This window comes from Corvus moneduloides, chromosome 1, assembly GCF_009650955.1.
Source record: "Corvus moneduloides isolate bCorMon1 chromosome 1, bCorMon1.pri, whole genome shotgun sequence".
Taxonomy (NCBI): domain Eukaryota; kingdom Metazoa; phylum Chordata; class Aves; order Passeriformes; family Corvidae; genus Corvus; species Corvus moneduloides.
Window position 1 is genome coordinate 144,515,724 of NC_045476.1, and position 121,896 is coordinate 144,637,619.

Consider the following 121,896-nt stretch of genomic DNA (forward strand, 5'->3'; position numbering starts at 1 on the left):
CAACATTTATTTCCAGTTACAATTTCTGTCTACTCTGACTTTATTTTGGTTTAGCCTGTCAACTGAGTTTGTAACTTTATCAGAAAACCTGAATCCTGCCAAACCAGGAAATCAAAAAATATGGAAAGAACACCCCATACTTCCTGGATGGATATGGAGTAGCAGGCTATGGCTCAGATCAGCCTGTAATTTTGTGCCAATAAATTAGCCATCACATAGCCTGCAGGCTGTTTGCCAATGTGGCACCTCTTACCCCAGCAGGACTTGAAGGTTCCCTCGGGATTATGAAAATGTGTTAAAGAATCAGAAGCCCTGTTGTTTAAGGAGCAGGATCATTTGGGTGTGGGACAAACACAAGGCAGAAGTCAGCTCCTGCCCCAGGGATACTACATTAGGACAAGCCAAAGGTGAGAACAGAAGTACAAGGTGAGATGAGTCCTGCAGGTAGAAGTTCCTCACTGCTGCCAGTTCAGGCTTCTAGGTAAGGTACAGCAGTGCTTGACATTGGAGCTCCAATCGTTTATTGATTCATTTGGTAAAACAGTAGAATAGTAGAAAAGTAGAAAGAAATGGTTTATTTTACTAGAAATTATAACTTACAGTTCTCAGAAATGCAGAGAGTCACCACTTAATGTGCTGGCATGCAGGAAAGGCTACAGCTGACCAGAAATGATATCCTGTGGGTCCAAGAGTCAGCACAAAATCAGTTCAAACTGATGGTTAAAGCCCTGCAGGCCTTCCTTCCTGTGAGCCTTGGCAGAAACATGAGCACTATTGAAAATCAATGCAAACAGAAGTAAAGCAGAAAGACTTATTCTGCCTAGACAGCTGATCTGTGGGACCTCCTGGAGCGGCAGTTTCTGGTGGAACCCTTGTAGTCTAGGTAACCTCAGGCTACAGTGGAAATGGTTTTCCCACCAGATACTCTCAGAGAAATTTCTTGTGCTATTGAATAGGCAAGACAGAAACTCACAGGAGATCTCCCTGCAGCATGTTACTGATTTGTCATGAGAACTGCATGGTAACATGATTTTATGAATTTGTCTGAAAGTAAGCTGGTCAATTGACAGCATTTTCTGGTTTGTTCTAGATATAGGACTATCAAGACCTTCATTACATGCCCTATGAAGCATATTTGGACTGCCTTCCCACAGCCAACTTAATCTGGTGGAATCCAAGCAGTATTCTCATGTGTATCACAACTGGATACATAAAGGAAGACCTGTAATTTACTAAAAGCTTGAGTTTCAGGGTTTGAAATAGTTTCTGTGTTCATGAGAAAAATCAATCCAAGTCAAACCTATAGAAGCAATGTTTCTGCTATCTGCTGTGCCCTCTCTCCACCTATTGGCCCTTACAGACAACCCACTCCAGAGGTTTTCCAGAGCTCTGCTACCATTTTCAGATTTTTGGTCTCTAACTTCACACAAACTGAACATTCTTTTCTTGTTCATCTATAAAAGGCAGTCTCCCCAAACCCACAGCTTAGTCACTTCCCAAACGTGTAAAATTTCCAGTGACAAAGAGCTGGTAATTTTCATGGCCTCAACATTTGCTCCTCACTGAAAGAAACCAGGGCAACCAGAGGTTGGGATTTCCCTGACCCTCCAGATAAGCTGCTTCCCTACTGGAGCTATAGCAATGACGTCTGATATTCACACATCTGGAGTGAACTCCAAAACTACAGCAAATATATATTAAAAAACCCCAAACAAACAAACCAAACTCATTATTATTTGCATATAACAAAATGTAGAAGGGAAGGATTCTTTTGATATAATTTTTTTCACAAGTCCTCAAAACTAATGGCTCGAGTCTCTCCCCAGTTTTTGCTGGAGACAGCAGAGCATGGCTGTGTGTAGGAAAGCAGCGTGCTGTCAACTACAAACCGGGTATTTGTGAGCCCTGGAACTGCCTGCTGTGCAGCCAGACGGAAATTGTGAGATGCGGATACAAATGCCATGAGCCTGCGGAGCGCAGGGCGGGAGGGCAGGAATGCGGCGGCGCTGGCAGCCGGAGCCGAGCCCCCAGCAGGGGGTGGGCTCTGACCGCGCAGGAAGAGCTGCGGCGGCTCCGGGAGAGGGAAATCCTCGCTGCTGCCCGACTTACTCCTCAGTGGCAGAGAAGCGCGATGCGATGGTCCGCGTTTCTAAGATTGTACTGCTGTGTGCTTGTGGTGGGTGAAAGCTGTTTTCCCCGATGGAAGCTGAATGTCCTTGTCCTCCTCCAAGTCACGGAGGTCTCAGTAGCAGAGCTCATTGCAAACTGAAAAGGCATGTTTGTATGAATTAGTGAGCTCTCTTATTTTGGAGATGCAGCAGAAATGCTGAGTTCTTAATGTCCACCTTACGTTCAGAAACATCTGACCTCTCAGAGACTACAAAATTACTTGTCCTGCTCATGCCCCTGAAGAACATGAGGAAGCGTGGCATAGTGAGCTATGGGAGGGTAGGGCTGCGGTTTGGCTGCACCTGAGCTCCTCATGCTCAGACACTAAGCTGCATGACTCCCTCTCCAATTTCATATGGACTTGCTATGGCACTGATCTTTACATGCCCAGGGCTTCCACCACTGTGGTATATAGAGGGTACCACAGACTGAACCCCATCCAGCCAAAGCCAGATGTCTAAGGTTCAGATGGCCTGTAATGCTCATGCACAAGGGCTGGAATGATGGTAGCACAGCCAACCTCTGTGTTTTGGAGTGGTTTATGTGGCTTTGTGACCTTAATGTTAACTTCTGTGAATGTTTAACTGCCCAGGTTTTTACAGACCAAATTGGAAAACAAATCCACCACATGGCCTTATATCCACACCTGTGTGGGTCACAGGTGTGCAGCTGAAACATCTATGGTATGACACCCACCTCTGCTTGAGTGGAGGGTGTAACAGTCCCTAAGCTGATGGCACTGAGCTGCCGCTCTCTGTGAACCATCACTAAGGGTGGTTAAGCACACAAACCACCAGATGGAGAGCTTCAAGGCACCCAACCATATAGCTGCAGCCTGCAGCACCCAAACACAACACTGGAAGGGAAAGTCATCTTTACATGGTAGTCCTGTGCTGGAATTTAATACATCTCCAAGGATTTTAGCTGGCAAAGTCTAAAAATTTCCTACTGAGAAGAACATTTTCTACATCTTTTAACATTTTAATAGTTTGGGCTAAAGCTACATTCCTTTGGCTCCTTACCAAATTCATGCCCCAAAGTAGGGACTCACTCAACTTTGCACCAATGTGTGGGTTTGATGGTACAAAATGACTGTACATGATTTTAACTTGGGCAAGAAGAAGTGTTTCACCCCTGACTGTTTCTGGTCCTGGCACAACTATTTTTAGGAAAATTTCAAACTGAAATTCAGCCAGAAGCAGGCAAATGCTATGAGAAATTTCAAAGCAATGAAGTTTGGCAGGGAAATGGGGTGGAGCAGCCCTCTCTCTACAGGGTATCTGCAAGGTCTGAGGAAGCTCAGGAGGGACCTTACTGTGCTCTACAACTCCTTGAAAGGAGGTAGCCAGGTGGGGATTGGCCTCTTCTCTCAGGCAGCCAGCGACAGGACAAGAGGACTTCACCTCAAGCTGTGCCAGGGGAGGTTCAGGTTGGACATTAGGAGGAACTTCTGCATAGCAAGGGTGATTAGGCACTGAAATGGGCTGCTCAGGGAGGTGGTGGGGTCACTGTCCCTGGCGGTGTTTAAGGAAAGCCTGGACATGGTACTCAGTGCCCTGGTGTAGCTGACATGGTGGTGTTCAGTCATAGGTTGGACTCGACGATCTCAGAGGCCTTTTCCAGTCTAACTGACTGTGTGATTCTGTGAAATAACACCAAAGTGCATCTGGCTATTACAGAGCCAGCAGAGAGTGAGAAAGTTCTTCTTTCTTCCCATCTGCCCTTTTGGTTTTGAAATTTCCTCTCTCACCCTCCCCCCCCTTTTTTTTTTTTTTTTTATTTTTCATTTCCCTTACTAAATTTTCCGGGAAGATGTCAATTTCTATGTAAAAAAAAAAAGCTGCCCTGCTCGTCTCAGGTGAGAGGCGCGCTCCTCATGAAGGCTGCAGGCGGCCCGCAGCCCGGCCCTTACTCACGAGGCACTCTGGCGCCCCTGATCCTGTGGGTTTTATCCCTCCGTTGTTCCCAGCCCCTCCGCTCCCGCTCCCGGCGGAGCCCTCGCTGTCCCTGACCCGCAGCCCCCTCACAGACCCGCTCCCCGCCGCGGGGGCCCTTTGGCCGCGCTCGCAGCCGCGAGATGGCGGCGTTGCGCCGCCGGGGCCGGGGCCGGGGCCGGGGCCGGGGCCGGGGCCGGGGCCGGGGCCGGGGCCGGGGCCGGGGCCGGGGCCGGGGCCGGGGCCGGGGCCGGGGCCGGGGCCGGGGCCGGGGCCGGGGCCGGGGCCGGGGCCGGGGCCGGGGCCGGGGCCGGGGCCGGGGCCGGGGCCGGGGCCGGGGCCGGGGCCGGGGCCGGGGCCGGGGCCGGGGCCGCCATGGCGCCGCTGCACGGGCCGCTCGCTCCGCCTCATGGAGGTCCGCGGCGCGCCGGGCGGGAGCCCGAGAGCTGAGCCTTGGGAAGAAGCAGGAAATGGCTGCGCCTGGGTGGGCGGGAGTGCCTGAGCGCCCAGCCGAGGCCGATTCAGCCACCCCGGATCGTCCTCTTCCACAGCTGGTCCACTAAAAACAAGTGATATCATTTAATTTTTTTGCTTCATGAAACCAATATTACTTGGACCAAATGTCTCCTTTTCTATAATAAATCACATACGGTTTTGTTTCACGTTATTTTTTAAAAAATAAAAATGGAGTTGGTTTCAGCCTATAATACCTGCATTCTCTCTTTCTTATCATGTATCTTCTTAACAATACAGTTGCCTTCATCTCACTGGCTTTTCTCTGAATAACAGGCATTACTTCGACATACTTGCTTTTCCTGCTCTGTGCATAAGTTACTTTCCCATAGCTGTGGTTTTTGACTCATAGCTTGAGCCTGCAGGTGCTGAATCTCTTGTAAATGGCACGGAGTGGCATCTTTCCTGCTGACAGCAATTCAGGAGTCACATAAACCCCTGGCTGGACACAGGATTAAAACCAGAACAAAAGCGGCATTGAATAGCGTGACGCAAGGGTTACTCTCCTTTGGAAAATCTGAAGGGCAGGTACCATCAACTCCAGGATTGAGCTGGTGCCAACTGGCCACAGATTTTATGTACCTGTGCTGTGGTTTGGCTGAGTCAAAATTCAAGCTTTGTCAGTCAAAAGCAACTCTTTTTGTGAAGTGGGAGAAGCAATGGCTGGAGTCCTGTGAATGTCTGGGATAGAGGTTGCCAAACATGTAGCTAAATTTGAGAGTATTTCTGCCTTTCTGAAAAGTGCAGCAGTTTGTAAATGCTGTAGAAAGTGTCAGCTTTGGGAATAGTGAGGAGAAGAGGGTTTTGGACAATTCATTACAGTCTGCAGGGGCACTTGGCCAAAAGAACACTTAAAAAATGTAGCCTAGTAGCTGATAATCCATCTAATTTAAAAATTTCTGAGAGTAATGAAGCATCCTCATTTTTTATACAAAGCTAGTGCCAAACTCAGCTTTTGTAGGATCATTATTTACTTCTATATTGCCATCAGAAGAGAGAGAGGTGTGGTGATGGAGTAAGTCCTATTACAGTCAGTCCATCAATTCTCCACTGTCTGAACCATACTGTCTTCTAGGCAGCTGTAAGATTTCTTTGGAAGCTAGTCCTTCGAAGTGTGCGAGAATATTTTTATTCCTTCATTCAGAACTGAGATGAGAGAGCAGCAGATGATGACGGCTACAGGATCATCTACGCGGAGGGCATGGTTTTAGGATGAAAGCCTCTTGCAAACACGAGCACTCTGTAAAATGGGCTAGTGAACTCTTAGACAACTGTTTACTGGCTCAAGACATAGCTGAGTGCCTTCCTTTGTCAAAGATTGGTTTCTTCCATAATCTTGGAGAAAGAACTGCTATAATAATTATCACCAGTTCGATTTTTGTTGTTTTTTACACAGAAAGTATTTAATACAAAACAATTCCAGCTGTGGACTATAATGCACCTGCACACAGAGTGTGTACAGAAGTGAAGGCTGACAGCTCTGAAGGAAATTGTGTGTATGCTGCTGGGAACAAAAGTCTTAGAATGGCCCGTTTCCAAAATAGGATTGTTTGAAAGTATCAGTATCATATTGCACACCCTATTATCCTATATTTCTAATCAAGTATATGTATGTGTTTTTTGATTAGAAAGACTACTTACATATAAAGTTGCACAAATTTAAATCAGGAGTAGCCAGTTCAATTCTGTTTGGCAGGAGAGTGTGGGAAAGTGACGGAGCCTGCTGCTTCAGGATGAGCAAACAGAAGAGGCTTAGTGTTGGCCATCATTTGTGTGTCCATTTGGCCAAAAAGGTAGCCCTTGACTGTGGAGGCTGGTAATTAATGCCAGTAGGAGTTGTTACAAAGCTCCAGCGTCCCGTGCGTTTCTCTGTGGGCTGGAATATGGTGGATGAAATATGACTTGTACTTTGAACCCAGCTTCTAACCCACTGAAGTCCAAAGCACTTGGAGGAGATACCAATTGTTTGTGCATCTGGTAGGATCTGTAAGTAAAATGTTTTCAAGTGACAGGCTCAAACAGGGTGAAGAGCTCCAGAATACCTGAAAAGGATTAAGGGAAGCAGTGGCTCTAGAAGGAGATGGGGGCTTTCCCTCTGCTTCTTCTTCCTTTCCATTCCTCTGCATTAATTGCAGGTTATTGCTTACTGGCCTTTAGAGCAGATCTGCAGCATCACCAACTGCTCTTCAACTGAGCTCTTTTTTGGAAGAGAGAATGGTTGGCACAAAGCTGTTGCAGTGCTGAAAGCGCATCCATCACACAAGCACACATGGCTCCTATGGCCATAGCAAGTTTGACAGGTGGGAAAGAGAGCATCAGCTAAAGCGAAGGACCTCTGGAGATGGACAAGGCCACCCTGCTGTCTCACAGGAAGGAGATGCATAAACATCTTTTCACCTGCACCTACAAAGCAGGAAATCAGAAATCTTGCCACATAGGCCACCGTACTACTCCCTTGTTTTTTCTCTGGCAGGCATTATATGTAGGTGTGAGCATGAATTTCCTGTAGGATGTATTTTCTGGCAGCTGTTCCCTGCTACTCAGAGAGGGGAAAGACAGTTCATTTACAAGTGCTTTCAAATAATCTTATGGGGAGTCCAGCTATGTGTATGCAATAATTTTAACGGTAGTTGCATGCTTAAATCGCACAGGTCTTTATAAAGGAAATTATACATTACCCCCATTTTAGATGGATCAGATGTGTTTATGCTCATCAACAAAACATGCCCAGGCTTGCTGTTGAGCACAGAGGCTGGCACAGGGCAGGCTATATTCCCTGAGTTTCCCTCCAAAGTGGAGGGGCTGCCTCTTCACGTCTGCTGGGGATGGCCTTGGGTTGCATTGACTCTTGAGCTGTGTGGGGAATTGTCTGGGACACTGCCAGTTGGCTTCAGCGAAACTGATGCCAAGGATTATGTCAACAGTTTATACAGGATTGAATTCCAATGCCCTGGAACATCCCCCTGGCAGGGTTTAATTTATACAATAGACCTAGCCAGAGAAAAATGAAGTGCTTTTCCCAAGGTCACGCAGAATGTTTTGAGGCTTAATCTTGGGAGATCTCTTGAAAGATACAGTTCCCTGGTCCACAGTACAGCAAATATGTCACAGATCATGTGTGTGTGCCTAGACTTTAGCATGAGAGGTGCTGTGACACAGAAAGGGATTTTTCATATTTTCTTTTCTCAGCTTGGAAACACACAGCAAACAAAATGAACTCTTGGGATTGAAAGCAGCAGAATTACACTGGGGCTAAATTAGGTTGTTATATGAAGCATCTTTTAGGAAAAGGGATTTACTGAACTCTCCTGAGGCAGTATATACCTTTGTCTTTAACACCTAAGCTCCAATGCTTAAAACCAGGCATATAACACATGATTTGAAACACCCTGGCAGAATGACAATATTTGTCTTCTCATATTTAGTTTGGGTTCATTTAAAATTAAACTTAATGCCATTTCTAATCCCTATCCCAATAAACCAAGACTACACATTGCTGTTATGATATGAAACTCTTGAGTATCTGTTTCAGTAGCAACTTTCAGTGAAAGCCAGAGTGCTTGAAATTGGATTTTGGTGAAATATAGGTGCCTTACCTCCAGAAAGTAATCCAAAAGGCATTCTCTTCAGTACAGCCTAACTCTATTAGCTCCTGGTGCTAATAATGCTAAGGCTGTGGATTCGATCCCCATATGGTCCATTCACTTAAGAGGTGGACTTGATGATCCATGTGGGTCCGACTGAGAATATTCTGTGGTTCTGTAAAGTACCTATATTCCCTAGGCATGCAGGAAATGAAGAGAATGTACTGAGAAAGTAGGCACATGTAAACTCCCTCAACATCTAGACTTTTAGCATGAATAAACCTGAAATCCACCATTTTACAGCCTGGTTTTACCTCTATGCACATCTCTGAGATCATCACAAAGCACTGTAGCTGCCATTATTAGGATGTGGCCCTTATCGGTGGCACTTCCACTTACCACTCAAGCATAATGGCTGACATCCTTGGTTAGTGTTGGGAAGCACCTGGATCCAAAACTCCTTCTGTCCCGAAGGCCTTCAGACCCACGGCTTTCATTACAATTTGTATTCTCTAACCACCAGGACTGGGGCTGGCAAAAGCAGAGCTGGGCCCAGACAGGGAGGCAGATCTGGAGCAGGAAGTGAGAACAAGCCTGAGGGTAGAGGGCAGAGGGAAAGCCTGGATTGTGATCATGCTGAGGAGGGGGAACTGAGAGGTAGCCTTCCACTTTGTGGGCAAGTGCTCACCGGTCACTGAATTATCATGGAATGGGGTGCTAGTCACCTCTGCCGTCTCCTTTGGCTTCCTTTTGGGAAAAGCAGTGCTCAGGTCAGCCAAGTATCTTCTTCAGGAGAAGACTGTGAACTTCAAGAAGGCAAAGAAGTGCAGGGAAGAGGAGAAGGTCAGGATCTCAGGCTGTGCGTTGTAATCCTAGCTCCGTGCATGGGATCACTGCATCACCTCCCTTACAGGAACAGGAGCCTGGCCCTCTAGTTGTGTCCTGGTCTTTTTTATGAGCTGCTGTGGTAATTCTTGTTGTGTTTCTACACCACCATGCGAGGAGGATGCTGCTTTCCAAGTAGCTCATAGTGGTGGTTCAGCTGAGATCTTCAGCTTATGACTGACCCCCTGGAGAACAGAAACCCCCTGTCTGAGATTGCCCCATCGGGAAGCTGATGACTGTCTTTTCTGACATGGGTCACAGGTCTAGAGCTATTATAAATTAATTTGAATTAAAGCTGTAGACTTTGTGTAATTGCTGGAAAAAATAATTAATATAATTGATGTCTTGACACATTATGTGGTTTTATGGCTTTACTTGCCTTCCCCTTTCACACACAAGCATGGACATGCTTATACAAATGCCCAGATCCTGGACCTCAGCAAGCCTCAGTACTTTACTAATTGTGTCCAGCTTTGGGCTGAAGAAATCCTGAAGGATAGCACTTCCACTGAAATATCTCTACCAAGCCTTTAGAGCAGTAAAAAACACACAATACCATCTCCCTGTGGATGCTCCAGAAAAATTTGACTGATATTTTTTGGTTATGACTTGTGCCCTTGTATGTATTGGAGAAAGTCCATGCATGCTCTATTCAGATTTAAGTTACAGGGAGGCTCCAACAGAAATGACAGATAACATCATCTTCTTGAGAACTTCTGTCAGGTGTTATTTCCCATTCAGGTTTGTGGACATGTTTATGTGTTCGGTGCTGCTGCAGGTTGGTTGATTTTTTATGCTTATTGTGGTATATGTCTTTTTAATTGGGTGTTAAAATGCAAGCAAGATTAGATTAAGCTAGTAATTACTGGAGGGTGATTTGCTAAACTTAAAGTAAATTAATAATCATATGGTAGTGGTTCTATTGGCAAAAAGGACTTCTCTTTTTTGTCTGTGTCATCAATGCAGTCAGCATACATGATTCTATTTTTCAGCTGTGGGGGTGTTACTGCAAAGTCAGGGCACTTGATCTGGTGTCTTGCTATTGGTTTAGGTGTGCAAAATACAGCTGAGCATAAGATAAAATGTTGGTAGAACAAATGAAAAATGGTAATTATTTTCTTCTGCACAGAAGAGCTCTCCCTGGAGGACTCTTTGCATTCAGTAATTCAGTTTCATGGGTTTTACTTGAAGAAGTGATCTTTCACAGATCTTAGTCTTTCACTTGTGGCTAGTTTTGTCTTTGATAAATCATTGACTGAATCCATCAGGAACTTAGTGCCATGTTGCTGCCTGTTCCAAGCTTTCCTTCCCCCTCCCCAAGACAAGCCAGCACTTGCCTCTGCCATGTGCTCCTGCACGCCTTTGTTCCAAGCATGGGCAAAACCAAATGTAACTCAAACTCTTTAGCAGTCTCTGATTGGCCGGTCACCCTGGGTCCACCCCCAGTCCGCCCCTTTCCCCTTCTCCGAATAAAAGAAGGGCAGAAGAGGGGGCCCCACCCTCTTTGGCTTGCACCCCTTCTGCGAACATCTGTTTCTGTTTGAAAGCTTCTAATTGCAGGAATTGGGAAACTGAAGACTATATTTCTCCCTCTTTGCTTCTGCTGGTGGTATCAGTTTTGCAGCTACTATTTGCTGCTTTTAGAGCTACTGACATGCTAGATTGCCCGTGCTACCTCTCTAGGCTGCCCGAGCCTTTCTAAGGCATTGAACTACGAGCCTAGCCGGTAAAAAGCTGTCAGTATCTTCACTGTAAATATTGCCACATATAAAAAAAATTAGTCTGGAGAGAGCTAAGACCCAGTTGTGTGATAGCTGGAGTAACAACCAGCTTACAGCATGCAGAAGAAAGCAGAATGATGACTAAAATCCCACAGCTTCGGAGTACTGTTGAGTCCTTAGTCCACACACATCAGCTGAACCCAAATAATTCCTTGGCCCAACCACACAGAGTATCTTCCATTTCTTCCAAGGTTTCAGAATATCACTGACAGCAGCAGCCAGAGCCAGTTTGCTACGCTTGCCTGTGCAAACATGAGAAAGTGCTTCTGGTGGATCCCAGGGTGCAGTTTGAGCTCCTTGCTATTTCCCAGCTCAATCCCACTCCAATATCCAGGTGGGATCTCGGTGAGCAGCTGCCTCTAAATCTGCTCTGCACCTGTAAGGGTTCGGATTCCCTCTGCTTTTCATCTTGCGATGGATGAAATTGCCCAGTCATTAAAACCAAAACTCCTGGGAATATCTGTAGGCTGTGGTATCTGAAGGTACAGAACAAGTCTATAGTGCAGCTGCAGCTAATCCTGCTGCAGAGTAGATGATGGACCAGCTGATTTCCTGAGGCTTCTGACAACTCTTTGTTTCGTGGAGAGATCGCATCTAGGGGAAAAAACACTGTTCTGTGGTTACCATAATATAATGGTGGTCAGACAGAAGGATGATAGTTATCCAGAAAAGTGTAGGAAAAGAAGTATCCCAAATGCAGCTTGCAGCAACCAGAGATTAGGGTCTAGCTGGTTCAGTTAATGAAATTATGCCAATTTATATCATCTGAGAATCTGGTCCCTGAAGTTTTCATCTGTATTAAGTCCTCAGGGAGAGCATATATTCTGGTAAGGGCATGTTCTCCAGTTCAAAAGTGTTAGCAGGACAGAGGGATCTGATTGGTGTCAGATCACAGACATATCTTCTTCAAAGACTTTTTCTTCAAGTGCTGGATTCTGTTTTTCAATCTTTTTAAATTAACACATGGTATGTTCTTTCCACCAAACCCTGTACTGGGGGAAACTCCTATTGCTGTGGTCAGCATGGACTGGGGATCACCAGCTGGAATGAAGGCCATAGTTGGAGCCTAGCCTCCAGGGTGGCCATCATGGGGCACCAGCCTTTTTGCAAAGCACAGAGATATGTAAGATCTGTCCATAAAACTCTTTCTTATACAGGAAGGCAGATTGAGAGCTTGCTTGGGCAAAGTCAGAGGCAGGTGGATTGAAACTTTGGACACTCCACACCATTTTCCATCCTTTTTCAGTCTATCCAAGCTGCCATACATAAGTACGAGTTTCACAAGAACTTTATTCTCATGCTGTTTTCTCTTTGCAAGGTCATTCTCAGCATATTAACTAGCTGTTTAACGAGCTCTTTTTTCTCTGAAATGCCAAGCTGTGAAAATGTCGAGAAAAACAAGAGCTGTCCCTTGCCACCATATGCAGTGTCTTCTGAGGCAAGATCCTCTTCAAATCTAGCATTTAGGAGGCATAGTTTTTATGGAGCGACTATGTCCTGGTTGCTGAGGGACTCGAATAAGTTGAAAGAAAGTGAGAGAGCTCTCAAGATATTTTAGATTAACCTTTATAAAGATGAATGTATTTTAAAAGTCATAGTCAAAATGTCAGTAGTTTTGGGACTGTTTGTTCATTGTTTCATTTAAAAGCTGGTAAGCTGAGGTGGATTTCAGTGCAGTTGTTTAACAATAAATGTTGTTAAAACTCAGAGACAATTGTTTTATTATAGTATTATTGTCCTGCCTTATTTGAAGTCTGCATTTTCTGCCTCACTATTGTTTGACATTATCCAAAGAGAACACCAGGAGTGATGTATCAGCTCTACTTAACAAAGTGCAACAGAGAAATCAGTATTTGGGCAAAATCACTTTTATATTTCTCTACCACTTGGCCATGAGGGAGCTAGTACATTAATTTCACAGCAGGAAGGAAAATGCTCTCTTCTCAATATGTTTTAAGTTTTCTTTCTAAATAAAGGGTTTTATAGGTTATACAGTATCAAAAGTGCTAAAAGGTTCTACTCTATTTTGTGATAGTCAGCTGTAAAATTCAAGCTCATAATGAGATGAAGTGAGAACTGTTTTTTTATTTAGAATCATAGACTCATAGAATCTGCTGAGTTGGAAGGTACCCACAAGGGTCATTGAGTCCGACTCCTGGCCCTGCACAGGACACCCCAAGAATCACACCATGTGCCTGGGAGTGTTGTCCAAATGCTTCTTGAACTTTGTCAGGCTTGGTGCTGCGACGACTTCCCTGAAGAGCCTCTTCCAGCTACCTTCTGGGTGAAGAACCTTTTCATGGTATCTAACCTAAGCCTCCACTGCCTCAGCTTCATGCCATTATTGTTTCTACCACTGCACTTTTTTCTTTTTTTTTTTAACTGCATAAATTATGTTCCATTCAACATACCAGTTATACACAAATAATCTGTCATTTGTTTCTGTTATTGTTGATGTTCACTGAATGTTGGAAGGGTTTGCACTCATAGAAAGTCCTGTCGGTTTAGGAAACAGCAGCTGTATAAATACCCATGAAATGGTTTTGAAGGACTAATCAGTCTTAAACTGCCCTTCCCAGGCATGCTGTGTTCTGCTGTAGGCCCCTGGGCATTGTGATCTGCAGAACACAGAAATAGCCTGAGACTAAGACATGTATAACATGTGGGGTGAAAGGATGCTACTGCACTGCTCCTGGGGGTCTGATTCCTGGAGTGGACTTTGCCCCAGCAGCAACCAGGTGGTGTCTGGAAGCAGGCCCATCACTGTTTCTCTAAATTGCTGTGTCAGGAGCTGGTGGAAGAGCTGGGTATGTACGAATGGGCAGAGAGGGTGGCACCACAGCGAGGGGCAGGTGCCTGAAGCAGTGCTCAGTGCTTGCCTGACTGCACACAAAGCTTTGCACAGGCAGCGCTTCCCTGAGCTGCTGCATGCACAGAGGAACCTGGGCTGGGACATGCTTGGCAAGACTGTAGTTGTCCTCTCCCTTCTCTCCTTTTCCAGTCTTCTGGAAAATTTTACCTGGCAGGCTGGGCACACCTCTTCATTTTTGGGTCAGTTGGGGACATAAGTGATGACAGTCACTGTCTCCCATAATGCTACCCAGCTGGAGGGGCATACAGGCTTTGCCTGTCTGGGCTGCACCCCTTCCTGAAGCATGCAACCCCTGGCTTCTCCAGACGATGTAAACTACTGCTGTTCTAACCACTGGCACCTGCTATCTTGGCAGTTTCCTGTGCTGCTGCTGAGACAAATGCCTGTGTGCCCGGGGGGCAGGGTGAGGAGGGCCTCCCCGGGCTGCACCGGTGCTGTACCGCTCTGCAGTGCTGGCCACACTGTGGTGCACCTGCCAGGTGCATTCTCACAAAGCCACTCCCAGCAAGCTGCAGAGCCTTAAACCTTGCTCTGTGTCTGCAACTTACCTACCTACATGCCCTAATCTATAGACACCATCCTTTCAGTAAGTTAATAGAGAGCCTCCCTGCTTACCAAACCCAGTACCTATTCCAGCCAGGCTTGCTCTTGCTTGGCAAGGAGTGTACACAAGAGCTTTGCCATGCTGTCTACTTCCAAATGCAGTGTGTGGAAAGCAAACTGTATCGACATATCCCTACATTCCCCAAAGTGGTGTGTCTCTGCAGTGGAGAGGCACTGTGGAGGTTGAAGATGCAGCTGTGGCCCTGGTGCAGAAGAGCAGTTCTTCATCTGCAGTGGTATCTGCTCTGGATGGTGGACAAGCTAAACAGAGAATGTTGTTAAATTTATGGTGTGCACCTGATCAAGAGTTCCTCAGCCAAGGAGTTCATGTCCTTCTAGCCCAGCTAGAGAACAGTTTATGGAGTATGAAGAAAGATAAGCCTTTTAATTGTCTTTTAATGATTGCTAATATTTCATCTCTATCTAAGATATGTGACTAAGCCCCTTAGGTTCTGAGTTTCATGAGGCAACAGGTTCTGTCAGGAAGGATGCACAGTCCATGCTCCATGGGAGAGCTTCATGGGTGAGCTCATGACTTTACTCCTTGTTTTGTTCCTTCTGTTTTAGGCTGCTGGCATGGACTTCAGCGACTGCAATGTCACAGATACAGAGCAGACTGGGGAAACAGAGGGAAATTGGGCACCAACTTTTTCTCTTTTTTCCCCTCCTGCTCATGCATTTGGTCCGTGAATCAGGTGGACATAAAGACTATGCTGAAGGAGAGAGGAGATAACTGAAAATGGGATAAAATACAACATGAATTTACTCAAAGTAGATCATGCCAAATTAACATCGTGCCTTTTTTAATAAGATAGCTGACCTTTTCAGGCAAGGCAAATGCAATCTGCACTAAAATGTTGAAATAAACCAAATAATTTCTTTTTTCTATTGGAGGAACATGAATTTTGATATAAGGAAAGCACTGATAAACAGGAAGATAATGGTGGGTTAATTCTAATTGAATGAGAAAAAATGTGCCAGAAACAAATACTGGTGGAATACCTCCAGGACTGGACTTGGAATGGACTTTATTTAATGCTTTATTCCTAACTGTGTCACCAGAAGTGAAAAGGAGGCAGTAACATAAACTGATGACACAAGGCTGGTAACAAAAATGAGGTGAAATGTAGTAGTGGATGTAGTAGGAATAGTGTAAATGCTATGGGCTCTGGGCTGGCTGCTGTAAGGATGAAGATGTTCAGCTCTTGGGCACCACTTGCTATGAATACAGCCATTTGCCAGGGGAAGGAGATGACTGGCTGGATGGGGGTGTGTCTCACTGGAGCTGGTGCATGAGCTGCATCGTGTTGCATTAGTCAGTCACAGCATTCCTGTAAGCCACTGATACACAGGAAGCATTGTTCTAGTGTGTATAAGATGTAAGGCTGACCAACAAAGCAAGGGCAAGTTTAATGCCCTGGTTCAGGACTCTTTTGAATGTCAGCTGGAAAGCTGTGTTTGCCTGCATTCGCAAGGGGTTTTTTGAAGGTGCAGGGAAGAGCATCACAAATGAGCAGGGGATGGAAAAGCCTATGTTATGAGAGGAGAGTCAAGTGTCAGATTTGTTTCAGCTGTCAGGATGAGGTGAAGGGGAATGTGGCTGCTGCCCAGCAAAGGGTCTGGGCATTTCATAGTCTGGACAGAGGTAAGACCAAAGGTAAAAGACAGCTGCCCACAGATGACTCCAGACACCAGATTAGCAGATGTGGTGCCCCATAGGCTTGCTTTCTAACAGTGTGGGGTAAGCAGCCTAACATGTTTTAAATAGTGCTTGATTCATTTATGTTTATATTACATATTTACCTAAGATAACTTACAACGGGGCTCAGGGCAGAGGTACCAACTTGCCATACTTCTTCCAGTTCTTTGTGAGTTGATGTTATTTCAGATTGGGTGAAATTTCAATCGATCAATCAATCAACGCTTATAGTTGTCCTTGCATAAATTTGAGAAATATTCCTTCCTTACTGAAACACCGAAATTCCAGGGAGTATCACAACATCAAGGAGGAAGTGATGCAATTCCTGACTGATGTATAAGTCCTATCTAGTCTTCAGCCAGTGCTGTTTCCTGGGTACATATACCCATATGTGTGTGTTCATGTGCAAGGCTGAGAATGGCCCAGTAGATGCTGGGATGCCAGACCAGCAGTAACACTGCATTGAAGAAATAAGAAAAGGAACATGCTGTATATTTTTTCATACCAATACTTGTACATGCTCTTACCGGTGCTTCTGAAGTCTCATTTTGGCCAGTGAATGCACATATCTTTGTGCACATACGTGTGCATGCACATGTATTTGTATGTATAGCTATCGTATCTAAAATGGAGAAGTGGAGTGGAGAAGAGGTCATGGAATCATAGGATCACAGAATCACGGAAGGGTTTGGGTTGGAAGGAGCCTCTAAAGATCATCTATTCAAACTCCCCTGCCATAGGCAGGGTCATCTTTCACTAGACAGGTTGTTCAAAGCACCATCCATCCTGGCCTGGAACACCTAGGTGTCTAGGTTCAAATGTAGATGCACTGATTTTACACGTCTGCATTATAGGACATTGTAATTTCAAAGATGATCACACTTCCCCTTCTGGAGAGACCACAGGGAAGATACTGTTGAAATTAAATTATGGACATGTACAATGATGCCCAAGAGGACATTCCTGTGCTTTCTTTGCAATATCATTTGTGACACCAGGACAGCCCATGACCCATCACATCCAGTAGAGTGATGGAAATCAGTGTCCAAAGACCAGGGTAGGAGGCGCTGTTGTTGTAGGGGAAATCCTGCATAACTGTATCCTTGCAGGTATTAGTAAGACCTAGCTTTTGAATGAACTTGTCAAATTCAAGATTCCTGTGGCACGTGATTACACCAGCAACTAGAAAATGCTCCATTGTTTTGTAAGAGGAGACTTCTCAGGCTGCACCGGTACTTGGCAATTTAATTGTGTCAGCATAACTGGCTACAGCTGTAAGTGGACAATTTGTAGCATGCACAAAGTAGAGATTTGTTTTTCCAGAGCATCGGTTTTCCCAATTCCTTCCACATAAATGGGAACATTCCCATTGCTCTGGTCCAGCTGCCAGGCACACTTCTGTGAGCACTCAGCCCCTCTGCTGTGCTGAAACAAAGATGAAGTGTAACCAGACACTTGTCTCCGTGAGATGAGCTCGTATTTAATATTCACGAACTTTCACATCTGCTGGAGCTATGAAGCTTCTACAATTAACAAAATTAACTCATGTAATAGATTGAAATAGCTTATACTCAATCCTTATTCTAATATGGATGGGTCTTCTATTGGTCTATAGTTATGTGAGAAAGGTATAGAGATGTCTGAAATTTCTCCTTAATAGTTCTATTTTTGTTTAGCTATCACTTGGAAAATATGCAGGTTTTAATTTGAAATGTTTTATCCTAGGTGTTGGATTTTGTATTATTTTTAAAAAGAAAATTGTTTAATTGGATTAATGAAAAGTGACTTTCATCTTTAAAAAAAGATAGAGAAAAGCACATGTTTTCTGGCTCTGGGAAGGTATTGGAAACCACAGGGTCTGGTATTGGTGGGAAGGACAAAGAAGAAAGGGAAAAAAGCCACCTTTCCATAAAAAATAAAAAATTGCTCACATGTACTTAATTTTGGAAAAAATTAAGGTCAATAACTTTTTTCCTACTCCTTGCTCGGTAGCTCTTCAACTTTCTGTCTGGAAGTTTAAGCTCCAGAAAAGTAGAAAATTGAATGAAGCTGCCTGAGGCAGCACAGCAGAATTTCATCCCGAGGAGGCAGCGGCCGGCAGTGCTGTCGGGCAGCAGAGCTGTGTAGGAGGACGCGCGGAGCAGCCTCTGATAAGAAGGCGCGGCCAGCGCCGCTTATCGCACACGTGCGTCGGGGGCGCGCAGCACGGCTCGCGTGTGCCCTCGCTCCTGAGAACAGCCCACGCTGGGCACTACTCAGCAATATGGTTCACATAGCTAAATCATTTTTCCAATACGGAGTCTTTCAGCTAGGAAGAGCATTTCCAGGTAATGGAAGTTTGCTATGCACAGTAAATTTGTGACATCTTTCTATGAGATTTTAGCTAAGAAACACAGAAAGCTGCCAAGAGAAAAGATCCAGTGAGAGACTATTTCTCACCTTCCTGAAACCCTCCTCCATGAGATGGGAGCTGTACAAGGCAGCTCAGGCCTTTATTATTTAAGTCCATCTTGACACAGTGTGATAACTTCACTTTCTTCTAGCACATATTAAAACCCTTCTCCCCAGACGCTCAGCCAAATTAATGTCTATTTATCTCATTTTTCTGCTGCTGGAGGTCTTCAGGCTGTGTAGGAGGACACAGCCTGCACACAACTCCTACGCAGACTGCAAAGAATATTTACGAGCAGTCTCTCTCACACAGGTCTTAGCACATGCACAGCATTTGTTTCATTTTGTGTAGGAGGTTTCTATTTTTGTCTTAGTACCTCCCGATAGGCTTTGCTCTAGCTCACATTACATCGTTTTTTTTTATATGGTGGACAGTCTAGAATGATAACAGGGACGCAACAGTGCAAAATGGCTTCAGACTTTCCTTTCTATAGGACAAAAGGGAACTGTCTGCTTTTTCTCCTAATTTTTCCATGCAAGCTTCAAGTAGCACCATAACTGGACAACTATTGGATCAGAATTGGACCATTCGGTTAGTACCCTGCCTCTTGCACTGACCAGGGCCATAGACCTCAGAGCTGACTGGGAACAACTTGTCTATCCGTGTGATTTCTTGACACTCTGGAAAGCAGGTGGGGAGCTTTAAATACTAAGCCTGAGACTACATTTGCTAGGAAGGGTGTTTCAGTGCATAAAACATTAAATTTTGATTCAAGATACCCAAGATTTTTTATCTGAACCATGGATCATCAAGAAAACAGGCCATTCACTTTAGCTGTCTTTATTTTCCTGGTCACTGGGACATATTGGGATACCCTAGTGATGGATGGTGTCCACATAGCTCCCAGGAAGCTACTAAGATGCCAAGAGGTAACGACCCCCTGCCCGGACTTGGTGTGATGGCAGGAGTACCCAGGGTGTGTCCTGGCTGTGTTTCCAGACTGCAGTTTCTTGGATTTATAGCTCAGTCACAATGGTCTTAGGTGACAGATTTGTCCACACTCCTGTGTTTGTATGTGCTTTGATTAGAACTCCCAGAGATTAGGTGGAAAATTATCTTTCTGTCTTCAGAGGAGTCTGGGCCTCTTCATAGAAACCTCTGTAGCTTGTCAGTGTGAAACAATGCTCCTCCCACAGGAGCTGTATGCAGACTCACTCATGTTTTACACAAGCCACTGAATCAGTGTCAAATGTGATCATTTATGGTCATTCCTCAGTCAGCCTGGACTCCTTGAGTGGATGAGTGACCTTGAGTTAGTGGATTTTAGGCTCTCTTGCCAATTCCCTGAAGTGTCTCACAGATAAAGTTTATTGTGAGTATCTGTCTTACCCAATAGAAAGGCAAGAAAAGATGTTTAGCTAACTAACTACAAGATATTCTCTACTTTTTTTTTTGATGATGAATGAAGTAAAATATGACCTTAAAAGCATCAGTACATACTGCAGCTGTCATGTAAACACATCAGATATACATCTGCTCTTTCTTTGTTCTTTACTGATAATAGAGAAGTTGTAGAAGGAAGACTTGTGCATACCTTCCACTGTGTGGGCTCCTTTCCATCCCTTCAGCAGTGATCTTTTCCTATCAGGAAGTCTTTCAGGGATCTTCTTGTGAAGGAAAAAGACAGGTGAATGGATCTGGAGAAGCTGGGTGCTGCTCTTGACAGAAATTGAGGTCCTTGTGAACAGGTCATACCTGATACTCTGTGCTCCAGGGTGCAGAGGACAGTGGTGGTGTTTACAGGTAGGACTGTCCCAAGAGCTGTGGTTGCCATGCAGGGATGCTAATGTGTGATTTCTCCACTGAGATTTTGGTTTCAGTCACCCAAACTAAGTAAGGTGCTGTCTGTTCAGCTCTGTGATGCTCTCCAAGCAGAAGTCATTTTGGGCAGAGAATGTGGGTGGGAAGGCTGAAAATTCTTTCTTTTCCTTACACATGGTGCTACATGGGTCCCAGTGACCTCCAAACACAGTCTGCCTGTTCTGAACTTGTCCTGTGCCTCCACATAGCCCTGCCTTGGGATTTTGCAAGGTGGGAGACATGCAGCTCAAATCTACAGCAGGCTCCCAAAGGAAGCATGTCTGGGAACAGCAATCCACTGCTGGAGAAGTGCTACATAATCATACACTTTTGCATAGGCAAAGGAAAAGTGCTAACTAGCTACCTTCCTTAGTAAAATAAGCCCTACCTTAAAAAACCCCCATAAGGCTGCTTTTATTATACCTGACAACTCTGAGAGCTCATCTAGGGAAAAAGCCAAAGGCCACCAACTCCAACACCTTGGACTCAGAGATGCTATGATAGGTGTAAAAATTCAATACTGTGTCTTGGTCCCAAGGTAGTCATTGCATTTTGAAGGAAACAGGATAAACACTATGAAGCAGGATAATCCCAAATGTGAGAGTGGTACGTTAGCCAGAGGCTTGGCATCCCAGAGGAATGGCTGGGGTAGGAGGAACGAAGACTAGGCAAAGAATTCTAAGCTGGTACTTCAAATATCTTTTAATTTTTACCCTAAAACTAAATACTAGGTCAAAGATGGCTTCATCTTTTGACAAATTATTGCCAAGGCTCAGGGTTTCAGGCAGGCTGTAGGCTGAGGTGGACAGTGGGCACTTTCACTGAAGCACTGTAGGGTTTGTCCCTAGGGTGCCACATGGGCACACAGCGGTCCTGATCCCTGGCAGCTTGAATCCAGTCCTCAGTTCATGACTGAGCACCAGCACAGAGTGCTGTGGAATGGCTGACAAAAGCACTGGCTGTGGAGAGGGCACCCATGAATGTGAAACTCAAACAACCTCTTGACCCACAGTCCACCTATAGTTCAATCCACTCCACTCCATCAGATAGAAGCCACTTGCAGCTATGCAAATAGTCCATCCTGCCTGTCTTGTTGGCCTTCCCTCTGCCCGACGTAATTAGTGTGGTGAGTAAATAGAACAATGAGGTCAAATACAGGGCTAGATTTTCCTTGAAATTGTTCCAGATACGGCCAGGACACCTGAAAATGTGGTATCCACAGAGCCTGCTCTGGGAGCACTAGCTGCAACATCTGTCCATCCAGAGGCGGGATGAACCAGAGTGGGGTGGCAAAGTTACCAGCCCCTGAAACTTTAGGCTGATGCTTAAAATAAGTAAAATGCCATCTGTATCCACTGATTTATGTAACAACCAGTATTTTCCTTGTTTGAGCTCTGAAGTTGTGCTCACGCATTCCTTTGCTTCAGATGCATTTCCAGGGCAAATTACAACAGTACCTGACATGGTAGGGGCTTTTTAACACGGCATCAGGCGCCAGGTGATATTTTTATAAGTATTAAGACAGTCTGCTAGGGAGGCAGGCAAGCCCAGTCAAGTTTTCACATACTCATTCTATGGTATGAAGCCAAACTGTGAAGTTTTCCAAGTATTTTAATGAACGTGTTTCAGACCTTTTTATTAACTTTTAATGCCTCTTTATTTTGGCAGTTCAGCGCTGTGCTAAAGGAAAGGCCAAGACACCCTTCAGTGCTGTTCCAGATAAATATGCCTTAACCACAAATTAACACTTATATCTTGTACTGCTTCTGAAGCTGAAGGCCCCACGATCTGTCTGAGAATTGCTGTTTGCGGTTCCAGGTCGTGATTGTGCTAAATGAAGCCCCAGCCAGCTGAGGATCTAGCAGAAAGCACTCCTTCCTCAATGCCTAGGCACAGCTGGCAACTTGAGAGAAATGTGGGAATGGCAGCCTTGTCTGTTGGGCTTTCTTGGAGGGATTTTGGAGGCAGACTCCACTTCTGGAGGACAGAGATGGGTGGCAGGGTGGGGAGGGAAAGGGGTTCATCGGAGGAGCAGCTCAGGATGTAAGGGAGACCATGCAGGTCTGTCCTGCTCTGAGCCCTCTGCACATGCCATTGTAGCCCCAGTGGAGAGTGACGCTGGAGGTGCTGCATCTGTGGCCTCTGCTTGCTTGGCTGGGTAAATCTCCTTTCTTTACTCTCACAGTTTACTTTTGATTAACAGTACGAGATGTATTCAGCATTCTTGAAGGTGGGAGATGCCCATAAAACACTGCTTTGCTTCTTTCAAAAATTTGTTTCCAGATCTCCTTTGGGGGTAAACTTCAAAATCGCGATTGACGTTTCTATTTCTCTATAAAAGAGCCCGTTCCAGTCCAGGCCTTAAATCACTCCCTTTTTATGTAGAAAGCAATAAGGATATAGCCTCTACCTCCCCAGAATGTCCTCGAGCCAGACCCTGAGACATTATTGCAACAAGTTCTTCCACCAGAGATAGGCCAGGCTGGACCTACATGCATCCTGTTAAGTCTTCCATTACTTTGCCAAATTTAGGAGATTTCCAGTTCTAAATAAAGTAGACACACATGAATGCAGCCAGAGTGCAAAGTAAGTGTTAATATTTTCTTTGCCCTTTTCATTTCATTACTCTTTAACAGCCTTATAAAAAGAATGCCTTCTCTGTACTCCTTCCTGTTTGCTGTTTTTGCTTTTTCAGAAGATCTAGGCTGATCTAAATATAGTGAAATATATCAGTGTCTCCCCCATGAAGTGTGTTCAGCTGTGACTCGAGTGTGGTTTTGCACCACTGCCTTCTAAATGTGCAAACACATTACCAGGCTTGCACAACTTCCCTGTGCATGTACCCATGAATGAAGTCAGCAATAGCAAACCCCAGACCAGGCACAAAGACCTGGCTCTGTAGGTCATCCTGGCTCAGACTAAAATTGAATCCTTTGCGCCTTGCTACATTGGAGCAAAGCCCTCTGTGGAGTATGACCACCTCCAACCCCACTTCTAAAGATAAGTAGTGCTGTTGCATGGTACTGGCAGAGTAAGAGCTTAGATTCATTCTTGTGAAAAATAATGTTCATGTGTGAATTCTCTTTTTTTGTTGTTGCAATACTCACTTGCTTAAGCTGTTCCTTGATCCAAATTTCAGATCTCATCAGCTGGTGATTGCTAGAATCAGCAATTAGAGGCTGACAGAGAGCAATTCCTAAAGTGTTTGAACTTGTTGAGATCAGCTCCTGGTCAAGCCCAATACAGACACCTTTGGACACTTGTCATTGCTCTGGCAGATGGTACTGGAGCTGACCCCAGCTGACCACAGGGATATCCCACACCATATGGCATCATGTTCAGCATTTAAAACCGGGGATGAAGGAAGGAAGGAAGAGGGTGACATGTTCAGAGTGATGCCATTTGTCTTCCCAAGTCACCATTACATGTGATGGATCCCTGTTTTCCTGGGGGTGGCTGAACTCCTGCCTGCCCCTGGGGAGTGGTGAATGAATGCCTTGTTTTGCTTTGCTTGCACATGGGGCTTTTGCTTTATGTGTAGTTATCTCAATCCATGAGTTTCCCTGCTTTTACCCTTCCAAATCTCTCCCTTATCCCACAGAGGGGGTGTGAGTGAGTGGGTCTGTGGGGCTTAGTTGCTGGCTGGATGTAAAACAGGTCTCCAGACAGTGCACGTGGAACTGGCTGAGGCTTTTCGGCGTGGTGCTTGTAAGACCAATCAAGAACTCCTTGAAAGTGCTTTCAATCCTTCACTTTCTTGCTTGCTCTTGCCAGCTGTTTCTTTCCTCTGGTCTAAGAAACTTGGGAGTCTGCAGGACTTTATGCACAGCCACAAACCCAGAACAGGTCGGCAGACAGGCAGCTGCTGAGGACCAAGTCACTTCCTCTTGTACCTACAAACTGTAGGTTCTGCCACTATCTGTGCTCTCTCCTGTGTGCCAAACCCTGATGATTACCTGAAATCAGTCCTACAGGAGTGCAACAATCAGAATAAACGTGAATGTTGTATGTCATATTGTGCCTTGAATGACCTGTGGCTGTTGAACGTGTGGCTTTGCTTTTCCCAAATAGATTCAAGCTGTCTTTTGCATGAGGACTAGATCCCAGAGCAGCAAGCAGCCTTTTTGGCAGCACAGCCTCTGCAGGCAACAGACCCTTTTCTCCTATGTGTGAGATTATCAGCATGGTAGAAAAATCAATTTTCCTTATTTGTGTGTCACATCCCAGAATTTAGGTGACTGCAAAGGTGGGGTTCCCCTGCTTCTTGCACTTGCATGAATTAGATGTCCCTTTTCACTGATGCCTATGTATCCACTTTGCACAGGGGCCCAGCTGAAGCCAGTGAAAATGTGGAATATGCCCACATACTGCTATTGATAACCCATCTATTCCCAGTGTGTAGCTATGTGCTCGATTTATAACTCCCTAAATAAACCATGCTCTGGATTGCCCTTCCTTTGGGGTCACCAGTGGTGCTCCAGACCTGAGTACAGATGTACAGATGTGCCCCAACGAGAGAAGTGAAATTATTCTCCTAACTGCTGGTGTCAAAGCAGTATTGCTAGGGCTTTCAAAGCAGGCATATGAACACATCAGCTGGGCAATGTCAGGACCGGGGCCCCAACACAGACATGCAATAAGAGTTCACACTGTCTCGGGTCAAGCCAAAAGCACTCTTGCAGCTGGGGCCCGTGCAGGGCCTGGGGGTGGCCTGGGCAGGGGTCCAGTGGCGTGGGCATGTCACCCAAATAGTCTTTGAAGAACAGTTTTCAAGTTGTTGGGGTTTTTTAGCACAAAAGGAAAAGCCAGCCCTATTTCCCTCAAGTGACATCTCTCCATTCTGGCCAAGGGTCACTGTCTTTGACAAATGTCCACTGGCCAAAACCACTGTAGTTCCATCATTGCTGTAGATACAGGTTTCTAAGAGAAACGGCTTATGCAGTCGTGTCTGAGTGTGCATCTGTGGGCGTGTATGTCCGTGTGTCTGGCTGTTTATCTGCCTGTCATCCCCTGCTGAGCTGTGAAGCCACTGGCTGACTCAATTGGATGTCAGACATATAATTAACTACCTATTAGTTTCACAAAAATAAAGGAGTAGAGGGAGGAAAGAGAGAAAAAAAACCCCATCAAACTGTAGAAAAAGTGGCCACAAGAGCTTGCAATTTATCACTCACCAGAGGGTGTGCATGGGATAGTGGTTTTCAAAATGTTCCTGCTGCAAAAAAAGCCTCCAGTTGGCAATTACTGGTTCCTGGAAGCCAGATCAGCCATTAATAACAGAAAACCCCACAGGAACTCAGGTCTGCTATGTACATATGGGGATGCTTTTAAACAGCTTCTAACCTGACTGGGATTTGGTGGATTTTCACAGGCACAGGAAGACCTGTGTCCCATGCCAAGCTGTAGTGCCAGTGTCAGGACATCTCAAGAGAAAGGTGATAAAACCATCTGCACTTCCCAGGGTGAGCACTCCAGTGCCCGGCCCAAGGCTCCTCCTGCAAATGGCTAGCCCATTCCACCAGTCCTGGCTAAGTCTCAGATGCAGGCTAGAGGTTGATACCCTGAGGACAATTTTGTCTTAAAATAGTTGAAGTTTGGCAGTCAGGAGCAGGGTGGGTGCCACTGGGGAGGATCAGATGCCCTGAGTGTTAGCCAGTGCTGCAGCAGGTGCTGGGAGCAGGAGCTTGTGGGGAGCTTGGCACTGTGAAGGGGCAGACCTCACTGGACACAGGGACAGGCATTGGATGGGAAGCTGGGATGCCTCTGTCACTACTTGTAAATAAAATAGGCCCGGGTCTGCTTTCTGAGTTGGGTATGGGTGGTTAAGCACAGCTCCTGTCGGTATGGTGAGGTTCTCTGCTGTCCCCTGCAGGGTCAGCTGCTCCAATCAGGGGCGTGGTGGCCCAAATGCCAGGGCCACTGCTTACAGGGGGAGCTGGGAAAGGGGAGAGGTCTCCCTGGGAGTGGGAGGGAGTGGGTGCCATGCTGCAGCATGCAACCTCCTGCTCTGCACAATAAGCCTGAGGAAAATTGGCAAGTGGGATGGGGCAGGATTTGAAATGCATGTGAGCAGTGGAGGGAAGGGGGCTTAAGCAATTATTTGGGGCATGAAGCAATGCAAAAATATTTCCCAAGAAGCCCTAACTCATTAGGTGCTGCTGAGGTGCTTCCTAGGAAAGCAGGCGCCGTGGCTCTCAGCAAGGGCTGCCTGCTGCGCTGTGCAGGGCGAGGCAGCCGGCGTGCCCGGGACACAGGCAGGCAGCAGCTGCCAGCCTTCTCCCAGAGATCACTGCAGCGTTACAGGAGCCTGCGGAGGTCTCACACTTTGCTACTAGGAGTGGTTTCAGTAGTGTGAAAACTATGTCTGAAGAGTTAAAATCCTGGCAGGCTTTGTCCATCTCTATATGCAAATACCAGTTGCTAATCTGACACAAAACATGCCATGGTCCGTGGCCTATCAGGCTGTGTTCACAGGAGAAGGGGCAAGGATGAACCCCACAGCCGTTGGGTGGCTGACACTCATCCAGTTTCTTGTAGTGTTCTGCACCCACAGTCATCCTCCTCAACTGTGTCACAGTCCAGAGGTGAAAAAAGTAACATATTTTTATTGTTGGGAGGCCTGTGTTATTTGGCTGCAACTGCAAATGCCCTGTCCCCTTGCCAAGAGAAGCTTGCAAGCACACACCAGCCCTCCCAGGGTGCTGCTAACAACTGATGCATTATTTGAAAATCAGGTGTGGAAGAGGCTGGTGGGTGCAGGACACTCCAGTGCCCTGGACACATGGATGGGGACCAAAGGCCAGAACTGTGTTAGTGCTTTTCAAACTCAGTTAAACCTAGAAAGTCAGCATGCTCCAGACCAGCAAAACCAGGTAGGAGTGTATGAAAGCAAGGGAAAAAGGACATTTGAAAGTCACACCAGAACTGAAGATTTGGAGATAAATGTCAGTGGCACTGGAGAAAGCAGTGACACTTGCAGCATATACCTAAAATACAGGCAAAGCTACGTGATAGAGCAAACACTGGGAATGAGGGGAAAAGAGCCTTCTCGAACAAAGGTAGAGGCAAATCTGGGTGAGCAAGCTGGAAAAATACTCTAGTTCTTTTAGATGATTTTTCACATGAGCATCATTCATGAGTTCGCACATTCAGCATGACTGAGGAATACTGCAGCTAAAGAGGAGGCACACAGTCATTTTTAATCAGATGCAGCTACTTGATGTATCATGTCTGATAACTGGCCACTGAATTATGACTGCAAGTTCAGACATGTAACTGCTCACCCCTCAACTTCTGGGAAAGAGTGACCTGAGACATAAAATCCATGAGGGAAGATGCAGAGTCAAACTCTGATTTAAATTTATGACTAGATGGCACCAGCACCACAAGAGCTGTAACCTTTGACACTGCTACTCAAGAGAAAACTAAAAGCAAGTCTGCTCAGCTTGCTGCAGGCTGAAGTTCCAGTCACTGGGATTTACAGATTTGCAGAGACAGATCCTCTGGGTCTTCTCTTTTGACTGCAAGAAGTGGCCTCCCCATTAATGTGCTGGGGAATTCCACTTTCACACCAAACACTCCTTGTGGCATCTTTAGGAGAGCTCAGCTGGGCTGGGAGCTGCTCAGATGGAAATATGACACTGACAGGCACCACTTTCAAGGGTGAGGATGATGGGGGCAGAGTTATCCATGAACAGAGAATAAAACTGTAGAAGTTGTGGGAAAGAGCTGAGAGTTGCTTTTCATAGTGTCTCACGAGGTGGATTTCATGACTTGTACTGCTCCATGGAGGTTAAGAACCCAGCTGCAGACTGCATCCAGTTGCCTCTGGTTCGAGCTCAGCCAGGGGAGAGGCTGGCTGGAGCATCATATCCTTGTCACTCCCATCTCTTGGAGTTTGAGAGCGTGACAGAGTGAGAGCGCTACTGGGTGCTGCTGGAAGCTTGGATGCAGTCTCTTTCCATGACAGTGGGAGAAGTCTGTGATAAGTGCATTTTCACTGTTGACAGCAGCTCAAATCAAATTTCACCACCCTTTTACCTTGAGCAATTTAGTCATCCTAAAGTGCTAACACAACCTGCTGCCAGCAGCCAGCTCCTCCTCCCTTTCCCAGTGGGAGAAAAATATTACAGCCATTGGTCCTTACATTCCCCTAAAAATGCTCATTTCTCCACCATGGCTAGATCTATTCAAAGATGCATTTTCATCAATGTAGCACTACAGCAGCAAGGGAACAGGGATGGATGGGGCTGGACCAAAGGGCTCCAAAAGAGACTTGGGGAGAGCATGATGGGGCTGGGGCCCAGGCCCAGGCAGGGCTGAAACACCAGCCTGGCTGGCTGACAGAGCTCACAGCAGCTTGGCCCCTTCTTCCAGCACCTCTGCCAGGGACACAGGGTGGGAAGCTGCAGTATTGGAGACAGGAGACTGCTGTGTCTGCAGCTCATGGAGGTTGTACCTGATGTAAGAGATCCCTGGGGCAGCACCAGTTGAGCAATGAGACAGAGAGCCCTCTGTGACCACAGGTATGTCAGAGTAACTACAGGAGGTGGTTTTGCATCATCTGTAGGTATGGCCCTACTTATTTAGCAGGCTTCAAAATACTTGGTCTCTGCACTGCAAGTAATAAAAGTGACTAGTATCCATTTCTTTCACAGGGTGAGCTTAAACGAGGCTGGCAAGGGATTTTACAGGTGTCAAATTGTTTCTGTGCATTCATACATAAATGTCAGGTATAACAATAATTGTTTGAGTTGTTTTTTTTTATTTTTACACAGTCATAAATTTGTAACTTACTGCACAGCAGTCTTTTCTTCCAGGTCGTCTCACAGTGCTGCCTATGCTCCTGGAGAGAGACAAAGAAGGCTTTAAAATATTTAGTTCCAAATTATTTGCAAAACCTGCCTGAAAATACATGACATTTCACTAAGGACTTTTGAATCACTAGAATATGAAGTAAAATCTAATGGGACATTTCTCACACTGAAATAAAAACATTCTTTAAAAACTGTTCTTTGCAACCCCTGCCTTGGCATAGCCACTGGGGCTTGTTGACTAACAGAAAAGGAGGCTTAAAAGGGCTTGGAGGACAAGGCTCTGTAAAGAAACACACTCAGATTTTCCTTCTGAAAGTGTCTATCATCTGCTGCATGGGCTAACCTGTGCAAAAACCCCTGTCCTCCCCTGAAGTTGGACATCCAGGGCAAGTGGCCTCCTTCAAGTGTGATGAGATATTCCAAGACCAGATTAAACTGCTTCCCAAACCCAAAGTGCTGCATAGGACCTCAAATATATCTCCTACCTGTGAAAGCTGCCCATAACACCCCGTGCTATTTTCAGAGATAATTGCACAGAGAGAGGGAGATTTTATTTAAATGGCTGCCATAACTTCTTTTAGCCATTGAAGGAAACAGGCTGGGACATGTCAGTTGTCTGCTCAGGCTTTGTTGGAGGCTTTCATCCTGCACTGCTCAAATAAGAAAAACTATGAGATCACCGGTTGCTAAACACTTGACGTGATTTCCCAAGATTTGCCTCTATGGTAAGTGCTCTGGTAATTTGGGTGGTGTTGACAGAAGCCCTGAATATTACCCAAAGCACTTGGTGATTATTTTTTTCTGCTGCCTCCAACAGCAACCCCCCTTCCAGACAGAAACACTGTTCTGCTGCTAATCTTGCACTAAAAAATCCACCTTTGTGTTCCAAATGCCTTCCTGGAGACCAAGATGCTCCTTTGCTCATCTCCCAGGATTAAGGATAGAATGGGGTGGGACAGGATGGGACAGAGACAGATTTCTTGGGCTACCTCCACCTGTACATCTTTTTAGGTTAGTATTTTGAGCTTAACATTTGAAACATAATTTCAGGTTGCATTGTAATATCACATTCCAAGTGTGGAGTGGTGAGATCTTTTAAAAATGCATATATAATTTATTTTTCGTTTGTGACAAGGACAAAGGGAGTCTTTTCATTAAAAAAATCTGTATGGCTGAGGCCCTGCAGCATCTGGTATTTGCATTCCAAGACAGAACTGTATTAAATTTTCCTACATGCCTTTTTGTGCAGTAAATGATCATGTAAATCAGTAAATGTCTTCTATACATTCAAAAGCTGAAGCAAAAGGAGGAAAACGATGCTACCTGTTGTTTCACGAAAACCACCAAGTCTCCTAATGGGAGGAAGCATTTCTCCTGTGGCATCCATTCAGCAGCATGGGCCTTAACCAAGAGCAATCTCCCCACCATTCTCAGAGGCAGGACTCCAAATCTTGCTGATAAATACTGAAAGACTCCCAAGGACTTCTGCACTTGTTGATTAAGAAGCATCATGACAGCCACTAGAGAAGCCACAGCAAAGAAGGCTTGGAAGACCCTGGAGAGGTGATAGGAAGGAAAAGCAAAACATACGCTGGCAGTTCTTAGAACTAGAAATATTTCTGAGTTTGCCTTTCCATTTGGATGGTCTGGAAGGTACAGGCATTAATCTGTGATATTTGTTATCCAGATTTAAACTCTTACACGGTGTCATGTACACTGCTTATAGAAGGAAAGCATTATTATTATTTTTAACAACGATATAATAAAAATTATTAGTTACCAATTACTTATAAAATATTGGACTGAATATTACTTCTGAGCAATGCACAGGTTGTGTTTGGCTGTGTTCTTTGTGTAAGCCTTGCAATGGGGCGAGGAGGGAAGAAACGAGTGTGATCACGTGCTAATTGCAAATGCTTTCCCTTTTTTCTTACAAAGAAAGAAACATCAACTGCAGTCCAAGCAGCACAGATATTATAATAGCCTACACCAATCTGAAAATAAGATGGGTCTCATGACCTTCCCCTAGACAACACAGGATGCCAATAAGCACATATGCTTTTGAAGGAAAACCCTGGGACCTGCCACCTTAAAAGAAAGCTCAGGCTGAGGTCACGCTGAAGCATTCTGGAGTGCACCCATCCTGGGATTTTGTTTAAATTAAGCCATTGAGGAAACTGGCAAAAAGCAGCCACAGGCGGTGGAGTTGCGTAAGAACCTATTTGTGTGTTTGCTTGGGTGTGAGGATTTGTGTTTGCTCTTTATTTCACAGAACTGAAAAGATTTAATAAATTATGTATCACTTAAGGAACAAATCCTTTACAATCTAAATTCTTCCGACATAAAACATTCATTGGAAAGGCACCACCTCTTCATCTTTCCCCGGTCTGAAGGAGAGACTATATACTACAGTGAACTGTCCAAGAGATGTTTATTCTTTGTCCTTCATAACTTCTCTTATCTCTGGCAGAGAAAGAATCCCCTGAGCTGTGATGGCTGCAGTTTATTTTCCACAAAGGCTTGCCATCACTAGCTGGGCTGTAGTCAGACAGCACACTGTTTGCTTTGTCTCAACCAGCCTTGGGTAAGACAAGTTCCTTGTGTCAGAACTCAATTGTTAAGTACGGATTGCTTTTCTGTTTCTTTTTTTTTCCTCCTCTACTAGTAGTACATAATTAGGCCTATATGAGATCTTATTCTAGTTAAAGCTGCAGAAAACAGAGTATGATGCTCTTCAAATGTCCTGGAAGATGAGAGACAACTCAAAAGTTAGGAAATGCCAAAATGGAAGTTGCTCAAGCAAGCGGTCTAGAAGGGCTCACCTTTCCCACCGAGTCCTGGCTCTGGATGGTTCTGTCAGTGTCTCCTAACCAAACTGCATCCCTGAGCCCCTTGGGCCCTTGTTCTCACTGCTCATCCTGTGGGATCTCTTCTAGTAACTCACTTCTCACCTGGTTAGATGCCACCCTTTCTTTACCACCTGGAATATGTCCAAGTCTGTTTGTACCCTATTGTCCTTGTGACAACACTGCCCTTTAATTTAAATCGTGTTTGTTTCCTGGTAGTTACTTCCATGATTAGTATTAGTACCTCCTTGCAGTCTTTGTTTTCTGTGCTGAATGAGTCCGGGACACCATCCTAGGGCAAAATGAGGCAGGTCATGCCCTGGGGTCTCACCACTCCCTTGCACAGTGGCCTCAGCACTGCTGTTGCTGGCTGGAGATGCCATCCTGCAGCGGTACAACAGTGGTTTGCCCGTTGTCGTGCTGCTGTCAAGGAAAGCTTCCTGGCCTTTTGCTCTGACTGGCAACCTCCCACGTCTTGCAGCAATACAGCACTAAGACATCCACTTACTGTTAATCCAGCTCTCCAGTTTCTGGTTGTCCTACCCACAGTGTCTGGTTCTACAGCCTCTCAGGGACATGGTAGAGATCCCATCACTAGCAGTTTTCAATACGTGACTGGATGGGGTGCTAGATAAGCTCATCTAGGCTCCCTTCTGTGTGAAAGGTTTGACCAGGTGATCTTTCAAGGTTCCTTCCAATCTGGGCTGTTCTAGAATTCTGTGATTCTACCATTAAAAACAGCAGCCATCTGTGGTCCAGTTTGCATCTGAGAAGTGACTTTTCTGCAGTGATGAAGCTCCTGGTAGCGTAATTAGTGTCAGTACTGTTGAGATCTCTGGGCAATCCAGTACCAGGGGAAGGCAGAAAACATGGTGGCCAAAGCAGGAGGCCACTCACAGTCATTGGTCTTGTCCAGACCGGGTGCCCACCACAAAACTCAGCCATCAGTAGCCCTTGTTCCTCACAGACCAACCCCACCACTTTTCCTTCTACCTCTGTTCCCAGTTCTCTCCTATTCAAACAGTCCTAGTCCTTCCCATGCCCACAGGTCTGTCTTCAGTCAGCCCTGCTGTTACTGCTGTGCCCTGAGGTCCCCACCTCTTGCTCATCCAAGCAGTCCAGTGCTTCCCATGCTCTGGTTCCCATTTGCAGCCTATCTGCTCACACTCTCAGCTCTCAGCCCCCTTCTTCTCCCCTTGTGCTCCTTGTTGTGATCTACCCCTCTGTCCCAACTCCAGAAAGCCTTGCTGGGCAGTTTATCTTCACAGGGGTGCCATCCAGGGTAGCCATCCCAGCAGGAGAGCTCTGGAGAGGCAGAGGTGTCAGCTCTTAGGCCACACATAGCCTGGCATGTGCTCAGTGCGGATGGAAGCCCAGATGTATTCAGCTGCTGACATTGGCAACTACCGCTGAACAAATGTGAATTTCAAAGGGATTTTCAGAAGCAGACTCCTGAAGCAGTACTTTTTTTCTGTCAGCATCTCCTGATGCCATGCTAACTTTCACTATCTTTCTCTGAAGCATGGGAATGGCAGAACTGTTCATATGTATGAAAACAACAAAACTGCACAAAATAGTGTATTTTTCTTTATTCTTACTGCGACTTGCAGCAGAACCATTTGGCTAAAATTTCTTCATATTAGGTAATCAGCCTCAAGCTGGCAACTCTTTCAGAAAAATTCCTCCCAAATAGGTCAAGTCTGGAGACGGGGAGCTGAACCCAAGCTCTCATAATGCCGTGTTTCTGAATCCTTACCCTGGTAATAGCAGGTGACATGTCTCAGACCTATGGTTGTGTAAAATAATCCACAGAACTACCTGCTCTTTTCACCTGCCCAGAAAAGCTCATGAAGAGTTGCTGGGTGTAGTAATCTGTTTGCAGCCTGCTGGGAGGATGGAGCAGCCTGTAGGTGTCCAGCAAAGCTCCATTCAGCTATTACACACTGGGCAGAACCAGAAGGTTGACTAGAAACAGCAATGGCCACTGTGGGTTCAGTTAGGAATCATGGGAGACCTTTCTGTATTTGGTGACTTGATGCTATGGTGACCAAAACTCCACAAACACTTCACAAAGAATAAGGCCAAGTGTTTTCCGCTCCTCCTTAGGCAGTGATGCTGCCTGGGAATAACCTGTGGTGGTGAATTCCTTTGAGCTGATCCTTTTCCTACATTGCTCTGCTGGAATATCCTATGCTGGGGTGAAAGACTACTTCAGATGCCATTTATGACCCACTTTATCTAGTGGACTCTTTACTGGTAGTTACCAGTGAACAACAGAGTCCTTGTTATACTCTTCAGAGTCCCCTTGTTCAGCCTAAGTACTGCTAACCTTTTGTACAGAACCCAAACAGCAAGTGGAGTCATCCTGCCTCTGAACACGCAAGGAGTCACTCATTGTAAGCTTTACCTAGTGATGGTTGGAGGCCCCTTCAAAGCAGTGTGTGCTTCCAAAAGGTATGTTTAATCACTATGACTGCACTGCTGCAGTGGGAAGGCTGCTTCCCTAACCATGCTCTCCAGGTGTTCATCCCTCCAGGTGTTCTTTTAGAAAAGCATTTTGTACAATAGCTACTCTTCCATTCTTTCCAAGTTCTTCATATCCCGTTTGTTTCTGAGTCACCTTTAATTAATGCCACTCTTTAAATGCTCCCAACTGTTCTGGCTAAAGTGCTGATATAGCAGAAAGCAGCACCAAACTGAAAGGCTGAATTGCTTGTGTTCACAGAAAGCATTTATGAAAGTGAAAGGTGAGGCAAAACATTTTCACCAGGTTGGCACTGGTACTGCACCTTATTTCTCTTCTACCTGAATAAGTCTGGTCTCCCTGTGAGCCTAAAATTTCCCATTCCTAAGGACCAGAAGAGCACATCACTCAGCACTAATCATGGCTCAGGTTCTCTGTGCAGCTCCTCTTGTCATTAACAAGGGATGCTGCCAGGACTTCCAATCTTGCCGAAGTCAGGGGAACTCTTTCTACTCACTTCAAGTGATGGGGTAATCAAGAACACACAGGGATACAAAACCTAGAGGTGGGGAGAAAGTTGCAGGAGGGAGGAGAGTTCTTTGCTTAACTCCAAAGGCATTTGTGCTTATGCAGCACAACTGTGCAGCACAATCATGACCATAAAGTCTGATGGAAGCATTGCTTGGCATGCTCTGGTTGCTCCCATGCTCAGCAGGGCTGAAGCAACATCAGGAATTCAAGAAATCACTGCTGCATCACCAGGTAGTGTAGGTCATCCCAGGTCTGGAACACTGCATGCAGTTCCCTCCCAAAGGGCAGGCGATCAGAAATGTTACAAGGTCAAAATGACCACAGCTGGATGACACACCAAAACATGCAGGACTCTGCAGGCTGGATAGGCCAGCAGGAAATGGGAGACAAAAAGCGAGCCAGAATATTTTGCGTGCTATTTCCCACAGTACCATGGATGCCAAATGCCACGGTCAAAAATGCGGCCTATAACAGACAAAAAGATTATTGGAAGTACCTCATAGCTTGTGGAGCTCACGGTTGCATAACATGGAGATAAAAACTACACAGGGGTTCAAACAGCAGTCAGAACAATCCACGAAACAAAGTGTTGACTTAGAGATGTGAAATGCAGAGATGTGAAATGCAGAGATGCAGATCCAAGCTCCAGCTGAGGAAGTCGGAGACTCAGAATGGAGGATGCTTGGAAGGGAATGAATGCTGTTCACTTCTTCCAAAGGGCAGGGGCTCTCAGAGGTGTGCAGTGCAAGTGTATGAGCTTCTGGTCCAACCCAGGATAGATAATTGCAGCTTCTCATGCAGTGGCTGTGGATAGGGGGACAGGGCTTGTCATGTATTTCTCAGCACCTTCTGAGAAAGGGTTGTGTTTTGCTTTGGTTTGATCCACAGTGCAGAGATGTCTCTGTGCTCCTGCAGTGCTTTCTTGTGGCTCCTGCGGAGTTCGTGAAAATAAATACAAACCTTGCTATTGTGTCAGCCAGTAGTCAGGCTTAATGACCATTTACTGGCCCATACACTGTTGGGCAAAGAGACTCCCTCTTAATGAAGGTCCTACTAAATAACAGTGTACAAATAATGCATAATTACTCAAAATGATGCTGGCTCCTTTAAGATCAAGGAAAATGGTCTCAAATTATACTTGGATTTCTCCTTCCTCAAATGACATCAACTGGTACCCCAAGAACAAAGTCCTTTCAGCCAGAGAAGCTGTTTATAAGTAAAAAAATACATGTTTTTTATTAAAAACAGAATACTTTGAAATCACAGTAAAATAAGATTCAAAGGAATTATTGTATTATATATATCTGTAATGGCAACATGTTTATAACTAGCAGTACTTGTAATCTGCATTTTTTGTGGTTAGTAACATGGGACTCACTACTCCAACTCTGCAGGTGAAAATACAGAGACCAGGAAAGAGAATGTGGATGTGACTTCTGCAAAGTCACATAATAGCTCAGTTGTCAAATATGAAACACCAAAGTGGGAATACACAAACATAGAAGCCTGTTCACAAATGGGAATAAAATATGAAAAGAATGAGCAAAGCTTTCTGTTCCTAAAAGAGCTAAAAGAGGAGGGTCACCTGCAGTGGTTAAAAAAAAAAAAAACAACAACAAACCAAACCAGACATCTTAAAACCACCTGCAAAGTCCCTGACTGTCTACATAATTCATACCAGCTTCCCTCAAGGGAGGAGCTGATGCAGGAATCTTCCCTGACTGCTGCAGGAGATGGAAATGGGGCCATTTGCCACAGATAAAGTGGTTTTATTCAATAAACCGATAAGGCTTGGATTCTCGATAATGGCAGAGCTGAGGTAACTGCACAAAAGCTGTTTAACCGTTTCTAAACCAGTTGAGACATGGTTTCCCCACTTCACATCCATCCTGTGCCAAGTGAGCTTGGTTTTTCCCTTCTTTCTATTTCTATATCCCATGACACCCTATCACACTAAATTATCTGTTATCAAGATTCTCAGGGAAGAATCAAAACTCTCCTCTCTTCAGGGAAGAAAAAAAAAGGGCAGCTGCTTCTTGAACCCTTTCCTCAGCTCCTCTCCTCTTCCACTATTTACTTTATTTCTTTACCTTGCAAACAGCTCCAGTGTCTTGGAGCCTGGGCTAAGCCCAGCCCTTTTGTGCCCTGCAGTCATCGCTGCATCTTTAAGGGAAAACTGATTCCCAGGAATGCTGTGCATGCACATACCTATCTGGGCGCTGCACCCACACCTGCCCACCAGGTAACCAGGGCCCGCTGGCCCTCGCAGCCACATTCCAGCCGGCAGAGCTATTACTCGCTAATTGTTACCTGTCAAACAGGTAAACGAAGCTTTTGGGCCAAGTCCAAACAAGCGTATATTCCCACGAAATCCTAAACCAGCAAACCTTTGACCTTTCTGCAGCCCCACTGATGATTTTTACATATTTAAAAGTATGATGGTATCTTTGAGGGACAGAAAAAAGAAGTGGCAAGTTGTGGTATTATTTTTTGTGATGAAGCTTTCTTGTACGTGTTAATACCTGCATGAGAGCAGAGGATTACCAAAACAGGAGAGCAGAGAGGCAGCCCAATAAACACGACAGAGCTCACGTCCCCCAAATCACCTGAGTGAGGTGGCTTTCCAGTGCTGATCCAAAAGCAGTTTGTGGATGGTGAGGGACTAATATGCTAAACCTCCTGAGGGTGAAAAAGTTAGTGTACAGAGTAGCTCAGAGCTATCTGGGAGGCCTGGAACTGGCATTTCCTCTTCATTTCACCCTGTTCAGACTTGCTCCACAGAGCGTAACAGGATCAGCTCATGTGGAGCAGGAGGGTCTCTGCACACAGCCAGAGGCAGCAGCCTGTTCCTGTCACCCAGGAAGGCTGTAAAGATGGCTGGCTTTGCCCCTCTTAGAGTTTTTTGAACAGGCCAGCGAGGGAAAGCAGTCCAGACCAAACTGCTCCATAATAAAGTTTGATCCTCCTGGCTAATAGCACAGAAAAGCCATTCCCTCACAGCATAAACAGAAAGGCAGGCTGTTTTCACTGAAATATCTGTAAGATTTCATATGCTTCAACATCAACATGCACTAAAATAAAAAATGGGGTTTATTGAAAAACTGCAGCTATAAATCACAACATTAAGAATAGCAGAGATATCCCTACTCTACCATGACCCTCCTCCTTACAATCTCTCTGGCTTGGACAATGAGTGCCGTGGGGAGAGGACCTACACATTCTCACAGTGGGTGATATGATCTGAGACTCTTCTGAATCAGTAACATGACTCAGTCTCATTACAGCTTCACCCCAGGTATTGTGTGAGTCTTCCAGCTCTCAGAGACGATAGCTTAGGAAAGAGGGGAGAGTAAATGGTATAAACCAGATGTTATTAGTAATAACAGAAACATGATCTGCCCAGTAAGATGGTAATCTTTCTCCACAAAGGTTGCAGATAGCCTCCATGGTAAGCTTGATTTTGACCTGTCTCTCACCTTAGCTTTGTCCCAGTTAAACCAGACTTACACAGATCTCTCAGATGACATCCTAAACACTGAATTTTATTTTGGAAAAGATAATTTTTAACATTTTTGATAGGTGAATTTATTATTTTTAATTTTGGAATAGCTGAGTTTTATTTTGGAAGTTGTTAGAGAGAGCTTTTGCAAGGCAAACTGGCTTCTATACCTTATTTGAAGAAGTATTTAAATTTTTTACTTTACATAATCACAGAATGGTTTTGGCTGGGTGAAAGACTACCTGGTTTGGGGCACTTTCCACTAGACCAGGTTGCTCACAGCCTCATCCAGTCTGGCCTTGAACACTTCCAGAGACGGGGCATCTTCAGCTTCTCTGGGCAACCTGTTTCAGTGCCTCACCACCTCACAGGGAAGAACTTCTTCCTAATACCTGACCAAAATCAGTTTTCAGTTTAAAGTCATTCCCCTTTGTCCTATCACTAAATGCCCTTGTCAAAAGTCCCTCTCCAGTTCTCTTGTAGACTCTTAGGTACTGAAAGGCCGCTGTAAAAGGTCTCCCCAGAGCCTACTCTTCTCCAGGCTGAACAACATCAATTTTCTCAGCCTGTCTTCAGAGAAGAGGTGCTCCAGCGCTTTGAACATCTTAATGGCATTTCTGGTTTTAATCCAACAAAAGCTCCAGAATGAGGTTTGGTGCTTTTCTTTGGAACAGGCTAGTGCCTTGTGCTGATCTTTATGAGTTTTTAGCTGACATGAGATCACATATGCTTGCAGAATTTCAGCTCAGTCCAGTACCTTCTCTAAATTATGAGGAACTGACTCAGAAACCAGAAGAAATCCTGGTATCTAACATCTGAGCTAACAGGTTTTGTGAAGCTGGGCACAGCTTTGGGCTCCTGCAGACCCATAGGGCCCTGCACATTTCTTACAGGAATTGGAAACACCTCTGAAGTTCCTTCTCTTTAGCTCCTTCACAGTATTTTCTTGTCTTCTCTCACACACATAGCCTGTCAGAACCCCACAAAACTCCTCAGCAGTACAGGAACTGCTCAGGCACAACATCTGGAGGTCAAGACATGGATGAGTCCCTCTCCCAGAGCCTCCTCTGCTCCGTGGGGAGATGGCCAGACTATTTGTGGTCAGCTGACACCCACCTGCATTATCTGAATGCCCTTGTGACAGGGCCTTCTCCCCAAGCGAAGAGGAACCCATGGACAAACAACCATTATCACGCCTTCACTTTAAATGGATGCTGTGAAGAAGTAGCTGGTCTGGCCCCACTGCTCCTCACCCAGTAGCAAGAGATATCCCAAGCCTGGCAGGGAGCAGGAGGGAAGGAGAAGGGACTATTTCAATACGGCCAGAAGAAAAGGGGAAATGTTTTCTCCTGTGGTTCCCAAAAGGAAGCAGCATCTTGGCAGAGGCAACCTGCCTGCCAGGCCAGTCTGTCCTCTTAAGATTCCTCTCAAAAGCTATGCAAGCAAACAGTGGTCCCTTCACAAGCTCTATTCAGCTGAATACATTTTATTTGGGGTTCTTCTCTGTTTTCACCTTACAGGCAGATTATTCAGATGCCTTATCTGCTCCCAGCTCCTTGCCAGGCTCCAGCATGGAGTATCTTTCAGCTTGTAGCACTGTCACCAGATTCCCATGCTGCATCAGTCACTGCACTGACCAGCTTCCATGGGTATCATCTTAATGTTACTGTCCAGTAGTATCTGAAACCATCAGTAATGGTACCCATAGGTATTTTAAGATAAAAAGAGAAGATATCTTAAAAGATGACTAGTAAAAGGGTATCTGTTTAAAAACCATCATGTGAAAACTGACAGCTGCATTACTAATACCCACCTAGAACCAGATGGAAATAATTTGGCCAAAAAATGCTGATTTCTCCTGTATCTCTCATTCCTGTTTTGACAAACATTTACTGAACGAAGAGCAAGGTTTCAGGAATTTGTTGCTTCACACAGGCTATTAAGATTCCTGGAGCACCTGGGCTCTCCAGGCTGCCCTGCAAGCTGGTGTTATTTGTGACAAAGCTGACTGTCCATGTCTAGGGCTGTCATGTCTGTTCTCTCTATAGAGTTGTTGAGAATGCGCCAGAATAACTTGGTTTTCTCTTTCAGACTTGTAGAAGAACTGTGTCTGAAAACCTGTTAACTTTTCACAACTATTTATTAGCTCTGCCAGCGAACCTTACCTCTCCACAGCATCACTTTTACAATGTAGCTACTATATAGAGGATGTCTGCTTTGTAATTAGCTCTTACTGGTGATTCAGCTTTTTTTTTAACAGCTGTTGAGGAGGGTTGATTGACACGAGGGTTAAGGAAACTGGACTAGATGTTCTCATGCACTGATCACCAGAAAAGTGGACTACAACCAACAACTCACATGGTCCCAGGCCACTGCTGGTGACCACAGGCTTGTTACATTATCCCATTTGTGACTCCAGCTTGAGCAAAACAGTGTTATTCACAGAGCTGGTGACACAGAAAGTTTTCTAGCTTCTGTGGTGTTCAGAAGTGACCCATCCTGGTATTGGTGCTCGATGCATATGTGAGCTTTGGTACCAGTTCGTTTAATCAAGAGGTTGTGCAATAATTTAAAGCTGTGTTTACACATTTCAGATTTGGAAAAGCAAATGTAACAAAAAGAAGAAAACATGTAACTCTTTAGAGTTACAAAACAACCTTTCTTAATTTAAGAAATAAACATGGGATTGTCACAAACGGATGCAAAACAATTGAGAAAAAGAGATGCGTGCCTAATCAAAGCAAGCCCTGGTTAGTTCAGTGGTGCCGGTGATGCATCAGTGATACCAATTCCTACAGTCTTCTAAAGGCCACTCTCATAGAGTCATATGACAGCAGTGTATTATTTAAATCTCTGATTCTTATACTTCATTTGTACTTCAGGGAAAAGCTTTAGAGGGAAATACCGAGACACTGGCAGACAGATGAAATCTCTATTTTTTAAATGTCATGAATCTAAAGCACGATGCAAAGAAGGGAGTGCCACCATCTGTATGCATTCACTTCAGACTCTAAAGCAAGGTTTGAAGCTGAGGGCCTCCAGAGTGTGTTGTCATCTGCTGCAAACACAGCATGAAAGAAGCAGAAAGTAAGATAACAGGACTTGTGCGTTTGTTAAAAAGAAGAAAGAGCTCAGTTCTCAAATGCCTGTGTCTTTGCTGTGGCTCAGGACACAGCAAGCCGCCGAGACAGCAGTATCTCTGGCACTGCTTCTGTGCACGTATGGAGCATTTGCTACAGCGCTGACACTACTTGTGTCTTCCCATCTCCACACTGTCTGCTGTCCACAACGCTTGCTCCACTGCTGGTATCAGGGCAAGAATTGCCTGCCAGGGCCAAGCTGCCTGTTCTCTGCATGAGCTAGCTGGGAGGAATGCCCTCCAGCTCCCAGCCACTAATTAGCCACTAATCTCATGCACTAGGATTCCCACACACCATGCAGGCTTCCTTTGGTGACTTTTCAATTAGCATCACAACACCCCAAGCTTTGAAGGCTTTGTGTATATTTATCTTTTCTTCCAATTGTCAGGGCCAGCAGACATAAATTAAACCAATTTAAGAGCATCTGTGTATCTATTATTCGGCAGCTATTAGCCTAAACTGACATAGCCCTCTGCCAGCTGACAGACACACTTATATTACCTGAGTGTGACTTACTTGTGTTCTTTCACAGAAAATGTGACACGTCACATAAGTTCTGCTTTAAAACTGGAATTAATTTCTGCATGTGCAGGAGAGATGTCTGCCCTTATTGCACTGATGTGTCATGTCTAGATGTAGACGATGCAGCTCTGCTGGGTGAAGGAGGACAAAACCAGCACATCAGTGCCAGACTGAACAGGGACTGTACGCAGTGAACGATAGGAAAGTTTAGAAGAGGAGCAGCCATGTGGCATGGGAAAAATCCTCTTCTGAAACCAGAGACCAGGGTGAGGAGCCTTACTATGCAGGTAGCAGCTCTCACCTACAAACAGACTGAATTCAACTTACAGGCCCTGATCAGTAGCTCACAAAATTAGACAGATTCTCAGTGGACTCCATCCACTACAGGATCAGGCGTTCTAAAAAAGCAGTATAGTGCTTCAAAGGAGAAAATTATACTTGAGGCTTAGAAAGACACAAAGATAGAGGAAGCTGTAGAATTCCTGGGAAAGTGACTGATCAGTAAAGTGCAGGGTAAGCAATTTACTGGACACAAAGACAATGACTAGACAGACATGTAACAAAAAATTCCAATTCCTTCACATTGCCATCAAGGATTTGTGTTGGGTGATACAGCAAGCCTGGAGCCAGGTTGCTACTGGCTACTGCTTCATCACTGTTGAAATTTCAACTCCTGTATTGTCATATCACTCCTATCCATCTCCATTGTCACTGCTATCAAAATCCAGTCACTGGAGCCAAGAACTGCTGCTGGGGCAATTCTCTGCATTAACAGGGAATCTTTGAGCAGAGGCATTTCAAAGCACCTTCCTCAGGCTCTAAAGGTTCTCCTCATTATAGTGTGATTGGTTGTTTAAACTGAGGTAATTGGCATGTGTATAATTTGCCTTGCTGACAATGAAGATTTTCAGATATCCTTAGTCTCCCTTCCCCCTCCCTGCCCTGATGGAAGCTCTGGAACCCAAAGGGAACAGCACAGATCAAGGGGAAATCCCTGCTCCCCATCCCCCATGTTGCAATGCTGTTTGGACGGCCATAGCATCAAATTTAACTTCAGGCATCTACCGCCTAAACCTTAAAAAATTGGAGCACTAACCAGCTGTGGAGTCACTTCCAAAGCAAAGAATGGATTTCTAGTGCAGAGGACAACTTAAATGAGTAACATTCTTCATAATACTGTCTATAAAAACACCTTCTATATGTACATCGTTCAATGAAAAGATGGTCATTTCACCTGTGACTTATAAAATATCTTATTGACCAGATAACTGCACTCATCTATACACTTCCATGAATTCAGAAGCTTCACTGATACTGCATGATGCTGATCCTGTCTTGCACTTGCAAAAATTCACCACCACTCCAGCCCCTGGAGGAGCTGAAATGTTCAAGAAATGGGTGCTGCCAGAGCTGCTGGTGATGGCACATCTGCTGGTAATGCCAAGAAACATCATGCACTACAGCCACGTGTGAGACTCTAGGAGAAAAGCGCTGTGCAAATGCTGTAATTAATTCCCTATGCTTACACTTGGAAGGCTTTAGTTCACCCTGAACAGAAGAGGCTGCTTTGCATGCACTTTCACAATCACTTTAACTCAAAGCTAAAATAGGGTTGCTGCCAAAAGAGGTGGGCCTCTTTCCTTTTGTTGGGTCCAGCATTCCCACAGTTTGGCAATGGAATTTTAAGGGGTCAAACCAACCTATGTACGTACCTGAAAACTAACCCTATTTAAAACCAAACCAAATGAGAAGAGGCTTCAGGCAGATGAAATAGCAAAGCCGCTGCTGGGACACCAGAGGGCAGAATTCACGACCAGGGTAAGAGAAAGAAAAAGCCCCTTTGGGCAGCCACACACTCTTCTACCAAGCTCAGCCAACCAGTGGTGATTCCAATGCATTAATTTCTTGGGGATCTCAGACACATATGCTTTACTCAACTTCACTGTAAGGAGGAGGGTTGAAGCATGCAGTTATTCCCCCTCACCTTACAAATAAGATCCCAGGATAACTAAGGTTACAGGACCTTCTGACGTATTTTTGTGTCCTGCTTTTTACTCAAATTGCTGCCTGCTCATCACTGTGATTTTGGGGATAGATATCACAGGAATAACCGCTATGGGATTACTTTGCTCCACGTTGTGGTACCAAGCTCAGTATCCACCACCTGCACTTCGTACACACATAACACTGAGAAAGATTTCATCAAGAGTTATAAAACTCTGGTGAGAGAGGACTCCACTCTGCCCAAGGTAAGACATGTCCTTAAAGCCAGGTATGATACCGCATCATCAGATGTCCTGTGTAGATACTGGCATCAGTTTAGAGTTATCAGTGCAACATTCAAAATTCAACCTATGCTGCACCAATAGGCTGAACCAATTAGCTCCGATAAAACGAGATAAAGACATTTGGGTTTAAAATACCACATTTCAAATTTAGTTTTTCAAATTTAGTTTGTCAATTTTGTGAGTGGAACTCACCTGGAATTTTTCTCCCTCTGTAAGCTCTACCTTCAACTTTGCTAGTGATTTAAGCAAAAAAAAAAGCACAAGGTTAGATTGAGAAAGGCACCTCATACTCTCTCAGGCTCTGCCTGGGAGCTCACAGGAGGACTGACGGATTCTGCTAGGCAGCAGGTTTAATGAGCAGTTAGGCATGATGATGTTTCAGGGGCTAAGAATCCACAAAGCACTCAACACTCTGGCACATGTTTGTCAAAACATGTATTGCCTGTCTGTGCAGTATAAAAATAAATGCATTTTAAACTGGGGAACTCACTGGTTTCACTGGGAATGCAAGAGTACTTTCCAGGAGTCAGGCTGAGGCGTTCAGCAAACTGCCCATCTGTATTTGGCATCAGCCTGAGATTTGGGCAAGGGGTAATAAATTCCTGGCTCTGCACATACTCCGCATATAAACTTTGGCAAGTCTGTTGCTCAAAATCCTCACATATAAAATGGAGAGGTGCTACTATCTCCCCACGAGCGCCTTGCACGCCTTCCTTGAAAGCTTCACAGGTCAAGAACTGTCTCTGGCAGATGGTGCCTGGGCTGAAAGAGTTTTAGCAACTTCTCCCTGATACCAAATGTCTCTGTCTTGGGGCTGGGAGACTGTGTGGTGCTGGTTTAGGCTCCCTCTCACAAAGGTTTCCTGAACCTTTGAAAGTGTCCTCCTGCACCTAGTTCATTCTGGAATGATGCAGATTTTATTTACCTTTCTCCCCAAGCACATCAACCATGGTATTGATTATGCAGAGGGGTAACTCCTACTTCCAATGGTGTTACAGCAAGGTCTGCCTTCCCCTTAGAAGTCCTAGTACTCAGAGCAAAGTTTATGGTGAAATAAGGAGCAACAAGCACAACTTGCCCCACCCTTCCCTGCAGGGCTATTGCTCATGTGTGGGAGCTAGAGAAAAAAGCAGTGAAGAAATGTAAATGTAAATCTGCCTGCTTTGCGCCTCACACCCAAACACTCCATATAAACAAACAGCCATCTCCAGGTACTGTTTTCAAGTCAAATAGAGACAAGCAAATACTCAACATCTCTGTCCTGGAGCCATGTAAAACTTCTTCACTGCAGAATGCTTTCACCTTGCTTCTTTCTGAAGCTAAAATTTCCACTTACTTGGGAAAAGAGGAAAAGAAATAAAAATGTAAGGGAAAAGCATAGATACTGTAAATTTGTTTATTCTAAAAGATTTGGTTTCTCTACTGAAACAAAGGAGGGAAAAGTTGCAGTGCAATTCCTATTTACACACAGTGTCTAGCGCATGACATGTTAAGAAGTTTCTGCATCCTGAACCAACTGAGAAAACATGGATGTTTTATCTGATCCTTTCTTAAACTAGGAACTCAGAGAAACAAAGGTAGGGTAAAAGCAGCCTATGTCACAGCCAAGTAACATTCCAAGAAGTTGGAATTACATAGTATCTTCAATATGCATTAAAAGACAATTAAAAAAACAGTAGTGAATTAGGTGGTGTATTAGTGCAGTGCACACAGATAACAGAGATACTGTAAAGAAAAAATGAGGTGTAAAGCAACTTGGAACCAACCCATCAAAGTGAGCCACTGAGAGCCTGATTTCTGGGTCTGGCTATCCCACAACACACAGGCAAAATGAGATAGAACAGTTATCACATCTCCCTGGGTGTCAGGGAAGCCCTTCCAGCAGCAGAGGAATAGCAAAATCTACTTTTGCAGCACTCTGAGTAGAGATAAAGCAGGCTTGTAGGTGCATGCAGGGCATGTGCATTGTATAAACATGGCATCACTGAGATGGCAAACCTGATAGGACAGGCTGACAAAGCAGCTGCAGGGGATCTAAAACTGGGGTCTTCCCCAAGCCAGGGACTAAATGATCTTGAAGCTCCTGAGCACTGAAGAACCAAACATAGGCAGTAAGAAAGGCCAAAGGTTATGGCAATAAGCTATGATCCTGCAGTGCCCAGAAATGCTTGATGGAGTAATATTATATACTGCCTTTATATTTACGAACAAAACCAGTTGGAGGCTTTCTTCTGAAATACTCCTGTATTTCAAACGAGAATACCAAAAAGTTGTAGGAAGTGGCACTGCTACAGCTGTCTGTAAAGGTACTAAAGGTAGAGCTGACAAAGCTTAAACAGAAGCACACAGACACAGGGTCTGCTGACCTTTCCACAGAACAAGGCACTGCAGAGGTGCTCTGGCTCCAACACTGGCTCCTTTTGTGCCACCAGACAATACTCTTTATCCTCTGCCCTTCAAATAAAATAACATTTGCTTGCTTCTGAGAGCATCCACAAGGATAAATTAGCAATAGCACAGTGGCTGTCAACCCCACCTCTTACTCAGTGAATTCTGAAAGCAGCTTTTTCCATTTGCTGTGATTTTTTAAGTACCTTTCTCTTTGATTATAGTATTGACCTATTTTAAGGGAAAACTACACTGATTTTAAGCAAACAGGATGGTAAGTCCATGTTTCCCAACTCCTACCACTAAAGTATTTCTGTGGATTCTATGGGCTGCATTTACTCTAGTTCTTGAGTGGGGGGAAAGTAAACAAGCAATTGTTTTTATGCCATCCTTCACCTGCTGCATTCTGGAACACTTATGCCTATTTTAGGACAGACTGTTGGAACAAAAAGACACATTTGTCATGGCATTTAGAATGCTTATTGTTGCAGGGCAATATTTTAGACCTATGGAGCTTCTCTATTTTTTTAAACTCTCAACATACTTATAACCAATGTAAAGACATTTGAAGCTCTTGGGTTTGCCCCATGTTGATCACACCCCTATTTCAATTTCCTTTAAAATGGTGCTCTGCTGGTCATAATGGTTCAAGGACTGACTGATGTGAGCTGGGAGCAGCACCCTTGGTGGAAAACACAGACTTGGCCATTCCCACTCTGCAGTGAGAGCCTTCTATCTGGGCCTCCATGGAACTTGGAGAACACCAGCCCATCTCCCCCAGGCACCCACTGCAGTACCAAGAACAACTGTGGGCTCATTTTGTACAACTGAGGAAATTCTGTGTTATCAAGAGGAAAGAAGGGCAGAAGGCGAGAAGAGGAGGGGAGAAGAGAAAAAAAAAGAAAAAAGGGGAAAAAAGGGAAAAAAGAAAGAGAAAAAGAGAAAAGAGGGAAAAAAAGAAGAGAAAAAGAAGAAAGGGTTAAAGGAAAAAAGAGAAAAAGAAGAAAGAGGAAAAAAGAGAAAGAGAAAAAAAAGAAAAAGGAGGGAAAAAAGCAAAAATTTTGATAAGAAATTGGGTTTAAACTACCACTGGCAATTAAAAAATGTTCTAGTAATTAAAGAAAAAAAAAAATACAGGTATTAGGACAATTTTCTTACATTCTCCGGGAGCTCTTCACAACCTAAACAAAACAACGGCACTTTACCTTCATCTCAAAACAGTTCAAATTAGAAATACTCAAAAGGTGTCCATGAATTGCAATTTTGTTCTGTGATGACGCAAAGACCTTGTCAATTGACACAAGAAGCTGGACAAAGCTTTAGGAAGATGCACTCTTTACATTTTTCTCACTGGTCAGGTTATTTACATTCTCTAGCTCTGCCCCATAAAGACAGGACACAATTTTAATGCCAGCATAATTAATGTATTTCCAAAGTCTTGGATCACATGTCACATGATACTGTCTTTCAGAGACGTCTTCTTACTCTTTTTTCACACTACAGTTTTACACCAACAGCAAAACTACCGTCATTAGGTGACCTAACTGTATTTTCACAGTGTTTAAAAATGGTTTAATGAATCACTAAAAAACTCTACCAGGCAGATCAAAGCATCCGCAGAAAAGCCATCATTCTATATTAAATTCTATTGAATTGGTTCCAAAACTATGAGTAGTCTTTATGAAATAGATTGGTACTTTAATGTCTGCTAATCAAGTATGAACCTAAGATTCCAATCTATTGTCATACTTTGCCACCTTCTTACCTGTTTAAATGTCTCAATGTCAATCCTTAAAGGATTGACATACTGTGAAGTATTTTCATCACTAAAAATTACTTCTGCTTTAAGCTGAAACAACATTGTGTGTGCCACACTGCCTCAGTGCAGTGTTGCAGATATACAGGATAGTCATGTTATAACTCTGTCATGTTTCAGAACCATGAAGTCTACATTCAAAATGAGCAAAACAAAAAATACAGCTTCTCTTTTTTTTTTTGTTACATATTTCCATATTGCTTTGATGAATCGAAAAGAAATGCAAATCAGCATTTCATATAGAAAGTGCCACACTCAGCTCCACACCTTACCCTGTGGCCAGGAAATGCTTGATATTCCATGATCCTCCACATGGCTGAGCTGCTGCTGTCATACATGATGTGGAGGTACTTGAGAGCTTGTGGTTGTTAAAAGGCTTCCAGCAGATCTGTTTGGGGAGCGCAAATTGCAGTTTCCAGGCAGCATTACAGAAATCCACGAGTACTTGCCATTAATCACAAAATCTCCTATTCCAACAGGAATTTTATATTTCCTTGTGAAGCATTAAAAGTCAACTGTTACCAGGATCATGGTTACTTAGAATCACTTTCTTGAAGTTAACAGTGCACAGCAATTCATTCTTAGGGCAGAAGAATGACCTGTTTTGGGGTACAGGAAGGTTGCACTGCAATCTTTTAAGCTTATTTTGATGTACACGATGGCTTCATTGAAGTCAGTTGAGGATCAAGGTCTGCACAAATTCCAATATAGTTTCATACAGAGGACTACAAAGGAAGGGCTGTAGGGAAGATTAACAGTAAATGTTCCATATCACAAAACTAGTAAGTAGGTGGTTGTCTTTGAACTTACTGTGAGAGAATGCATTTTATATCAACAGCCATCAGTGACAGAAAGACACAAATAAAAATACGTGGTAATCACTGCCTACTGAAAACAGTTGTTTTCAAACATCTGCTCCCTCACTGAACTGCTTTACAACACTGTTTTGACATAAATATCTCTCCAACATCTTTTATCTCATAGACTTCTTTTAATAGTTTTCTGAAGTGTGTTTTAAGTACTTGGTGCAATTAGTAAGCCTAGTTAAGCCTTATTTGTACACTTGATTTCCTTTACCCAGTGCTGGCAAGTCCAAACGACATTCACTGCTATGGAGTGAATAGTGTAAACATGAGGTAAAGCTTTAGACAGTTGAATTCTACGCTGAATCCTTAAAATGCTACAAACAACTATCAGCTACTGTGCAAACAAAGAAGCAAGCACAGTATGAAAAACAGTAGTCTACTATTTTAAATATTTCCTGTACACTCCAAAGACAAGTCCTAGATTTTCAATAATGTATGGCATGACTATTCCATTTTTTCTCTACACAGCCTTGATTCTACAGGAAGCAAGACTGGTCTGCCCAGAAATAACATTATCTGATGTTTCAATGACTAACAGATTAGTTTATAATAATCTTGTAGATCATGAAGAATGAACATCGGGCTGGATTAAGTAGGACTTGTTTGACCTGTTCAGCTAGAGGTGGACTCTGACAATTTGATTCCAGCCTGCAGTGTGAAGCAAAAAGCTCATCCAGAAAACTATGAGCCCTATGCCTGCCTTCCTAGTTAAAATAATTTCAGGGTATATTTTTCTATATAAGCAACTCCTAACTAAATAAGAGTTGTCATCTCCAACTACCTCAAATCAAGAGTTCATTACTGTATTTTCCACTTATATTCCTAACTTTGACCTTGGAACTACTCCTAAGACAGTGAGCAGTAATTCAGTCTCCTGACTACCTCATTCTAAGAGAATCTCTCCTGAGAGCAGGCTGCTAAAGGCAGTTTTGTATTTGACCCAGTACTAGAACAACAAACTCCATTTCAGTTTGAGTTACAGTTTGGGTTTGGTCCAGGACTACAGATGGCATCAAATGTAGTTTTCTTTCTTGTAAAATCACATATCAGCAGCATTTCTACCTTGGGGAAGGTGGCATTTTCAAATGTGCTCATCATTGATCTTCCTCTCCTTCTTCCTATACATTTCATATGGGAAAAAATGGAGGGGGGGGGGGAGGGGGAAAGAACACACAACAACATCCAAATGTTTCTTATAATTGAAAAATTAAAAAGGAGAAAGAGGATACCTGAACTGGTGTTAATCCTATTGATGGTGCTCAAACAGGTAACCTTTTCAGGTCTCAAAGTTTCTTTCAGCATAACAACTATTTGGGAAAGAAACCTTATCATTTGAGAAAGAAACCTTATCATTTCTACAGTTAACAGGGAGAGCTTCAGTAACTTAAACTGTTACAGCATGCTACCACTATTTCTTCAGAACAATATATAGTAATGTATTTGAGAGATCCAATTTATTTTAGATTATATAGATTTTGGTATTCAAAATGACTGCATCATTTGCTATGAATAAATTACTCTGTTTCTCTTGTGTTTTATGAAGCCTTATAGCTTCCTCAAAATGCACTATGCAAAATAATTCATACAAGTATCGCCATGAATAATGGCCACACTGGCAACTTTTGACTGGATTCACAGATTGTATAATAATATTTCTTTCCTGTGACTGGTGAATGGAGAAAGAGAATGGCTAACTAATATCTCGTGTTCAATCAAAGGGTCATTGATCTAGGTAAAGTATTTTTCTAATTCTGCTTAGTTAAAGTGACAGAAATCTTAATGGGACTATGTTTAAGCTGACTTAAAACTGATTTATACTGAATTTGTTTGATTTGATTAGTTACTATGAACACAGATAAGGAGTGGGACCCAGTAACAGATATTTGTGCCTGTGATCCCATAATACCACTGACTTAGCAGAGTCAAGTTTGATTTCAACTGCAGCAGTAGGTAAATGAAGATGAGGCCCCAGACCATAACATGTTTCATACATATGTATATATGTACATGTGTCTCTGTGTATACATACATATTTGGTTATACAAATATGTATTTCCATTAATATCCCTCCTACTACATTCCCCTGTCAAGGGAAATTCCCCTATTCAGGAGTTGGACTCGATGACCCTTGAGGATCCCTTCCAACTCAGGGTATTCTATGATTTTATGAAATCAAAGGTAGAAAATGGAAAATTCCCTTCAAATAAGACATTATAAATTTGATGGGTTTGAAATAATTCAGGTAATTGTCTTACAAAGATGACTAAGTAACATAATGGTCTACCCCACATAATGGTGCATTCTTTACACATTCAGCACGATTTGCACAGCAGAGGTTGTCAGCAGTCAAGTTGGATGCCTAGTATAGAAAGCTGTCTCCAGGAGGGCAGGTGGTAGCAGGAAGGATTAGTGCAGTCCTGACCTGTCTCTGATGGAGGAATGGGGACTGAGAATGGGTGATAGCAGATGGGAGTCTCGTTACTACCCTTCCACTCCCTGTTCTCAAACTGACTCAAGGAGTTCCTCTTCCCCACCTCCTCCATCAGGGTCAAAGCTGCTGCCCCCACAGCCCGATCCTGTTATCCCTCGTAAACCCACTTTGATCCTCTGGCAAAGTACACAGTAGGTTGTACTGGGCTGAAGGGCGACTGATGTATCTGCAGTCCTCTCTGTTCACTTCATCCCTGCATAATAGAGCCTCAATAAACACTCCATCCCAGCTTTTCCATTCTCTTCCAGCTTTCCCCTGCTGGCAAAACAGACCCCTCAACACCCATCATCAACATCCCCCAGTTCAGCTATCAGCTCTCAGATCCACACAGTGGGTGTCATCAGCTGGCACCACCTCATCCTGCTGCCGTGAGATGCCTTCTGCAGAAAGACATTCACCAACGTCAAACTCAGCTGGTCCCAACCGTAGTAAGGTCAAAAGAAACAAAAAAGGGGGGGGGGGGGGGGGGGGAAGGTCAGAAACTCCCCAAACCCAAGAAAAAAAACAATCTTCCAAACTGTCCTGCGAAGGGCGACGCCTCCCTGGGCGTTATTCGACGGCAGCCACAGGCCAGCGGCCGAAGCCGGGGATTTCGGGCACGGAGCAGCCCGACAGGTGAGGCGGGCGGACCGCGGCCAGGGGCCGCCTCAGCCTCACGGGGCACCCGTGGCCCCGCGCCGCTCCTCGCCTGGCCTCGCCTCCTCAGCGCGGCCGGCCGGGCCCCTCCGTCCGCGGCAGGGAGGCGTTGTTGGACGGTGGAACTGCCCGCCGCCCCAGCGCCGGCTCCCCTTTTCTTTTTCTTTTTTTCTTTTTCCATCCCTTCCCGCTGGCGGCGGCCCCGCGGTGCCTCCCGGCGCGGGCGCGCGGTGCGTTCGTTACCTGGCGCTCGGCGGCGGCTCCTTCCTCACCTGTGCGCGCCTCTGCCAATGGCAGCGCACCTGGCGGCCGCGCCGCCCAATCAGCGCGCGGCTCGTCCCTCTCCCCGCTCCTTTAGTGAAAGAATCCAGCGCTGCTCGGGAAAGTTACCTGTGCGCGCCCGGCCCGGCCGCTCTCCCGTGCCGAGCCCCGCCGGCGCCCCAGCCCCGCCGCTCCCCACATGCCAGGGGGAGGGGGCTCTACCTGTCCTGCCTCGGCGGCTGGCTGTGGAGCCGGGAGAGGGGGGGAAGGAAAGCAGAATTACCAGTAGCTCTGGTTCTGCCGTCCCGGGCGTTCACACGCACACCTTCACCTGCACAGACCTGAAAGTCCAGTTCCGCCAGGCAGACGGAGGCACCGGGAAGAGAGTTCATTGGATCAAACATGTTACAAGAGACGGACAAGTAAGTGATCGCAGGCACGCGCTGCGCCCGCTGCGCGGGGCGGCCCGCCGGGCTGGCCGTGTTCCCCTTCGCCGGTGGCGGACGCGGACCCGCCGGGACGGCGCTTCTCCCTCTTCTCCCTCCTACAGCGACGCCGGACTGGGCGCACAGACACTCCGGAGCGCCCGAGGACGCGGCTCGCGGCCCCGCACCTCGTTCTTCGCCTGGCCGTGGGGCTGCGCGATTATTTGTTTAGCTCCCCTTTTAGTTTAGTTTTTTTATTTATTTGTTTGTGTTGTTTTGGTTTTTTCCCCCGTCACCTCGAGGGTCGCTTTTCGCGACAGAGAGCTCCTCGCCCTGGAAGAGCGGAGCGGCCTCCGCCCGCCGAAGGCCCCGGACGTAAAGTGCTTCTTGGCTTTTGTGTTGGCGCAACAAAGAGCTTTTATCCCCAAAGGGCTGGGCACGGCCATCTTCCTCCCCTCGGCTGCGGCCGGCGGGGCACGGGGCCCGGGCGGCGGGAGGAAGGCCCTGGCTCGGCCCAGGTGCTCCCCGGCCGCTCCATGCGGCGCCTTCTCCCTCGCCGTCCTGACCTTGTTTTCCCGGCGGGACGCCCAGGCGGGCCCGCGGCTGCTCGGAGACCGGCGGGGTTAAAAAGTAACTTTCCCAGTAGCGGGGCTGAAGCAGAAGGATGAAGAGAGGAGAGGGAAGCCTCCCGCTCCTGTCGGCCCCGGGCCCGCCTGAGCCCCTCTCCCGCCCGGGCCTGGCGGTAGCGAGGCCGGGACAGAGCGGCAGGGGTGCAAGGATACTCCCATTGTCTCCCGGTGCCGCCGGCCCTGGTGTTGGGGCCCCCCGGGACGCGCAGGACTGCGGCGGGGCCAGCGGTGGGCTCGGCGTCCCCGGGACGGGGAGCACCGCCAGGAGCCGTCGGTGGGCGCGGAGGCTGCGGCGTGCGCCGCTCCTGCCGTCCCGGCTCCGCCGGCGCCCGATCCCGAGCGGCCCAGGCCGGGGGTGGGGTATTTACCCCCGGTAAACAACTTGCACAGGCGATGCCGCGCTCCCGCCATGGCGGCGGGCGGCTCGGCGTGGCGCCCAGAGCCGCCGTGAGGCAGCCAGGCGGGAAGGCCATTTTCCCTGCTCGGGTGATTAGCGTTTCTGCAGGAGGTGGCTGGCGAGAGTTACGGGGTAAGGAAGATGGAGGGCGGGAGGTGGCTGTTTTGTTTTACTGCTGCCCCGGTGCAGGTAGGAGTGCTCCAAACACGGGTGTGACCTCGGCTACGTTTGGTGTTGCTCAGGTGCCAGCCTTGGTTGGGCTCCCCAGAGCCTTTGTGCCAAAGGAGGTGGAGAGGAGGAGCCTGATGTTGGAGAGAGGCTTGGTGACAACCTGCCTGTCAAGGAGTGAAAGAAGGAGATTACCCCACAAAAGAAAACAGCAGGGTTGGCTCCTCTGATAGGGAAAAGACAGGACGGGAAAGATTAAACAAAAGTATTAGGCCTGGCTTTTTCAAACATCAGCTGACAGTGGGATTGTATAAAGGTAGCTACTGACATGAAATTAAATTTATTTGGGTAGGAGTTGAGAGTGGCGTTTAGGAGTTCATTTGAGCTGGGATGGGGACTAATGCCTTCGGTGGCCAGATTAGAGCAGTAAATGATTAAAGTGCAAGGAAGGGAATAAGAATAGAGCCCTGAGGGGTTCGGATAAGTGAAGGAGCAGCTGAAAGAGCAGTCGTTCAGTTGGGTGGGGAACCAGATTAACTGTGGAAGAGCTGACAAGCAGTGATATAGGGCATCCCAAGGCGATGGGCAGTTCCAGAACTGCACGAAGGTGAAAGGGGCCTGTAAGTTAATTCCTGGCTAAGCCTAGTTGCCAGTAGTTTCAGCAGCCAGAAACTAGGCTGCGGCAGATCAAGGGCAGTTAGTGGGAGTGGGAGGGGAATATGGAAAGGTGGGGGGGGGTCAGAAGAACAACTTCTCACCATAGTCGGCTTTGAATCAGAAAAACAGTGGAGAGGAACGCTAGCTCATGTCAGAAACTAGGGCAAAAGTGGTTTCCCTCTGGGTCTGAGATGATACTGAGATACTGGGCTATCCTTCCTTTCCAACAGGAACAATATGGCGTGTGTGTAAAGCTTCTGAGACTGGAGCATTAATGCTCTTCATCCCCTGCTCTGTGTAGTGCTGCTGCTGTTACCACTGTGAGGAACTTAAGAGCAGTGCAGAGCACACAGCCTCAAGTAACAGCACTTGCTCCATTGCAGGTATGCCTGTGATCTGTTTCTGGTTAAGGCGTTTAGAAAATTCTTAGGTGATAGGTAAGAGTTTGAAAAGGAAGTGAAGAGTAAAGAAATCCCTTGTGTTCTCTATATGCAAGTGTAACATGAGAAGACAAATACATTTGTTTCCAGAACAGATGACCAGATGGAATGAGATAATAGACTGGTGTGAGGAGTTTGCATGGGAAGGTTTTTGGTGGTTTTTCTTTTTTTCTTGGTTTTTTTTTTTTTTTTTGGTTTGGTTTTTTTTTTTTTAGGCTCTAATTTTATCCAATTAGAACCTAATCCAGAGAGTACATTATTCTCCTCCACATGGCCTTTCTTTTACTTAAAACCAGATCTTCCCTGCAGGCAAGACTGGAGAGTGGAGCTCATTATTTCGAAGTCAGTTAATTTGTCAGTCATTGGACGTGTTTTTGTGGGGCTTGTGCTACTAAAGTGCTGGTGTAAAGGACTAAGCAGTGGAGGGGATATAGAAGGTGTGGAAAAATACATTCTGTGGCACTTGCTGGCTTTTATGGGGAGGTGGTAGACCCTGCTGCACTACTACACAGAGCTGCCTGCAATGTCTGTCTTTGGAGGGAGCAGTAGGGACAGGTTCTGTAGTGCTTTAAGGGAGGAAGGTGGACAGGTGAAAATGCTAAAGAACCAGGTGTTTGATTCTAATGCTAACTGAGGAGCTTGGAAGGGGAGATTATCCTTAAGATAGGTGTGCTATCTCCGTGTCTTTCCCTTTAGTCTTTCTACCTAAGTTGGGTCTTGCCTGCTTGCTTCCACAAACTCTGGGTCAGGAGAGATAAGGCATGATTGTACATGCATTTTTCAGAGGTAGTACCGACTTAAGCAGGCTGTGGCCACTTGTTCCTACCTCTGTTCCACCCTCTCAGCTGTGTCAGAAGAGCTGTTTGTGCAGCTAGAGAGCTGGCTCAGAGTTGAGGAGGTTATTTTTGACATCCATTTTTCATCGGTCTGGGTTCATATGCAGCGGGGGTGCAAGCAATGGCAGGTGTTAAGAAAATAACTGTTCAGACCATAATGTCCACAGAAGGAAATGCGTGTCACTCCCGCTCTGAGTGTTTTAGACATCTGTGCTGCTGCTTCTGTTATTATCCAATTTCCCTATCCTTTGAGGGGAACCTGGGGATTGATTGACACTGGGGGACATAGGGTGGGGAGGAAGGAGCATCCCTTTTGCAGGGTGAAAAGATGATTCTAGGGTACACTTCTGAATTTATAGGCTAAAGTTTTTCTTTTGTAGTATACAAAAAATGATCACCACGGAACTCCAGTCGTGGCTCCGGTGCATTAGTGGAGTGAATCAGTGAGCTCACTACTTGTGAGACTTCACTGGGTTTTAGAAATTGACAGTACTTCTGTGAATGAGGAGCAGCAATTGTACAACCATTTGAGATCTGTCTTGTAAATGCCACAGTTTGCCCCTGCTGCTCCTGGGGTTGTGTGAAGTCCTGGGTGGGCTGGGACGGCAGTTGCAGGAAGGGCAGGCTCGTGGCAGGCCCCAGCACGCCGGCCACCGCCGTGGCTCTGCCGGCTGCCTGACTGCCCCCCCGTCAGGCTCCCAACAGCCCAGGCTGTGCAGAGATACTCAGGACACCAGGTAGCTGGAGCATGCTGATACTGCCCACATAAAGGAGGGCTTGGGTCAGCCTGGGTCTGCAGTGGAGCATGTGCTTGTAGGTAAATAACTGAGTGGAGAGCGAGCCCGTAGGTGGGAATGGGTTCAGACCTGTTTCCACGTGTCAGTGGAGGCATGTTCACATCCAGCTTGCTGTTTGGTAGTATCTGTTGCAGAAGTTGATCTTGGGCTCTTCACAGAGTAATTTTGATTTATTGCCTTCATAATATTTAACTTGAGCATCTAGTACTGTAACACACAAAGGGGGTTTGTCATTTACAATGTCATTCTCTGTATTGTTCTTATTTTTTTCTTTGAGGTCCAAACACATTTCCCATCAGCAGATATTGAGTAGCAATTAGGTGACAATTCACTCAATTTTTATTTTTTTCTCCACAGCCCATTGTGTGAATAGGGCATCCAATGAGATTAATTTTCCAAACTCATCTGGGTTACTCATCTGGGAATGAATGGAGAAACAGGAATTAGATGTGTTAATTTCTTCACTTTTCAAATGTCAGACATACTGTCACAGATGTTCCCTAGAAAACCATTTCTGTGCAAGAAAGGTGGAAAATCAGTGTCCAGAACCTCATAGAACTTGCAACCATAAGCTTACCTAAGAGCAGGAAGAGTATCAAATGGTTAGGTCTTGCTGTTTACACTGCTGTCTCTTTGGTGCTGGAGTCTGAGACCAGACTGAAGATCAAAGCCGAAGAGGAGGGAGGGGATTTTCCCAGGTCACTTTAACTTGATTGTAATGATCATATAACCTCTTCCCTGTGGAAAGGTTAGCAGGGACATCATTGTCCTTGTTTTGTCTGGGACATCTGAAGGGGAAATGATATTACACCAGTTGACATTTGTTGTCAAACACTTTCACAAATACTAATCTAGTGCAGTGGCTACCTTCAATATTTTTTTTTTTATTTTATTAGGAAGCAGCCAATTAAGCTTCCCTTTTTTGTACACACACAGAATAGCACTTTCAAATGCTGATCTAGAAATTATTCCTGGGATGAATCTTTATTAGCTTTTTAATCAGTGATTGGGACAGTATTAGCTAGTTAAGAGAAGTAATTATTTCAGACATCTTAGTATACAGGGATACTGTTCTGTTCTTCTACAGTGTTAATGTCATAAAAAAGACAGTGTTACAAAATTACAAAATATTTAACCGAGGAAACCATATTAAGTACATGTGAACTGTGAAGTCAAATATTGCAATGTATCTATAGCTTGAGAGTGTGTCTCAAACATCAAAGATTACATATATACGTTTCTTTTATATAAATATTTATCTATTTATAGCTATATATTTATATAAATAGATTTGTTAGCTTGACTAATTTGGGGAGGGAATGGTTTATTCCATAATAATGTATTTTAGTAGTTCTGTAAAGTATATTTTTGGGTTTGTGTGCTTTTAAAAAATATTTGTGGGAAATCTTGACTCCCAGGTTTGCTTGTTGAATTCATGTTTTCCTTCTGACTCTGTAAAAGATTTAATATCCTGAAAAAACAGCAATCAATGCGATCAGTGCAGTAACTATTCCATTTACATTAACTCTGTGGAAGCAGTGAATGAACAAGGACCATGGGGCCAAGGGTCAGGTTAAATTGCAGGAGGTCTGGGCAGCCTTGTCATGACCTGTTTTTAATTTTAAAGCCTGCTTCTAGCTGCTTCAAGTCAGCTAAAACAACCTTGGGTGCTATGCACATTCAAAGTACGCTTCTTAGGAAAACAGCATGGCCTGCTATGAAGCTGCTAAATAGTTGCTAATTCGGATCCACTCTGTCAGCTCCGGCAGAAATGCTGTGAGCTTCAGGTTTTCCTGATTTTTTGAGATGTCAGTGATTTTTTTACAAATGTGCTGAAACCTGCTCTTTTTTTGCGACTCCGTTTTTCTTGGTTTAAAGAAAAGGCAACAGGCTTAGTACACAAGTAACTAAAGGTTGTCTGGTAGAAATAATACTTAATTACAAGTGAAACAAAAAAAAAAGTCTGAAATCATAGGTATAAAAAGTCTGTCTCAGGGTAAGTAATTGCCTACTTGAACTAGTCCTCAGTAGGCATTTATTGTATGTATTTAATCCTTGTGTCAGATTTCTTTTTCATACTTTCATTTTGACATAGTTAATATTTTTTTGTCAATGTTAATGAATCACCTGTTTGTTTTAATCTCTTTATCACTATTGTGTGCTTAAGTTATTTTGGTTCAGAGTAAAAACAAATAAAACTTATACTAGGCATCTAATTGTTAAACTAGTCTGTTTTGCCATTCACTGTTGCTATTCTTAATATATTATTTTACTTCCTCTCAGAGTGTTTAGTAACAATAATTTCTTTTAATAATTTCACATGTGTAATCTTGTTCAGATTTGTCTTGTGCTCAAAAAGTATAATTGTCCCAAAATTGCAAGAGTCCCAAACTTGCACTCATTAGAAGGCAAAATGTCTCAGTCTCTTTAATGGGAGTTTTTTCCTTGGTATGGACTCCTGGCTGGGCCAGAGGGCATCTTACCTTTTTGTTTCCTGGTGGTCTAAATGCTTTGATTTTTTTCCTTCACTCTCGATTCATTTGTATATTTATATAGTCACTGAATTGGGTTAAGTACATTTTGGAAACCTGTTGTGCTTCTGGGAATGGTGTGATTGTTACCATTCACACCATTCCCAGACAAAAATGCTGGGACACATGGGCCATAATTTTCCTGTTCGTTAAATGTTTCTGCTCCTTTGTAGTTTTAACGGAACCCTATTATCTAATTGAAACAACAGTGTTGCAGACTATTTAATTATAGCTTTGTCAATAAATCCTGATGGGTCTCAAGTTTTTTTAAACTAAATAAATCAAAACTTGCAATGAACCACACAAATTGTTGGGGTTTTTTGGTGGTATTTTGTTTGTTTTGTTTTTAACTTGATGTCTAGGCAAAGTAGTATTCTGAAGGTAACAAATTTGGGCCAAAACTAACATTAGAATCTTTCAAACAATTGGTTTCAAGCACTAGGACTAAGTTCGATGTATACCTCTCTGTAATGAGCACAGGCAGAAATTTATGATCTGGAATCTGAACTTTAACTTACGCAGCTTCTGTGGGATCTGTCCTGCGTTTTAAATGGTCGTAGTTCTTCACTTTGTGCCTGTGAATTCTTATGTATGTGCATTAGTTTTAAGACAAATTGCATGAACATCTGTTCTAGATCTGTTTTATAGTTGTCTTATAGCTGAACTGAGATTTGTGTAAGTGTAAAATAAACTTACAGAGTCTTTTAGGGCTACTGAAATGTTTGTAAATGATCATAATCTGCCCTCCTTAGCTGTGTCAAAACTGAAGTAGGAACTTCTGCTCTCTTTTCCGGTTCTTGGATGCATCTGGAGCATGCTCCTGTACCTTTTGTCACACCAAATGAAACATGGGTGTTGTCTACAAGTTCAACATTTCTTTGACTTTGCACTGGAGGCAGGATGCAACATGGTGTGTGGTGCATGTCTGTGTGCAACAGAAGTGGTCCCTTTGGGTAGCATCTTGTTTTGGAATTTGTGTGTCTCCCAGTATTTCTAGATTGGGGACAGTTGCCCTGTTCACCTTCTTATCATGCAACTAACAAGGAGCTTGTGATAAATATCCTATGGCCTTGATGTGCTGGGCTGGGAACGAAGGTGATGTGAGTCTGTCTTGCCTTTTCCAGTTATTTGACTAGTGCTGAAATTTCTGGATGCTTTATAACAGCTGTATGGGCCAAAGCCTTGTATCCCTTCTCTTGAAGGGACATTTTGCAGAGGATGTGTGCAGAAGTGCCTGGTGCTCTTATCTCACCTGTGTAAGAATGGGCAGGCTCAGGCCTGGGCTGAAACCTGGGAATTGGAACTTCTCCCAATCTCCTGCCTCACATATATCACTTGTGTGTTCCCATCTGGCACCTCTGCAGGGAGGGGAAGGGGAAGGTCCTCATGCATTGTCATGGGGTGAAGAAGTCTGCAGGTATATTCATGGAGCAGCTTGGTTGTAACCTTTTTTCTTTTTTTTTTTTTTTTTTTTTTTTTTTAAGAACAAATGCAATGTCAAAAAACCTTGTAGTTAAAAAACGGAAGTGCCTGGGCTGGATGCCCGCCTTGGCAGCCTAAACAATCTGCTTTGGATTTCAGGATTGAATTTCCTGGGCAAGGCAAAAGATGTGGGGCAGGTAGGAAGAAGCTTTCTTTCCCACTAGTGCCATCCTGATCCCACTGGATCAGGATGGAATGCTGAGCATATGATGGAGCGGGATGCAGATGTACTTGATGCAGCATGGCTGCATCAGTCTGCTTTATGTTCAATGGCAGATATAGCTGAGAAGTTGAGGGCTGCTTGAACTTTGCAAATTCAAGAGAAAGCTTTTGAGCATCAAAACTGGTTTTGAGAGACTGGCAGGCAGGACACCTAGTTCCTGAATAAAATGGAAGTTCTGATCCCCAAGCCTTTTATCACTGTTCGTGAGTGTGTTAATGGGCAATTCTGATTCATTGTAAACTCATTCGCAAATTGCATCGAGTTGGGTGAGAATTTGCCTGTAGAAGGATTTTATAGCCCCGAGGGCTGGCTGTTGTATGCTCATTATCTTTAATCCGAGGAAGAGCTTGAAAGGCTGGCCCTTTCAATTTAGCTGATTTATTGATGTTAAGTACAATGTACCTCTCCAGGTTACGTTGTTGTACTGCAGTAATTGAAATGAAACAAAGTTTTGGACATCTTTATGTTTATACACTACACTTGGTTTTATAAAATTCCATAATCTTAATTTTAAAAAAGTTAAAAAAAAAAGTCACCATAACTGCTGTTAATCTGGAAAATTTTATGTATGTCTTATGAGAATACACAAATCACGTCAGACGGTATGAACAGGAAAATCTCTACTAAGCAGTGGGGAGAAAAAAAGATTTTACAGAATAAAGGCTATCTGAAGTTTAGTCTTGACATAAATGCTCAAGTGTCAGAACAATCTAGCTCCTAGATAGACCATTCCCCAGAAAATACCTTTCATTCTGTCACACTTATTACTGTTTGACATAAAACAGTGGAAACATTTTACATTCATGCGGAGCTCAAGTGATATCTTGAAAGGAAACATTTACTTTTTTAGACACAAAGTATCCTGAATTCTTCAGCTTTTCCCCATGATAAAATGATGGTGTGCTTGTACAAGTGCATCCCTCACAGCTGTGTTCTGGTTAGCACACATCCTGACTTCCAGATAGAGGGGTGGTGGGCTGGCCCGGGTGAGGAATGGGCACAGCAGGGGTTACTCTTGTTCTCTGGTCTTTAGCAGGTTTTTAGATGTGACTGGGGCTACAGCGGGTATTTGCTGGCGTTGGTGGTCAGGTTGAGTAGAAGTCTTGCAATCTTGGCCTATCTTTCTTCCTTAAGTGTGTGGTTCTTGGTGGATTTAGTCACTGATGGATTTGCAGCTTTTGATAAGATCCGTAGATCTATGGATCTGCTAATTGCAGGCTCCAAATAGGGCTTTTCTTTCAGCTGGGATGGTCAGAGCAGCTCTACAGTGGGATTGCTGTTACTCGTAGTTGTTACCCTTTGTGTTCCACATGGCCCAGGTGCCACCAGAGTCGCTCTCCTCCCAAGCAGCTGTCAACAGTTGCACAGCTGGAACAGCTGGGGTTGCCCTGGCATGGAAGGATGACTGGCAAGACCAGGGGAACTTATCTGTGTAGAGCCTCACTTAAGATGTTGTGTTTTCTTGGCATATATTAAAATATAATATATTTATCTCCTCTGGTTATGGAGGACTTTTCTACCCCTCTGTCACATTTAGCTGAAATCTTCCAGGAGGTTCAGCAGTTGTGCAAAAATGAAAGGGAATGTGTGTGCATACACAAGTCTCATTTCTTCAGAGAAACTCTCCCTCTCATCCAAACGACCTTATTTAATAGAGAAGTTTTCTTTAAGTGAGCCCAATTGTTTTGGCTGACTGCTTTGGCTATAGTCTTTGAAATGATTGACTATGTTAAATCATGATAATTAGCTCTGACCATTAACCTCCCACAGAGCTGATTACAGGGATAGGGGTGATGAGGAAGTTTTTTATTTTTCTTAGTGCTATTGTTTCAGTCTGTTTGCAGAGTAAACACAATGAGTGTGTCAGTTGATTACGCTTCAGACCATCTCTCAAGGCAGAGGAGACAGATAATTTGTTTTCAAATGTGAAAACCTGAGTTTTAGAAAAAACATCCTCTGGAGAGATGTTGGGAAGGCTCTAGGTCTATGCACCTGTGCCTTTCCAACCATCTCAACTGTCTACTTACTGAGTTGCTGTTTCTAGAGCATTTGCTTTGGCTTTTCCCCAACACAATCATATATGCATGTCTGAGAGACTGCACTCTGGTCATTGCTTTAAGATCATCTTGACTAAGTTAGAGCAGCAGAGACTGACTCCTCCCCTCCAGCATTTTCACAGACAAGCACAGCCCAAGTCTTAGAAGATGTGTTTTTAAAGGGATCTTACTGTTTGACTGTAGTGCTCATGAATCAGTTATGACTGTCACACGGCTGTGAGTGGTCTGAGCAACAAAAGGCACTTATTGGTTGTAAGGGAAGATTGCTACAGGAAGGAGGATGAGCGGGAATTTGTGCGTTGCAGTGGGCAGCTGCCCATACGATGAAACAGCCCGGATTTAGCTGAAGGGGAGCGTTGTTGAGGAAAGGAGAATCTTTGCTTGGAATGATTGCCTCTGAGCCAGGGAGAATTGACTGCTCCAGAGTGGAAAAAGGCACTCAGCTACCTCTGGCACAAACAACAGGGCTGTTGCAAATCTGATTTGAGCTGCTAACAATAAGGTACTGAAAAGGCAAGTGGATCTAGCAGTTCTCTCTGTATTCCTTAGGCTCCTAATTTGTGCTCACTTTCACTTGCTGGAGCAAACCTGTAACAACACAAATGTATATGTGGAAACAAGAGGAACAAAAATCTTCAGCAAAAGGCCAGGCAGAAAGGTCCTCAAAAATTTTTTTTTTTTTTCAAAAAATCCAGTTATTTTATATGAAAGAAAAATAGAACCAGTACTGTAGTTGGCTGTATTTTCTGATATGAAGCTATGAAATGCCCTCTTTCCCCACAGAGCTCATAAAATTGTGCTGTGCACCAGATGGATTATTTTGTTTTCCATTAAATAGAGAAACTGGTAAACAGTGCTCTGTACCATAGAGATTATAATCTCCACCATTCCCCTCCTCTTCCTTAAACACTGGAGCACGCACTTTGCAGGTTGGACTTGCACCACAGTGGAGTTCTGGCGAAGCCCCAGCCTTTGGTCCCTGCAGCTTGGGGGCCAGGCAAGGCATGCTCCTGGCATCCGAGAGCATTTACTGCATGGGTTCAGTTGTGCTTTTATCAAATCCTATTTCTGAAAACAAATAAAAGTCTTGTTTGCACAGTTTAAATGCCACTCTCTGTGCAACAGCAGCAGTTCGTTGGATTAGATCTGTGGAGCTGGCACCGGTGCAGATAGGGCAGAGCAGAAAGAGGAGACTGACTACTGAACTGGCTTTTATGTAGAAGATAGCAAAAAGTGTTTTATGAGGGTCACCAGGAATAACTACTAGTTTTACCAGTTAAGTTGGTATATTTAATTATTCTGCCATCTCTGCAGCTTTCAAGTTTAGGTGTAATGTGTTAAAAGTTTCATTGTGATCCTTGTAACCTGAGCCACAATTCTTGACAGTGCTCTTGTAACACCTATGAAGCAGCACACCCCTCACACCAGTATTTCCCTTGCCTAATCTGTTTGCCTACTATCTTATATAATAGTACTGCAACTTTTTTTTTTATGTAGTTCTTTTATCAGTAAGTTTATTGAACGGTTTGCAAAAGCAGGTGCTATTATCATTTATGTTTCCATTATACTGGAAATTTCAGCCATAGCTGTGGTGCAGCAGCTTCTCACACAGTATACACGGGCAGTGGTCAGTCTGTGCCACTTTCAGGGTGGAGGAAACTGCTTTGCTGCAAATCCCATTCACTAATGCTCTTGTGTGTGTTACCATGGGTCTATAACTAGATGCGGTGAGTGATAAAGTGTGAATTGAGACCAAATATGTTGACTTCTGTTCCATCCACTGGACTTACTGCTTATGTCCTGCTACAGAAAACTGCTCTGAAATTACTGACAAGTTGCATTCTAAAAGCAGAGAATAGCTCAATTTTAAGGTGTACCCACTTAATAAATACTGAACTATACTCTGTTTAGGTGAAGCCTAGATTAGTATTAGATGCTTTTTCTTGTTTTTAATTCATGTTTTATGTCAGTTAAATGTTGGATTTTTTTTTCCCCCTAATCAAGTGTATATGTAGCAAAAATATTGGGGCTAAATGTTTTCATATTGTTGCTTCATTTTTTTTTTCCCAATAATTTTAAAATATTTTGGTAGCTCTATCTGTATAATAGTAAAAATACATTTGAATTACTATCACAAGATCTGCACGCATTTCAATCTTTAAGTACTGAAGATACCTAATACTGATAAATATTTATGTCACCAAGTGTAATACAGAGATGCTTGCTTGATGTAATCATATAACTTTAATTGAGCTATTTGATGTTCTTTACCGTGCCTTGTGAATAAAGTAATCCCTTCTGGATCACAATTTTATTCTTCCTGTCTATGCAGTAACAAGCGACTTGTGGCCTTAGTGCCAAATGACACTTCATTCAACACCAGACGAGCCTACACCAGTGAAGATGAAGCCTGGAAGTCGTATTTGGAGAATCCCCTAACAGCAGCTACCAAGGCTATGATGAGCATAAATGGTGATGAGGACAGTGCTGCTGCTCTTGGCCTATTGTATGACTATTATAAAGTAGGTAACTCTGTCATTATCCCTCCCTGCTGCACTAGCAGGGACCACTCTGAGTCATCAAAAGAGCTAGTTTTCAAAGACAGAAGTCACTGCATCTTGTTTTCTCTCTAATATTTCCATCAAGCACCCATTCCATTATAGCAAGCCTGTCTGAAACAGTTTTGATGTGTATTTAGTTCTGGAGGGAGAAAAACAATATCAGAATTCTCATATTAAGTTTTCTATCATGTTTTCTTTTTGAGTGTAGTGTTCTTCCTCTTCCTTTGCAAGAACATTGGGTGATACTTGAAATATTCTTTAAAAAGTATAAAAGGGGAGGCCTTGTCCATCTGTAGGTTTGTCTGCTTTTCTGTTTCATTCCACACATGTTTTAGTTTGCTCTTTAACTGGAGTATCTCTCATCTGACAGTTTCCCATGTTATTTTTGTTTGTATAATGATAGCAGTAGGCTGTATACAAACATACAGTGAGGTCTAGCCCTTGCACTGGAAGTTTGCAGGACAGAAATGGAGCTGGACACAGAGCCAGAGATCTAAGTCAATTTACAGGCAAAGCACTGACACAGTTTCAGTTTGTCATGTTCTAAACCCAGGGCTTTACATAACATTTTGATAACATCTTTTATTTATATATATATATATATTTTTTTTTTTTTATAGTGTTTAGGTAAAGCTGTGTTTGAGATTTTTGCTGAAATCAGAAGAGAGTCCTACAGGATGCATCTCTGTGTAATGTTACTCTGAAACCCATGCTGACCTGTTGGTACTCTGCAAACAGAATGAGTGTTGCTTCCCAAGCACTAGAGTATGAAATAGTTACAGTGAAATGAGCAATCTCCATACCCCTGAAGTCAGCTATGGCTGCCTTGGACAGATGATCTTCTGTGAAAGCCAGCACAGCAATGCCAAGTCCCCTTGTAATTAATGAAGAAGTAACAGGAATGGAAATTAAAAGCCTTTGCTTTTAGTATTTATTAGTACAAATGCTTTTAAAGAATGGACTGCTTTTAATCTCTGACATTGAGTGTTCAGGAGAAGGGGTTGTAGGCAAGATCCCATATACCAACCTTATGGTTAAATATTATTTTAATTGCTTTGCTGATTATATTTCAAGAGATGTTCCTTGCTTCTGTGTGTTGTTGTCAGTAGAGAAGACTTCCCAGTGAGAAAAAGAAAAAAGGTCCTTTTCTCTGCTTGACATAGTTACCACAGTGCCAGAGTCTGTGAAATTAAGATGGATTCATAAAATTCAGGATGTGTATGAGCATCTGGATTATTGGCTTCTGTCTTAGTAGTATCTTTCTATACAGCAGTTCATTAATCTGATGGATTTTTATAATAAAACCAGAAAATAACTATCTCAAAACCATGTTCTAAAAGACGTGTCTGTTCCTTGTTCCAGGCAGTTGCAAAAGACTTGGGGTTCAGATGGAATAAGGTGGGATTAACATTTCAAAGCCATTTCCAGCATTCAGTCGTAACTATTTTTGTCTTAAATAGGGAAGAAATGATAACTGCTGTTGATACTCCCAAACAGGAACTTAAAACTTAACCACTGTGCTGTAATGTTGGAAGTATGGAAGATTTCCAGCACACCAGACTCTTGAATTGTCCTTATTTATTATCTGACTCATTTGTTCTGACATGCTGGATAATATTTTTGAAGGACTTTTTCCAGTTAATAGGAATTATTTGAATTTAACTGTTTAGTTTTTTTAACTTTTCTCTTTTCTTGTAGTGATATTTACCTAAACACAGACCCTCATTCAGAGATAAATATATAATCTTAAAAGGGGAATCAACATATGTAAACTGTGGCTTTTATCCCAGCTCAAAACTATATGAAGGAGGTTTTTTAACCAGCAGGATGCTTAATAGGGAAAGGGGATGTCCCTAAATGAAAGAGAGGCTCTGGCTAGAACTCTCTGACTCTGCTGCTGTCTTGCAGATAGTTGATGTTATCATTGGCTACTGTAGTGCACTGTAATACTGTTTTTTCTCTAAAGTCAGATAATTTTCTGGTATTTCTTTAAAATATTTAAAGGCAAAAAGCATGGCTTTAGCTCATTCTTAGGTCTATTCTTGCTCTTTAATCCTGAGTTAATTGCTGTGATGGAGTGGATTTGTCTTCTTGTGCAAAAGATAGAAGTTCTAGCTCCCAAATTGCTGGTTCAGCAGGGAAAGAAGAATATGGTCATGGCAGCACCTTTGCCCTTGGTGATTTCATATCTGTGCTGGTGTCAGGAAACCGGTATGTGGGAATACAAATCTTTTAAGTCACTTGGTGTCAATTCTGAGTCTGTCAAGGGGCCAGACTTGACTGGGTTTTTACTTCTCGTAGCTGTTGATGTAATCAGCAAAGCAGAAGTCAGTGTTTCTGATGATATACCAGCATGTCCTGACCTGTCCCCATACTAGGAGAGAAAGATCCACAAACTTTCCCTAGGTAGGAGTCCTACACTCTCCAGGCTGCTCTCTAACAGGAGGGCTTACCTGGTGCTTATGGTTTAATTGAAAAGCCTTTTTTGTCTGAGCTAAAATGGTCTCAGTGCAGAGCTCACCAAAGCATCGTATCTTCCTTCTCATCTTGTTTTTTTAAGTGAAAAGTGTGCGTGTGTTTTTGGAATAATATGAGCTTTGATTTTGAGATAGCTTGGCCTAGCTTGATATTCAAAAGATAGAACATAAATAAGAGGGCTTTGCTCCTGACTGGTGTGCCCAAGAACTAGAAAAGAAAACAATTCCTACATTTTTTCTCTTTGGAACTTTTCTTTCTGTTCACAATCAGTCTCCCAAAGAAAAATAACTCCTGGCATCTGCGACCTAGACAACACTGATAGAGTTACATTTTTCTAGTTGTTGCAGTAGAGCAGTCTGAAGCTGCAAATGCCTGACAGTTGCATTTACCTGACCCCATGCCTGGTGTTGTTCTCAGGTTCCCAGAGATAAAAGGCTGTTGTCTGTTAACAAAGTGAGTGATAATCAAGAAGACCAAGATAAAAGGTACGGTATTATTCAAAATCATACACCCAGCTACTGAAAGTGTTGATCAGTTGTGAACTGAAGGAACTGTGATAGCCTGAGGGGTTTATGGTTTTCTTTCAAAAGTTGAAAGAATGAAAGCTGTTTTGGGACGCACATTTTACTCCTTTTTACTTTTAATTGATTAGAAAAAATGGATAGTATTCTCAAACATGCAGTTTGCAAAGTACCAGAGTTTCGCTATCTGTTTGTATTTGGTGGTATTGTTTTGCTGCTGCTGCTTAGTAAAATCAGATTATATTGACAGTTGGCTATTGGCTGTTTTTCTTTGTTTTCTTGTTGTAGGGCAAAAAGTGAGTAGTTTGACCTCAGTAACCTCATTTATAGTGTCTTATTTAACATAACTTAGGGTCTGCCCAGCAAATAAAGTATCTCTCTTAAAATTATTTGCTTAGAATGTTTTTCTCGCTCCTCTCAGATTTCAGCTTTTCTCTGTAGGCTAAAAGTGACTTGAGTCAAAAGAAGCTGCCTCCTACTATTAAGACTTGCAAACAATAAAGAGTGCATATTTTTGTAGAAAGAATGAAGTTTTTACATACTGGAAGGTATCTCCGTATAAAATTATGATGCAGATGAGCCACACAAGGTTTATTTCAATGTAGCTAATTTGTGACAGCCTTAGATGGTCTCCACTAGCTGCTCACAAGGTGAGTGTTTCAATAGGTAGTAGTATAAATTTACTGTTTCAAAATAGGCTATGAAATTTTTTTTGAGGGATAGTTTTTCTTCTACAAACACCAGAGAAATTCCTAAATTGAGTGTGATTGACAAAACTGGCCTTCAGTGGAAAGCCAGGAGAGAGGAACTGTAGTGTCAGAGCATTTTTCCTGGTTGAAAACAAAGCAATGTTATATCTACTAAAAGTTTTATGAGTTAACAATTTTATGTCAGTGCACTACTATCAGCAATCAGATTGCTTTCAACAGCAACTGTGGGTAAATGTGGGAATGCTGCTGAGGTTACCTTGCAGCCACTATAGTTACTGATCTACTCTGCTACAATGGGATTCCTGGGTTTGCTCTTTTAAAAGAGCATTGGTACCAGAGTTAAGCAAACAGTAGTGGCCTGTCAGCAGCCTGAAAGAACATGCCATCAGCGTATGATTTTTGCTGTTGATATTCTGCCTATTTCATGTGCAAAATATCTACTGTGAGTAATCCATACCTTACCTTACACTTTATTCTTATTTTGTGTCTAAAGGCTGTTGCACTGCTGGATTGATTTTTGCATCCAAATTATAAGCTAAGGCAAGAGCAACCCTGGATACCCAGAATTTATTGCAACAAGTCAAATCAAATGTGTTCTCTTTCCCCATTTGTTAAAGAGCACTGGAGCTCTCTGCTTGCCTCACAACTTCTTTTGCCTAGTATTTGTTAATGTATTACTTTTTATGGCAGTGGCTTATCAGAACTGAAAAATCTCCTTCCCTGACATCTAAGACCGTTAAACTATTTAAGGAAGAGATTTCCTCTCTCAGGACAGTTCATAACATTTTTTGGTTTTGTCTCACAGAAATTGTCTTAATACCACGGAAGCTCAGAATAACTTGAGTGGGGGAGAGAACCGTGTGCAAGTCCTGAAGACAGTGCCAGTTAATCTCTCCTTGAACCAAGATCCTTTGGAGTCGTCCAAAAGGGAATACAACACAAATGTGTCTGGAAGCTCAACGCCCATCACAGGGACCGCAGTGACTGTGGTTAAAGCAGAAGAATTCACCCCTGTTTTTATGACCCCACAAACCCACTATGCAAGAGGAGAAAACGAGGAACACCGAGGGGTTATCTTTGAACCATATGAAGTGTCCAACATTGCTCCCCACACAAATTATCTCAAAGATGACCAGCGCAGTACTCCTGACAGTACCTACAGTGACACCTTCAAAGATGGAGGAACAGAAGTAAGTTTTTCACCTCAAATTAGCATCTAAGAACTCAATAAAAAGCTGTAAACAAGATTAGGGTATTTGAGCTTGTAAACAAGATAAGGAGATTTGAACTGTCCACGAGAGCCATTAGAAGAACAGTGATGCTTGTTCAACAAATTAATTTCTACTCCTTGCTGTATTCCTGTCAGGCTGTGCTCTGATTATAGGGGAGCATCATGAGGCATTTCAGAAGACAATTTTAAAGATGTTTATTGAAAATTCTGAGAATAATAAATATTGATTTTTGTCTTTGGAGATATTGTGTCAAGTAGAAGATAGTTGTCATTCTGAAAGAAGGTTTATTTACCATTAACAAGATCTGCCTTCAGACCTCTTTGTAACAGTAAGAAATAGGGACCACTTTGTAACAGGGAAATTCTAGATGTTCTTTTGGAAGCGCAAATGAGTAGCAACAGCCTCTGCTGTGGATAAACCCCAGTAATTTATTCAGAAGCTGTTTGTTGCACTAAGCTCTATTCTGCAACACAGGCAAGTGAGAAAAAGTGGCAGAATTAGACTAATAGAGTGGATAGAGAATTCAAGAGGCAAAGAACAACAGCATGTATATGTACAGGAATGAGGAGAAGAAAGATAAGGAGAGCTCTGTCTAACTATTTTACAGTTTTACTGAGTCAAAGAAATTTTACAGTCAGCTTTAGTATGGTGAGTACCCTCTGGCTGCTTTTGCCTGCTGCAGAATAATGCAAACAAGCTGGAAATGTGGAAAGGTAAAGATTATTTGAAGTTGACAGTACTCTGCAAATAATTAGAGATATTAGATGGTAAAGCTCCCTTAGGGTTTTTCTCCTCCCAACTCCACAAAATTGTAAACATAGCAAGAGTATAAGGCAGCTACATTAAGGCTGAGCTGCCCTGATTGAGTGTATGAGAAATTTACTGTGTGTTTGTGGACATGTATTATAGAAAAATAAATTTTCTCCCTGAGCAGCATAGATCCAGGATGTCTGGAGGTGAAATCTGTTTTCAGATATACAACACATGTAGGTCAACTAAATGAATAAATAATGAAGACATCTAGCTTCCCATTGTAAAATCAGTAGGATCGAACCTCGGATTGGAGACGCTGCTCTGCGTTATCAAATCACATTATTTCAGCTATTTTCAATTGTTACTGGTAAATGGCTCTTCTGGTACCATTCTCATGGCTTTCCCTGGGGTGCTGTAGCAGAGTGATTCCATTACACTGATTTTTTTCTGGGACACGCTGCTGAGAGGTTCCCAAACTGTTCATCTGCTCTGTGCAGAGAGCTGTCAAACATCCAAACTTGTTAAATTTGGACGTAAAAATGAACTTGACATCTATATGTTGGCTTTGCATCCCAAATTCTGTGTTATAGTAATTTTGTGAAAATGGTAATATATTGTTACATGTTTTTAAAATTATTGGTTAATAACAGGGTGCACTACTTGTCATCTAGGCTTTCTGTGCAGTCTGTGGAGAAAGAATCAGTTCAAATCTGCTTGCCAAAAGTAGGTGGAGTGGTTTTCTAGGTGCACTGACTCCCCTCCATCTCCACCTCCCCTATTAACTCTACAAGGGACACTAAACAATTAACTTTAGGTCCCCAGCCATAGTTGTTAGGTGGGGCGTGTGCCACTGTTGGTGTCCTTCTAACCCCAACGGTTCACATGCATGTGGCATGGGAGCAGGAAGAGCTTTGCCACCATGCTGCAGCCTCACTCAGCACTGAGCCTGTCCCTTTGTTTTTTCTCAACTGCCCAAACCCCAGGATGTGCTTTGCCTGGCTGTGCTCTGACTGCTTCTCCAGCTACTGTTGTTTAGGCACAGCTTGATGCAGCAGGTGTGGGGAGACCATAAGGTAAAATGTCAAAACATACCAAAAGAGGCTAAATTAGTATTTAGAAGTAGGAATGCAGCAGTTCTTACTAGTTTTCCTAAGTGCTTGCAAAGTATTTCCTAAGTGGTTGTGAGAATGACTGGGCTTGGATTTGCTCTAGTACTTAGAAGCATTATAAATACATATTTGGAAATGGTTTCAAAACATTTGTGGAGTGACTTAGTTGGTTATACTGAAAGAGTGCTGAGTTTTTATAGATCACTGTGGTAGTGAACACTTTGGTCAATCACGTGCTGTATTCTTTGGATACAATTTTAACAATTATATGAATATACCGTTCTCATCTCTTTCATTTTCTTGATTAGCTGTGCTTAGTTTGTTAGTTCTTTATAGTATAAACAAATTATTTGAGGTTAGGTAAGTAAATTGAGTGTTTTTTACAATGACAACTTCTAACCTTCATATAAAATGCAACTAGCATATTAATATTCACTCGAGTTTTTAGGTATTTTGAGTTTTAATTTGTTGATGGTTTCTTTTCCGTTGTCTTTAGATAAACATAGTTACACTTTTTTTGGTATTTGCCTTTTGATTGCATCAAACAGTGTTTAATTGGTCTTATTTTTCAGAAGTATCGGAGTGTGTCAGTGGGGGCTGAAGAATATATTTATGAACAAACAAGGTATGGCATAAGCTTTGCAATGTGTTCACTGGCATCAGGCAGGAATGTACTGAGGAGTAGCTGCCTGAGTCCTCTTCCTACCCTTCCTTTCTTCACCCAGGGGTACCTGCAGGGCTCCCTTGGTGCTGCCAAGCACCAGTCTCCTCTTATTCTCTTGCTCATGTTAGCTCTTGGATTTGGCCAGTCTATATCTTCACCTATTGCCTTTGCTCAGCATTGTTTTAAATTATTAACTCCTCTGAAGCCTTCCTGAGATACTCAAGATGAAAACTGTTGAGAGGTTCCCCAGATAAAAGAGCATAGCTTTGACAGCCAGGTCATGAAAAATCTTTTCAGGATGGCAGAATGCACAAGTCAAATGTCCAGTTGAAAAGCTTCAAGAAAAAGCTTCAAAAATTGAAGTTTGAAAAGAATACTGTTCTTCCTAAGCACAGAAAAATGTGTATGTAGCATGGGCAAACACTGCAGAGTCCCTTTATCTAGTAAAGACTAGATAAAGGGACTAAAGTTTTTAAAGCTGATACTTCATTTCATGCTTGGGAATGGTTCTGTTTATATCTGAGAGATTACTCTCACTTTAGAAACAGGAACATGCCTACGTAGTTTTCGTGGATTAGGCAAATGACTGCGACTGTGGTGAAGGTTCCTTACAGCTTGATATTTTTTCTGAAGAATGTTAAAACAATCATTAACTGCAGTGAGCTCAGAACTGAGTCATTATATAGGCAGAAGGTATGAAACAGATGTTTAGCAAAGGCTGCTCACTTACTACACTGAACATTTGTAAAATTGAATCCTGAAGCATTGGTGGTGTTAACAATTCTCACACATTTAAGTATTTTGTGCTATGGTCCAGGTCACGTTAAGAATGAAACTTTTGAATGTACATTAAGAAAACTCCCAGAAAAGATGTATTTAGTTTACCTGGAAATGGAAGGCTCAGAAATAAGAATTTCAGATTGAAAAAAGAAGTGGTGAATATGAAAGTAGTCAGAAGTCTGCTAGAAGATCCCTTAGTGACTACGCAGGGGTTTAGTTGAGACTCATGGTGAGGTTCAGAATAGTATGATAATAATACAAGTGACTGCAATAAGTTTTAAGAGTGAGAGTAATCCTTCTGGTCTAGGCCATGCTTTGATTGCCCACTGGAAACAAGAAGAAAACTCTCAAATGGTACTGCAGAGAGGCTCCAAAACTGGCCAAGTGCAATGTGTCTGGGATTTACATTTTTTGACTGAAACATACAGAATGCCAGGAAACAGAAGACCAGCCTGTGGCAGATTGTAGGCAGTTCTGTTAAGGCATTGTGTGTGTCTGACTTTGATCATTCTAAGCCCTTCTCAGCACATATCCTCGTTAGTTCTCCTGCCTGGTTTGAGGTTTTAAGGCACATCTCCCAGGGCACTCAGTGTGCTTTGATGTGTCATGAAGTGGTCTTGAGCACACAACCTGCAGTCCCTTTGTGTGACACTAAATCAAGGCTGTGCCCCTACCTGTAATGGGTGGTCTATCCGTAGGACAAGTGGTGCAGCAGGGTGGATGCTGGGTCTGCAGCACTGGTGGTGTAGCTCTTCCAGTCCACTCAGACAGGTCCACACTTGCCAGTGGTGGCAGTGCCTCTGTTCCCCTTGCACATGGGACAGAGGGGCTGGGCCAGCACACGCCACAGCGAAGGGGATGGCGTGCCTTTGTGCTGCCTTCCCTCTGCATGCAAGAGTCTTCATGGTGGCAGCAGCTGATGGTGCGGAAGCACCAGTGCTGTCATCGGTGGGTTGGATAGGTATAGATGAGTGTTTGCTTTTTATCTTAGTTTTGCTTTGATTTGTAACTTTTAAGCAACTAGAAAAATGGCTGGATTTCAATTTATAAGCTAAGAAACACTTAGACGTTGTCTTCATTTGATTGAAGGATTGCTACTAAACTGAATAATTGATACTAAACTATCTGAAACTTCTTTTGGATGGAAAGACTGGATCTGTTGGGTTTTTCTACCTTTTCTTCAAGTGGGGATTTAAATGTAATTATTATTTATGTATTTTGTTGTAGGTTTTTTCCCCCTTGGATAGTTAAAATATTTTTTGTTTTCCCTTTATTTCTATGTTGCTATGGCAGTACTATGATGATCCAGAGTATTTTCTTGAATTATAAAGTCAAGGATACGCTGTTGTTTTGGACCAACATATATCCTCCTTTTTGTTCTGCTCCAGCACTGCTTAAATACTTTGCTGAATTAGGACCTTTGTGAAAATACTTCCACCGTATCTCCAGTTCATGAGGACTCCTTGCTTTAAGGTTCCTGTGCAGTTTGAAAAAAGATTTGGTGTTTTTTATTTTGTTGGTTTTTTTTTTTTTTTTTTTTTTTTTTTTGCAAGATCAACATTATTTTCATTTAAGAGAATGTGAGGAGCTGCAGGCATCATTTTTAGTGGATTATTGTTCAAGCCCATTATTGGAGGAGGTGGCTGAAGAGGCTCAGCTAACAGTTCACTAGTTAATGGTGCCTTAACTTTTCATGGTTTGGGAACTGCTTTGAAATTGGAAAGTTCTTCTGTGAAAGAAGGGTCTTTTTAAGATCTAAAATTTCAACACAAGAGCAAACTGTTTTTCCGTGATATTTTTCTAAAGGGAGATTACTTGATTGAAGATAGAGCTAAATGTAGGCACTTCATTCAGTCTGACTAATTTTGAAAAGAAAGCTTATGAAAACCTTGATTTGCATGTTGTCTTTAAACAAACTTATTGTCCCTTCTCTTTATATTCCTTCTTTGAACTGTGCTGAAAGTAGCAGTTGGACTTTCCATTCTCTGTGTCCATCTTTTGCAACACATTTTATTCTGGTTGGGAATTTTTAAAAATTATTATTTATTTATTTCTCTTTCTGCAACACTTCTAAGTTTAAATGTCTGTGGAGCTGATGATTTCTTTCAAATCATACTGAATCCCCTTCTGATAGTTGGCACTGTCATTGTGGGGTACAGAGTCTTATACTTCATAATGGTTCCTTTCAGAGGAAGTACAGATCTAGCCTTGGATCCAAGAGACTTACAGTCCAGATAGTTTTATGCTTGATTGTGGGACCTGATGAAGCCGAAAAAAGAAAACTGCAATTTTAAATTGCCATGTGACATTTTCCTGGAATTTTGTTATTAGCTTCTTATGCCTTATACAATGCAATAATTGCATAATAAAAGAGAAAAGGAGAAAGTGATATGGATTTTGTGCATATTTCTCTCCTTGTCTTTTCAGCAGCACTTTTCAGTATACGCTAGAAGCTACCAAGTCTCTGCGTCAAAAGCAAGGGGAAGGACCCATGACCTACTTGAACAAAGGACAGTTCTATGCCATCACCCTGAGTGAGACGGGTGACAACAAATGCTTCCGGCACCCCATCAGCAAAGTCAGGGTATAGTCCCATTTCTTTCCTAGGTGGGAATGGAGCTCTGCAGATTGATGTGGTTGTGGTTGATTGGCTTTTAATTTTTTTTTTTTCTTGGGGGAAGGACAGAGCAAGCTTATTCTCATGCTCACTGTAAAGGTGGGAGAGAACCCTATTGATGGTGGTAACAAATGTTTTGCTGTCCAGTTTTTTCAGAGTGTGATCTTATGAGTTAATGATATACATATCTGCCTCAGTTTATGGTTTGGCAGAATGGTGATTACACAGATACTACACTTGACACTGGTGAACTTATTGCTGTGATTAAAGCAAAGAAGTCCAAGATCTGCCACACCTACTGTGTAGTCCATCTTCACTCACTGGTGCACTTCATAAGCTGCTTTCCAATGCATTTCGAAGAAAACGTGAAAAGTTGAATCCATCCTTTGTGACATAAATTGTAAATTATTTTCATTGTGTGTGAGCTTTCACTTGATATTCACTCAGAAGTGTAATAAAATGAATGATTTGCATTTTAGATTCTATGTGTAGAACTGTAGTTTGTGTACTCAGCAACATCTACCTGGTGAATAGGCCTCCTGATTTCCTTGGTAATATTTTTGAGTTAACAAATCCTAACCCAGTAACCTTGGAATGAACAATGAGCCCTGTAAATTTTACCCTGAAGCTGGCAGGGCTGCATATGTATGAGGCTGCAAAAGTGTTTGCATCCAAATACATGAAGTACTTCAAAAAATGCTGTGACTTTAGTCGAAGGAACCAATGAAAGTCAATGTGAGCAGAGAAGGAGACAACAACCTGTATGCCACTATCATACATTAAGTTTAGAGAGACTCTTCATAAACAGAAGCAATGATTTGGAAACCTGAATTAGCAGTTAATTTTTAGCCTGGTTTCCTGAGGATACAAGGCTGTTGGCTGAATCTGATGTGAGACTGCTCTGTTGCTACACAATGTCTTTCCCTGCCACCCGTTACTTCCCATTTTGTGCTTCCAGCTCTAGCAATTGTAGAGCTGAAACTGGAGTCAGGAGCTCACTGGTCTGACTGAAAACCAGTCCTCATATGCCTGGTTTAGTGCACTGCCACATGAGTTTTGAAGCTGTGGCAGCAGAAGGGTGGAAATTACAAAGGAGAGTTGAGACCACATCCTTCTGGAGGATGTAGTTGGCAGAAGACTGTGAAACCATGTGCAACTTTCCACAATCATGTTCTGTTTGCCAGGGCCCTACTCAAGTGACTGTTGAATTTATTGCCAGTTCCATCCAAAGCAAATAGAGGGGCAAGAGGTTTTGATGGTATTAAACCTCTACAAGTTCCCTGTAAGTGGCTCATAGAGGAAAAACGTTAGTGCTGTCCTTGGTGGAAAAGCTAGTCTGCATGGCTAGCGCTGGTTCGTGCATCAGCTGGCCAGCCACACACGCCTGATGTTCACCCAGTACATACAGGCATTACTCAGGACTCCTCCACAGTGTGTGCTGCCTCGTGTCCATGGAGAGGCTAGCTAGACATGGAAGACGTGGTGATGGTGTTCAGCTTTTATAGGTGGAATGTAGAAGGTCACAGAGTACATGAAGGGTTATGCTGGTGACTTGTGTGGAGGGACACAGATCATGAATCTATTGTGATCCAGCTCCTCAGCTTATAAAACATCTTGATGGTGGTTTTTTTGTGCTTAATGTCTCAGAGTTAAAGAAAGAACAGGATATTTAAAAGTGAAGTTTTTGTTCTCTGTGATTTGTTTGCACTTAATTTTAACTGATATGATCATTCTTTCATTGTTTTGTGTTGTTTTGCTTGCCGACAGCAGGGCTTTTTCAAAAAGCCTATATTGCTTGTGTAAAATTTTGCATAAAAATTCAATCTGTTTCCTTTGAATCACAATTTAACAAAGGGAATTCAGAACATGAATTGAAAACCTCAGCAAAACTCAGTAAATAGTTACACTGAATTTTTTAAATACATGTATGCAAGAGTCCTGTTCCCAAGAAGGGTATTTGGACTGTGTATGCTAAACTGAAAATGTCCTGCCTTTAGCCAGAGAAGATGACTTTTAAAAACTAAGAATGATTAAATTTGATTTGGACTATCAAGAACATAATCCTGGGCCTTGCATTATTTTACAATTACATTTCTGCTGCCCTGAGTCTTTATGTACGTTGTAATATTGGACTGATTAAAACCCTTCAATCTTCTACGACCAAAGTATTGGGAGAGGGTGGTGACTGGATCAGAATTAGAGGCATATGGGATATTTTAGTTTTTGTGTTCCTGACTATTAATTATTTTAACTAACGTGACTTTGGTGTTGTTTTTCATAGAGTGTGGTCATGGTTGTTTTCAGTGAGGATAAAAACAGAGATGAACAGCTGAAATATTGGAAGTACTGGCATTCCCGGCAGCACACAGCTAAACAGAGAGTCCTTGACATTGGTGAGTGTAAGAAGATCTCCAGGTATTTCAGGGAGGATTTCAGATCTGGAAAGCTCTGTGCCTTGCACAGGAATATGGTGGAATATATTGGCAATGGCTGCAAGGCTTGTACCACAGTTTCTAGCATTGGCTCATTCCTGCTAGGACTATGGGGTCTATGGTGCTGGATAGGGACCATGCAGAAGGAATGGTTCTCAGTAGTTACACAGAAGAGCTGCCCCTTGCATGTATATTTAGTGGTGTACCACCTTCTGCAGCTGGGATGCCAAGGTCTGCACCGCCTCAGGCATGGCAGAGTGTCTGTTCCCTTTATTCTTTCAAAAGCTGATCCAGTCTTTGATCCAGGAACAGTTATGTTAGCTAATTGGTGTGGGATTGCAGCTCAAGAGTGAAGATGTCATCACTGTGGTGACTGCAAAGGAGTGTGCAGCACTCCTACACCCCTAGAGTTTGAGTCTTGTCAGTGTCAGCAGAGAGGGAGAAGCAAGCTCTGGTGTGCTATCCTGAGAGACTTGTTTACCGTTCATCCCATCTAAAGTATTTGCAAGCTCATTTCAGCCTCAGCTGTCCTATCCACATGCTTGGGAGATTTTAGCAGAGGAAGAGCACGTACTTGCTGCCAAGGAGCCTGAAGTTGAAGTCAGTGGCAGTGTCTAGACATCAAGCGCTTCTACCCTCCCACGTGCAGTTTACACATGCAGTCATCTGCACAGATTCCAGTCAAAGGAGTCGGCAAGACCAAAGCAGACAAAGTCTATCTTGTTTTGACCGCCTGAGGGAACCAAACCATTGAATGGCAGGAATGAGAAGGGGCAGAGAGGGGGGTGAAACCAAAGTGGGGTTACTTGTAGAGAACATTTGGAGATTTTGGGGGCGATTGAACTGGGTGATCAGGGAATCAGTCCCCAAGTGGTCCTAATCACTGCAGTGCCTGTAGATTTTCAAATGCTGCAGTTTCCACTGAGGCCTGGTGTTATTTGAGGTCAAGTGTATTTTGTCCAAGCAGCTCTTCCAGAATCTTGTCTCTGCCTCTTGTCTTATCATCATTATTCTGGCTGAACTGTTTCATTAACTTCTTTCTTTCCCTACTTCCCCCCATTTTCTTTTCTTGCCCTTTGGGGTAGCTAAGGCAGTAAAACCACCACCCCAGACCAAATTACTTTTATCGTGACACATTAAAAGAACAAGCAGGCCACGTCACAGCTGTTTCTGAAGGCTGCCTGTTTTTTTGTGCTAGTCCCTACAAGCTCGTGGTGGTAATGCTCATACCTTTGAAAAGTATGTGCTGAGGAACTCGCTCCACTGTAGTGCCAACACCCTCTGACTCCACTGCACTTGTGGTGTCCTGGCACATTTCAGTTGCCTTACCCCAACAAGTTAACTTATGATACGTATTCTGTGAAATAGCACTCTACAAAATAAGTGTTGTGCATGAGCTGTGTGTTTACCTGTGTTAAGGTGAATGTCTTTTAATTTTCCATTAGTTTGAGGTGAAATAGCTCTGCGCTGACTTTTGAGGCACTCTGGCGCATATTCTTTATTTGGACTGCAAACATGAGCAAAGCATGGTGTAGTAAGACTTACTGATATAGCACTTCTTGTCAGATACAAGAGCTGTAAGAGCATGGTTCACCTCAGTTTTCAGAAAAAAAAGACTTAGATGTTGCTCAGTAGTGTTTTCTTGAGAACAACTGAAATATAGCCATAGCTCTTACAAGTATGGTATTTCTGAAGTCCATTTCATTTTCTTTGGCACTTGCATTATGGCTTAACTGGCTTATTAGGCCAGAATGGCTCCCAGTTATTTTTCCCATACAAGTATCAAGCTGCATTTAGCAAAATCTTCTAGTTTTATCATCAAATGATGTAACTGAGCAACTTAATCCAAATTTGAAGTTGGCCCTGCTTGAACCAGATAACCTCCAGAAGTCCCTTCCATGCAAAATTATATCGAATGGCTCTATGAAGATTTCCCTTTACATTAAAAATTCAGATCCCTAAAGGAGTCATCTAAATACTGAGTTAATGTCCAGGCCTTGTGTAGTTAACAAAGAAAATTAAGTGTCTATAACTCTGCATCACCTGTTCCATAGATGTTACTCTTATTTTGATGTTTGTAGCATGTTTAATATCTGTGAATCCTTTTTAATTGTTTATGAATGCACTTTTAATCTAGAGCATGATGTGGTCCTTAGTAGGCAGAGGATCGAATTAATTTGGGATGCTCTAGTTCTGGGCTTCAGCTGTTCAGCTCTCAGATGGGCAGGGGGACTGTGTTTGTGCTGCTTTCCATAGTGGCAGGGATCTGTCTGCTTTCTGGCCTGCAGTTATATTCTGGAGATCAGAGGAAATAGTGGCTTGCTTCTTCACTCCAGACACACAGGGGTCACTGCTTTAATTTGTTTTGTGTACTGGCTGGTGCACCTCCTGGGAGGAGGGATGCTTGAATGGATTAGGTGCAGTGTCAGGTCTGAAGATGTGTTGATATTAATAAGATAAGCATGTACTTACATGTATGCAAGTCCTTAGTGCTTGAGGAATGAACCTGAGGACTTGACACTTACTAAGCAAGAAGGCAAGGTATTTTCCAAAATTTAGGCTATGTACTGTAATGGATTTTTCTGAAGGAGTAAGGTGCTTGTTTACTTTTTTTAGCAGGAATAAGGGGGGCAGGGGGAAAACAGTTGACTTTTTCACGGTGCTGTGATATTGGATCACTAGCTTTTTCTTTTAAAAAATGTCAAATAAAGAATACAATACTTAAGTGCAGTGGGTACTGATTATTTAGAATAAGTACAATAATTTGACATACTGGAACAGGTTCAAATGTGAAGAGCGAGTGTGGAAGCTTTGTGCTCCAAAGAAACTTACCCTTGGTTTTTTTCAGGATAGTTTGTATTATTTATGTGCACAATGCAAAAGTATACAATGACATGTAATGCATGATTAGTGTTTAACGTTAAAAATTTGCCATTGTTTAATACGCAATTTTTGCAACAAAAGAGGAAATAATTCCTGTGCAGCCATTTTTTTTTGCATATTGAACAACCCTGATTTTCTCCTTCTGGTAACTCACAGCAGGAGAAGAGGAAAAATTGTAGTCACTCTAACAGCTTTCAAATATTGTGAGGTGTAAATGCTTTCTTAATGAACTGAGGATCTTTCTTTAATTGCCTGTAAATTGAGGGGAATAGGATGCACCTCTGCTTTTTAAAAGCATGTCACATAGACACTCGAGATTTGTGTTTGGCAATTAAAGGAGAGGCATGTGCTCAGATAAGGGAAGGGTTGGTGGGATGTGAGGCTCTGACAGCCTTTTAGGATAAGAAAACATGTGTCTTTACAAGACATCTTGTTCATGTCTTTCCAAAGTGCACCTACACAGCACGCCCATATGCAGCAGTCAGTTGCACGAGGCACTTTCTGGTGAATCATAAATTTAAGAGGTGGGTGGATGTGTGCACATGCATATTAAACTACTTATGTGTCTTCTAATTCCTCTCATTTGCATCCCTATGCTGAATTTAGATAGTGAAGCCAATGACTTCAGTTAGAAAGGAGATCTGAGTTCAAGGTGGGAATGAAAATCCTGCCTGCACTCTCAAACACATTGTTAATTTGCTACATCACCAATTATCTTGTGCTGTTCCTATGGTCTGAACAGTGATTTTTTTTTTTTTTTTTTTTTTTTTTTTCTGTATCCAAAATTATTCATGTGTCCCAGGGACACAATTTCACTTGCCCAGTGAGATGCCAACATTCTTATGTCTCAAATGAGAGAAAAGTATACTGATTGCCTGCCTCAAACATGAAATAATTCTTCTTGCAGCAATGGTTTTTGTTATAAATGATTTTAAAGCAGTTATTACCTAGAAATTATTTTTTAGAGACCAACAGCAAGGGAAATGAATATTGAAACCATTTGTGTGTCTCACAGAATATGAAAACATCTTTGTATAACTGATTACAAAGCTAAGAATCAGCATGCTTCTGAAGCACCGATTTAGGCAAACTTTAGATCAGGAGTGTAATCTCAGCCCTCTGGCACTGAGTCCAATTACAACCGTCGAGGGATTCTTAGGAAATGTTTGTCCCAGAGAGAATTGTTCCATTTGTGTGAACAATCTGGAAGTTCCTTTAATCAAGCCGATATTATCTGGTATCTCTTAATCTGTCATCAAAAAGAAGAAAATGTGTTAAACTGTCCAGCAAAGGGAGAGAGAAGCTTCGCTTTTTCCTCTTTTCAATTATAAAGAAGATTTGGGAGTTGTCAGTTTTACATAATTTTCCACCCTTACTGTTTTTGTGGGAGGGTTAGTCAACTTTGAAATTTTCCTCTCTCTTGCTTTTCATTCCTTCCAAAATGCTAGTTTATTGATGATAATAATAACAGTACTTGGAGAAGAAGTGAGAGGAAGGTACAGATTTTGTAGTCAGACAAATCAAAATTTTTTTTTTGTTTGTTTGCTGTTTTAGTAGTGTACATACTTCGGAAAAAGAATCTTTGTGGTTTCAGTTTTGTGGGGATTTTTTGTTGGTTTTTGTGGAGTTTTTGGTTTTGTTTTTAATAATATATAAATATTAATCCAGTATCCAGTGCAGTAATTCCTGGGAAAGTTGAAATGCACACTGGTGATTTCCTCCAGTGATAGCTCTTAGACATCTAGAAAGCTTCTTTAGGATTTACCATAATGTTTTTTCTTAATGTCAAGGTTTGAACAGTCCCTCAATGCTTCAGTAGTTTTCCGTTAATTTTCCAGTTTTGGCCATTCCTTGGCCAAGGTAATGAATGCAACAACTCATTGCCAGTAGAGTCTCACTTACTTCTTTTTGAGAGCCAACAATATTTTGCAAGAACGTTAGCTAGTGATATATTATGCATAAGACTTAGGTTGCATTGTATTACCTCTTTGCAATTAAGATTATTCATAATTAATCATAAACAATACAAGAGGTAGTTTTGATGCACTAGACAACCCAGCTTAAGAAGTAAAGAAGTACTATAAGTTGTAAAACAGAAAGTTCAAATTTTTTCATGACTCTTTTGGTTTTTTCTTACAGCTGATTACAAGGAGAGTTTTAATACCATTGGGAATATTGAAGAAATTGCATTCAATGCTGTGTCCTTTACTTGGGATGTCAATGAGGAGGCAAAGGTGAGGAAAAGCCATACAAACGGTATCCCTTTATAAGTACTCCCCATCGTTAGGCACTCTTTGACTTCTCTCCTTTCTGACAAGTAAGAGGGCTTGTTGGTAGGTGCCCAGCCTGAGAAACAGTTAAAGATTTTTTCCTATTTGCAAAGTCAGGGGTAAGACACAAGCTGAGTGTTTTCTTTCTCTAAATTATCAACTTTCTTTCTACACTATAAACATCTCCAATAATCAATATTCTGTAAGTTAGACTATGCCTTCCTTTGTGTTGGTGCCATTATTTTTTATACTGTTACATAGACTATCTTTGCAATGGGGAATGAATTTTTTTTTGAGGACTAAGGCTTTTTTTTTTTTTTTTTTTTTTAACGGTCAAGTACCCTCAGGCATGGGGTTTTTCATTCAGGAATGTGCCTGTTAAGTGGACCTATAAACCGGGACATCAGAACACCTTAACTAGTTTCTTACAGATAAGGTTCCACAAAGGCTGTCAGAGTGCTTCAACTGCCTGGACTAGTGTGAGAGAAATGAAAAACTGCCGGTAATTATAAGAAGAAGTTGGCCCCCGGAAAGCAAATAGCAAGGGAAATAGGCTGTGTAAAATGAGTGGGGGTAATGCAGTACTCTTCGGGATGTAGAGTTAATAAACAGCAAACACTGAGCTCGCCAAACTCCTGATACTGTTTTCGTGTTGAATACTAAATGCCCAATGTCCAAGTAATGCTATGAATCTTTCAAATACAGAGACATCTTCATGCACGATTGCCCACTGCATTTCTAACAGCATTAGAGAGATTGCATCGTGTGAGTGAGTCCTCTGAGAAATTGTATTGAACACGGAGTGGTAGCATTAACACTTGCTGTCCTGACTGAAAGTGCTGGCTGTTTATAATAACAGAGATTTTCATCTCTGATGCGCATCTTAAAAGAAGAAACAATAGTTCTGAAAATCACCCAGCTCTTTCAAAAGCAGGTCTTGGTAAACAGAGTTTCCTTGGCCCAGTTGCTAATGGTGCTGTGTTTACTTGTAGTGATTACATTGTCTCCGCCCCAGATATTTCCCTATTATATGTTTCCATTTTAAAATACAGCTGTATGTTTTCCTCTGCAGTCACAACAGGTGACTGGTGTGTGTGTGTGTGTGTGATCACTGTGCAAGCAAATAAAGATTTGGGATCTCTAACACAACAGTCTTTCTCAAGGACCTTTATAGAAGCACTACCAGGGCTAGAGCATGGCAGTCTTGTCCCAGGACTGGCAGTTCTCTAAGACATCTGCATTTGCAGCTCCAAGCCAGACTCAGCAAGACGCCATGTTGATCTAGGAACGAGAAAGTCACACCCACTGAGGACAGGTGTTAACCTCGGATGTTTTGTTCTAATCTCACACCATTCACCTTGTTCTTGCCTTGGGTGCCAGAACATTAAGAACACAACTTTTGCAATGATCACTGGAAATAAAACAAGCCAAGATTTTAAAATAAAGACTTACTGTTGCTGGATTAAAAAAGCGTTAGGAGTGAAATTTAAGCTGCTTGTATTTCTGCAGGAAATAGTTATTAAAATGCAAATTGGCTTATGCATATTTATTTTGGGGTATCAAATATCTGATCTTTTAGGAGCTTGAACTGTAAATGTATTGATAAAAGAGGATTCATAACACGCTTTAGTGTTGGGCTATCAAGCATAAATCAGATTGTACGTGAAAGCTTATCACCTTGTCTGCACTCAAGTGTTTCCCTCCCTACACATGTATGTGTACATGCTTGCTCCTGTTGGAAAGTCTAATACAATAACTGGTTACACTGGGTCTGGGGATTCCCATAGGATGCCCCTGCGGTGTTGGAAAGCTGTGGGTTCTGAGGCACGTCACTACAGGCTGTTTTTTCTCCACCAATTACCTCATCCAAGGGAGATGAAGAATTTTAAGGCATAATTACAGACTCCCTTTTCCTAAGCTTTTTGAATTACGATCTTTCAACTGGCTCCATTGTTTCTGTTCAGTATTGTTTTCCATTTTCACCACAATTTCAAGATTAAGACTTAACCCCCTCAGAGGCCCAAAGGCCTTTCTTTTCCAAGTCAGACAAAAGTGGCACACAACAGTTCTTTTCAGGGCCTCTGAGATGGGATGTGATGAAGCACTCTACTGGCCCTGGAAGAAGCAAGAAAAAAACAAACTTCTTGTTGGTAGTGCACAGGGGAGTGATGTGGAAAATCAAACAGAAGCAGTTGAAATCACCTAAACAAATACCCATCTCTCTCCTGGCCAACTAAATCCCACATCTGGGAGGACCTATCCTGAGCATCAGATTTCTTGCTTTCCTACTTTGCCATATTTGTCATTTCAAGTCAGACTTTTCCTCTCACACACAAGCAGAGCAGGCCCTACCCTCAAAGCCCTTCAGGATCAGGGTATAAGGGAATGTGTGTGGCAGCCAGAATCTGCCAGCTACCAGTAAGCCTGTGAAGGGCTGGTAAGGCAGTATTGCATGTGGGCCTTAGTGGAAGAAACAGGAATCCAGAGGGTGCAGGCACAGGCCTCTCTCTGTTGTCCCAGTAACGTCAATGGAACTGGGCTGTTGGCTCCAGTTCGCCGTGCTTGGTGCATTGTCTTCCAACTGATGCTTGGCAGAACAAGTCAATGGAAAGGGAATCTTGTACAGTGCAAGTCAAGATGTGGAATAATCACACTATTGCTTTCTGTGGACTAAAGAAACAGCACCAAAGTCAGAAACACCACTCTGCTAGTGTTTACTCTGCTGTACCTGGTTGACAGCAGCAGGCCCCTTGCCTTCTGGCAGAGCAGAGTTAGTCCTGGCACATCCCTACCCTTTTCTGGAACAACATCCTTTTCTGCTGGGGCTGTTATCTAGAGGTCGCTGTGGGGCTTGTGGTTCAGAGCAGGATACTGGGAAATGAGGGGAAGGCTCTATAGCCATGTCAAACTCAGTGCTTTCTTAAGACAAAAATATTGCTGTAGGGGAGCAGAGGTAGGAAGAGAAGAACGGTTTTGTACAATCCATCTTTGTTTCCCTCCCATATTTAATTCTGTTATAAATATGTAACATTTATGGATAAGGTGATTTTTTGTCTCCCTTTGGTTGAACCCAAATGCTATGTTTGGTATTTTTAAAGGTGTTTAAAAAAAGATGAGGAAACAAACAACAGTTAACAAGAACTGGCTGACTTTTAAACTATCTTTTTAAAGTGTCTCTGTAATATGCTAGAAGTTAGGTAGTTGCCTTGCTGCTGCCCTATAGAAGATTTTGCTGCAGCATCTGGCCCATTGACAAAGTTCTAGTGGAGGCTCTTGAACAGAGTTCAGCTTCATTTCTGATAGACATTCATCTATCTACTTGCTTTGTTAGTGCTGACAGAAGTTAGTTTGCAATAAAGATGATTAAAGACCCAGAATTCTCTTGGTCAAAGGATAATATATTTATCATAAATTATACCAGCTCCTTGAGATATGTCTTCTGTCTAATAGGTACTTAGCTCATTTAAATTGGCTATGATGGTGTTACTTCTGAAATAATTAATTTTATATTTTTATGGAAAGTACTTTTTAGCCTTAAAACCAAATATATGACTTCAATGAACAGTTGCTAACAAAAAATGTCACCTTAAAGAGACAGTTTTCAGTGATATCAAGAGAATACAGATTTCTGCTAAGCACTGCAACTTGGACATGCAATAAACAGACATATTGGTGGCTGTGTTATTCAGGCAGGTGCTGGCAGATACTTTTCAGTGAGTGCAGGAGTTGTGTGCTGAGGAGTTGTTGTGTATACTTGCATGCAATCATTGTCCTGCTATATTTAACTGAAATGTAGATCTTTAATCCGAAGTATGCTGAAGCCTCTGGGAACCCTTCCAGTTATTTAATGAGTTTTGGCATAGCTCATACAGTAATAAGCTGTTTTCAAAGAGTGAGTGATTTGCAGGATTAGGTTCTTGGATATTGTGGGCCAAAATGAGCTCCAATTCCAGTGGGTACAGTGGTAAAATCAAGCTTATAGAGCAGCACTATCTCTAGCAGTGATTTGTATTGTGACAATCCATATTTCTTAAACATTGTTAGTGATACTTAGGACAGGCTTTGACTAGTACAAGAATTTTTTTTCCTTAATTGTGAATTTCCTTCTCAAGTTACATCAAATTTAATTTAATTAGGAAGGAAATTAATGTCTTTCTACTCTCAAAATGTAAAGGTTAAAGGAAAACATGCTTCATTTTGGGCAGTTAGTAGCAGAAATTATGTAGGATTAGACTTGGCAGCTACTTTAATAAACCATGTCTGTGTGTGTAAGTGTGCATATATATATATGAGTGTATATATATATATGCGAGACATGCACCCACACGTGTATATATTAAAGAAGAGTTAACCTGTGGTAGCACATAATGTTGAAATTCCGTGTATACAAATGGCTTGGTAAGTATGCATCTGGGATTCAAAGCAAATGGCATTTTTATGTAGTTGCCGGGGTGTGGTGTGGGTTGAGGAAGCTTCAAAAGAGTAGTGTAAACATTTGCTGGAGACATTTGTATTGAAATAAAACAAAGGTCTTACCTTTGTGTGGGATTTATAAGGTAACGGCTGGTAGGAGAAACTATAAAGCCACACTTTCTGTGTATACAGGAATGATGGGATTGATGTTAGTCATTTGAGAGACGAGACGTTTAACTCTTTGTTGTTATGGTCTGGAGGGAGGAACCTTTTAAAACAGGCTTTTAAAAGACCCATCACCCGGGTTCTATGTATTGCCAGTATTCGGTAGAAAAATTGCTTTACATTTCTTATTTTGTGCCATAACGCACTCTTCCCTCCCTTCTGCCCTTGGCAGTTTCTGAAACAATGGGAGCCAGAAATGTAAATAGTAATAAAAGGCTTATGTCAGAAGTTTTGTAACTGTAGACATTTAAAGTGTATAAGCTGAGAGACCGCAGCAGGAGTCATGTTGGCTGAATTAAATAATAAAAAGGGAAATGCACTTCTGAGCCTTGCTTTCTCTTAACGCAGCTTACTGTGTTTGTGTCTTGTACATCCCTAATTATGCTGCAGTATTTAACAAACAGCAATTCTCATAATAGCAGCTACACTGGGGAGGAGTGCCATCCCCGAAAGACTGAGTGCTTTTTCTAGACATGCTCTATAACAAACAGAAGAGTTGTCATTATATTAGGCCACTTGTGAAACTTTCTCAGCACCAAATGTTTCTCAAATTAGTATTTAATTGCCAATGGCATGCCTGAGCTGGAGAGTAGATGGGTGGAACTCTGCCATTAATTGCTCTAATCTAAGATATGCTGACATTAAAAAAAAAGACATCACTATAATGACAACCCAAATGTATTCCAGATAGCAAAACATTGCTAAAATCCAGTTTGCACAGGAAAAAAAAATTCAATCTGTATTCGGGTACAATCATAGTCACTTTTATTAATATAGTTCTAAGACAAGTGTAGACAAGGCTTGGGAGGGAAACAGTGATTTCTCTTCCTGCTACCGTCATTGCTACTTAACTCTACATTTTCTAACCTTGTTAATTCTACTATGCAAAAGACCACAGCAAGGAAGATCTTAAATCTGGGTATCTTCTAAGAAAAGTAGAGCAGCACTCCTTTTCATGGCTGCCCATGGAGTTGATTTGCCCCTTGTCTCATTGAGAGTGGGAGTACATGCATTATGAAGAGGAGCTGGGAAGAGGGGGAAGGTGAGTGTTGCAAAGGGCAAAGCAGGCTGTACTTGGACAAATGGCTGAAATCATTGCTGCTCAGAGCAGGTCACTGCTTTGGGGAGGTGGTTTCTGGTCAGACCAGGGGAGAGAGAAGGGGACTGTCCAGATGTTTTCCCAGATCCTCTTCTCCATAGCAGCCTGCTGCACTGGTGCAAATCTTTAGTCAGGCAAGGAAAAAAGAGACCCTAAAATAAATAATAGAACCTATGTCCTCTTCCCTTTCCCTCTATACACGCCCATGTTTTCCGAATCCAAAGTTAATGTGGTGCTTTACAGGAAAGCTAACAGAGCATTGCATGGAGACAGAAAATGTCCCCAGTATGAATGATCTGTGTTAATTCGAATCTGTCTGTCTGTCTGCGAGGTGCAAATGATATGACAGAAAGTGTAGTACACTCCACGTGCATGAGTGCACAGTCATTGCTCCTCAGAGAGATCCTGATGTATTACAGTGTCAAGACAAGATATTGAGTCTTGCAGCACCTATCTATTATTCATGCTGAATAATCTGTTATTGCTGTATGGGGACTCTTGAAACCATAAAGTCTGTCTTCCCTAGCTGCTCCTACTCTGTTCTGTGATTGTGGAGGCAGTGAAAGAGATGACACAGTGTATGTAGTTGATTAAGGTGGGACAAGATCTTTTTTTGCTTCTCAACTGAGTATGCAGCAGGGGTGGGAGATGTACAAACTGCTAGGTAGATCAAAGCCTGCACATCTTCTCACGTTTGAACATACATTTTGGAAAATCCCTGTGCAGAAGTATGGGCTAAAATATAGGGAGACCAGATTCTGTTTTATGCTAGACTTTGTTCCACTGCTGTGTGTTCACACACACTTTAAACCATTGCCCTGACACTATAAATTATTCTGAAGGCAAATGAAAATTCAGGCTGTCATATTTCAAAGGCGTATTTGCGGTATCTAGCTTACCTTTGGAGCTGGAGGAGATCAACTTGTAATTTGAAACAGAAATAACATTATCAGCTTCAAAATCAGAGTTTCACCTAGGGCCTTTCCCTGCCTCCTTCTTCTCCCCGCAGTTAAAGTTCAACTATTTCATTTGTAAATGCAGCTCTGTGATACAATCAGAAGCAAAAAGGAGGGGCCATTAGCTCAGTCAGGCAAACAAGCTGCTCTGGCTCCATCATAAAGACCCTGACTGTATGTTAACTTCTGCCAGGAGGGTAAAGTATCCCCCACCAGCCCTGCTGGAGCCCTTCTTTATTCTCAGCTGTCTTTCTTAGGGATGTTGCATTCTGGTCACTCACGCTGTTGGTTTATTTTCCCTGTTTGTGGAATGGAGGGGGAGAAGGGGGGTTGTCCTTCATGCTCTTCCTTCAGGAATCCTCCCAGACCCCAGGGGCCTGCTGCCTTCTCCTCTGCCTGATGAAGTGTGCATCAGGTCTGTTTGAGGGAGCTGTTGGAGATCTGTTCTTTCCTGAGTGTCCTTCTGGAGCAGGTTTCACATCCTCCTGGTTCAGGAGATATGTACTGCTGTTTTTTTCTGTCCTTTTCCTTGGTTCACAGTTTTGGGGTTTTGTTTGGTGTTTTGTTGTTGCTTTTTAAACTAAGGGCAAATGAAAAGTAGAATGAGGTTAATACACAATTGCCCCAAATTGTTGTGTAATGCACATATTCCTCACTGGACTGAAAATTAGATTTTGAGTTTTATGCATGCCATCCTGACTGAAAGCTATCAGTGGTATTTCAGTTCATAGTGCTTGCTTTATATCAGAATAGTCCTTGGGAGACTTTGGTGGTGGGAGACCCTTCTCCCAGGACCTGTACAGATGAGACACACCTTGTCCCATGGTGCCAATTGAGTTAAAGAGAGTGAGATGATTAGTGGCTATCAAGTCTGTAAGTTTTTGTTGTAGAAGGAGAGCAAGAGATGGATTTCTGAAGCACAGGCAAGCAGGGGACTTGCTAGCTCCGTTGGTTAAAGCATGATGCTCATGATGCCGAGATTGTGGGTTCCATCCCTGGATGGACCTTTCATTTAAGTGTTGGACCCAATGATGCTTCTGGGTCTCTTCCAGCTTGGATGATTCTGTGATTCTCTGAATGCAATGTCAAGTTATGTGGATGCTATGTAACGAAGAGAACTTCTGAGAAGAGGTCGGGAGTAGTTTTATAAATATTTGAAAACCTCCTTCCCAGTTTGAAAGACAGAATGAGATGCATCTTTAAAATTGAGGGAAGACTGTGAAGGGCCCTTAAGGTGAAACACAGGAGTATCTGTTGATGGGATGGAGAAAGCAGTAGTGTTGATGAGAGTGTGAAGAAAATTTTTACAATAAAAAAAAATAGTAGAGTTTATTTTTGTCCCACTGAATTTGAATTGTGAGCTGTCAGATGAACAAGCCATACCTAAGGCAGCTGGGAAGGATGAAGCAAGATGATCTGCACAAATAGTGCAAAGCTACAGAGTAGTTTTGTAGAGTGCAACAAGTAAAGGCTAAAGACCTGACATCCACGTGAAGCACATATTAGGAGGTTTTATCTCAGATTATCTTTAGTCAGTTCCCATGAACTAAGCAACTATGAGCAGGTGGAGGATCTGAAGAGTGCTCCTAGAACACATCTTTCTGGTCTGGCTCTTCCAAAAAGGATCCAATTCATGTATTCTGATCTCTCTGATATGAACCAAAGCATGGTAAGTTGGGACAACCAAATAATTCACCTCAAATGTGACCTTCTGATCCAAACTGAAGCACCAATATATGGCTTTCAAGTTTGCCCTTCTTCCCAGCATGGGAGCGTCTTTGCTGGACAGAAGTGGAGGATAAATGTGTGAATTGCCAGAGCGTGCATCATAGCTGAATTAAAACATTTTTATTTTATTTTCCCATCTCTTGTCATGTATTTCTGGAAGTTTAATTGTTGTTTGCACCACATTTTAAAAGTAATCTCTCTGGCACACAGATTTTCATCACAGTGAATTGCTTGAGCACAGACTTCTCCTCACAAAAAGGAGTAAAAGGGCTTCCTTTGATGATTCAGATCGATACTTACAGCTACAACAACCGCAGCAATAAACCTATCCACCGAGCCTACTGCCAGATCAAGGTTTTTTGTGACAAGGTAAGTAGAAAGCACAGTTACCATGGATGAAGGAGGAATCTTGTTAGGCAGTTTATTGCTGTATTTTAGACCTAATTAAATGTTGTTTCTTTCCTTAGAGAATTCTATTTTATCATAGCATTTGGACCAGCTGTATCACAAATCTAACAGATTATCATATAATTATTTTACTGCTTTGCAGCCTTTTGGCCCTGATTCCTCAGCTTGTGAGCAATAGTTGGACTGTTTAAGGACAGCATGTTGTAGGTCATGATTCTGGAGTATCAAAAAAGTAATAGAAAGTGCAAATGCAAAGATCTCTACTTGGAAGGTCAGTGCTGATCACAGGCTTATGTACGTGGGAGTCTGCCGATGTTGTCCTTTCTAATTCTTACAGCCAGGATAGGTAGCAGGTAAACTTCATGCCAGTTTCTTTGACAGAAAAATGCACTTTTCAGTGAGGGTCTGCTAAGCTCTCTTTTATGATGCAGTGGAATACAGCAAATTCCAGTGACACAGCTGATGGGTTTTCCCCCCTCCCTTGCTTACAAACAGTTATTTTGGAAGCTTCAATGAGACTTTTATCTTGCTAGGATTTTCTTATCAAAAGTAAAATACAAAAATATATTAGCCATTCCCATTTTGTAATTCAGTAACTATTTTTTGTGTGTGTTCACACCCTCTTAAGCGAAATTTTGTTTTTTTACTATAGGTATGACTGCTCCTGTGTGGGAACCAGTAAGATTTTTCAGCACCCAAACATAGATCATGCCTGAATGAATTAGACAGTCTCATGGTCAGCTGTATATATCACCAGGTAGAAACAGTTGCTCAGAAATGTCGGTGATGAATCTTTGAAGAGAGTGTGACCACTTTTCAGTTTTGCTTAGCATCTACCAGCTGATGACTTTATTCATGCCGAGAAAGATCTTTCATAGGGGAGCTGATGCCTGGATTCTAGTCAAGGTTCAGGGATTCAGGAGTCTACATCTATTTAAGTGACCTGGAAATTTATCCAAATTAGTCTTGCCATCCTACAGGTGGGAATAGAAAGACAAAAGGCCATGCCCCAGGCAAAACGTAACATTAACTTTTTAATGGAAAGGGTAAGAGTTCAACGGTTTCAGGTCTCTGTGTTGCTGCTCCTTCCCCCTTTTCAGTTCATTCCCTGGTTGCTGTCTTGACAACGACATCTTGAGGGCTAATCAGTCAGTTGTGTTAGTGGAGGAAAATCTTTGGAAATAATGAATGTAAATGTATGCACTGAGGTCTTCTTGCAGCCAAAATGCTATGCTTTTAATTGTAACTTTAAATGTCAAATATTGAGAGATTCGAAGCTACAGCTGGATGTTAAAAGCTCAGTAAAAACCAGATGCAAACAAGTCGTTTGCATCTACCTGTTTCTGAAGAGCAATTAGAAAAATTTGAATTATTTAAAATAAGGAAGGAAATTCAGAGCACAAACTCATCAAGGGTGACCTCTATATACAACTGGTGGAGATTTTGAATAATACATATTCATTGCATCTATTGGCTTAATTGGTGCTTCAAATATCCAGACTAGAAAGCAGGAAATGAATGTTCAGTCTATTAATCAAAACTGTCTCAAAGTAGGAGGAAAGATCACAGGGGTAGTTAAAGTGTTATACACATCAAAAATGTATTGGAAGTGGGAACTGAATGGCTCAAGGGTATTGATAATAGGCTATATATCTGTTTAATATAAATGTATGCACACAAGTGGAGCTTTTTAACTGAATGCAGGTATAAAAATGACGAGCAAATGAAAATTACCGAGATCTATTCACATGACAGTTTGGCACTTGGTAAGAGACAAATTCTTGCTTCTCTCCAAACTTACGCTGCCAGATCATTACCAACATCCCTTTGTCACAGGGCTTTTTTAAGTAAATAAATGTCTGGAGAATTTCCACTTGTTGCTGGTGGCACTGGGAGAATCCATCGTGCTCAGAGGAAGGTAGCTGGTGTGGCTGGGTATCCTCATCTTTCTCAGATGTCAAAATAAACCCCTGGCTCTGGTTAAGATGGTGCTAAATGGTTCAGTTTCTCGTGCTAGCCCGTGACTCTCCCTCCAGTGACATGGACATAGCTTGCTGTCTCTTTGGGAAAGGCCATGAAGCTGAGACTGTTATTTATTGCCCACCTCCTTGTCATGATCAATTAAAGAGGTACTATAGTAGCATTAAAAAAACCCCAGCAAACATATAATGATCTTTATAAATTCTGAAAGTGTGAACTGCACTGTTAGGCCCCAATCTGACAGCCTCAAAGAGAAGCTGATGAGAAAAGTACCTGATTTATTACAATCACCTGGACTAGTGGAACTGCACAGTAAAGTCCTCCTGCCTAAGTATGAAATGTTTTTCATTTTGGAACATGAAAGAAAAAATATTTCTGTGCCTAAGGTGTTATTACAAATGTTTCTTTCTGCAATGGTGGTGCCTCTTTAGGACCAGTATGTGTATTTGTATATTCACTTGGATAGATCACAGGTAGAGGTGTCCAGTTTTTAAGAACATTCACTGACAAATTTATGTCTTGTAGCTGAAACACAGCATAGCTGTTGTGGAAAGAGTTATCTTTGAAGAAATAAACCTGATGTAGCTAAGTGGTTCTTATTATATATATTTTAGTATTTATTCTGGCAATTCCTTGATTTTAATAGTAATTTGCATATAAACTAGAGAGCAATCCCAACTCACATCCAGTATGTGCTTGGTGACATAAATGTATGGAGATAAATACTGCAAAGGCTGTAAATGTTACTTAACAAATGTTACTTTACCTTACTCCCTATTTGTTCTCCAGTCTTTTGTCCATGTTTGCTTTCCAGTAGGCAATCTTCAAAGCGCTTGTTACAGTCCACATCTTGTTTTCTCAGTGCTAATTCTCTGCCCTTGCAGTCTTTTTATCATGTGTTGATCCCTGATGCTGCATTGTAAGAATATATAGTTTTTATTCCTTAAGTAGGTTGTCAGGGAAACTTGCTACCAGGCCTATTTATATTTATATATTGCACAATGCTTTAACCACTGTGTATAAAAAAACTGGGACTTCAGAGCTATTTGATTTTCTATATGTGATTATCTTGGCTGAAAAGAAGCAGAACTTGACTTGGCAAATACCATAACATTGTTCCAAAATACAATAAATTAATCCAGTTTTCTTTAGTCTGAAAAAAATACATGTTCTTTGGAATATATGCAGTTCTTGCGTCCTTGTTTTTGGTGTGGAACACCATAGAGAAAATGGATGATCATAGAGCAACTCTAATTGCCTATTAATCTTCAGCATTGGAGAGAAGAAGGCTGATGTCTATGTGCCTGCCCAACGAGATGTGGAATGCTTTAGCCTGTACACTTCAGCAAGTGTACACAGGAGCTTCAGAGTTGTGATGGTCCTTATGATGGCAAGGGCTTTGCCAGGCTGGAGCTAGAATGCAAGACTTAAGTTTAAATGAGTTGAAGAATTAGGAAGAAAATACTTTGAGTCAGCTGAAATTCCTAGGCTGCATTTTGCTAATGATTAGTAGCAAAAGTACTCCTTGCATATATACAAAGCCCTGATATCAAGGAAAAAATTAAGAACTCATTTCATTATTTCACTGGTCAGAGCATAGTTTATAGTTCCCTATAAGAGGGTTATTTCTTCTGTCCTGAAGATATATGCAAACTGTGGTTTATTAGGTATGTGTCAGATGGCTTAGCTGTCAAAACTATGCAGCAGAAATGCTCTAGTATACAAAAATCATTTTGTGGTCCATTGTCTTACCCCTGTGATGGTGATGTCCATGATATAGGCTTGGCTGGCCCCTGCCATGTGCCATGTGGGTTGCTCTGAGCTCAAAAGGGCTGGTAGGTAGTTTTGTGGGTATTGCCTCATTAGTGAGGTGGCTGTGGCACAAATAAACACTGGTGGATGGGAATGGCTGCCCAGCTCAGGGATTGCCTGCACCCCAGAGAACTTGGGGTGTGTTGCCTTGAATGAATGAATGAATGAAGAGAAAACTGTGAAGCTTCACCAACTTCATGGTTACAAAGAGTATCACAGAAAATCAGTAAAACCTATATTTTTAATATGTATAAAAGGCTGAGTCCTCTTGAGTTTCTGCTTTCCTGCGAGGAAACTCGCCCTTGCTGCCATGTATGAAATACTTTGGTGGTTCATCCCGTCCCTGTGAGCAGCAGAGTGGCAGCACTGAGTGGCAGGTAGGGCTGCGACCATCTGGCAGAGCCCTTTGTGCACCACAGGTTTCTCAGGATGTGCTTTTTGCCAAACAGTGGCTATGACGTGTATTTTTGCTCCTTTACAAAGAACAGGTAGCCTTAAAGGTTACAAATGTGCCCCTAGAAACAATTTCGGTAAGTGCACAACTCTGAATCCCTTGGCTTCTGTGGTTGAGGTCAGTGAGTGACAACTGGATTGGGACCTGGTCTGGAGGCAGTGTTTCTGTTTGACACATTCATGTTTTTCTAAAGAGCTATTTCTTCCTCCAGCTCTTTCAGCCTCTGGAAATCTACTGATAGATCACAGCCAGGAGTACATCTTTCTTTACATTCTTTTTAAGCTTGGTTCATTGACTCATGTGTGAATTTTGCCATCTTGAGTGGGTATTTTTTTCTTTCCCTGCCTCCCTCCCCTCCCTTTCTATTCAAGAAACTTCTAATTTTAATTTGGAAAAAAATTCTGTAATCTTGCATGCCAACTGTCTGGGAGCATATGGATCTTTATTAGCCTTCACAATGTGACGGGTATTATTTATAAAGTAAATTAGGAGAACTTCAAAGGAGGTGTTGCTGCTTTTTATGTCAATAACAAGTTTTATTTTTTAAACTTGTTGAGAGTGTATTTACATAACAGAAGCTGCAACTTCCCAGGAGTTTCTGGTGCCTAATAGGGCAGTGCTACATTGCTTTCCTATTTCTGGAGAGCTTCTCCTGCTTTGAAATGCCTGTAAGACATTTTCTGTAAGAACCCTTGCAATGTTGGCAAGCTGTCAGCACAGCCTTCTTGACTATCAGTTCTCAAAGGCTCTGCACAGCTGGCTACAGTGGAGCAATGCCACCCCCAGACAAAGTGGGTGGAGGAGAGTATAGGGAAGACCTCAGCACAGACATGATGTAAGATGATAGTAGTCCTGCAGGTGTTTTATGCCATTACATACACAGAATATTTGGCCTGAGCACTCTGTCCATTGCAGAGACACTGGCTTGGGATGCCCTTTGCACAAGTTGTGCTGGCATCAGTCCTGATACAGACTGCACACTGCCTGTCCTGGCTTCTCCAAACCAGCATGTGGATATGTTCCTCTTGCTGTCTGCAGCCCTGGGAACTACTGGATGTGCCAGCCTGAGTCTCAGGCACCGGTGATCCATGCAAAGCCTGGTACCTTCCCAACAGAGTGGGCAGATCTGTCTTCAATGGAACAACCAGTTTCTCTTTTAGCATTTCTGATGTGTCTGTTGCTGTAGTTCCAGGTTTTGCAGAGTACAATGCTCACAGTGGTTCCTCTTTGGGTAATATCTGTGCGTTGTCTTTTTTGCATCAGGGAGCAGAAAGGAAAATCCGAGATGAAGAGAGAAAGCAGAACAGGAAGAAAGGCAAAGGCCAGGCATCCCAAGCCTCATGTAATAACAGTGAGTAAAGCGGGCCTTCCTGGTTGGGGGCTAAGTCATGCTTAACATGCCTCCTTTCACAACCCTGTGCTTTGTGATCCACCTAGCAGCTGAAGGGAAGTTGAGTGCACTCCCTCTGCAGAAAAAGAGTGATATCACCTTCTTCAAAACAATGGCTGACCTGGATTCCCAGCCAGTTCTCTTCATACCTGATGTTCACTTTGGAAACCTACAAAGAACTGGACAGGTAGGAAATATGAGATGAGCAGGTGCCCACTTGCCATCTGACTGCCTCTGCTCTGGGGCAGGTTTTAGGGGAATAAATCACTGTTCCTGGGGGGCGCTTGTTTCAGCTCTCATTTTGATAAATGCAGTTTTGGTGCATCACTTATAAAAGACCTCACAAGACACAAGTACCTTTCTGAGTTCTTGGTGTGAAAAGGGAGTTTATACTTCTTTGACAACTGAATAGTTTGGTTTTGTTACAGTTTTGTCATTCTTTTTTTGGGAAGAAAGAATGAAACAAATAGTCAAGAATTTTTAAATAGAAGGTTGATTTGTGACTGAAATAAAATCTGGTTTTGAGTGTGCTCTTTGGCTTGGTGAAATGAAGTGCCACCTTGTGGTAGCAGAGATCCCCCTCCCTGTCACAGCTGTAAACAAAGACCAAGCTCTTAGACGTGTAAGAAGGTCAAGAGGAGGGTCACTGAACACCACTACCCATTTTCTGTCGGCATCACCTAGAGATCTGGAGATTCCTTGAAAAAAATATTTTCACTCTTCCAAGTAAAACTCCATCACACTAATGTTAATACTCAGTATTGGCAGTTATTATCACCAGTAAACATAAGGAAGTCTTTGCTGACTTGACTCTTTTCTACTTTATCGCCTGCTGGGAAGTTGAAAACCTGAATTGGAGGGTCAGCTCTGACAACTTTTTTACTATGAACGTGTTATTTATTAACATTTCAGGGAGTAGAATGAGACCTTTATGCATGTGTTTATAAAGAAAAATAGTTGATGAGGAAATTTAATATGCATCTTGCTGAAAAATAGTAAAATGAGGAAGATGAAATGAAACCGAGTGTTGGAATTGTCAGTTATTTTGAAGCAGTGAGAATTGTGGTTGAGCAAAGCACAAAGAGCGCAGACATTGCAATCGCAGCTGTCACTGCCTTACTCTCCCAAATTGGAAAGACGCCCACTCACATATCAGTGCTGGGTACCTTCTGTCCTCATGGCTTTCAAACCAGAATGTGGATTTGTCTCAAACAGGAGAAGGTGGAAGCATTCCTTAGTATATGTAATCCTGTAAATAATTTTCTAAACTAACTGGAAGATACCCCATTTCCTAGCTCTTAGGCAGCGTTCAGCCATGTCTTTTATTGCTGTAACTCATAGTTACAGACCTCAGCTTTGCACACACACACCTCTGAGCTATTTTCATTGCACAGGTTCAGAAGTGAAGGCTCCCAGTGAGAGCCAAGTGTGCTCCAAGTCCTGCCAGCACAAGTGCTGGAGGCCCGCCCGGGGTGGCTTGCCCTGCCCAACTGGACCGGCTGCGGTGCCCTGTGCCTCCACCCCACGCCTGCACCGCAGCTCAGCAGCTGGAGGGCTGGGGCACTTGTTGGTGCAGACTTGCAGTGTGGGCATGTTGTGAGGATTTTGGCTGACTGTTCTGTAAAGTGTTGGACAACAGACTCTGATTTTATACCTTCCCTACTACTGTCAGCTGCATTTGCTGCTGTTGTAAATTTGGTCCCGGTGACTCTGAGCTATGTGGGTTTACACAAAACTGACTGGGGCTTCTGCCTACAGCCTGTGGAAAAAATGTTCAGCTGTAACATTAGTAATTGTATTTCCATTAGGCCTGTAGTTTAATCTTGTTCTTTATAGTTTAATTAGATTTTCAGATATTATTAAATACATAAAGAAGCTTGTGAGTGGTGTGGCTTAAACTGTATTAGGAGTAATTTAGGCGGGTAGTGATCTGATTTAGAGGATTGCAAAATAATTGGGAAAATGATATAAACCAGGGAAGAGTGTAATGTCTTTCAAACTTTGATATATTTCCACTAGATGATACTCAGGAGCAGTTTCTCTAAGCCACACTTCTTCCAGATGACAGTTAGAACTAGAGGTGTTTGTGTTTTATAGAAGGAAAAGGATTTTTTAATAAATGACAAACTGCAAAACATTTGTTGTCTTTTCTCCCTTTTGAAGTTCAGTTAAGCAAGTGCCTGAGTTTTGGGAATAATTGATTTTTATTTCCATCCTTCTAGGTTTACTATAATACAGATGATGAGAGAGAAGGGTAAGATATTTATTGTTTCACAAGCTTTGCAGTTAACAGTTCAAACTCATAGAAAATCTATATAAAATATGAAATCAGATAAAACTGATCCCCTTTCTCCCCCTTCCCTCATGTTCTTCCACGTAAACTGTCTGCTTTTTATATCTGTATTTTAATACATTTCCAAGTAACAGGGCCCTAAGGTTCAATACAGGGACAGGACAATATATTTGATAATGAAGTGCTGTCTATGTAAGCATAAGGGTTCTCAAATAATTTAAAAACTAGGAATTTTTTATTGAAGCACTGAGCTTCACTGCATTCCTGAAAGCTGTTTAGCAGTGCACACATGTGTATGCAACAAATACAGGAACTGCAGAGAGATTGGCCAAGTGCCAGAAGAGAAAGGCAGAAAGAGAACAGAGAACCTGGGAAGGAGGAAGGTTGAAAATGGGAGTACCCCCTATCTGACTTTGGAGGGACTGGAAGAATTGATGAAAGTCCCTCTAATAGTTAGAGATGACATGAAATAAGGGTTTTAATATGGGTGGCTGACCTTCAGCCCACAATGTGTGCCAGCCCCATACTTTTGTAAGTTGCTTGAATCCCCAAGTCTGAGATTCTGGAGTAACATAATTACACTCCCATAAACCTGCAAAAAGTGACCTGTGATAGGGAGTGGCCGAGCAACTGCAGTTGACATTGACTCGAAAACATGAGGCCCTTTTTATTTCTCTTTGAAACGAATGTTCTTCGTAAGGCTTACAGTGGAATTTGAGAAACAAAGGGGTTTATTTCACCAAGCAATAACCACCCCCTTTCCTCAATATTTAAACAGTTAGGGGCCTTTGGGGTTTTCAAATTAGTGTGTAACATCAGAACATATTTTTCTGTCACCTGTCCCAGCCAGTCAGTCTCGGCAATTTAAGAGGCCTGGATAGTTCGGATAAAAGCTAAATGCTTGCAGTTTCTGCTTTTGGTGCTACTTGAGTAGCCAGTGGGTGTTTTTGCCAGAGTACCAAGTGAGTAATGACTGTTGCTGTTGTCTCCTCTTCTACTGTGAGCACAGTTTACTGTGACATGGTCCCTGTTTTGTGTATTCTAGTAGCAGTGTCCTGGTCAAAAGGATGTTCCGGCCTGTGGAGGAAGAGTTTGGTCCCTCCCCTTTGAAACAAATCAAAGAAGAAGGTCTGAAAAGAGGTAACAGTCAATTCTTAGCAGTTGAAAGTAATTCTGTGGGACTCAAACCTCAAGCTGGGAAGGGTAGGTGTGGCTTGGGCAGAGTCGGTTGTTGGATGCTAGTGCAAATATGGGTAGATGGGAGAAGAGATCTTTGCATCTGCCAGTCTGTAAGGAGGTATTTTAACAAATGCTAGAAATTACTTAAAAGAAAAAAACCAAAGGACTATGCTCTCTCAAGAAGGGATCAGGACACAAGTGTATATAAAAAAAGCTAGAAAGTTTATTGGTTCCTCGCCAAGCTACATAGTTCATAAAAGTTCCAGTACCAAATCTGTGATGGTCTGTTTTTAACTTTTGCTCATCTTTTCTGTTCTGTCTGGGATCACAAGCAAATACTGAAGATGCATTGGGTCAAATACAGAGACCTTAACAGGCAAGCTCCTGCTGACTGCAGACTTAGATTGGCTGGAATAAAATCTCAGAAATTTCCTACCATATTAGACATATAAGACATGGAGAGACATCTTCCATCAGATCTAACTGTATTGTTTAAGAGTTTGTTTCCCTTAACTGTTTTTACTGCCCGGGTGGATATTATTACAGTTGCATTTCATATACTCTACCAACTCCTGTTTTCCAGTCTGCTACAAGTGAAGCTTAAGTTGAATTAACCTTGAAGCAACTGCTTAGGTTGAGCTGTTAAACTTTGCACTGAAGGTGGTTTTGTCCACAAAGTCTGTTTTGTGTACAGTTACTTCCAGTGCAGTGCCATTGGTGGTAACTTCCTACACTGTCACAGTAAAACACCATGGAGAATATTTGCCATTCCTTCAGTCTTATGAGTTCTGTCATGTAAATTTGTTGACAAACTTAAGTAATTCAAAGTTGCAAGTATTTTGAGGTTCACCCGTCAGGTTGTGAGACAACAAAGCAACAATGTACAGAAGGGTTTTTCTTAGTTGCACCATCCGTAAGACTCCTTTGAGCTTTATAGAAATGACTTCCCACAATCCTTCATTTGCAAAGTTTCTGTGTTGGTTAGGGTGGTGTGCTTGAACCAAGGGAAGCATAGAAGATTATAGGATGGAGACTGGTATCTTCTGGACATAAATGTGAACATATGATTCTTTTAATTAAATCTTAAATTAATTATGTGAGGTCAGCATTGACCATGGACTCGCATTTGGTTGACTCAAGACCTTAGCCAAATTCACATTATCAGGGCGCTATCAAGCAGAAGATGACAGCCATGAGGGCTACATAAAGAACTCTCATTTCCTACAATTTCACCTGGGTTTCCCAGCTGGAAGCCTAGGAAGTTGCCTGCAAGGAGGTATTGGTTTGCTTTGATTATTCCTGTCCTTTGCTGTGGTTAGTTGTTTTGATGTCATCCAGGACTTGCAAGTATTTCAAGGGTAAAGTTAGAAAGGAAAAAAAAAAAATTTCAGCTGGTGGCAAAACTATGTAAAATGATTAAATCCAGGAGAGGCACAGAACCAGAGAAGCTGGAGTATGCTCTCTTCACATCCCCTTCCTGTTCAGTGTTTCTCTCATCTTGGACTGTGCTGGCTTGAGGCCAAGCCTTTCCTAGCACGGCCTTTGCTCTGGTGAACTTCCTGCCATCCGGAGCCCTGCATCTGTGATTGTGCTGATGGAACGCAGTTCAGCTGAATCTACCCATTTGATAATGCTGTCTTTGCCACAGAACTCACTTGGTACTAAAATGTTCCGGGTTTTTTTTTCCCAGCTTTGCCATATTAGAAGCTTCTTGTCTCAAGATTTATTTGGTACAGCAGAATCCATAACTCCTAGAGAGCAGGTATAGATGGGGTGCTGGTGTAATGTTTGAGAGAGAGCATGTCTGATATGTGAAAATATACATTAAAAACAATGTAATCCCAAGGTGTCTCATTAGCAGAGCAGTGCAGGTAAGTTGCAGCCAGTGAGGTGTCCAAGCCCTGCTGAAGAACTGAAGTGAAAGTGTGTGGCCTCACCTCTGCCTGCTGGACCTACTTGTAACACTGTCTGGTGGAAGTAAAAATATTAAGGGGCAGCCTTCAAGAGAACAGGTCTGAAGGGGTTTGCAAACAAGGTTCACATTCTCACTCAGGTAGCTGCCTCTTTTTGAATTATTCTTTAATCTCCTTGACCTTTAAGGGAAGTCCAAGTGCCCAACACAGAAATGTGAAGTATGTTAATCTGTACCAAATGTGTATCACAGCTAGTTACTTGGCTAGATTTGGCTTTTTCCTGTTTTGAGTTGTCAGTAAGAGTTTTCAAATCACTTTCTGATTTCATTGGGAGTTTCCCATTAATTATAAATCCAGCAGCTGAGTTATAGATCAGGTGGATTTCCAGTCCTGTAGTTCTCAGTTTCAAGAAAGTATTTTTTTGTCTAGCTTTTGTCTCTTAGGAAAGTCATGTTAAACTACTCTGAAACATTTTGGATGCATAACAATCAGGGGTTTGAGAGCCATCCCTGTGAAGGGCAGCATTCATACTGTCACCAAGGGAATTTGTGCCTGGGCAATAATGAAAACTCCAAATGTGAGGAAGGAAAGCCAAAGTGCAGCTACCAGCCCTTCTTTCCTTGACTAAGATGTACCATATCTCCATCAAGAGACCACTTAACAGAGACTGTCTGTAGTCGTTGTTCATAGGGTGTCAGTCACAGCATTGGTAGTGCCCAGGCTCAGACCTTCCTGATGTCCCAAGTCTTACTGTCTTGTTGTGTCCTTAGTTTCATTTTTCCACATGTATGTTGTTAACAATTTTGAAAGAGGTATCTAACATTGTTCTTCTGCATTCACACATAAATCCTCAGTTCAGTGGCCTGGCTTCCAGAAGTCTCACTGGTGCAACAACATCCCTTGCCTTGAGCAAAGGCTGTTTGCCCCTCTGCAATTTGGTGTATTGGGGCTATTTCTTAAGTAACTAAGGATAAATTTATCTCCCCCATCTTTTGCAATTCTTTTTAACATCTAAAGAATATTAAGGTCTGCAGTGGATTTCAGTGCTGGCAAGAAGGTTAAGAACTCAGACCAGGGAGTAGATCAGACAAATTTGAATTTATCTTTTAACTTTCAGGCAAAAATAGCTCATTGCCTTGTACAAGATTTCTCCCTTGTTCCCCTCCAAACCTTGTAATTGGTACTATTAGAGCGAGCCCATCTAGATGCTATGAATGTGGTGACAGTAGGATCAGAGGACATAAGTAAGAGTTGTGTTACATGGTCACAGTCATTCAGTGACAGTGCTGCTGCTGAGCCAGTGGAGCCTTTGCAGCCCCTTTCCCTCCTCTCTGGCTGTGCCTCCCGCTGCAGCTGCCTCTCTGCTGCTCTGCCAGCACGAAGGCTTGGGGGGCTGCATTGTGCGCTGAGGCAGGATCTGGTCTGTTTGAAGAGTAACTCAAAAAAAGGGTTTTTTCACTCACATCTGCTGTTTGAGAGAGTTCATCACCCAGGAAAGTTCACTGAGATGAGCCAGAGTAAGAGAGCATAAGGGCAGGGATGAGACAGGGGCTTCCTGAGGCATCACTGTCACCAGAAGTCATTTATGGAAAAGTACCCTACTGAATCAAAGCCAGGATTTTCATACCTGTTAGGGAAAAGAAAAACGCAACAACCGCGCATATGCTTATTAATCCTGCCTCTCTGTGTGCATAATAGTAATTCAAGTTCCCTGTTATCCTTGTAATAGATCCTTCATTCAGCATAATGTTGCCCGGCACACCAAGCACAACACAGTAGCTCAGCACTGGGATTGTCTAGTGTCCCCAACTTTAACCTTGGACCAACTGATTTTTTTTTGCTCCTTTCAGATATGGTTGTAATTGTTAAGGCTGGCAGAGCTCCAGATGTTTGTAAAGCCAGGAGTTACAGGACAACCTGCTGGTCACGAGGAAAATAATTACTAAATTAATATGTGTTAGTACTGGTAAAATTAGCCCTTTGTGTAAGTGCTTGTTCATGCAGTTAAACATATCAGGCATGGTAAAATTTAACTCCTGGTGTGGAATTTTTTTTTCTTTTGTATTTTGACAGTTTAGGTTGTGACACAAAATTGTCTCAGCTTCTAAGTGCATTAAAAGGATGTTCTCAGGCTAGGCCCCAAGGAGTTGCTAAAATATAGGTGAAAAGGATGTAGCTCTGCATGCTGTGCTAGCAGTTTTGTGGCTTGTACTTCTGAATTGAAAATGCAAAAAGCCCAACATTGTCCTGCATGTTTGGTTTGTAGGCCAAGTCAGGGGACTGAACTATCCATTATTTTTTTTCCAGTCATTTCAAAACCTGAGCAAAGAAGCTACAATTGTGTGCAAATGGGCCTTAGTCCACCCTGCTACAGTCTTGGCCTGAGAATTAACTTCTAAACAATTGCTTCTGTATGAAAAATACCGTCATATTTTTTGGTTCATCTGCACGCCATCTACTGAGTTACCTGGTGAAGATATCTTTTGGACCACAATAATATGCAGTTTCAAAAGATGCTCTTATCTGTCTACCAAAAAAAAAAAATGTGGTTACCAATGTAATTTGTCACACAGACATGACAGTGCATGTGTATTTGTGCCTCATGTGCAGCACTGCTATTTGAAAAGGCAGTTTATTTAGGAAACAAAATAAATTGTAGAACATCATATTTAACCTGTTACTTATCAGTCATGTGAGATGATGCCTAAAACACTTTTTAGTGTCTATGCTTATATGGTTTGTAGCTGTCTGCTTTGCTTTTGCCATATTATAGCAGGTTTCCTCCTTTTACCTGTACAAGTGTGAAGAAAACAAAAGCTAGGGAGGGCAGGGCACTGCACCTGTGGACAACTAACAGCTAGCAGGGCATCCGAGGGAGGAAGAGGAACAGAAATGGCATTTGGATACCTAAGCATGCGGGCACACTGGTAAATGCCTTCCTGCCAGCTGTGCTCTTGAATGTCTCCACTGTAAAATCTCAAATTACTTTGAACTCATTTTTCCCAGTGTTTATTTTCTTACTGGTCAGGCCATTTCCAGTCATCTGCATGGTAATGTCAGAGAGAACTATTTCTTTACGTTTTCTTTGATTTTGCTCTCAAAGGCACAGCTACAGGCAACCCAGACTTGCCTTTTGAATGTCCTTTCCCAGCCTTTTAGATGAAGCCTGGAGAGGTACAAGCCAAGACAGAGGTTTAAGAAGACCTAGCTTGTGTGTTTTGTCCTATGACCAAGGGACAGGCCCCCAGTGCTTTCTAGCTTCTTTCTGTAAATGGAGATTTAAATTCCGGAAGATAAAGATTCTTCACATTAGATTAAATTTGCTGAATTTTCAGTACTGTGTTTTCAGTGTGACTATGATGCATTGTCCATGTCTAGATCACTGATGATATTAAAGGTACATCTTTTTAAGTGCAAACCATCTTCATTTTATCTGTCATGGATTAATATTTGTTTTTCTATTCATTGTGGGGTATTTCTTCTGTGCAATTGACTGAACCTGCTCCAAGTTTGATTTTTTTTTTTTTTCTATTTCAGTGCTTTTGTATGTGAGGAAGGAGACAGATGAGGTGTTTGATGCTTTGATGCTGAAATCACCCACAGTAAAGGGGCTAATGGAAGCTGTAAGTATCCAATGTCCTCACATTGTTTGTCTTTCTTGGCAAGAAAATCTTGAGGCTTTCCATGTATTATTGAGATAAACTATAATATAAGATGAAGTTATTCTCAAGTGTATTTAAAGCATTTCTTAAAGGCTTTCTGGAGCACAGCTCTGAAATGCTGGCATGTTCCTAATTCAGTGTTGTCAGCAGGTTACTGGGTTTAAACAGTGTCACAGAGCTGATTATTGGAGACCTGAGCCTTGAGGAATAGCAGTAGTTAACCAGTGTCAGGGAAGGAGAGAGGTGCAAGCTTTATTTTCTGAAATGCTTCTTTCTGAACTGATGGTTCAGAGCCTGTTGAATCTTTTCCTGTAATGCTTATCAATACCTTCCCAGCCTGGTTTCCAAGAAGAGGCCCAAGGATGCACTGTTTCTGTGTGAATTTCATATGGCCTTTGTGCAATTGCTGTTCAGCGTGTAAGAGGCAGGTGCTGAGCCAGTGCAGCCTTGTCATTCATACATCATCTCAAATTCCTTCTCTAGCTGTCACTTACAGTGTGACCTACCTACCAGTTGCCTCTTTGCTGCTTCTTTGAGTGGAGTTTTTACTTGTTACCCATTAGAAGTCATTATAAGAGTTCCTGTTTTCATGTTTAATCCTGTTTATATGAGCTGATGACTCGTGAAATTTGGTAAGGGAAAAGAGTTAAGAAATAATCACGTGTCTCACTGCTTTAGTGGGGGAATGTGAGACTGACATGTGGGATGCTGAGTTGATTTCCAGCCTTGTTTACATGTAGGGGAGAAGATGGAAATGGATGAAAGTGCCCCTGGAGAACTCAGCCAAGTGCTAGAAGTGTGTATATTCATACTCTCTTAAAACTGTCACAGTATCTTGTTGCATGTACTGAATACTTTTAATGCAGTAAAGATTGAGTTATTTGGTCAATATTTGGCCAGTAGCAGAAGGCAGAGAAAGATTTGTGGGTTAGTGAAGTTGTTTAAAGCAGCTGTTTAGATGAGGGTATCTCTGAGGAGAGTCACGGCTAAGGATGTCCTAACTGTGCTTCTGCCAGTGCTGTTTGTTAGCTGTGACTGCAGCTCAGTCGTTAGGCAGAGCACATGCATAACAAAAACCAGGCTTTGCTTGAAGAGGCTGCAGTCTGATTCATGGTAAGCTGCAACATGATTTCATCTTGTCTTTGCATGGAAGTTAAAAGTATGTTATAATCCTTCTGTAACTGTTCAAGCTAGCATGAATATATTATCTCCAGTAGTCAGTGCTACTCCATGCCTGTTCTCCAGCTCCCATGTAGCAAAAACAAAGCTGGTGCAGAAGCAGGAAAGGTTTCTGCATACCTCAGTCAGTGCAGCTGCTGACTCACTGGCATGTTTTCGGCACCAGAGAAATCTAATCTGTTGTAAAATGTCCCAGTTCACTGGAAGGAACACATTCAGAAAATTTTAATTCTCTTTGGTAGGATATTGTGGGTAAAACAATGCCAAAAATCTGTCAAAGTGCATATTCTTAAATATTCACTCTACTGTCATTGCAGCAAATCATATAATTTTGTAATTGTGCATATCCTGAATGCTCTGTTCTAGTCTCAGTATTAAGAATTTAGGAACTGAGCCTCTGAGTATTACAGAGCCCCACATCTGAAAGAGAGCTCCAGTGATCCTCAGTCATACCCTCCTTCTCTGTTTATGGATTTTACTTTTTTTTTCTTTTCCTTAGTCACTATTCCTGGTCTTTGACTTTTTCCTAACTCTGTTATTAATTATATGGTTTTCTTGGATCCTATATTTATTTTATTCTCACATATACCCCCATTCCAAATGAACAATTAGATTCCTTCTCAGATATCTTTCTTTTGGCAAATATCTAGCGGTCTTGGGTTTCAGAAATACAGAGTGTCTCAGGAAGTGATGCAGATGTTTGGTTTTCACTAGTCAGTCTTGATCAACAGAAAATAGCAAAGCAATTGCCCATCACAAAACATCACACATATGTGGTGACTGACCAGCTCTACATCCTGCTTTCAGCCTGATCCAAAGTCAGGATAACTGTGGATCTCAGTAGGTACTCAGTCGTATATTGTGCAAAATTATATATTTGTGCAAATTACAGAAGGCAGTTAAAATTGGGAAATTCAAGCATCTTCCAAAGTCTTTCTATAATTAAAAGCTCAGTTCAATAGAGCTAGCTTAAACTATTAGATACTTCCTTATATATGTGGTCTTCCAGCCAGCGTAGGGCAACAGACTAGACCATGTCATAGAACTAAACTGGCTAAGATGGTTTCCTACATGCTTTGACCCACCCAGATATTGCTCTTTCTGGCTTCCTGACTCCAACAGAGAGCATTTCTGGTGGCTTGTTCAATCAGACAAACTTGCCATGCCAGGGGACTGCAGCTCAAAGGGACACCCAGAGATCTATTTCAGTGCCATTCTGAAGGCTGTCGCACTGCTTTGGGGATCTTAACAGAAAGAAATCTCTGCTTAGAAGATTGACAAATGGACGGTGGAGGTGATAAGGAAAAATATTTCTCCATATAAAGATATCTTTTTAAAATTTAATGTAGCCTGCTTGGGTTCAGGTGAGAAATCGTGTTGTTTTGTATGGAAGTTGGCATTAAGTGGTGTTCCCCCTGCCTGGCAGCAAACACCCTGAGAAGAGGGTGTTAAGTGAGATGCCCTAGCAGATGCTTGCTCTCTCCTTTCTCTAGTTCTGCAGCAGGACTTAGCACATTTGTACTGGAGACTGTGAGGGGGAGGCTCTCCCATACCCCCACTTTGAGCCTTGCTTCCACAGCTTGCTGTTTGGTATAATTGGTTGAATCCCAGGGGTTCCTGAGAAATGTGCTTATTCAGTCAGCTGGAAGTCTTTCGCAAAGCTCACTAATCCCTGCATGTTATATAAATCCTACACCTGTCATAGGCAGTGTGACAGGCAAGGCTTTCTCAGCCCGAACTCTCATAGTTTATGTAGGAAGTGATGTCCCAGAGTCCCAAACTGCTTTGAGCAACATTTGGAATGCATGAGTGTTAGGTATGCCAAATATCCTAGGGAAGATTTATGCCGGAATGTGCAGAATGCTGTATATTAGCTGCTATTAAGCCTCCTTGGCAAGAAATGTTTTGCTCAGCTTGTTTATTTGCATGGAGTCAGTGAAAAGTGTCTTCAAGTGCTGATCTTTACAATTTCACTAGGATTCAGAGTTAACAACCCAGAGAGAAAGATCGTTTCCTCATGTTCACACAGTTGTGACACTTTCTGCAGTTTCAGGTTGCCAGTTTTTCTCCAATGCCTGTTACAAAGGATTTTTTCAACTGTCTGATGAAACAGAGCCATTTTTTATTATTGTTTTACATGAAAAATTTAGGGGTACAACAGAAGCACAGATACAAAAATTCAACACCAGATTGTTTATCTGATGTCATTCTGTTCATGATAAGCAAAGCCAGAGGATAATAAAGAGTAAAGAACAGTGAAACATGCTGGTGCAAGAGAAACAGAAGTAGCAAGTATCACCCAAATTTAGTTTGTATTTTGTTCTCTGCTAGGTGTAAAACTTCAGGAGTGGATGGGTCTATTGTACCTCATCAGTTATTCCCCCTTCTGTTAGCCACAGATGCATGCTAGCAGTCAGAGGAAACTCTTTTCAGTGTAAAAGAAGTTTTATTGGTTCTTGAGAATCTTGGCATTATGCTATAGAATGCCTGTCAAGCTGATACCCTTGTGCATCATTAGGGATACTTTTTAAGTACAAAATTGCTTCTTGGCTAAGATGACAATTATACTATTATAGGTGATGTAGACAAGTATAGGCTAATTAATTCTTTCTTTCAGAGAATCTTGGCTGTCTGGATGGGAGCCATGCTTGGTGTTGAACCTGTGGCTCCTTGAATCTGTCCTCGATGCTGAGTTTATCCATTCCATTTTCTATGTCATGATAATTGCTTTAATGTACTTCTCTAAAATACCTTTTCTCAACTGAAGTCTGAACGCAAACACAAAGAAAGGATTTTACAGTGACTGATGTTTGCCAGTCTTTAAATGGATTTTTAATTGAGCATTTCAGTTCTCTAATGCAGAAGATAAGTAGTCAGCTATTTAGCTGCAACTTCATTTCACCTGGGAAGAGCTGAAAACTTACTTTGCTTGGCAGTAGAGTACCACAGAACATTAATCACTGAGGAAAAAAAAAAAGTAATTTTTCTGTAACTATTTTGCCTTTTGGGACAATCCTCTTCTAAAATGTGAACTGTGAGACCTGTTCCCTCAAAGAAGAGTCATAATTTGGAAAGCAAACCTGGCTCAGATGAAGGGCCCAGGGACACCATAAGCACACCACATATTCACTGCAGATTAGACATCCAAAAAAGTAATATACTGCTGCAAAGCAATGCCAAAGCATCCCAATGAAGTACATGTTGGCATGGGTAATTTGTCAGCTAAGTAGTTCTTCCTTCTAAAGTTTTACTGTATTTTCTGCTTTATTGTTTTAGTAACTGACAAGAAGTTTATTTTACAAGTCCTTTACCTTGATGACACACTTCTCTATTACATCTCATCTTGTTACCTATACACTCAGATGATGTTTTGTGAGCCAAATAGTGTTTTCATTTTGCCACCATAGTAACTAGACTGAATTACCCTCCCAACAATACAGAAGCTTCTTAGTCCTGTGTGCAGGATGTTGGTAGCCCTCCCACAATAAAAGGTATCTTGACAAAAATTTCAGACAAAAATACCACCATGGAGAGTCCTGTTAGCTTAACAAACCTTGAAATGTCTTTGAAAAATAGAAATGCGCATGTTTTTGTTGTTCCGTTGGTCCGTCAGCTCCTGTTGGGTTGCCATGTGTCTGCCTTCTGCCTGGTGGGAGAAGCCTTTGCTTCCATGAGCCCAGAAAATCAGATTAAGAAACAACAGAAAGATCAGATTGAAATTCCCTGAATTTCAGGTAAAATCTGAAGCTGGGAAGAGCATTGACTCCTTGAACAGAGTGCTAGGAGATGCTGGGGCAATTCTGATGACTCGCACCCTATAAAAACTATAGTGTCCTTTTGGGGCCCTCCCCCTGCCCTGTGGCCCTGGGAGAGGGGCCCTGGGGGGGAGGCACGGGGTTTCCCTGCCCCTGGTCAGCCTCGTTCCCCAGTGGTTGTTTTGTGTTCCCCTGCAAGGGCAAGGACCCTCGGGTCCCATGTTTGCCTCAGTTCCTCGGCAGAGCCCCGGCCATGCGGCTGGAGAAATAAACATCTCTGAAACATCTACCAAGAATCGGTCCATAGATATTTCTTTCCACCGGCCTCGTTGTCTGATACATCGTGTTGCAGTTTCCCTGCTGTAACAAATGGTTGATAATGCAGGCAGAATGATCCCCAATCCCTAAGGACAGTGACTGATTTGTGAGTAAACTCTGGATTCCTCTTCTTGTTTTGTTTTGCTGTTCCATCTCTAAATTATGGAGGAACCATGGAAAGACTCTTGGCTCTCCGAGCCACATATGGACATTTATCTTAAACTTGAAAAGATTCTTGAACAACGATTTGTAAATTTGAGCTTATTTCAAGCTCAAAAGGAACTAAAACATTTCCTTTCCTGGTTGTTTAAGAACTTTTTCTACGTTTCTTGGGATTTAATTCTTACCAAAGACTTTTGGAAGACCATTTGGACACAGTTAATTTCTGAGTCAAAATATATGCCAATGGAAGAATATTTTCGTGAATATTATTTAATTACCGAGACTGTTGAGCAATGTCAGCTGTGTCTTGGCGAAGGGAAGCGTGCCTCAGAGTCTGTGCGGCCCAGGCCACGTGGACCGAGCGCTCTCCGAGCAGCAGCGAGGCAGTTCCTGTGTGCGGGCGGAGCGGTGCGAGCTGCAGTGTCGGCAGCAGAGCGAGGCGTGGCAGGAGTGGCGTGACCCGGCGGTGCCCACCCAGCCCCGCACAGCGCGTGGTGGAGCGAGCCCCGTGAACGCCCGACCGAGAGGGGCGGTGCGTGGGCGGCAGCTGGCGGCGGTGGCGGTGGAGCGGAGCCGCGCCCAGCTGAAACGCGCTGGAGCAGGGCACGGGGGGCTGCCGCTCGGGGGCCCGGCCGAGACGTGGGTGCAGCGCCAGGCAGTGGCAGCGCAGCTGAGAGCAGAAGCGGCAGCGCGTGGGGAGCTGAGCGGCGCAGCCCGGCCCGGCCCACACAGCCCCGAATGCGACCCCGGGAAGAGCGCGCAGGCACGAGCAGCCCCGACAGCCCCAGCAGCACTGACAACCCTGGCAGTTTCAACACGGGAGCGAGCGAAAGTGAAAGAGAAAATAAAAACGCAGTGAGACAGAAAACAGCAGCCACTCGGAAAAAGGAAAAAATCACCATAGCTAAGGTTTTAGGAATAGTAAAATGGTATAATGTTAAACAAAATTATGGATTCATAACAAGATGTGACAACCAAGAAGACATATTTGTTCATAGAACTGCTATTAAAAAGAATAACCCTAAAAATTACCTGCAAAGTGTAGGAGATGGGGAAGTTGTACAATTTGATATAGTGCAAGGAAAGAAGGGTTTACAAGCAGCAAATGTTACTGGGCCTGGGGGTATTCCAGTCAAAGGCAGCGTTTATGCACAAAATTATAAACAATATCCATCCCAGCAACTTCCCTACCCATAACCTACTTTCCCCTTTCACCCTATACCCAGTATGAACCCTTTCCTAAGTTTACCCCATCCCCAGTTTATTCCTAATCTGTTTTTCACCCCATGGCTTCCCTATACAATTCCCTTTCCCTACAACTCCTCTCCAATGCCAAAGGGGGAATGAAGAGGGGGAGGGAAGAAATTACTATTGTTGTTTAGAGTTCCAACAGGTACAAATGGAAGAAACCCTCTCCTGCCTCAGTTTCCCCACAAAGCATGCCCGGAGAGTCCTGTCTCCCTTCTGTCAGCCTTAAGATGTTCCAGAGAATCTGTTTGGACATCTAAAGACTCAGGAGGGTGGCTTGTTTTGTTTTGAAACTGTCCTTGTTATCTCATGTTTATCCAGTTGTTTTCAATGTTAAGTTTCAAATCTCTTTTGTTAAAAATAAACAGGTGAAATGTTGGGGCCCTCCCCCTGCCATGTAGCCCTGGGAGAGGGGCCCCGGGGGGGAGGCACGGGGTTTCCCTGCCCCTGGTCAGCCTCGTTCCCCAGTGGTTGGTTTGTGTTCCCCTGTGGACAAGGACCCTCAGGTCCTGTGATTGAGCAGTTCCTCGGCAGAGCTCTGGCCATGCGGCTGGAGAAATAAACATCTCTGAAACATCTATCAAGAATCGGGCCATAGATATTTCTTTCCCACAGGCCTCGTTGTCTGATACACGTGTTGCAGTTTCCCCTCTGTAACAGTGTCCGAGTTTCTGGATGGAGACAATTGTGGGTTTTGATTAAGCTGTTCAGGATTATTTCTCCCTAAGTCATCCTTAAATGAAAACATGATATGGTTGTGACTGACTTCCCTGTATAGCTATCCTGTCAAAGTTCGTAGAGATTTTGTTTTAATGTCTTATGTAAGGTAAGAGGTGATAATTTTGTATTTCTCATTCATTTTTAGTGATATTTCTTTTATTATTTCAGATCTCTGAGAAATATGGGCTGCCAGTTGAAAAGATTGCAAAACTTTATAAGAAGAGCAAAAAGGGGTAAGTTAGTTAACTAACTAAGGATCTATTGCAGAATCCTTTAGAAGTACTCAGAGATACCAGTCACACTTGGGGCCTCATGATGCTGGGCAACATAAACTCTTTCAGAAGACATACCCATGTGCTTGAACTCTTCATGTCTGTGGAGACTGTAGGCAATGGCAGAGGAGGAAACATGGATCTCCAGTCTGTGTCTGACATAAGTGTTCATAAGCTTACTGTGAAGAAAGACTTTGTGGATATGTGGATAAAGTCTGTTTTGTAGACAATATGCTTAATAACATTGTGGAGGGCCAGCATGGGAGATGCTGCCTTTGCTGTCAATGCAGTGTGGAGTTTTCCTGCAGTGTTAGGAAGTAGGCCACTGTCCTATTCTGAAAGACAGGCAGACAATGTTTGCTGCAGGGGTTTCAGCTGAGTAAATTTAGACATGAATGTCACAGCTGGACTTTTAGAATAGCTAGGCTACTGCTTCTTGCCATAAAACTGAATCTCTCCACCTCAGCTTTTTTTTTAGTTCTATTCAACCAAAATATTGTAGTGATATAATTTAAACCAATCATTTATTTTCAGCTGTAACTCTAGCTTAGGGCATTGTTGTGTCTGGGGATTTCTTTAGCTTTTGAGAAGACAGGTGAAATTTCTCATGTTTTGCTTCTTTCTAAGTGACAGACAAAACATATGGAGGTAAAGAGTGAGGAAAACACTCATATACACTTCTAATAATCATTGTTGATAGTCTCACATCCAAGTGAGTTCTAAGTCTGTGAGCTGTGTGCAAAGCACAAATTACACTGCTTCCCTGTGTTAGCAACTCACACCACAGAGGTGCAGCAGCTCACATGGCGTGCCTGAGGAGTAGCATGGAGGTGTCTCTGTGGGAGCCAACGCCAGGCATGGGAAGCACCAGCTAGCTGTGTCTGCCAGGGATCTGAAGTGCAGCTCAGCTGTAGGTAGCCTAAGTGTGTTAACATCCCAGCACTGGCGTCTCCACCTCAGCTACTCTGGCAAGGAGCAGCCTCTAATCCAAAGGCTGTAAGGGACTACAGGGTAGATCATGATGATAACTCCCACTAGTGATGCTGTATTGGCCTGTGCTGGAGTCTGGTTTTGTGTTGTAGAGAAGTGAGTACATGTGGCAGAGTGCACAGCTTTCCCTTTCAGTACATAAAAACATATGGTACATAAAAACATTGATTTCTGCCTTTGTCACCAGTATCCTGGTAAACATGGATGACAACATTATTGAGCACTACTCCAACGAGGACACATTCATCCTGCACATGGAGAACATGGTTGAAGGCTTCAAGATCACACTGACAGAGATCTAGCCTCAGGCAGAGCCTTTTTGTAAGGAACCACAGCATTTCATTCTTCTTGGAAAGCAGAAGATTCCCCGTGAACTTGACAGATGTTGATCAGAGAAACTGTTACAAGACTGCATTGAAAATATTGTCCATTCTGCACATGTGCACCCACTGCATACAGACTTGGGTTTGTCAAGCACAAGGCCACTCACGTTAACCTGGTCCCTTATTTATTGTTCCCTACTCTCTAGTGTACAAGCAGTTACCAACCCCCAGATTTGTAACCAGATGACCCACTGCAAATGTGAAATGCAGCATTTTAATCCATACTTCAGTGTGGATAAGCTCATTCTAAAACATGTTAAGTAACTATGCTGGTCTAGTTTCAGAAATCTGGTATAAATCACTTTACCAGTAGTTGTCTCCATCATTGCTAAAAATCTGTTGCAGTGCTAAAGATGGGGAAAGTGGCTGACAGTTCACTTGCTCAGATTGATCCATATCTCTCTATACTGTATAGTCTTGCCAAATACCTCTGGTAGTTCTCAGCACGTAGCAATGAGGACTTGTAAGTAAGGCATTCAGCTACAAATGTCACTTGTAAGTAAATGGTAAAGAAACCATTTTAACCTTGTATATAATGTTTATAATATGCAATAATATATTTTAACTACTGTATGTGGGCATGTTTACTGCCTCTATGTTTTTGTATGTATTTGGTTTAGGGTTTAATAGAATCTTTCCTAGAGGAGTAAATCGCTGCAATCTGTTAAGGAGTGTGTACTGAGAAGCTGATAACTGAATCTGTACTCATATGCTCCATCCTCACTCACACAGGTATATACTGAAATATTAGAGCAGACTCTGCTACCAGGGGTTGGATGCTCTGGTACAATGGGGCCCACCTTAGGTGCCCAAGTCCCAGCTGTAGATACCTGAGTGTCCCATGCAGCCATAACAAAATTCAAGAGACACCGTGTGTCTGCTGCCTGGTTTGCCTAGAGGTACAGAAAGGAATTCTTCCTGGTCGTCTTCCTTTGATGAAGTGGAGGCTCTTAAAGTGTCCTTTTCTCAAACCTGTGGTGGGAAGGTTCTTTCCGCAGCAGCCGGTACATCAAAGCATTTCTCTAGACTGTAAGAAACAGGACTTCGAACTCTTCCTCTTAAGTGTACTTGCTCTTGTATTTCCATTGAATGATTCTGTTGTGATTCCTAGGACACTAGGACATATAAGCCTGGGCTTGGTATAAATAGTTTATCAAAACTGGAACAATTTTTCCAGTGGAGAGTGAGAATCCGACAACTGAGGTGTGGAGATAGGTCTCTCTCTCAAGGGCTGCATCTGAATCCAAGTTGAACTGCATGGTTATTCCATCAGATTCCACGCCTGCCTTATGAATTCTGTGAAGAAATAAAGTTGTGCAGGCTAAAATCATACCAGGAAAGGGGTTAAAGGCCTGAATGTCCCTATGACATCCAAACCCAGCACCTCTCTCTCTCCGTTCCAGCTCCTCTGCCTATTGTAAAGAGCTCCTCATGCAGCATATAATTCCATGAGTTTCAGCTGCATTTTTTTCTCTATGCACTATACATGGATCCTGTGTGACAGACAGAAGTGTGGGTCCTTTCCTACATGCAGCTTTTAGAATTTATTCTTTTCCTTCTGAAACCTTTTCTCCTTTAGAACCTTTATTTTTAGGTGGTTAATGGCAGAAAGAAACACTGCCTAGTATAAAAGGGCTCGCATAGTGTTTTGAGCTGTGTGGAGGTATTTACATTCAAGCAAAGTAGCTGGGGTAACTGACCAGTCTGATTTGGCCATATCTGCATGAATTATCCTGCAAGTTCTTGCACACTTCCTTAACTTCAAGTAGCATCCCATTAAAATCTCTACTTCTGTTAGAAATGTTAGATACATGTCAAGGTTTCTGTGGGACCAGAAACTATAAAAGGTTCAGGCTGGTAGTGTCAGGGCTAGCATCCAGAATCCACATATGCCTGTAGAGCAAAGTGTGTATCCTGTCTTTCTCCTGCCCTTTTCTTTTGGTATGCACTCTTTCTCCTGATGCAGAATTCTGTAGTAATGTCCTTAACTTTATATAAAAATGCACTCCAGCAAAATGCTCTTGCTACCCTGCTCAAGAGCAAACATCCTGGGAATACAAGAGATTTAAGATTGTTCCATTTGTTTCTACTTGGCTCAGACTGAGATGAAAAGTCTATGCTGATTTATCCCAGATACTTTTTTCCTAAAGGAAAAAAAGCGGATAGTTTGGACAGGAGGCATTAGGAACTGGGACCAGCATGCAGGACTGCTGAGCAATACTGTTAGTTCTTGTATTTCTATGTTGGTGTTTAGAATCCTCAGAATATCAGCTAGGATCTCTCAGCTGGTCAAGATGTCTGGGCAGAAGCTGCAGGTTAAGCGTAGGAGTAAATGTATGCAGGAGTTGAGCCTTGGTTCTGCCCCCAACAAGCCTGCTGTCCAAGGGAATGCCTGGGGCTGGCCTGGGTTGGAATGTGCTGTGTTATGAAAGGACAGTGAGAATTCAGGCATCACAGAGAAGGACAGGCTGTCCTGGCAGCACCAGCACTCAGGTTAATGGGATGTTGTTGTCTTACACTTGGGTGGAGATGAGCTGAGATCGGTTGGGTGCTGCAGCATCCTCTGATGAGGAGCAGTGCAGGATCAGTGAGAAGTGCAATGCTCCAGGAATACTGGGGCTTAAGGAACTATCTTTCCATTGTCATTTTAGCAGCTTTCAGTCAGCCACTATCCAGAGAAGGAAAGTTGCTTCCAAGATTAACTGAAAGCTATTCTAAATACATTTTAAAGTGTGCAAATTCCTGATAGTAGAAAGCTGATACTCCTGACTTTAGTTCCTTCTTACAGTCTCAATGAAGTTATCAGGAAGGCAACTAGATAGGTGGTAAGATTATTTTAAAACAGCAACTAGAGCTAGATAAGAATGATCACCCTTAACTTTGTCTGCCAGGGTCTGAGGGCTTTGTTTCTATGTCACTAAGACATTAGAAAGAGTATCCATACTGCACCCCTCCAGCTGTAGTTAATAGCATCAGCTGCTGGAGGAGCACTGAACCTTGGATGCTGGTTGTGGCAAGCTACAAGCTCTCAAGTTTCACGTTGTTGGTCCAAATCAGCCCATCAGAGTGGTGGGAAAGGGGCAGTATGAGTAATGCAAACTTCTGAAGCAGTGACTACCTTGTGCCCTGCTTGACTCAGATGTCCTGAGGAGTACATAGTGCTTACATGTATATTGTTTAAAATATACATGTTGCTTTTGTATGATAAAAATTATTGGTTAATGCTGGATTTTCCAAATGTTATGAGTTAAGTGGAAGTAAGATTTGGATACTGTTCAGCAGGGGACAGGAATATCTGCCTTGCCTCCTTTTGTTTCTTTGTGGCACTGCTGTGGTTGTTTATTTAAAGGAACAAAATTCTCATTTCCTCTTCTTCTTCAAGACAGCAGTCTTGAATCTTAACTAGTGCAGCCTGAAGAGTGGCTTGCTGCTCAGTGCATTTTCCCTATGAAGAGTTAAAGCAGTGCAGTGTCTGTAGATGTTGTGTTTTCAAAGACTCTGATAGAGATGTACAAAAGGAGATCAGTCTTCTAATTTTGGTTCCTGCTGCAGATTTGGCACTTCATCCATCCATTTGATGTTTTATTATGAAACCCTATTCAAATTCTCAAAATCTAGTTCTTTCTCATGGTCAGGTGCTGATATCTCCAAAATAAAGTGCATCCTTTGAGTAAAGCTTTGTGGATGTATGGCGATATCCCCATCAAGACATTTTAGAGGATTTCTACTACTGAGTGTAAACTACAAAGAAAAGAATGTTTTCTTCCTGTGTGTCCTCTGTCACAAACATTTTGGTCAATGGAATTCAAAGATCAAATATCTTTCTTATATATTTTTCTCTTTCATTTTATGAATTGTTTAAATGTAAATTAATTCAAACAGTTAGTAAAATCTAAACTCTCTAGCTGTCAGAGATGCTGTATATTGATTGAAATGGAACTGGAAAGGAGTATCTTATGACTTATAAAATGTAAAGCTTATTAAATGTTTATATGCTCTTCCATTTCCTATTAATTGAGACAAGATACAAACAAGAATGTTTGTGCCAAAGATTGTGACAAGCCTTCTTTCTGGCAAACAAGGAAACTATGTATAAATAGTGTGCTTTTATATTAAGAATATAGCTCATGTAACTTAATAGTGTTGCAACTGGGAGAGGGGTTTGATAAGCTGTAAATACAGTTATTTTATTTTTTGTACATTTTTAAGAAGGAAAAAAATAAATATTCCTATGTATGAGATAATATTTCTGTTGCTGTGGTGTGTGTCACTACATCTCTCCAGGAGAGACAGTATGTGAAAATACCTGAAGGAGGGTGCAGAGAGGATGGAGTCAGGCTCTTCTAAATGGTGCCAATGACAGGACCAGAGGCAAGTGGACACACGCTAAAATACAGGAGGTTCCCTCTGAAATCAGGGACTGATTGCGTGTGTGCGTGACTAAGCCCTGGAGAAGGTTGCCCAGAGAGGTTGTAGAGTCTCTATCCCTGTAGGTATTTAAAAGCTGCCTTGACATGGTCCTGGACAGCCAACTCTCACTTGCTCTTCTAGAGCAGGGGGGTTGGACCAGATGAACTACAGAAATCCCTTCCAAGCCCAACTATTTTGTGGTTCTGTGACTTGTTGGAGTGTCCTGGGAACCTGGCTGGAGGCACTGACACTAACATCTTTGTGACTCCTGGGCACCTGGGATGAGATCCTTACTGTGTCTACTCCAAAAGCACTGAAGCATATCTGGGCACACATCTTGCAGTAAAACATTTTCATCAAACATTTTATTCTCCACCAGTTGAGTCTGGCTTTTCAAACAAGAATTCAGGAGGTGAGAACATCTAAGTAGGTGGGAAAT

General features: G+C 42.8%; 1 protein-coding gene across 7 annotated transcripts; it reads left to right on the top strand.

The window, feature by feature from the left end:
* Positions 1-52,967: 52,967 nt before the first annotated feature.
* GRHL2 (grainyhead like transcription factor 2) lies at positions 52,968-121,293 on the top strand. 7 transcript variants are annotated; one of them, XM_032130483.1, is made up of 16 exons: positions 52,968-53,278; positions 65,831-66,020; positions 68,955-69,022; positions 70,574-70,958; positions 73,435-73,487; positions 76,734-76,890; positions 79,205-79,316; positions 84,378-84,472; positions 93,140-93,298; positions 98,847-98,934; positions 99,021-99,160; positions 101,196-101,227; positions 102,312-102,406; positions 107,896-107,981; positions 115,571-115,635; positions 116,852-121,293. In XM_032130483.1, exons 1-16 carry the CDS (start codon positions 53,259-53,261, stop codon positions 116,964-116,966), a joined length of 1,860 nt encoding a protein of 619 aa, XP_031986374.1. In that variant the 5' UTR covers positions 52,968-53,258; the 3' UTR covers positions 116,967-121,293. The 7 variants fall into 7 exon arrangements, with proteins under 7 accessions (XP_031986374.1, XP_031986393.1, XP_031986383.1 ...); XM_032130492.1 differs by lacking the exon at positions 52,968-53,278 and adding an exon at positions 55,209-55,515; XM_032130467.1 differs by lacking the exon at positions 52,968-53,278 and adding an exon at positions 58,520-60,646 and having other exon boundaries at positions 76,737-76,890.
* Positions 121,294-121,896: the final 603 nt, after the last annotated feature.

What these genes read in the sequence shown, in the direction of transcription:
- GRHL2 (XM_032130448.1), top strand. Translation starts at nt 60,585, where the DNA reads ATGGGTGTTGTCTACAAGTTCAACATTTCTTTGACTTTGCACTGGAGG. An exon ending in TCAAGGTTTTTTGTGACAAG is followed by an intron (nt 93,299 to 98,846) that starts GTAAGTAGAAAG and finishes TTTTTGCATCAG; the next exon opens with GGAGCAGAAAGGAAAATCCG. An exon ending in TAAAGGGGCTAATGGAAGCT is followed by an intron (nt 107,982 to 115,570) that starts GTAAGTATCCAA and finishes TTATTATTTCAG; the next exon opens with ATCTCTGAGAAATATGGGCT.